Source organism: Manis pentadactyla, chromosome 2 (assembly GCF_030020395.1).
Source record: "Manis pentadactyla isolate mManPen7 chromosome 2, mManPen7.hap1, whole genome shotgun sequence".
NCBI classification, from domain to species: domain Eukaryota; kingdom Metazoa; phylum Chordata; class Mammalia; order Pholidota; family Manidae; genus Manis; species Manis pentadactyla.
The window spans coordinates 112,555,932-112,700,110 of NC_080020.1; the positions used below are offsets into that span (position 1 = coordinate 112,555,932).

At 39.5% G+C, this 144,179-nt stretch overlaps 1 protein-coding gene and 1 pseudogene across 2 annotated transcripts; both read right to left on the bottom strand.

The window, feature by feature from the left end:
- Positions 1–6,159: 6,159 nt before the first annotated feature.
- SLC1A3 (solute carrier family 1 member 3) lies at positions 6,160–82,540 on the bottom strand. 2 transcript variants are annotated; one of them, XM_036932112.2, is made up of 10 exons: positions 82,385–82,540; positions 80,543–80,814; positions 62,309–62,446; positions 22,398–22,602; positions 19,628–19,670; positions 16,567–16,859; positions 13,915–14,148; positions 13,169–13,363; positions 10,200–10,334; positions 6,160–8,382 (listed from the first exon to the last, which is right to left on the bottom strand). In XM_036932112.2, exons 2-10 carry the CDS (start codon positions 80,721–80,723, stop codon positions 8,178–8,180), a joined length of 1,629 nt encoding a protein of 542 aa, XP_036788007.2. In that variant the 5' UTR covers positions 80,724–80,814; positions 82,385–82,540; the 3' UTR covers positions 6,160–8,177. The 2 variants fall into 2 exon arrangements, with proteins under 2 accessions (XP_036788007.2, XP_057351748.1); XM_057495765.1 differs by lacking the exons at positions 62,309–62,446; positions 80,543–80,814; positions 82,385–82,540 and adding an exon at positions 61,891–61,975.
- A 46,319-nt stretch (positions 82,541–128,859) lies between these two features.
- LOC118935622 (thymosin beta-4-like) lies at positions 128,860–137,259 on the bottom strand (annotated as a pseudogene).
- Between the last annotated feature and the right edge of the window lie 6,920 nt (positions 137,260–144,179).

A 144,179-nucleotide genomic window follows, 5' to 3' on the forward strand; every position in this document is an offset into this window, starting at 1 on the left:
CTGCCTGAGGGTCCCCCACAGCCCTCCGGCTCCTCCCCTTTCTCCAGCCTCCCTGGCCTGGTAGTTCCTCCTACACATTGGGGGGGCTTTGCATTACCTTTGTCTTCCCTTCTAACCCACAGGTTAGATTTCTCACTCCATTCAGGCTTCTCCTCACACAGAGCCTCCTCACAAAGCCTTCCCTGACCACCCAATCCTTCTCCAGGTTTGTACCAGCTTTTTATCCTTCCTAACAATGAGTATGACTTGACCTTATGTCCTCATTCTGGCTGCCATAGCAAAATGGGTGGCTTAAGCAACAATGATTTGTTTTCTCACAGTTTTGAGGGCTGGAGTCCGAGATCAGTGTGCCCAGCATGGTCATGTTCTGGTGGGAGCTCCTCCTGGATTGAAGATGCTAGCCTTCTCCGTGTGTCCCCATGCGGCCTTTCCTTGGTGTGTGTTTGAGGAGAGAGGAGGACACCGATCCTGCCAAGTCAAGTCCCTATCCTCATGACCTCATTTAACCCTGATCCCTCCTAAAAGCAATCTCCAAATACAACCACATTGGAGGTTAGAGCTTCAACATATGGACTTTGGAAGGGACATTGTTCAGTCCATAGCACTTGTATAGTGCATGTTTACTGGAATGTAGCTCCTCATAGCGAGGGACTTTATCTGTACATTGTTATGTCTACATTACCCATTACTGTGCCTGGCACATAGTAGGCACTCACTAAATATGTTAAGTAAACAGAGGAAGGAATTGTATTTTCTCGGTATACTCTCATTGTAGTGTGAACAAATCTATAACAACATTGTAACACCATTTATCAAGCATGTATATATGTCAGTAACTTTACCTTTGTCTCTGATCTAATCTTCAACAATCCTAGAAAATAGGAATGCTTATCACCAGGATGAAGGTGAGCAAATTGAAGTGTGGAGAGCTTAAATAACTTGATCAGGATCATACAGCTCATAGACAAAGTCTCTATGAGGACCCTAGTCAGTCAATTCCAAAGTCCATTTCTTTTCAGAATCAAGACTGGTGGTTCTCAAACTTTGGTGTCCATCAAGAATACCTGGAAAGCTTGTGGAAACAGATTGCTGGGTTACCTACTCTGAGATTCTGATTTGGTAGGCCCAGAGTGGGATCTGAGAATGTGCATTACCAGTAAGTTCCCCGGGGATGCTGACACTGCGGGTTTGGGGCCCACACTTGGGAGAATCACTGCTGTAGACACAGAAAATGCTTCAAGTTCATTTTCCCTTCAGACTTCTTAACTATTGTCTGTCTCTATAGCTTTGTTCGAATCCATCAGTAAAAAGTTTCCAGTAAATCCTCTCTTGCCAGGTAGTCCAGTCCGGCGTGGCCATCAGGAGCCTGGAGGAAGACCATTGCCACAGGGTGGCAGCAGCGTAGCGCTGGGGACAGCTCAACACAGCATCCCCTGGGTTCCCACAGAGTGGAGGCCTGATTGCTTCTGCATTTCCCCTTGGCAGGCTGGAGGATGGTGGAAGGGGCCCTGGCAGAGGGGGAGGTCGCTGGCACACAGAAGGTCGGTTTTGTTCTCTGGGAGGCTCTGGAGGAAGCTGGGTGGTCTCCTCAGAGTGTTGAATTGTGCCTTTCACAAAACCACCATGCAGTGCAGGGCTGCTGGGAGAGCTGGGCCTGACAAAAGCCTCGGAGGAGACTGGCAGGGGCTGCCGGTCTGCCCTGGCACAGAGGCCTGGGCCTGTCGATGAAGAGGCCTGGAAGTTTCTCATATTGTCAGTTTCCAGGGGTGATGGGCCCCCCAAAGCCTCCCTCCTAGAAGATGTAGGTCTGTGGCCTCCTTTGGGGGTTCCGTCCTGTTCACAGCAGGCCCCGATGGAGAGCACTGTCCCCTCCTCCAGCACCACTTCCTTCGCTGAGCCAGTTTTGTTCTAAACATCTTTAGAGTCCTCCTCAGTGCCAGTATCTGTGCTGAAAACTTTGTATTATCTTCTATTTAATTCTCACTACACCCTCATGAAGAAGGTATTATCATACTCATTCCTGATGACGAAGTTGAAGTTTAATCTATCATCCGCCAAGCTTAATTGGCCATAGAGGCCCACTTTAGCACCTCCTCAAATATATGGAAGCCTGATAATGAAAATTGGTTTGACAATTACAGGTCATCCAATCCCAACACGTACAGATGAGGACTTTGAGGTCAGGAAGGCTGACTGAGTAGGTCAAGGAACCACAGTTAAAGGGAAGTGAGAGACTAGAACTCATTTCCCTTGTCTAGGTCTGGTTCTAACTGCCTGCCCAGTGAAGCTGCACTAGGATCACCATTTCCATGAAAACAGTAAGATGTGTTCCAGGGTTAACAGCGAGGGCCCAGGGACCCTGATTCAGCTCTAACAGGTGTGCATCCAGCCCGGCACCATGCACGACTTTGGGTTCAGCCACCACTCAAGCTGAAGGCCTTTAGGTTTTATGAAGCCTGGCACTAATTTAGTCTCATGTGTTAGTTTTCTAACTCACATGTGGACTTTTTGAATTGTTTTCTACTTTGGCTGACAACTCATCATCAACTTAAGTGAAACAGTCTCTCACAGAGTCACTGTAGTGCCAAGGCAGTGGAATTGGTGACAGTTTTAGACTTGTGCTGCTGACAGAATCTTTGAGTGCTAAGCTCTCCCCAGGGCAGAGCTTTTATCAGTTGCTTTTATGGTTGAACTGACTCCTGCATGGTCTTTATTTTTTCCTGCTATGTCTGCAAGCTCCTGGCTGGCTACTTTCCATCTTTTTTATGACCCCTTGAATCTACAGAATTGGAAAAGAAATCCAAAAGTTGTCATCTTCTATGGGACTCACTGCTATCTTTAACATGGCTGTATGTATGTGATTACTGGGAAATAATTTGTGATTTTAAGGGCCATATTTTGCCCTCATGCAGTATTAGTTGGGCCCTGCTTTTTATATCCTTCAGGGTCAGTTTAAAGAAGGGGCTTTTGTGGGAATGATGCCCATCCATGCAGGCTGGAGTTCTCTGAAGAGACTATGAAAAATGCCTCACTCTCAATTACACAACTGGAAACTGGTGGTCTTAAGATAGAGTAATATGAAAAAAATATGGGGGCTTTTCTAAAAGGAGCACCCAAAATGAAAAAAATATGTTCACCATTGGAAAACAATATGTGAAAGCCAAAATTTTCAGTCCTACAATGGATTACAGAAAATATTTTATGTTTGGACTCGGGAGTAGGGGTGGGTTCAGGAGGAAGAAGTGAGAAAAGGAAAGCGCAAAAAGGGAAGAGAAGAAAAGAAAAACAGATGTGAGTCTTAAAATATTTCAAGCATGGAAAACTGAAAAGCTGTTTAACTTATTTAAGACCTTTCTGTGAAGTCTTAAAGGTGATTGATCAGGCTTTTTAAATGCAGCCACAAGATTTACAAGCACATAATGAGTGATACTATCCTCAGAACAAATAAATAGTAGGAAGGTCCCAGATCTGTACTGACTTTTAAAGGGTGCTTTTGTCTGCAGAGAGAAATTAAAAATTAGGATGGTTATTTTTAATTATCATACAAACTCTTTCACCCATATTGCCACTCCATGAGTTGACCATAAATTGTCTTGAATTCTTCATTTGCTTGTATGAATGTATGGTTGTTAGATTAACAAATAAAAACACAGGTGGCCCCATATTTTGGTACATAGTTACACTAAAACACTGTTATTTAATAGTTATACTCAAATATTATTTGTTGTTTATCTGAAAACCAAATTTAACTGGGTGTCTTGTATCTTATCTGACAACCCTACTTGTATGCCTAGATTCAGTAAAATGTGACTTTCCAAACTGAAGGTTGAGACAGGAGATTCATGGTCATGATGAGGGAAGACCAGCTGGAAAATGTTACCATGCAGCTTTCTGAGTACTTGTCTTTCTGGGAAGCATACGTAATGGAATGGGAAGTGAGAATCCAGAACAGGACGGCAAGAAAGGATGTGGGAGGGTAAAGAGGCTGGGCATAAAACACCAAACAGCGCACACCCAGAAAGGAAGGGCTCCTAGGAGACACTACTGGAGAAGCAGCGTGACCAGAGGGAAATGAGGTAGGGGGGCAATGAAGAATTTCAAACAGCCCCATGGACTTCACGTATGGATCTCCTCTCTGTTCCACAGACCTCGGAATTCTCTGTGATTATCCAAGCGAGTTTTCCTTAAGAGGAAGTTCGGTTTTTCGCCTCGAAGAGCTCCGGCTCCCCCTGGTGACCGTTGTGGGTACCGCTCCCGCACACCCTGCCCGGGCGATCGATCTCGGAAGGTTCTCATCTGTCCATTTTCCTCTAAAGGACTCTGGGCATCAGCTTCCTTGGCTCTGCCTTCCGTGCTCTTTTCTGTCAGCTTATTCATTCGGAGCCTGGCTTCAGCGTGACACCTCCCAACTGTTTGGCCCCCCGGAAAGGCCACACAGAGCTGGCCATTGTTGCCCCAGTTCGGGGACCACCCTGGTGGGAGAGGGACAGCGCGCCGCCGCGGAGGCCGGATGATTGGCAGCAGCCTCGGGTCAAGTGCCCTGCGGGTCGCTCAGGAAGAGGGCTCGGGGCACCCCTCCTCCCGGCCCCCGCGTCCTCCTCACTCTGCTCCCGTCCCGCGGGAAACTAGCCCGTCTTCCAAGCTCCCTTCAGATCTGCGCAATTAACAGCACTGAAATCTCTTTCGACGTGGTGTGTATGAATAAAGTCTTGTAAAAAAGAACTTTACTGGCAGAGCGAGACCTTTCCGCTTGGGGAAGGGAATGCTGCCTGGAGACGGTGGTGGTGAAGGGGTAAATATGGGAAGGGAGCACATGGACCACGTGGATCCTCCAACTAAGCAAAGTGCAGGATTTTAAAAAAATTTAGGAATGTGTTTACTTATCAGAAACATTAAAAAGAAAAGGTTAACCCTAAAACTTGTCATAGTACTATTTGCAAACAGACCTGTGACCACCACACGTGGGAATCTAGGCCCCCTTTCCCGTCATCTTGGTCACAGGCTGGCAGAGCTGCCCTGTCCCTCAACCTTCACTGCGTCTGCACAGGTCTTCCACAACAGCGGCTCAGCGTTGCACTTTGGAGGGGGGCCAAAATCCATCCAGTTTAGGCTGCAGAAGGAAAGGGAAACTGGCGACTGCCAGCGGAAGCCCTTCCTAGCAGTGGAGTGGTCTTTTGTGGTTCTGTATCCAGAATGTCCCTCAGGTGTGCAGATGTGGATCCCCTCAGGATGGCCAGAGCTGGCTTGGTCCCCTCAGGCTGTGAGCACCTCTTTCTATTTCCCCAGTCAGCCACTCAAATATCACAGATGACTGGAAAAAAGTTAGGATGTATTGATCAAACAGTGATTGGTAAATTTTTTGGTGAAACGATCATTTAGAGAAATAGACGGAAATTAAAGATCTCTACTCAGAAAAAGGGAACTGCACAAAGCTTTCCCTATAACTTTAAGGGCTATACGAACTCGCTGAAGTCTTCACATGGATGACCGAGGGGTTTGTGGACCCTGTTAAAGAGCTTCTCCTCTAGGTGGCTACCACCCGCGGGTAGAGGGCCGGATTAAAGGGTCTCCAGACTTCAGTCTGGGCGTTCCGTGAGAGCATCTGCCAATTCTTTATTAGAAAGCTTGACGGAAAAAAACAGTAGTCCATAAGTTGTTCTTTATGGAGAGAATGGTTCGCTAGCTCAATGGCTGTTTCTGAAATTTCTTTGAGATCTTACTCATCTTTTTTTCATGAAAGACAGTGGTAATCACATAGATAAAACCACCTAAATTGAAGGTCAGATGGGAAATTGCTTTTTTGGAGGAAGCAACGGTGGTATTATACTTTTCTAAACAGAACATAGGGATGGTTCACTTTATATGAGAAATTTGAGGCCTATGTGAATGAGTGAGTGTAGGCTGTTAGAGCAAGTGCTTCCCTCGGCAACTCCTGTTTTTAGCTCCAGTTCTAGGAGCTGGACAGGGAGAAAGAATCCTTATTTATTTTATTGTGGCTGGCTACCCTAGGCTGGTCCTTTCAAGATTCTACCCTGTAAAATCTAAAAAAATTCTGCATGGTGTCCTTCCTCAGCATTGGCCTGAGGTCATTGCAATACTTCCATGCATGGAAAATTTATTTTCCTTCAGGGAGAAGAATGACAATAACATACAAAGGTATAATGTAAAACTAATTTTTTCTTTATTGAAAATACATCTACAAAGTAATGCTTCTCAGTCCACATAGGGTGCAGTGTATATGCAGAGCCTGTGATGGGCTGGTGAGAGGATCATTCTAGAAGACCTGCTTTTCATAAGAAATGATTAGTATAAAAAAGATCACAGTGTGTAACAGAATTAATTTGATATGATTAATGTTTGCTCTACTTGCGTTGTAAGATGACAGCCATGTAACGTTAACTTTTGTAGTGTATTTCCCAAATAGAGCCTTGAGATCAAATGTTACTCCACCACAGCCTAACATTAACTTTTGTACACACATATGCTCAGGATCTATATAAAAATATATCTAATTGTATATCAGAGGGTCTAGGCTTTCAGTCTGTTAGTGTAATTAAGTCCATTTTTCACCATTTTTGCTCAGAAACTCAAACACAGCTGGTATTGTCAGACAGCTCCCATTCTGTGTACTTGACTGGCTGTTCCTTGTGGGTACAAAACTAATCTCCTCTAAACCTGCGAGCTGCCTTGCCTCAAGCTAATGCCCCTGCTGTTTTTTTCTTGGAACCACATTGACAGGGTCTTCCTACTGATTCATCTACCATTTCTCTCAGGGACACAAACAAAACAACCAAACCTCACTCCAGCTGAAGGTTTTGTATGGTTTGGTAAGTTGGAATTCCAACACAAAGAAATATCTTGTTTCTCTCATTCAGCTCACAGACGTCTATTAAAGAGAGAGCTCATTCATTTGACTTTAAAATATAGAAGGAGTGATCTTATATTTTGGTATGCAGGTTTCCTTGGGGAATGACTTTGAACTGAAGAGAAAGTGTTTCAGGTAAAAAAAAAATGAACCTCTCTTTTACGTAATTATTCTTTAAAGATGACCTATAATCTTGGTGTTTTAAAATCCTCTATGTGAACTATGCTCCATTCTTCCCTACTGGTTCTTTAGTGTTCCGTAGTAAGACCATAAGCATACTTGCTGGTCTTACATTTTATTTTCTAAAAGTCCTTTATCAGTTGAGGATTTGTAAGAGACATCCTTCCCAGAGAGTCCCTTCAGTTTGGGAAGGGCAGGAAAGAAGGGAATACTTCCCTTTTGGGAAGAACTGAGCAGAGTTTTATGAATAATTCCATTCCTAGACTGGTCTCTAGCCTGGTGACTTGCATAACTGACATTTTTGGACATTGGACCTAGTAAACCACACAACCATCCCACCCTTACTAAGAAACGTTCATTCCCAATAAACATCCTTTTTGAAAATCCCATGCTACATGTTACAACACTTGCTACAGGGTGTTCCAAGGGGAGACAGAAGGCAGGCTCTCTCATGATGCCACAGATGTTTGGGCTAGAAGACACCACAGGGCATCTAGGGAACCGACTCATTTAGCAGATGAGAACACTGAGGCCTGGAGTTGAGATGTAACTTGCCCATGGCCACACAGAAATTTCACTTTATGTGCCCCCTGTGCTAAGTGTATATTCATATTGTCCTGCTACTAATAAGGACACAAATCAGAAGAGGAAGAAAAAAAAAACCCTACTATTGTCCAACTGATAGCTGATGGTAGTTTATCAAGTTGTTTCATTTTGGAACTAAAAAATGAATTTTATTTTAAAGAATTTTTAAATTTGGGAAGTTGATTTAAAAGCATATTTTTAGCTTACTATTTGTTTGACTCTTTAACTTACACAGAAAAATCACATTTATAGGATTGTGTGCCACATAAGCTTGTGGGATCTGATCAAGACCATTTTTTATCTCAGTACCTTATTAGGTAAGACTAACATGACATGATTTAAAAATTTCAAATGCAGGACGAAAACTGTGTCTTTTGGCTGCTGCAAACCCCTCCCTTGTTTTGGAGGATTACTTCCCAATCCTATCAGAGTAGTGAGGAAAAGGGAGGTAAGGGGCTTACTGAAAAGATGGAGTTGTAATGAGATGGAAGCATTTATAACGGTTTTCAAACACCTGGTGCTCAGGAAAGGCTTTCTTTATATTAGTCTACATCTTGGTTTCACTGTCGATAGGTTTCTCTGATTCACTTTCCTGGGCAATCAGCTGATACGGTTTCTTCATTTCATTTTCTTCAATCACTGAGTTACCCATTTCAACATCTCTGTTCTTCAGTTCATGTCGGGACAAGTACTCCACAATGCCAGCTCCCAGGGAGTCTCCCAGCACGTTGGTGGTGGTGCGGAGGCGGTCCCTGGGGAAGGACAGGGAGGAAGGAAAAATGGGCCCCAGTGAACATTGTGTGACTTCAGTTCATATTTTGAACCCACAGGCTAAGTGTTTGGAGACATCTCTTAAAATTCTGCTTGGTGTATTCAAAACTGCATCATCATTTAATAGACATATAGCATTTATAATAATAGTAGCTATTAAAAGTTATGGGGACATAAAGAGTATTAAATTTTCAGTTACTAGTTGGAGCAACAACAGTGGGGAATGACCCTTCCTTTTCTCCTTTTATTTAAAAATTCTCTCTGATTCTCTTTCCTGCAACTCACCTTCTCTTATTCCAGCAGTTCTCAAAGTGTGGTCCAGAGACCCGAGGGGTCCCTGAGCTCAAAACAATTTTTGTAATAATGTGAAGATGTTATTTGCCCTTTTTACTCTCATTTTCTCATAAATGCGTAGTGGGGTTTTGCAAAGACTACGACACAACACAAAAGATACCACAACAGATTGAATGCAGAGGCAGTTAGGAGACTACAGCTGTCTTGTATTAAGCAAGACATTAAGGAGATTTACAAAAATGTAAAATGATATCATTCTTTTCCCTCAGATTTTTGGTTAGGAAAATGGTACTTTTTCTTAAAAATGTTATTTATGTTAACATGTAATGAACTTATTATTGTAACCTTAAATGAATTTAACATTTAAAACATTTCTAAAGTTTTCCAATATGAAAAATATTGATAGATGTAACTCACATAGATAAAGGCTCTTTGGATCCTCAATAATTTTTAAATGTAAAGGGGTCCTGAGACTCAAAACTTTAAGAACCACAGCTTTAAACTGTAAAAGTCCTTACATTCGTTGAGTACTGACAGTGGGCTAAGTCTTCCCATGAATCATTGCATTTAATTCTCACAGCACCACTGGGAGGTGGATGGCAACAGTATCATCCCCATTTTACAGAGGAGGAAACTATTGTGGTTAGGTAATCTGATCAGTGTCTTACAGGGCTGGGATGCAAAGATCCAAGTGACTGTAGAACTCAACTCATACTTTCCACTGCTCCCCTGCTCTCCATCCCTTGACCTATCAAGCCTTAAGCAAAATGTCAGTCTCCTTGTGGTCATTAGATCTAGTGAAGTCAACATCCATTGACTCTGGCACCCACTGTGTCCTCCTAGGTCTTCACTTTGGGAACCCTGGGGGGAAATTTTTTTGTAAGTGGAAGGGAATTTATGAAAGAATAAGAGGCAGAGAATGTCAGTGGGAAGGGGAGGAAAAAGGGTGGAAGGACAAGCTACAGGTTAGGGTCTGGGGGGCTGGGAGGGTGCTTTTCTTGGAACTATCCCCAGAGCCAAAGATCAATTCCTCTTAGTGACACTAGCTCTCTTCTGTCGTCTGCATGGCTGCCCCTCTCCCTGCTGGGTTAGCATGGGAACATCTGTGTGGCATCACGCCAGTGGAATGGGAAGCACAAGGAGGAAGGGTCTGAGCCGGCATGTGAGGCCTACAGTTCTGTTCTAGTCGTTATGGGGATGTGTTGTGCAATTCAGAAATGGCCTTGCTGATTTTTGCTGGCTTTGTGGACAGCCAGTTTCCCAATCGCTGAATGGCTTTATGGAGTGAGAAGTGTAGCAGCCAGATGTGCGCCAAAGGCTGATAAGAGAGTGAGTGTGCATGGCGCCTTGGGGCTCAGTCTCTAGATAAGGACAGGATCAGGCAATGAACACGATTCAATAGCAGGCCAAGCTGCCCCTCTTCATGGAGCCCTTTGGCAGGCGTGCCAGGCTGCCTGGTGCCCTAGAACGACAGAGGGGAGCCCGAGGCAGCCGGCATACTCACAGGAACCAGTCCACCGCGATGATGAGCGTGATGTCGTCAGTGGGCAGGCCCACGGAGGTCAGCACAATGACCATGGTGACGAGGCCGGCCTGGGGGATCCCGGCCGCCCCAATACTGGCGGCTGTGGCTGTGATGCTGTTGAAAGAAGTCCCAGAACAGAAAATATCTGTACAAATCTCACCAGATAGTTTGCCCTGCAAAATTCACACAGTGACAATGTCTGACTTGCTGAGTTACTAGAAGAGCATGTGCTTTAGAAAAATGTAAATGAGATTGCAGATTACCCATTGACCTAATGGTCATGCTAACTAATATTTATCATGGGCTTATGAGATGCCATCTCACGTGCTGAGCATGGCTTATTTCATTCGATTCTCACAATGACCCTCAAGTTGGTCCTTTTAAGGCCATTTTAATCTAAAGAACCTGGTGGCTATATATTTCTTAATGTACCTGAAAGTGTTTTGTAAGGTCTAAAATACTATATAGTTACAGGAACAATTTGTTTCTAATAATTCCTCTACCCAAGTAGAGGATTGTAACGATACTGAACTTGTATGGGTTAATGTGATCCAAAAAAAAAAAAATCAAATTTCTTGATTTAAAAGCAAAATGATTTATGAGTAAAGTTCTGCTGCATTATAAATATTTTTTAATAGATGCAGTGTGGACCTAGTTTATAAGGCATGTAACCTGTCTGAGACTGTTAAATACCTATTTAGTAGGCTGATATGAGGATATGAAAATGTTTTATAAATAGTTGAGTATTTTACCTAGATATAAAGTGGTGTTAATAAAGTAATAAGTCTCTGGCACCTACTGTGGAAGAGATTATTCATGGTTCTCTCATATTGTTATCTTTCTATAGTACTAGAATTTTTAATGGATATATGGCTGTCCAGACTGAAGGCTACATTTCCCAGCCTCCTTTGGAGTTCAGACTAAATTCTGGCCAATGAGATAAGAATGGAAGTGATTAGGAAACTTGCAGGCTGTGCCACACCTCCTCTTCTCACTGGCTAAAATTTGAGGGTGGTGATGAGCCCTCATGGACCACCAGGATGAGGGTAACACCCCAGGGATGATGGAGCTGCAAGCCCTGGTCCCTTACACAGTAGAACACCTACCAGCCTTGAGGGACTTGTGGGGCAGAGCTGTTCCATATGAGAGAGAAACTCAGTTCTAGCTTGTTGAAGTCACTATTACTGTTATTATTTTTTAAAACTCTATCACATGCAACTGAAACTTTTTCATAACTCATGGCTTGTCAATCAGTATACCAAGAGACACCCAAGAACAGGTCCTGGAGAGCTGAGGTATTAATCTCCCAGCCCCGGTGGAGCCAGACTGGGCCTGGAGCTCCCAGAACTCTCAGGCCAGTCATCTCAGCCATGATCAGCCTCATCTTTTTTTTTTTTTTTTACCCCAATGCATCTGACAACTATTATCATTTTCCAAAAACACATAATATACAGAGTCTAACACAACTTATTTCTAAATAAACATATACATACATACATACACAAAAAAATGTGGTGGAACTGACACTGAAGTGACATAAAAATCAAATGCAAGCCATAAATCTGGATTTTATCTTGGTCTGGGGAAAAAAGCCATGAAAAACATTTTTGGGACAACTGGGGAAATATGAATAAAGACTGGATATTCTGGAAACATTTTTAAGATTCTTACTTTAGTGGCTATGTTGAAAACTATTCTTATTCTTAGGAGATTCATTCCAAACTGTACAAGTGAAATGTCATGAAGGCAGAGAAAGAGAAAGAAAGGAGAAGCAAAAATGGTAAAATGTTAGTGATTGCTGGGTCTAGGTAGAAAATGTTTGTTGCAATACTCTTTCAACTTTCCTATATGTAAAATAATACATATAATAAAAAGTTTTGTAAAACGTCTGACTTGATCTCCAAAACAAATCATTAATAAAAGGTAAAACACATACACACACAATGAAAAGCAGGGTCTGATCTGGACTGTGAGGTTTAAAGTCTCCATTACACTTACCTATCGGTTGGTGCTGCATACTGACTTTCAGTAAGCAAGAAGAGGGGATTATATTTGCATATACATGGCCTATCCCCAGAAGAATACAAAAGAAACTAGCAAACAACAGTAGTCGCCTCTGGAGAAGGAAACTAAGTGACTGGGGGAAGGCCTGGAAAGGAAAATCACCTTCCACTTGACATCTCAAATATAATGGTTAAAAAAATAGTCCTCAGAAATAAAATTCTTAACCTGTTTGTCAGTGTGGTCTCTCATCTATTTTATACTGCCTAAAAATTAACCCAAGAGAAAATGTTAATCCAGTTTTCCAAGGGTATTTTTATATTCTAACACTGTCAATAAAAGCTAACATATTTTAATGTCTTTTAAAATTGAAGTACAGTCTAATACTTTTAAAAAAGAAATATCCATATTATATATCTCACAGATTTAAAAAGAAAGAGCAATAAATAAATAAAATAAAATATTTGTATCTATGTTAGAAAATAAAATGGACCATCTGAACCTAGAGAATTTTGAGAGAAAAAAATAAAAAGAGCTAGATATATTTATAGATGGCATACTGATAACTAGATCAATCAAGCAGCAAGCAGTGTGTATGGCATGATTCCATTAATTGTAAACAAGTAGTGTGTGTATGTCTATGCTTAGGAAAAGGTCTTTACACATCAAATTAACAGTGCTCACCTATAGAAAGATGTGGTATAATAGTGGCAGGTAAGTTTCACATTTTACTTTATGTATTTCTGTATTATTAGAACTTCATTATTAATGAATACACATATCTGTAATTTAAAAAACAATAAAAATATCTAAATATCAAAAATAAAACTATTCCCACAAACCTCAATTTCCTGTTACATGAACAAGTTATTTCACCCAACCCCTGATCACTGTTTCATCATTTAAAGTCATTCTTAAGAAAATATTGTGTAGAACTTTCCTTGTACCTGATTGTAATGATCTGTCCAAAGTTCAGGTCAAAGTTGTTAACTTGAGCAATGAAAATGGCAGCCAAAGCCTCATAGAGGGCAGTCCCATCCATGTTAATGGTGGCCCCTACTGGCAGCACGAATCGGGTGACCCGCTTGTCCACGCCATTGTTTTCTTCCAGGCATTTGAAGGTGATGGGTAGGGTGGCCGAACTGAGAACAGGAAAACAGGGCATGTCAGCTGACTGTCCTTGTAGTTCAGATCATGCCTGTGTGTTAGGTATTTTGGATAGACATTTCCTTCCTCTCCCGTGTCCTAAGTTAAGGTGAACCAAGTCAGCACTTGTATAAATAGGGAAGCAGGTTTAGGAAGAGTGTGGAAGCCCTCACTGACTTAGCTGGCAGCTCCCCTGCTTCCGGATTCCTCTGTGAGGCATCACTTGTGATTTACCCCCTCCCACAACAGCCTGCACTGAGTCACTCTGTCATTTCTCCCTCAGGCAAATGCCACTGGAAGAGGGGGATGACAGTGTGCAGGAAAAGAAAGCTGATTTCCATTTTGTGCCCCCAAGGGACATATAGCCAGCCATTCCCTGAATCTCAACCAGGTCTGTTTAGTATCAGAGGGAAAAAGCCAATTCATATGCCTGGAAGTTTAAACCCCAGAAAAAATGCCTTCCCCTTCGCCCAACCTGAGGGTTTGGATTCAGAGTTAAGTTTGAGATATGTTTTCTGATAGGAATAAGGTACACTTCCATCCGTACCTGGAGGAGGTTCCTAGAGCTGTGATGAGTGCTTGCAGCAGCCCCCCGATAAAAACCCAAGGGTTTTTCCGCGTTACCAAGAAGTAGAGGAGGGGCAGGACAATGACTGCATGAATGAGTAAGCCGATGATGACTGTCACCGTGTACATGGCAAGCTGTCCTCCAATCACTCCCATGTCTTCCATCTCAACAATTTTCCCTGCAATCAGGAAGAGGATGCCCAGAGGGGCGTACCTATGTAGAAGCAACATACGCACAGTTGGAAGTCTGATTTCCAACAAGCTTTTCCACAGAAATCACCAGGTGAAAAGAAGCAGCAAGAGAGAGATGCTTTCCAAACTTTTCTGCCCAGAAAAGCTGTTTGGACTTGCAGAAATGGTGAACTTCTTTCTTTTCTTTTTTAAATATAAATAGTGCACATATTAGGCTTTCTTCCCCTCAGAATTTCTCTAGGTCACACTGTTTTTCTCCCAAACCCATGAAAAGAGGGAGGCACAGAGGTTATGCCACTCACCTCTCTTTTTCTAGCCAACTCTCTCTTCACCACACCTGGTCACCTCTGTGATCTTCAAATGTCACCCATTCCCCTTGCCTCCTGCTCTCCTGCTAGGTACTCTGATCAGCCAGAATCCATTGAATCAATATTCAGGCTTCTGGGGGAGAGTTTCCCACATCAGAGCCTGATTCTAAGTGAAAGCAAGATGCACCCAAGGCCATTTCAATGTTTTAGATTTACAGGCAGCTCTCTTCATCAAGAACCATTTTTATTATTTTTTGCCATGTTACACACACTTACAATATTACTTAGTATTAGTCTTTAAATCAATTCTCTTACTTAAATGCGTTTTCTCTAAGAGGAAGTTACTTTATAGTACAAATGGAAAACTAATGCCATTTTCCATAAATAGAAGGCAACCATAAAATAAATTCAGAGTTATTGAAAGTAATAATGTACATGTATGTACTACCACAATCAGGTTGTAAGTGTTCTAATTAAGTAATTATTACTCAGGCTGTTACTGGGTCATTTGTAATCTTTCTCCTGGAGACTTGGCAAGAATGAACAATGAAGACACAAAATGAACTTTACATATTGAAACAATCCTGGTTGTTCAAAGATCCTACTGACGGTCTTTCAATTCCCTTTGTCTGATGTGTGCAGTAAGCTACAACCAAGCTCACATTACCAAAAACAAGAGAGGCCAATCACCTGTAAAGAGACGGGTCTGCTGGAACTGTGGAGGCTTATTTCAAATTGAAAAATACAATGCTCCTTTTAAAAGTCCTTTAAAAACACAGGCCAGGAAATTGTAAGAGTACCTGTTTTCAGAAATGTAATAACTCAATGTTGAATGTTCAGGCAAATGTACAGCTAGAAACGCTACATGTGAGGTTCATTCAGTGGCCCTGAATGGACTTCTTTCATGAAAGAGGTGAAAGGTGGAGGCATTTTAATAATATGAAGATAAATGTCCACTTTCAGTGCTGCCAGGATTTCAAAGGAGGGCTCCTTTGCAGACCATGTTCTGACCAGTCTTTGTGTCCAAGTTCATATCCATTTTGTATAAACTCCTGAAAATGGATTTTTCTGGGCTTTGGTGGCAACAAAGACAAAGGATATTTTTAATCACGTTGGTGAGTGATTTTCTTAGAAATGGATGTCTTTTGCCTCAGGTGCCATGAAGGAGTCTGGATTAAAAATAAAGAATAAAGGGAAAGCAAGCCCCGCAAGAGGCTTAAACCAATCAAAGGCTTCTCTCCCAGCTGGAGAACCGAGTTTACTTTCCAAGGTCAGTGTTGCTCTTTGGATTTAGTCTTTTCCTTTGTCCTGTGCTCTCAACTTTATTTGAACGAAGTGTTGTTATAAACTGTGGCTTGGCATTCTGTAATACTTCCCATGAGTATTGCATGGAGCAAAACTGCCACTTACATTTTTTTTTTTAGGGCTGAAATGGATGAGATGGAATCTCAGTTTCCTGAAGGTCAAGGGGCCTCTACGTTTGATTTACCTTCTACTGGAATGCTGTTCTCTTGGCACTTTGTATGGCTAGTTTTTCCTGCTCATTCAGATCTTAGAAAACAGTGTCACCTTCCCAGATGCTTTTCTGCACCATCTGAGGCAAATATTGTGCTTCTTCTCCAGTCACTTTATTTTGCATCACGTCACATAAAAACTGCTGTTTTGTTTTATTTATTTTTTTCATAGCACTTGTAACTAAAGCATATGGTTGATTTGTTTATTTTTTTTTGTCTCATTTAAAAGAATGTAAGTTCCAGGACATCTTTGTTTTCTTCATTGCTATACCCGTAGTGCCTAGCATTAGATGCTTAGCATTGAGTAGATGCTCATTAAATATGTATTGAAAGAATAATTAAATAGATACAAACTGGAGAAATAAAGAACAGGATCCCAATAGCACTGGAGAAAAAGAGATGATACTTTTTTCAAACAAAGCAGTGAATTTATTAGGAGAGGTTTGCAGACAGGTTCAAGGCCATGACAAGCCCAGAAAGTCATTGATTTTCTTGCTTACCTGAATGAGCTCATTGCAATAGGCCATCCTGCCTGGTGGCATCTTCCTCAGTACAGAACACATGTGGATGGCAATAAGCATCTTGTGTATAGCTTATATAGCAAATGGAAATACATACCACATAATCACTGCTACCAGTCTCATGATGGCTTCGTTAAGAGAATCAAAGAACTCTCTCAGGGCCTGCCCCTGTTCCTTCATGTTTCCAATCACAAATCCAAAGCACATGGAGAAGACAACTAGTCCCAGTGCATTGACCCCATTCACAGACCCTGGAACAGGAACCAACTCCTCTGTGATCCTTGTAAGAGTCTCTATGGCCTCTGACACATTGTTTATCACAGCACCCACAAGCGTTTCATTGGACTGGATGGGCACTTTAAAGCTTCTCTTCTCATAGTTGGTTTTAAACTTAAAAAGAAAAGGCACAACAGGGATTAAAGGTGATTTTTTTCTTTATATTTTTCTGTTGTCCAAGTTTTCTATGATGATAGACATTACCTTGCAGTCAGAATATAGTGTTATAGATGGTATCTATCATCTATCATTGATCTGATCTGTGACAGACCTCTACTACTTCCTCAGCACAGATGCACAAACACACAGACAGAGACACACACATACTGTAATACATAACAAATCATAATAGGAAATAATAGGAAAGAGGTATTATCTGGTTGAAGATATCTGGATTCAACATGCACACATGCTTTTGCTTTCTTCTGAACCCTAATAAGATGACTATAATGGGCTTAAAAGAACTCTATAAATCCACATATTCACAATAGTGCCTTTACTCTCTTTGGGATCAAGCTGTGGGGCCATGGACATATCACTTAGCATCCTTTTGCTCATATTCCCCAGCTGTGAAACAGGGATCCTGGGCTGGTACTCCCTCATAGGGTTGTTGTGATGATTAACTTAAAAAGAATGTATGAGAATGTCTTACACATTTTAAAGTACTAAACTAATGCTGGCTCATGTTGCTTGATAATAAAGCCCTTCAGGGACTAGAGATTTCAGTGAATATTAAAAATTCAAGAATCCTTAAGCAACAGTCTTCAAGGCATTTCTGATAATACCAGTTCTTAAGGTAGGTACCTGAGGGTGACAACCTACTTCTCAAGTTTATAGAGGAGCTTCTCTTCTTGCTCAAGAGATGGTCTTTTCCCCCCAGCTCCTGCAGAAATGCTCCAGACAGAAGATGCCAAGTGTATTCCTGTGGCCATATAAAACAATTAAACCCACCCTTCTATGATTTTGATTGGAGCTGAGTTCCTGGCTTTCATATTGATGGTACTAAGGCATCAGAGAGAGTCATCATGTATGGATGTGGACTGGATCTAGAGTCTAGGGGAAGCAAGCACAGCTGCCCATGAACTGCTGGGCCATTTCTCTACCAAGAATAAATGGGAGACTTTCTTGTCCAATGGGAAACTGCTCTTCCCAAACAAGGACAGGTAGCTGTCAGTACTATAGACATATCTCTGAACAATCAGTGGTACTGCTGGTAATTTTAAATAACAAGGAAACTGTCCCTTTTTGTCTCCAATTCCAGTCAGCTCTTAAACCTCTATTCTGCTAGGGTGCTTATGCATTTTATGGATTGTCTAGGGTAGGTTTTCCATCCTGATTAGCCTTTCCTACACCTCCTACTCTTCCCACTTAGACACAGTTTATACTCTACACAGAAACTGCAATGTCATTTGCATTTTGGTCGAAGATAAATAGACCTGGGAAAATGCATTTGCTTTGCCTTCAAAATCCTGTAAATGCAATCCAAAACCAAATACAATAAATCTGCATGAGTCAGCACTTTTCCCAGTGCTGCTGGAAATCATCATTTTTCATGCCTCCCAGTGCTAGCTGACTAACTGGAATAGTCAGTCCCATGGTGCTGGGGTTGGTGGGTTGGATTGAAAGGGGTTTATTATTCATGGTTACAGTTGTTTTTGAATAATGAAAGTTAGATTTTGGCCTGTTTGGCTCTTTTTTTTAAAGAAAGGATTCTGTTTGAGTTTTACAGTGTGTGCATGTATTACCTATTAAAAATGGTCAATAAAATTTTTTTTAAAGAGAAAAAAACAAAGAATGACTTATTTGTGTAAAACTTGGTCCTCCATGAGGTCGGGGTTTTCTTTTCTTTGTTTTACAGATCCTAAGCAGAAGGGTTAGAGAATTACAACAAGGTTCAAGTGACACTATCTGGAGAAATGTTTGGGAACTATTATTTAATCCAGAATGTCTAACTGTTTCCTTTTTAATATTTTGGGCAACAAGTCTTTCTTATTCAAGTGAGGTTAGAATGGACTTTACTAATTTTGTTCCCTAATACTACAATGTATTGGTATCCACAATACAGAGAGCCAGGAGTTGATTAAATATGGGGCTAAAAGGGTCTGGGCCTCACTGTGCCCTCAGGTACATATTTCAAACCCTTGATTAGCCCCTTCTAGGAAGCAGAATGTAGGAGCAAAAAGAGGATAAAATTTGGAGCCAGCGCAATAGATTTGAAATCTGGGTCTGCTATTTATTACTTGTGAGATCTTGTACCTGTTACATGATGCCTCTGAATTATCATAGATGAATTGCTTCATCAGTGAAATGATAAAGTGATACCAATCATATTTATGTGAGGAGCAAATATAACATTAGTACTTGGTACATAGTGGGCATTCAGTGAATGATATGCCATTCCTCTCTGATCTGTTTTCTCCTTTAGAATCCGTAAGGCTCTTAGTAGACTTCCAAAAAACAATCTACTGATTTTTCAAATCAGATCAAGAAACTTGAACAAACTCCCTAATCTTTAAAGCATGTTGTCAATGTATCTCATAATGAGTTTGCTTGCTTGGTGGACTTTTGTGTATGGGACATGGGGGTGGTGAGGGGGAAGAAGTCTCGTTAGCCTTCTTAAGAACTAACAGAGATTCAATGAGCTATTTGTATGCAAGACATACAGTGTCTGCCAGCTAACAAGACTTCAATATAAGGTAAGACCCTGCTTCCAGCATATGCCTCACCAAATTCACCAGAAAACTCTAGTGCTTCTTATCTGGTTGGCGAGAGAAGTGTTTCTCATTGCAGAAAAATGGGAAAAAAAAAAGATAAAAAGAGGGTCCCACTCTGATATGCCAAGAGGATCTCAAGGGTGAATTAGTAAACTATAGACTGTTTACCTGTTTGAAGCAGGCTTCTACCAGGTTTGGAGGGAACATATTCCTGCAAAGAAAATAATAATCACTTGAAAAATTTCCCAAATAATAAGTTTGCTCCTTAAAACTTTCACTGTGTCTAAGATAAAGATTGCATTCAACTAAGCAGCAAATGGAAATAGAGAAAGATTTTGGTGGATTTTACGACTTGAAATGGGACATACTGTCATTTTTAAGTGTGGCCCATGTAGTTCCTATTTCTCAGGGAAGTCCCAAATTCAACTCATCTGTCCTTTTGTCAGACAATGGGATTTTGTTCAGACATTATATCATCAACCCTGCTGCTCCTAGGAAGAAGCAAAATGAGAAGTGGCTGTTGTGGTATTGTGCCATGTGTCAGGGACCAAAGGTTCTGAAGAAATGTCACAGTTGGACTGTGGAATTTTGTTCCCCATAAAGTCCTCCCAAAGGCCCTGGGAGGAATGGGATATTGACTTTGAATTGCTGGGACTTCTGAGGCTCACTGGTGACCAATGGGGAAATGGTCCATACAATTTGAACTTGAAGCCCATGTGGCAGGGTATGTCACTTCCTCAGAGCAGTGTCTGAGATCCTAGGGGGAAGGGGTAAGGGGCAACACTTTAACTGGGGAGTCTTTAACCAGCTGTGTGACCTTGGCAAAGTCTTAGCACTCATTTAGGTCTCAGGTGACTTATCTAGTAAAGAGGAGATTGGATTAAACTATCATAGGGCTCCAAGACTGACAAGTGTGAGAGGAGACCAGGCAGGTGGAGGGCCCAAGACTCCAGCAGTTGCATGTTATCAAAGTCATATTTTAAGGTTATAAATTCTTGTCTCTTTTTCCCTGTTACCTAGACCATCCTGTTTCCTTTTCCTTCCCATCTCTGTTCTGTGGGTCCATTTCTACAAACCTTGATAGAAATGTGAATTCAGGAGATTCCAAGATAATGCTCAACTCCAGTGACTGGGTGGGAGCAGGTCAGCCACACACTTGTCACTGGGGCAAGGAGGGGCAGAAACTCAAAGCACTCTGATGGATCAACCAGACTGGGAATGACAAGATCCCAATTTTTCCAATAAGGAGTAGCAATTATACAGAAAATATAATAAAATACTTCTAATCCAAACTACCTTAGGGTAAAGTTCATGAAAAAATGGTGAAAAGCCTAATCAATTGTATGAACTAAATAAAGTCATAGTTCTCAGGTGACAAGTTGGTATGAAATCATGTTATGGGGTGGCTTGTCACCTTGAGATAATTATGATTAATTTCCCAAAAAGGGCTTTCCAGAAGAGGCTCTGTGGAACTGGGTGGTACTTACATACAGATGATACGAAGTCACTTGTGGTAGGAAGTGAGAGGTGCTGCTGAAGAGAGCCTTTGTTGCCAAATAGCTCTTGACTCTACCTGCCACAGACCCATTCCTTGAGATGGCATGTGAAACCAAGTCCCTAGGAGGAGTTTCTTTCAGGTGACTAATGGGAACCCTTTACAGTATCTAGGACTGGCAAACCAGTCACTGTGGAAGTAAGTTGTAAAGAAGGTGGGAAAGGGCTAGGTTTGGGGAGGACAGGCTGGGTGGGCGATGTGGTGCAGGAATGCCACACCATGGCGGATCCAGAGACCTGTGCTGGGATAGCTTCCATTTGCCCTTCTAGATCCACCCCCATCCTGCTCTGTGCCCGGGGTGGGGTGGGGTGGTGGCTCCTTGGAGAGTAGCAGGTAGATGTTCTTTCCATCTGGCTTCTTGCTGGGCTTGCCCAGTGGGAAATGCTGACAGATCACAGGGCAGTGGATGTAGCTATTCCTCCAGCTCTCTCTCTCTGACAGGTTGGGCAGCAGCTCCCCCCCTCCAGATTAGAGCTCCAGCTCCTATCCTCAGGGTCCTCTCCCAAGGCCACAGCTCTGCCTGAGTTCCAGCAGCAGCTCCTTTCCTTTGTCCCTCAGAGCCAGGGTGGCAAAAAATTGCTCCCCATTGCTGTCAGTCCCCTGGTGCCTCAGCATGCCCTGTAGGCTCCCTAAACCCTGCCCATAGCTTTGTAAACCCTTTTCAGTGATCCTTTTGAATATGCAATGTTTCCTGCCACCATCTGACTGATGCAAGGGCAGGTGTAGAGAGAGAGCAAGCAGGAAGGTGCCAGGATCAAACTTTGGCTTACTTCACAGTACTTTGTAAGATCGACTCTACCATCAAGTCAGTTTCAAGCTTTAGGTAAGACTCATTTGTAATCAGTGTATGGTTTGTACATACAGAAACCATCCTTTAATCTTTTATTTCTGATCAGCCAAATCCTTTGTTTATAAACAGTAAAAATAGGTAGTTGGAACAGGTATGACCGGCTGATCTCTTCTAGACAGAAATTATTGTGTTTAATGGATGATGACAGAGATCACAAGTTCTAAATTAGATTAGTCCAATGAACAGGTTATACCTGACTAAAAATGAGCATTAAAGAGCAAGACTTGAGAAAAGTAGGTTAAGAATTATTAATATTCCAAGATAAGCTGCACAGTTGAGGGGCAAACTGAGTGATCAGATTCTGAATTCTAAAAGCAGGGCTCTTGAAGTCTTTCCTCATCTCTTTCACGTGAGATCAGAAAACAGATCCTTACTTTAATTTCTGTTAGAAAGAGATACATATGTGACCCTCATTTAAATCCCAGCAAGGCTAGTTTGGTTGGACACCTCTTCTGCGGTTTGATTAGCTCCTCAAAATAAGAGGGATTGGGTGGTCAAAATATACCCAAAGGGATGGGCTTGCAAGGACATACCTGATCAGGTCCAGGAAGGCGTCTGCAGCTGTCACTTGTACAATTTTGCCTTCTCTGTGCATGTTTTCCTTTGTACCCTTCCCAGGATGGATGATGATGACAATGATTATGCCAATCACCACGGCAATGATGGTTGTAGTCATGTAATAGACTACAGCTCGCATTCCCATCTTCCCTGATGCCTTACTATCTAGGGCAGCCATTCCTGGTGAAGGCAAACAAAAGGAGAATTTCAGGAAGTTAGTCCAGGGAATTCTCCAGAGGAAGGTAATGGGAACAGTATTTCCTTCTACATTTCCCTGCCCTCATCCTACCCAGCACTCAGATTTTATACAAGTTATGAGAACTTGTCACCAAATTTACTCAGGGCATCATAACAGGTGAAGGGAAAAAGCCATCAGATGGCTAGTTATGAGCTGTGTCAGGAAACACATGATCACTCATTGTCTGCCTCAAGAGTTGATTTCACTTGGCTCTCTAATGATTTGAAAGGGCAACAAATTCTTTCCTAGGTTACTACTAGTTGGAGAAGCTAGGAGTTTGAATAGAGAAGATTTTTTTTTTTTTTTTTTTTGTGTGTGTGTATGAAGAGATACTTTAAAATTTCTGGCAGGGTGATTTAAACATATCTCAAGCTCAAGTACTGTGGTGACTCACGCAGATTAACTGCCATAAATTCTTTTAAAAAATTATTATTTTACATATGTCCTTGAGAGTCTTTTTTTGAGGTTTTTATGTAAATTTTAAGCTATTCTTCTGATCACCTACTGGTTTATCTTCAATTTGCATTTAAAGTTGACATTGGGAAAGGCCAAAGTTCTCAAATAGTTTCTCTGCTGTTTCATTTCATCACAGCTAATTAAAATAAAAGAAAAAGAATCATCGTGGGTTTTTTTTTTCCGCTCTCCGCCTGCCTCCACCTTGTTCTGCAGGCCTGGAGTGCCTTATTTCATGGTAAACCTTCTTCCCCACCTTCTCAGGGTATCTTCCAAGTCTACCTCAGGCAAGTTGTTTTCCTAGGTAAGAAAGAAGGCATGGCTTTTCAGATTCCGTAACTGCTCTAGCAAATGGAACACATCTCAGTGACTCTCGGGATGGAAAAAAATAGGAAATAACAGAACTTAAAGAGGCTTAGGTCTCCCTCCCGCCCACCGTGGGGGAGTGGAGGACAGAAGTTATCCCAGAATCCACAGCTACAAGGCTATCAACTCTAGGAAATGAAGTTTATAGTTCGTTTTTTGTTTTTTAAATGAAAACTCATGTGAAAGTTATTTTCTCCATACTTTCTAATTCTGAAATAGCTGAAGACAGCCATGAAGGCATCTTTTCACAATGAGCCCAGAAGGAGATTCAGTGATCCAACGGGAAGCCTTACTGACCTCTGCATATTGGCTCTTTCCCTTTGAATAAAGGGAATAAAGAATAAAGCAACAGCTGCTATTGTTTCAGCCCAGGAAGGGTGTGGGGAGTATCTTCATTAACAATACTCCATGTAGGTTCCTCCCTTAAAGGGGTCTGTGTCCCACACTGGCTGCTTGCCCACCCCTGCTTCTGGTCCTCCTGCATCCTCCTTCCCTTCCTCCAACTCTCACCTCTCTCCTTTGCTCTGAGCCTAGCTTGTAAGGCTAAAGGGACCCTCAGAAACAAGGCCATACTTTCATTATGGCAACAGCAGGACAGATGTGGACAATCTGTCATACAAGGACCTGAAATAGAATCGCTTTGATCCTGGTGGAACCAGGAAAATGGAAGACGAGGTCTGGAAGATGAAAGTGAGCAGGGAGTCAGTTCTTCCTCTCCCTTACCCAAACTCTGCAACCATCTCCTTTCCCCAGCCTCCTGAACTTCAAGACAAAGCTTTATCCAGAGACTACACACAGATGTCAGAGTGTCTGGGGCAAGGGTAAAGCACTAAATCACTTTGTAGAAAAGGGAACTTAGGCAGGAAGAGCCCTAAATATTTTGGAAGGGGAAAGTTTTCATTGAGTCTTGTCACTTAAACTATATGGGAGAAAAGAGCGTTGGGGCAAGGGGGAGGTAGGAGGTCATTTGAGTGTGTAGGTACTTGTGGGGCAGTATTATAACAATTGTCTAAATGCATATTTGAGGAATACATTCCAGGTCAAGTAGTAAAGATAATGATCTTGACTGGCCTCTTTTTCTTCATTTGATCTGGGCTTAGCTAAACCAGCCTCATTCAAAATATACTGAGATCTTTATTATGAAAACAATCTGCTATCAGAATTAAAACCCAAAGAAATACTATATTGTACAACTGCTGCAAGTACCATGATTGGTCTTTCAATTACAACGACATGTTTGAATGTTTATATGTTTTGTATATTTTGAGTTAACTTTTGTGCTGGGCCACTAACTCACTCCCCAAATCCTACCTCCAACCAATGGCACATATTCATCTAATTTCATGACAGCTGTATGTTGCAGATATTGTTGATACCATTTTAAAGGTGAAGATACGAGGCCAGAGAAGTTAAGTAATTTGTCCAGTGTTACACAGCTAGTAAATGCCAGTGGCAGGATTTGAACCCACACTCCCAAGGGAATACCCTTTCTACCACACCACTCTTCTTATGCACGAACTAGGAGTCACCCACATTTTATTTGCTTGTTATCCATGCTAGCTTTCTCTAACTTTCTGGCATTTGAGATGAGCCACCTGGCTGGAGGAAAATGCTATGGAGTGAAGTAACTGGAAAAACTGATATGTACCTCAGCTTACCCACCTTAAGGGGAAATGGGTAATATTGGTCACCAGAAAGACTAGCTAGAGATTATCAGTGAGTATACATTCCTCACCATCCCCAGAGCATGTTCTCATGGGGTGCAGAGGGCCATGGATACTTGCTGGCTGTGGGCACATGAGTCATTTTCCTTTCTAGAAATCAACCCATTAATAACCAGTCATCAAGAAAGCAATCAATTAATCCTTTCTGAAAACCTATTACATGTTCACCAATGAGCTAAACATCTAAAGGAGATCCAACAAGACATTTTTAAGAATGTAAAAGATTAAGACTTCGCTTCAGATACCTAGGTTTTGTAGGCAGAACTTTGAAAAGAAAGGAAAGAAAGAGAAGAGAGCTTCTTGATGCAAATGGTTCTGGATACATTTACCTCTTTATTTATGAAGATAGTCATTTGGTAATCAGTTTAGCATAACAAATATGCATCAAATTCATGGTATTTGGGGGTTTGGGTGGGGAGGGAGTGTTCCATAAATATGTATGTGGAACTCTGTAGGTCTGTGTTGTAAATTATATTTCTTTGGTATAATATTTGGTATGCCTTCTTGGATAAATGAAATATGTATTCAGCCAAGTACAAAAGGATAACATATAAATGACATCAAGTTCCCAAGGCTCTATTATTTGCATGGGTTTTAGTCTCCTATCTGCTAAAAATCTGTCTTATATATTAATGTGTCTCAGGATACTGCCCCCAATAATTCCTGTCTCTTTTTGAAACATGGAATTTAAAGAAGAAGGCTTCTGTTATGAATTGTTTTTCTACTCATCCTCTTAGTGTTTCTTTGTTCCTCTAGGGCCACTGGGCTAGTCCCAGAAAGGACAGAAAAGGGGGGATGGCAACTGCTGATTCAAAAATATTGTTTTGTTTCAGCTTTCATTTTATTTTAGATGTACTCCTCCACAATGTGCTTCTCAAACACTCATCTAATGAAAGCCTCCTGCTCTCAACCTTCTTAGAATTTCAAGATGGGTAAACTTACAGTAAGGAAAGCAAGGATGAGCTCTCATGTGTACAGTATTCATTTGAATATAAGGTGATGATTTTTTAATAAGAAAGTTAAAATCTAAAAATGCAATATACTTCATATTTACAGGTTGAAAAATGGGCTCCTTTTTCCTGAAGCAATGCCCACTGCTGGAGTCAGAAAGGAGAGTGGCAAGAGGGCCAAGGGTCTCCGAAGAAGGGCAAGGAAGGGGTGGGGACTGAGCTCAAAGCAAACCAGTTCAAATCTCTGTCTAAAACTACACTGTTCTTTTTTCACTCAAATAGTTTCTTCTGGATTAGAAAAAGAAAGAAAGAAGCCCCTTTATAGATTAGATTAAAAAAAAAATCAAGTTCTATGAGTTTTTGGGTTCTGGAACAGAAGGCAAATCTTTAAAATTAGGTTAGAGATTGTTGGTAATGAATGATTGTATTACAGTTTTCAAACACAATTAGTAAGCCGGTTATAGCCCCAGAACTTAATTTAAAAGGCAATATTACACTAGTTAAAACTGATCTCAGACATTTTAGAAGCACATTCTTTAAAAGAAAAAATGGCACACTGATCAAGAGCATAGGCTCCGAAGTTAAAATACCTGGATTCCACTTCTGACTCTGGTACCATATGATCTCTGTAAGCCTCAGTTTCCTCACCTGTAGAATGGGAATAATGAAAGCTCCCTCATAGGGTGTTCACTGGTATTAAAGGGACTCCTACACAGGAAGTGTTTGGACAAGAAACTAATAATACCTATGTTGCAAGCTTAGGGAAAATTTACATAAATAGTCTGTACAAAGTAGGCCCTTGATAAATGCTAGTTATGGTCATTATATGTCTGTCTCTACTAGAATTTAAGTGCCAAGAGAGCAGAACCATCTGCTTTATTCCTTGATGTAGTTTCAGTTCTTAGACAGTGTCTGCACAGGAAGGCAGCCAGTACATACGTGATGACTAGTCATTCTTATCACTGGTATTGTTGTTATGCTGGGTAGAAGCCACACACTTTGTGTGTTTCTTTTTTAACAGATTAGGTTGCTGTATGGATTACAAGTATTTAAGTTGCTTTTGGTTAAAATACTCTAAAATTCTGACTCACCAGTTTTGGTTGCTATTCCCCAATTAATCCAAAATAATGAGGTTCATTTTATCTTGAAGAATGAGAGACAGATCTGGTGGGGAAAGAGTGACTCAGCATCTCCTGGAGCTTCATTTCCAGAGCTGGGAGGTCATTCATGGCAAGGTGTCCCCAGGTGGTCAGAAGGGCAAGGGCTGGCATACCTCTACTGCTCACCACCAGGAGCACGCCTCCCTCTTCCGTTTCCTATTCCCTTTCCCATTCCTGGATTATTTTCCTTCTTTTGCCAATATGATTCACTCTTGTAGGTGAGCCTAAAGAAGTAACTGCCGCACTCCTATCTGTCCACGTTAACAGAAGAATGAGCAAACAAATGAAAAAATCAATGCAGAGGAGGGGATGGAAGAGAGGGGTGCGGTCTAACATGCTTATGATTCAGGTTATGAAATCAGTTTAGTGGGTCATGACTTGTATTTTTATGCATTATTGAAAGAGAATAGAATATATTGCATTTCGTCACCTGTAGTAAAGGCATTATTTTGTGTTACTTTTTTCAGCTGTTTGTGTATGTCTGTGTATGTGTGTGGCCAGGTAACAGTGTAAATTACATATATACTTTATCTGTAGATTCTAATTAAAAAAAAAGTCTGCAAACACTGCTCTATCCCCTCCTTCTGTTAATTGCAGAGGCCTTAGAGAAGAACCATGAGTAATGGCCCCTTCCCCAACCCTGAGATGTGGAACCTTCCTAGTGTCTTTTCATCCTATGACTTTGGGCCGCCCCTATACCCATCTCACTTGCGGAGTCCAAGCAAATGAGGTGATGATTGTTGGCATCTGGCCAGTTCATTTGAACAGAAATTTGATGGACATTGTAATGAAGCAAAAAGTTTTAGAAAAGGATCGCTTCATGGAATTTTGAGCGAAGAAGGCTTTTACTTTAATCAGAGATTCTCAGTGAAGAGAGTTAAATCATCTCCACAAAGATATCTGAGAATGACTGTGGAATTTACAGTCCATTAAACCACAAGTATTTTCACGTGGGCTTTAACCCCAGCTGAAGTCTCCCTCCTGCTACGGCAGCTCATGCTCTCACGCACCTTGACATCTCCTTTTCCTATAACGCCGCCTAGTCTTATGAGGTCACACTGCCTGAGAAGGACAAGAAAGCTTCCTTACCAACTTGCTGCTGGTGATTGCCTATAATGTCAGGCAAACTGGTTTTTTAATTTGGCCCTTAAAACTGTCAAGAAAAGTCTTCAAGTTGTAGTGTTTCCTAGTACAATGAATTGCAGAAAGGTAAGAGGGAAATGTTATCTTTTGAAAGCTTGTTAAATAGAAAAATCAGTGGAGCAGACAGCATTATTAGTAGCAGAAGAAGTCATGCAAATCACATTTTATCCTCAGACTGGTAGGACTAAGTAGACAATCCCTTTCCCTTTGAAAAGGGATATAGTCATCCCAGTGCCCTTCTCCTTAACTTTCGGGGTGGAGACGGCCCCTCCTGGGGAACCAGCTAGTGAGGTTCTCTGAGGGGTCGAGCTTTGCTAGTCATAACTACCCAGTTAAGCGGAACAGAGCCCTGCGATCATCCCAGGACTGCGGTCTGCCAGAGAACCCGCCACGGGCCTTCCTCTCACTCTCAGCAAGGTTCCAGGCAACCCTCCGAAGCGCCATCTCTGAGATTCCCTTCTCAGAGGCCCACAGCTGCTGCCACGAGACCCACTGAGCGGTGATTTAGATACCCATTCACCCCATGCATTAGCCCAGTCTGCGCTCACGGTTTTGGAATGCGCCTCACAATATGCTTTTTTGAAGAGGACCCAGGGAGTAATTCATCTTCTTTATGTGTGCTAAGCAGAGCAAGAGGGAGAGGCGAGCAGGACCCACGATGAGCCGGGGAGCAGTGATTAGTAACAGCTGACAGCCGCAGACCAAGGCTTTCTTTGGTTGCCTCGTTGTATCAGCCGAGCACAAAGGAATGACTGTACTCTGACCGAGATTTAGAAACCCAGGGCCACAGAAAATAGCAGCTAAAAGGAAAAGCAAGGGTTGGACAGCGGGGGGCCAGAGGCTGACCAGACTCTTGGTTATACCTGTGAAGCCTGGCTTTGCAAAGAAACTTCTATCATGTGGAAAGATGGGCCATCACGCAGTGGGCCATCAACCATGTTGGTGATGTGAATGGGGAAAGTAGGTGACTTTACACCCAGTAGAAGGAGAAGCAGAGAGCAGCAAATTGCTCTGGTTTAATGAGAAGAAATTCTTTGAAGGCCAGAGCTCAGCTCCCTTGCCTTTTTATATAAAAGAATCATGATTTACAACAAACCTCTGGATGAGTAGTTTGCAGTAACCAAAATAGCCTTCTTTACTTTGGATTATGTTACTTGCTATGGAAAAGACCTTTATGTTCTGGGCCCTGTGCCACTCTTAGGAAGATGATGATCAAGACAGCACGTTTCCTAGCTGGCAGAATGCTAAATGGGACTGAATTCCACAACTGGGCCAGACTTGTCTGAAGTTAATCAAAAGGCATGTCAAGTTGACTGCAGAACATGTCAGACTCAATGGGTTCCCTTTCTTCCCAAGGAAAGCCTATCCCTCACAGAAGAAAAGCAGTTGAAAGCCTCATAGAAATGAAAGCAACATATGGACATTAAGAACCAATTCAACCTGGCCCTCATTCCTAGAAGCGGGGCTGTGACTCCAGGCCTTGAAACGAGGCTGGGGAGCAGCAGCTTCTTGGGGCCAAAGGAACTGTGGTCAGAGTGTCACCTGACTCCCCACTTCATTCTTTGCCATTGAAAAATTCTGGAACCATAACCTAACCTGAGAACTCCAGAATGGACCTGGGTTAAGTTTGTTGCTTGAAATGGAAATTCAGGTATTTTAAAAAGATATATTTATTATAAAAAGAGAGAAATAATTGAGAATAAAATGTGTTCACCTCAGTGATTTCTAAATGAAATCCAGAATGTATAATCTTCTATACTATATAAAAGAATAGATTTAAAAAAACTGGTCTATATTTTGGCCAGTTATGAGAGTGTGTAAAGTTAAGTGGGGATAGAGCTGGGGTTGAGGAGAGAAGGACATGACATGCCTTTTGATCAACTTCAGGTTGGGGTTGAGAAGATTGTGGAGAGAAGAGAGTTGAAAGAATGACAGAGAGGAGGAGAGAGAAAAAGAGAAAGACAGGGAAGCTGAAAAGCAGAGAAGTATGGAATGGAGAAAAGTTCAGTTAGGTGTTTTTATCTCAGTTGGCATACTTCTTGGGCTGTGGCTGACACACACCCTTTTGATTCTGATTAGTTTTCTCAGCATTTAAAAGTTCATCGATTGTTCTTACCTAATCTGAAAAGGAATAGGCACACCCAGGGAGTGGGAGATTAGGCCCCCAGCCACCTGACCCTGAACAATAAGGCAGTATCACCTCACAAGTGAAAAAGAGCGCTGAAAACTCTGCAACTGGCCGGCTTCCCCGCAGGTCTCTGCCTTACATGTAGTAAGAGAACATTCTCTCCTCGAAACAGAAAAAGCTGAATTTTTGACCCCAGTGCCAAAGGCGTCAATGGCATTGAATTATTCCTGATGTATCCCACAAATAAGGGCGCAACACTTTTACAGCTTTTTTCCCTCTACAGAAGAGAGTTGTTTCTGCATATTTGACTTTAGTTTTATAACATTGATGTACATAGTTTCTATGTGCTTCTCAGTTTCATATTTTGATGTGTTTTTCAAAGGGGTATCTAGGAATTCCCAAGAGCTTTCCAAGGACATTATGGGCAGTCCCTTACATCAAACTTCACTAACCTGAAAAGACTTCAGGATCTAGGAGGGCGCCAAGGAAAGGACGTGGAAGTGGAGTTCGGTTGATTTGAGACTGATGTTGCATGGACGAGATTGGTAAAATTATTCCTTAACTTGGAATTTAGGGATAAGGTGGGTAACAATGCAGCCACCAGTGTGGAAAAAAACAACTGGTGGATGGGTACATTTGAGTGAATTAAGTGGTAGAAAAAAAAAAAAAAAGAGAGAGAAAGACAGAGAGTAAACCAGGACAGTGTTAAAAAGGAATATGGGATAAAAGATTTATAAGTAAGGTAAACAAAAGCAAAACATTCATTTCAAATGAATGATTCGGCTATGACTGCTCCATCACAACTAATAGAAAGAGGTGGTAGGGTAGTGAAGTTATATTAGGGTAATGTGCTTCTTTTAAAAGTGACCATAATAAATGTTTGCACAATTAAAAAATTTTCACTTATTCATGCATTTATTAAGGACTTTCTCAATGTTCTGGCCAAAGACATGATCATTAGGGCCTTTATGTATTTAGCATAATAAGTAAGACTTAAAAATATATTATTGTGAAACAGCCCTGAAAAAATAAAATGCATGAAGTTATCCAGCAGAGTGATTTGGAATGGAATTGGGAGGAAAACAGGGAAATGTGTCCATATGCATTAGAAGGAAATGGTTGTAATAAGCTGTAGAGTTTGCTTGGTTTGAGTCCTGGCTCCCTCACTTAGTAGCTTGTGACTGGTCAAAATCTGTAACCTCTCGGTTTCTCGGTAAATGAAGGGTAATAATAGTATTTACTTCACAGGGTTGTTCAGAGGATTAAATGATGCAACATGCGAAGCCTTAGAATGATATCTGGCACATATGAACTAGCTATGATGATGATAACGATGTTTTTGTTTTTTAAAAACATTTTTAACTCTAAGGGCTCCTTGAAACAGCATTGTAAGGTGCAAGAATTTAAAAAATTAAACCCTACACTGCTAAGCACATGCTAAATGCTGCATTTCATTTAATCCTCCCGAACAACCTGCAAGGTGGGGACTGACAATGGTCAATCCTCATTTGCACTTTAGGAAACAGGGAGGTTAAATCGCTTGCTCAGGATCACTCAGCTAGTAGTAAGTGACATTGCTGGCTTCTGAGCTCAAGTCTTTCCACCTCCATGACCCACTGTTCTATCCCTACACCTACTGCTCTAGAGGTTTTTTGTAAAATTAAGTCTTTGCACTGGACTTGTATCAACTGCTGATTTGCATTTGATTTACCTAATGGGGGATTCTGACAAAAATCTGTTAAATTCATATTTTAAAGGATGCCATATATCATAGTAAAAAACGATGACACACACATTGAAAAGTAAAGCAATAATGATGAGTGGCTACTGCCAAAGCTGCAGCCTTCACCAGAGTTAGCCTGATGTCTCACCGAACTGGAGAGACATAACACGCCAGCTTTATCAAGAAGTTGATGTACTAACAGATATCCTAAATCAAAGAAGAAAGAAAGAAAACTTAACCATGGATAATTACACATTGCAAAGACCTTGGGTAATTCCTAGAACTCTCAGGGTTCTAGGTGAAGCTAAGCATCCTCGCCTCACCTTTCCCTTTAGTGTGTCATTATCAGATTTTCTCTGAGCCCATCCATGATGGTACTTAGCAGGTCCTAGGCTACCTCTTCATTGTTGTGCAGCTTTGATTTAAAAAAAAATGGTGCTTAGATGTAACTGTAATCTGATTGCTAATAACGCCTTTCCCCTGAGACAAATTTTTGCTTCTGGAAGAACACAGAGCCAGTCTGGGCCACATTTACCAGAGGAGCCTTGGTCTTCTTTTCTTCACTAAATACACATCATTTCTCCACTGACCCTTATGTATCCTTATTTCCACATGCTCACCAACCTGTGATCCCTCCTACTGCCTATGAGTCAGTGCCCTCGTGCTCTGGTCCAAACCTTTTTCTTAGCTTCATTTCCTACTCAAACCTACCCTATTCTTCCAGGCAACCTGGACTGCTCAGTATGCTCTAGACAGGCCTTGAGTTTTCCTGTCTCTGCGTCTTTGCTTTTAAGGCTTTCTCTGACCTTGTCCTCATTTCTGGTGGAAATCCTACCACTCGTCCAGCTCCCGAATTCCCACAGCACTTTCTTTGTGCTTCTTGGCTCCGTAGTCTGCTTTGTTTTATAGTCATGTGAATACCCTTTGGGCTCTCCACTTAAATTTTCATCTCCTTGAGGTTAAGACTGGCAATGTCTCTTCATATCTTTATTCCCCACTCTGGTTAGCACATTGCTTGCCCCAAACAGGAGTCCAACAGATGTATCTTGGATTAGATTCAAAGCCCTCTTAGTAGATACTCTGCTTTGTCAAAGTTGCTCCAGAGTGTGCTTGGAATTAAACAAATTGTTCCTGATGCAGTGTGGCCAGTGCAGAGTACCGTGAACTATTAATAATTTACTGAGGAAGCACACGACTATATGCTTTTACCACCACATCCTACTTTTGGTTCATATTAAGCTTTTAGTCACATGAACTGCTGCCAAGCTCAGTTGCTTCCATCCTGCAATTGCACAACTGCCTTTTGAATCTAAATGAAGAAATGTACATTTATCCCCTGCTCAACTTCATCTTGTTGGCTTCCATCCAGCATTGCAGCCTATTGAAGTCATTCTGAATTGTGATCATAGGCATATGTGGTAGAAGCCATTCTTTTGGGGTTATATCAACCAAAAACATATGTAGATGCCTTCTAGGTCTTTAAGTTGTTGATAGTAACAGGGAACAGGAGAGGGTTAAAAAAAAATACACCAGGGCACTATACCAAGTGTCTTTCCAGGTTGATATTGAACCTTAAATACTCTTTAGGTCTAAATGTTCAGTCAGTTTCAGATACACTCACTGTTTTATTAGGCCCTATTTTATTGTCAAAGGTATTACAGAAGATGTGGACATTTTCAGAATAACTAAAACAAATTGTATCAGGAATTCCAGAGCCAAGTGTTATTATACAAAGGGAATGTTTTTCAAATACAAAAAGATTCCTTGTAATACATGAAACTTTTGCAAGATGTGTGTGAGAATGCAATAAGCCTGGCTTTGTAACTTTAGGAAATAACTCTCTTTTCCTTAAAGAATCAGTAGTAACAATCTAGAAAAATACAGTCTGATAAAATACCTTCTTTACTAAATGGAAATGTAATATCATCTGGGTAGAGATATAAATTCATCAAGGATTAATACAAACATGAATTATTAATATGAGAAAGAAATAGCATAATCATTTTAGGTTTCAGAAAAGTTCACTGGATCATTCTTTGGCAAAAAATTCTGGATATGCTACATTGATTTTTAAAAAGCCTATTACTTAAGAGCATATGCCTTTACTTCATCTTCACTTTTATTCCTCCCACAATAACACATCAGTTTGTGATTTTCCAGGGTGCTAGTCCTTCAATTATAAATATACATGATGATCTGTATTTATTGTCATTATGCCCAGTGGCTACTACAGGTATCACAACTAAATAGATATTTGTTGAATGAATGATGAATGATAAAGTCTGTAAATGCAGCAGGTGAGAATAATTAAGCAATTGTATTCAATCCATAAATCAATGAGTTACTTATGTAACATCTACCATAACAGGAGCTTTTCACTGCAAATAGTTTTGGGATATAAATGTACAAATAGTAGCTCCTACTCTCAAGGAGTTCTTTTGTTGAATAGACAAGTCATATTCTTATCAAATAATTAGACAAGGCATATTCTCACCAAATAATCACATGTTCAACCATATAAAACATTCAGGGCACAAGTATGGGAAAATTGTGGATAATATTTAGTTCATGTGGAGAAAAGACTTTATCAAAGACAGTAAAATTAAGGCAACAGAGGCACTTTAGCATAAATTGATCCAGTACAAATCTAGAGGCTACACCATATTAGGGGCTGCCTGGTGCTACAGAGATGGGGCTTTAGTGACAAATAGATCTGAATCCGAACACAGATTCAACATTTGCTAAAAGGGAAACCTTGAGAAGTTTCCTGGTTTGTAAAATGGAGATAATAATAAAATGACCTTGCAGAAAGGATAACAGGTTTCTGTGTTCAATGCCTGGTATGTCTTTTACACTCAACTGCTAGCAATTATGGCAGGTAAAATAAAAAATATCATTGACCAATCAAAGAGTAAATCTGCAATCAAGATAATCATTCTACCAGTTTAAGATGGGAGAGAGTAAACATGATCTGAATGACAATTCCAATGTTCTCATACATCTTTGGCTACAGTTGTAAATCATACATTAGTTAATTATTGAGCATTTGCCATGTGTCAGGCTCTTTCCCAGGCTAAGTAAATTATGTAGCACTGTCTCTAATTTGTACACATCTTAATGCTATGCAAACTCGATTATAGAGAACATAATCCCACAGGGAATCTGCAAACACCCTTGGAAACCAAGTCTGTTATCAAAAAGCCAAAATTAAATGTCTAAAACTGGGGCTAAGTCATGGCTGAGGACCTGCAGGTTTGGAGAGTGAGGCCAAGAAACCAAGAGGTTCAGTGATGTCCAAAATGCCACCACTAGTTAGTGGTGAGGCCAGAAGACAATGAAAGCTTCACCACGGCCTTTTGTTAATGCAAAGCAGTTTAAAGCTTTGCTTTAACATACCAACTTGTACTGATTGAATTTACAACAAATGAAGTTTTCCCTATCTTAGAAGGTCATGATCTTTCTGGGCAAGTGGGTTTTTATTCTATCATGTAAAATAAATATTGTCTTCAATTGCTTACTCAGGGTTGCCAGCAAGAAGTTTTCTTGTGCCAAAACATGGACAAGCTGCATAGAGTGTGACTTAGGAAGCAGCGACTCGGCTGAAAGGAGGTGATGTAACACTACACAGTCTCTGATACTGGCTACCACACAGTGACAAAGCCAAGGTGCGGTCAGTGAAAATGCCATCAGATGACCTGGGCCAAAACTGAGGAAATGATCCACTCCGGGCAGACCCTAGAAGCACAGCAAGGAAGGGCCTTACACTTGACCCTCTCTAGCAGGAAAGCAAAAGGGCCTGTGAAGTTGATGTTCACAGTATTGAAGCAGAATCTAAGACTGGCAGTAACCATTAACTTTATTCTAGTGCCTACAGTTTGCATAAAGCACACTTATAGCCATGATCTCAGCTGAGCTCACCTTGGGGTCCCCTATGTGGAATGGAAGACAAATGTCTATCACTATCACATTATTTCTACTCGATAAATGAGCCTTGAATAGCAAGGCAACTTCCTCTATAGCTAGTCAGTGCTGTGACTGGTAAACTAACTAGTCTAGTAGCTCCAAAGTTTGTGTTCTTAAGAATCAAACAGGGGAGATTAAAGATGGCAGCATGAGAGGAGAGACAGAGGCTTCCTCCTAAAACTGGATACAAATAAAAAATATAGTTGGTGCAACTAATCCTGAGAGAGCAACAGGAAAGAGGACGGCGCCAGACTGCATACACCTGGAGAAAAGAGCAGACCTCACCGAACAGGGTAATGTACTAAAGCTGTGGCCAGGTGGGACCCAAGCCTTTCCCCCATCCCAGCTCACCTGCAAGAGGAAGAGAAACAGAGCAGGGAGGGAGTGGAAGGCCTGGGACTGCTGAACACCTAGATCCAGAGATCTGCTCTGGGAGCACAAACCTACATTTCATGGTGCTTTCATGATACTCGCATGACTACTGGGTTGGAAAGTTAATACAGGCACAATTCCTGGAAAGATTGAGATTCCATCTGATTGTGGAAAGCAAGGATCCATACCTGGCTGCTCTGGAACAAAAGCTTGTATCTGTGTGCTCGGCCCACTGGCTCAGGCAGTGGAGACAGGCACAGCAGCCAGAAAGCAGGGAACAGCTCTTTCCTCCCCTCAGGCACCAATACTGCTCTCCTGTGACCCCTGACGTTGCTTCAGGGGCTGAGCAGCTCCAGAGTAGAGCTTCTGGACACTAGAGGGCACCATATACAAATATGAAACTCCAAAGGAACCTGGTCCAGACTAAAATTAATATAACTCTGGAGAAAGATTTAAATGACATGGACCTTATGACTCTTCCTGAAAGAGAGTTGAAAATAATAATCATCAACATGCTAATGGAGGTACAGAAAGATATCCAAGTACTCAGGAATGAATTCAGGTCGGAGATCCAATTGCTAAAGAGCATGATGGAGGGTTTTAAAAGCAGGTTGGATACAGTGGAGGAGATGATAAATGAAATAGAAACTAGAGAAGAGGAATACAAAGAAGCTGAGGCACAGAAGGGAAAAAGGATCTCTAAGAATGAAAGAATATTGAGAGAACTGTGTGACCAATCCAAACCGGAACAATATTTGCATTATAGGGATACCAGAAGAAGAAGAAAGAAAGGGATAGAAAGTGTCTTTGAGGAGGTAGTTGCTGAAAACTTCCTCAGTCTGGGGAAGGAGATAGTCTCTCAGGCCATGGAGATTCACAGATCTCCCAACACAAAAGACCCAAGGAGGCCAGCATGAAGACATATAGTAATAAAAACAGCAAAGATCAAGGATAAGGACAGACTATTAAAAGCAGCCAGAGAAAGAAATAAGATCACATACAAAGGAAAGCCCATCAGGCTAACATCAGACTTCTCAGCAGAAACCTTACAGGCCAGAAAGGAGTGGCATGATGTATTTAATGCAATGAAGCAGAAGGGCCTGGATCCAAGATAACTTTATCTGGCAAGATTATCATTTAAATTTGAAGGAGGGATTAAACAATTTTCACATAAGCAAAAGCTGAGAGAATTTACCTATCACAAACCATCTCTACAGTCTATTTAGGAGGGACTGCTATAGATGGAAGTGTTCTTAAGGTTTAATAGCTGTCACCAGAGGAAATAAAACCACAGTAAAGAAAGTAGAAAAGCTAATTACTAAGCAAATGCAAAATTAAATTAACTATCCTCAAAGTCAATCAAGGGACAAAGAATACAGAATATGATACCTGATATATAAAGAATGGAAGAGGAAGAAAAAGGAGGAGAAAAAGAAAAGAACCTTTAGATTGTGTTTGTAACAGCATATTAAGTGAGTTAAGTTAGACTCGTAGATAGTAAGGAAATTAACCTTGAACCTTTGGTATCCACGAATCTAAAGCCTGCAATAGCAATAAGTACATACCTATCGATAATCACCCTAAATGTAAATGGACTGAATGCACCAATCAAAAGACATAGAATCACTGAATGGATCAAAAACCAAGACCCATGTATATGTTGCCTGCAAGAGACTCACTTTAAACCCAAAGACATACACAGACTAGAAGTGAAGGGATGGAAAAAGATATTTCATGCAACTAACAGGGAAAAAAGCAGGAGTTGCAATACTTGTATCAGACAAAATAGACTTCAAAACACAGAAAGTAACAAGAGACAAAGAAGGACATTACATAATGATAAAGGGATCAATCCAACAAGAAGATATAACCATTATAAATATTTATGCTCCCAACAAAAGAGCACCCATATATGTGAAACAAATACTAACAGAATTAAAAGGGGAAATAGAATGCAATGCATTCATTCTTGGAGACTTCAACACTCTACTCACTCTGAAGGACAGATCAACCAGACAGAAGACAAATAAGGAGACAGAGGCACTGAAAAACACAATAGAACAAATGGACCTCACAGACATCTACAGAACTCTACACTCAAAAGCAACAGAATACACATTCTTCTCAAGTGCACAGGGACATTTTCAAGAATAGATCATATTCTAGGCCACAAAAAGAGTGTCAGTAAATTAAAAAAGATTGAAATTGTACCAACCGGTTTCTCAGATCACAAAGGTATGAAATAAATTAAGGAAAGAAAATGAAAAACCCCACAAAAACATGGAGGCTTCACAACAAGCTCCTAAATAACAAATGTATCAATGTCCAAATAAAAACAGAGATCAACCAATATATGGAGACAAATGACAACAATAATTCAACACCCCAAAATCTGTGGGACGCAGCCAAGGCTGTGCTAAGAGGAAAGTATGTTGCAATATAGGCCTACCTCAAGAAAGAAGAGCAATCCCATATAAGCAGTCTAAACTCACAATTAATGAAACTAGAAAAAGGACAACAAATGAGGCCCAAAGTCAGTAGAATGAGGGACATGATAAAGATTAGAGCAGCAATGAATAAAATTGAGAAGAATAAAACAATAGAAAGAATCAATGAAAGCAAGAGCTGGTTACTTGAGAAAATAAACAAAATAGATAAACCCCTAGCCAGACTTATCAAGAAAAAAAGAGAGTATACACACATAAACAGAATCAGAAATGAGAAAGGAAAAATCACTACAGACACCACAGAAATACAAAGAATTATTAGAGAATACTATGAAAAATTATATGCTAACAAACTGGATAACCTACAAGAACTGGACAACTTTCTAGAAAAATACAACCTTCCAAGGCTGACCAAGGAAGAAACAGAAAATCCGAACAGACCAATTACCAGCAACGAAATTGAACTGGTAATCAAAAACTTACCAAAGAACAAAACTCCTGGACCAGATGGTTTCACTGCTGAATTTTATCAAACATTTAGTGAAGACCTAATAACTATTCTCCTTAAAGTTTTCCAAAAAATACAAGAGGAGGGAATACTTCCAAACTCATTCTATGAGGCCAGCATCACTCTAATTCCAAAACCAAATACACCACAAAAAAAGAAAATTACAGATGGATATCCCTGATGAACATAGATGCAAAAATACTCAACAAGATATTAGCAAACGAAATTCAAAAATACATCAGAAAGATCATCCATCATGATCAACTTGGATTTATGCCAGGGATGCAAGGATGGTACAACATTAGAGAATTCATCAACATTATCCACCACATCAACAAAAAGAAGGACAAAAACCACATAATCATCTCCATAGATGCTGAAAAAACATTTGGCAAAATACAACATCCATTCATGGTAAAAACTCTTAACAAAAGGGGTATAGAGGGCAAGTACCTCAACATAATAAAGGCCATATATGACAAACCCACAGCCAACATCATACTTAACAGCAAGAAGCTGAAAGCTTTTCCTTTAAGATTAGGAACAAGACAAGGATGCCCACTCTCCCCACTTCTATTCAACATAGTACTGGAGGTCCTAGCCACAGCAATCAGACAACACAAAGAAATAAAAGGCATCCAGATTGGCAAGGAAGAAGTTAAACTGTCCTTGTTTGCAGATGACATGATATTGTACATAAAAAACCCTAAAGAATCCACTCCAAAACGACTAGATCTAATATCTGAATTCAGCAAAGTTGCAGGATACAAAATTAATACACAGAAATCTGTGGCATTCCTATACACTAACAATGATCTAGCAGAGAGAGAAATCAGGAAAACAATTTCATTCACAATTGCATCAAAAAGAATAAAATACCTAGGAATAAACCTAACCAAGAAAGTGAAAGACTTACACTCTGAAAACTACAGGACAATCATGAGAGAAATTAAAGAGATACCAATAAATGGAAATGCATCCCATGCTCATGGATAGGAAGAATTAATATTGTCAATCCTGCCTAAAGCAATATATAGATCAGTGCAGTCCCTATCAAAATTCCAACAGCATTCTTCAACAAACTAGAGAAAATCATCCTAAAATTCATATGGAACCACAAAAGACCTCAAATAGCCAAAGCAATCCTGAGAAGGAAGAATAAAGTAGGGGGAATTATGCTCCCCAAGTTCAAACTCTACTATAAAGCCACAGTAATCAAGACAATTTGGTACTGGCACAAGAACAGACCCATAGACCAATGGAACAGACTAGAGAGCCCTGACATAAACCCAACTGTATATGGCCAATTAATATATGATAAAGGAGTCATGGACATACAATGGGGAAATGACAGCTGGTGTTGGCAAAACTGGAGAGCTACGTACAAGAGTATGAAACTGGATTATTGTTTAACCCCATACACAAAAGTAGACTCGAAATGGATTAAAGACTTGAATGTAAGTCATGAAACCATAAACTCTTAGAGGACAACATAGGTAAACATCTCCTGAATATAAGCATGAGCAACTTCTTCCTGAACTCATCTCCTCGAGAAAGGGAAACAAAAGCAAAAATGAACACATGGGACTACATCAAACTAAAAAGGTTTTGTACAGCAAAGGCCACCATTAATAGAACAAAAAGTCATCCTATGTTATGGGAGAATATATTTTTAATGACATATCCGACAAGGGGTTAACATCCAAAATATATAAAGAACTTACACACTTCAACACCCAAAAAGAAAATAACCCAATTAACAAATGGGCAGAGGATATGAAGAGATGGTTCTCCAAAGAAGAAATTCAGATGGCCAACAGACACATGAAAAGATGTTCCACATCACTAATCATCAGGGAAATACAAATTAAAACCACAATGAGATTTCACCTCACACCAGTAAGGATGGCCAGCATTGAAAAAACTAAGAACAAGAAATGTTGGCGAGGATGCGGAGAAAGGGGAACCCTCCTACACTGCTGATGGGAATGTAAGCTAGTTCAACCACTGTGGAAAGCAATATGGAGGTTCCTCAAAAAACTAAAAATAGAAATACCATTTGACCCCGGAATCCCACTTCTTGGACTATACCCAAAGAATACAACTTCTCAGATTCAAAAAGACATATGCACCCCTATGTTCATTGCAGCACTTTTTACAATAGCCAAGACATGGAAGCAACCTAAGTGTCCATCTGTAGATGAATGGATAAAGAAGAGGTGGTACATATATACAATGGGATACTATTCAGCCATAAGAAAGAAACAAATCCTACCATTTGCAACAACATGGATGGAACTGGAGGACATTATGCTGGTGAAATAAGCCAGGTGTAGAAAGACAAATGCCAAATGATTTCCCTCATTTGTGGAATATAACAATGAAGTAAAACTGAAGGAAAAAAATGGCAGCAGACACAGAGACTCCAAGAATGAACTAGTGGTTACCAAAGCAGAGGGGTGTGGGAGGGTGGGTGGGGAGGGAGGGAGAAGGGGACTGAGGGGTATTATGTTTAGTACACATTGTGTGGGGGTCATGGGGAAAACAGTGTAGCACAGAGAAGGCAAATAGTGAATCTGTGGCATCTTACTACACTGATGGACAGTGACTGCATTGGGGTATGGGTGGGGACTTGATAATATGGGTAAATGTAGTAACCACATTGTTTTTTCATGTGAAACCTTCATAAGAGTGTGTATCAATCATACCTTAATAAAAAAAAAAAAAACCAAACAGGGATTGCCACAAATAAATGAAGCCAGTGTGAGCCTCCTCTTCTTTGATCATATGCTCAGCCCTACTCATCTGGCCCTTTTTCAACCTGTCAGATGTAAACATCTGTCTTTGCAGAGGAGGGAGATCCAGACCTGGAGCCTATGTTAACAGCTCTATGACTACCTTCTTCTGCCCCTAGCATGGATGCCTGGAGGAGCTCAATACTGAATGAATAAATGAACAACTTCAGCTAGAGAACAGCTGCTGTGCATGACTCAGAGCACAAATGCAATGAGGACAAGGAGGGGAATGAAGCATGGAAACATACGGAAGATACTGTTAGGACTATTTACTGTGTATTTAATGAAAACACAGAGCTATACAAGGTTTGACAGGGGAAATAAAGGAATTGGGGCAGTCTGTGCCTCCTGTGAAGTGTATTGATCTTCTGGAGGCCACAGCACATGTCAATGCCTCATGACTGCTTGAGGTATAACTTTCAAGTGAGTAGAAATGTAAAATATTTCAAACAGGGAGATAAACTGTGTGAAGAAGTGAGGCTAATGGGGTAACCATCCATGGGGAATCACTACTAAGGTACACAAATATGCCCCTTCATCTATCACCGAGTGTTGTGAAGCATGAGAGCATTTTCACCATCTTATCCAACTCACTGTGGATTTTCTGTATGCACAATTTCCCATATGCTCCCTAAAAGTGACTGGAGGGGCAGAGGAACCCTCTCAGAGGTGGATTATGGCATTAAAGCTGGTTCCTAAGAAAACATGAACATTTTCCTTTTTCTTACATAACCATTCTTGGCTCATTTGAGATAGTGCTTATTGTAGGTCAGGCCCAGAGCTATAGTCAGAAATACAGCCTGGTGCTTGCTCTTAACATTCACCAGCTGTGCATCCCCTAAGGCACAGCAGTGTTGGGTGAGGTTCATGGGTTTGGGGTGGGGACTGGAGGGCTGCTTGTGTGGCGAAAGAGAGGGGCCTGGAGAAGGGGACTTAGAGAATGGTCATAACCTTTAAGCCAGAGTTCTCAAAACACTTGACTTTGCTGTTGGGAACAACTGGAAAAGCAGGACATTTAGAAAGAAGGAACAATTTTACTGCCAAATCAGATCTGCCCGTGCATGTGTACCAGATTGGACTTTGAAAGCCAAGGATTTGGGAGTGCTGTCCTCAGAACCAATAAATAGGTTAGGCAAACTCGTGTCAGGTAGCTGCAGAGTCAGCGGTTAGGTATTTATGTGAACACTGGAGCACACTGAAGACATTCAGGCTGTTGAAATTCTACTTATGAGACATGAAATAACCCGAATTTTGAAAGCTAGTACCTCTCACAGTGCTGCCAAACACCTAGCATCTGTTCAAATCTATTATGAACCGTTTCCTCAGGGAGAGAACGTGAAAGAATTGTGAGCAGCTGCCCAGAAGTGCGCGAGGAGAGGATGCTACTTTCACACTGCGCATTGTCCTGTGAACTTATTCATTAAATAATACCATTACTGACCACAGACATGCTGCAAAATGGTGGCGAATCCGATCAATGCTTCTAAGAGGTCAAAAACCAAGGACATCTTAGAAAACACGTTAAAGAGCAAACAAGCAAAGCACTCTGACTTCTCACATTTGGTTTAGGAAGCTGTCCCTATGCTCTCCCATGGAAGCTTTTCATTTTTCAATACCCTCACCCTATTTCAAAGCCTGCAAATACAGTAGGTGTCAGTTTCTCTAATTCAACTTTGAGGGGTTTTAACTTTATTTTCTGGTTCCTAAGAATCATTCCTGGTGCAATTTTCTTCCACTGTGCATTTACTCCTAGAGTCATTGTGGGAGGAGAATAATAAGGTCATGTGATATAGCAGTGTTAGTAACACAGAGCTATATTGGGTTACTTTCCTTTTACTAAACATTATAGGTCCAGTTTTGCTCCCTGGGTAACTCTGGGAATTCTCCAGAGGCATGCAGAAGCCGTGAATCTAGCTCTTTGTGTCTGTAACTGTACACCTGTTATTGATGCAGAGGATGAAAGGAAAACACCAAACACACATTGTTCTATTTTTAAGCTGTTGTACTCAGTTCAAGGGGAGGGGAAGATGCCTTTTCTGCCCTTGAAAGTTACTGAGAGCCAGCAATTACAAACTCAATTTCCAAACTTTGAAGACAGATGATCTTAAGTACTGAGGGAGAAAGTATGGAGTGTGTGTGTGTGTGTGTGTGTGCGCATGTGTATATGCAAGTGCATGCATACCAGCTGGAGCTGGGGGTGCCAGAATAAATCTTTCCTCATATCCGGAAATGCCTATCAGGGAAGCGAACTAGCTGCCAATCAGAAAACTCCCATGTAATGCTCACTGCTTTAAACGGTACATGTGTTCATGTCCTAGGGCAGAATTAAATGCCATGGCTTTAGCAGGCACTCCATCACATATTAACTGAAAGATTGAATCAGTGAATCTTTCCAGGAAAAGCATGGCAAAGCTCTCTTTGTCTGGTTTAAGAAAAGAAAAACAAAACAAAACAAAACAACAGAGTGCCAACTGCATAAATTGGCAATAGGGTGCAATATTTCTCCAAGTCAAGAGTAAAAAATGTTGGCTTTGCTGATCTGACACTGCTCAACGAAGCAGTGTAATAGGTCCATGTGGAGCTAGCTCACCTTGGAAGTTTGACCCTTCTTCCCTCCTATATTTATTGCTCCATAAAATGTTATGCAGTATGTGACACTGTTTTATGTGAAAGTAGAGATTTCCATAACACTTTCTAATATGCTGAAGATATTGGGATCTCCAAAAATGATTGTTGCTCCGGGAATGGGTTGCCAAACAAAATGGCTTCCTGCTTTCAAGTTGGCTGGAGGAAATGGAGAATGACAATGGGGCCACCTCATTACACTGCTGGGGGAGGAAAGGTTTCCTGGAGAATGTGCCATCACCCTAAGACTTCGAGGGTAAGGAGGGGTTTCAGGTAAAGAGGCTGGAGAAAAGGGCCCAGGAAGATGAGGGGTAGTGTGACAACTGAGATGGAAGAGACAAGCAGGAGCCATACAAGACATGCTCAGAAGTTTGACCTTTATTCCAAAAGCAATGTGAGGGATAAGCTTACTTAGGAAGATCATACTGTCTTCATGTAACAAAATATGCAGGGTAGTGGAGAGAAGGCCGGGGTAGGAGCAAGGGAGCTGTTGCTGTAGGCCAGGATTGAAATGGGGCTGTCTAGACTAGGATGGAGGCAGTAGCTGCTGTCAGAAGTCGGTTAAGGAGGTAAAACCAACAAGCCTAGGGGAGGGGGAGGACTTGGAGGAGGGGGCTAAGTTTCTGGCTTAGCCCCTAGTTTCTACATTTCCTCTGATTAAAAAAAAAAACACAGCTTTTTAATGGTTTCCCTACTCTTTCTAAATCTAAAATAGCTTAATTCCCCCTCTGTGTTAATTTTTTTACAAGGAATAAATTTGTTCTACATACACTCACTGTCTTCATACTAATGAACCAGCTCTATAAAATCCTGTTACTTGAAAGGGACCAGTGGGTCCCTTTTTGGCAAGGAAGGCAGGCTTAGAGTTAGGTAGTCTTTCCATGTCTTTAAACTTATTTTGCAGATAATTGTATATACCTGGTGACTCATCCTGTAGCTCTCTCTCATTGTGAACTAATGAAAGAGTTTTTGTGAGTCTACATAAGTAGCAATTGCTTTGTCAAAGGGTGGCCCTGTCTGACTCTTTACTTTTTGGCTAAGTCTTACCAGCTCCTGAAAGCTGAGATTACTTGGGCTCTTCAAGGCCTCCTTCCACTGAAGATTTCTAGTGATTGTATGTATTTTTGAATCTCTCGACTGAGAAACCATGGTCTGAGGGACAGAGGAAGATGTTCAACAACTAGGGAGGTGTAATCAGTGTTAGGCTGGAGAAAGGAAAAATAAGGACATGCAAACAGAACAGAGAGATGCCATAGGGGAAGAAGAGACCAGACCCCAAAGTCCGTGCCGTATATGGAAAGGGGACAGCTCTCCCTGAATTCCATCCTGATGTGCCAACTAAGACCCAGATGTCAGCCTCCTCCCTCTTGGAAGGAAAAAAAGTTTCTAGTTGTCTATTATGTCACCTTTAGCCAATCATACCTCTCCACACCCCCTAGGATAGCTTGCCCTCTCCTCCCCCTCCTAATCCCTTATAAGGCCCCCACCTCCCCAACCGGGTGTGACTTCTCTGGCCTGTGACAAGAAGGCCACAGAACCTCACCCGGGGGTATTTAAATAAATTACCTGGCCCTTTGTTGCCTCTCTTTGTCTGCTTATTTCGGCTAAAATTTATCTTACAATCAGCAAAATCCAGACTGTGGAAAACTGCTTTTACATGACAGATAATCTGGTCTCCTCAAGAAACCTAAACTGCAAAAGAAATGGGTGGGAAAGACAGAGACACAAAGACAGAGATGGAAAGAACTTACAGGGTAAGAGAGTTAAAGAGATTTGTATGTAAAACAAATATAATACGTGAATGTGGCTTGATTCAAGCTAACACACTGTAAAAAGAGAGGGAAATGATTATTAATTTTTAAACAAATGATAATGGACATTATGATTACATTTAGGGAAAAGAATTATCTTTTGAGATGTAAATGACTCTAACAGAAACCAGATTTTCCCCTCAGACTGTAAAAGTTTCTATTTTGGAACAAAAAGAGAAAGGTATCACTCTTATTCCAGAACTAGAGGTCAAAGTGGAAACAGTGGACAAATTCACCTGACATTTATCTCATTTGCCTACCTGCTTCTACACTAACAGTTGGATGTCCTACATAAAAACAGCAAGGTAGACTGACATTCCTGTTTCATATTAACCTACTGACATACTTTCACATTTATTCCAATAAATGCCAGCAAGTTATTCCTCAAAGTGAACTGAAAGGGAAATCAATGTTCCTAAAACTTTCAGCCAAATTTTAAATGCACTAAAATTATCCATAGTAGAGCATTTTATAATTCATTATTTTTTGAAAACTCAGTTATTCTCAATTGGGAAGGCATATCTCTCTCAAAGGTTGGGGAGTGGGAGAAATGAGTATTGGGGTATCCGAATCATCTTTGGGATCCTTTTTTATTAATATACAATCTTATATTGGTTTCAAGTATATAACACAGTAGTTCAAGAGTTAGCCATATTATGAAATCCTCACCCCCACTAGTACAGATACTATCTGTCAACAAAGGAAGACGTTACAGAATCACTGGCTATATTCTCCATACTGTACTGCTATCCTTATGACCAACCTACATTATGATGGAGAATTTTTGTGCCCCTTTATCCACCTCATGCTCCCCACCCACACATCCCAACCCCTCTCCCCTGGTAACCACCAGTCCCTTCTCAGCATCTGTGAGTCTACTGCTGTTTTGTGCAGTCTGTTTTGCTTTGTATTTATATTCCACAAATAAGTGAAATTGTATGGTATTTGTCTTTCTCCACCTGGCTTATTTCATGGAGTATAATATTCTCTAGATCCATTCATGTTGTTGCAAATGGCAAAGTGTCTTTTTTTATAGCTGAATAATATTCCATTGTGCTTATGTACCACTAGAGTCCTTTTAAACCATATAAGTTTATATAGCTCCTTTGCTCCCCCCACACTAGTAGAAACAAAAACAAGAGATTATATTAGTTACTATTAATTATTAAGAAGAGTGATTTTTTTCCCTCAAATATGCTGGGACTGGAAAAAATTTCTTGGAATGAAGTTTCTGAAAGAGATAGGAACCTCTTTTTAACAAGTAACAAGCTATAGCAAGACTAGAACCTGCTCTTTATATGTCACTTTTCAATCTTGACCTTGTCAACCAATAGAAGATAGGATTGCGTTTTAATTTGGGACACCTAAAAATAGGAATTTAAGCCCATTGTTCATTTTCCATAATAGTGAAGATGAAATTCTCACAGAATCTGTTAGCCATGAGCCAATCAGATAAATGCAATTAGGATGACTTAGTGACCTTTATGATTAAACATACATAAAGAATATAATAATCAAATTATACAATTAGGACTGTTCATTATATGTAATATAAAAGTGTATATTTGTGGCATTTCTTTTGAATGGTTTTTTTTTTCATGTGTTTTTTATTCTATTGAAATCTTAATAACACTTGAACCACAGGTTGTCAACGCAGTCAGAGTCACGAGAAATCAAATCATACACTTTCCTCCACTGAGTCTTTCAACAGTATATGTGGTTGAAAGGAAAAACAGAACTGCTATCTCTAAGGACCAGTCACACTGGGCCTGTTGATGCCTAAAAAGGCTCTTTTCAACCCCTCTAATCATGAGGCTGCACTATTTGAATGTGGATTCCAACTATCTGTACATGTGGGAAGTTCATATCAGTAGCTCAGAGTTAGATGAAAGTCAAAGGATTTATCCTCTAAGAACAGTGATTGTGAACAAAGCCCATCAAAGCCCATAAATACCTTCCAAGGGTAACTGAAGGTTGTAAAAGCCAAACTCTTAAACCACAGAGGAGACAGTATGAAGTGTGGTACAGAATGCATCTGGAGGTTGTTCAAAAAATCTGATTAATTATAGGGGCAAAAATGGTAGATTTTGCAGGCTTGAATTAATTAAGAACTGTGCTCCAAATTATATTAGCCATCAGTAAAAAAGGTTTATTGGCACAAATCTCAAATTTCCTTGAAAAGTTCCCAAGTTAAATTCTTGAAACCTAAGTTTGTTGCTCAGAGTAGCATAGTTCTGCCTATAGGTAAAATAACTGAACATACAAACTTTTAAAAATTTCTTTTTGATATTGAGACAGTGCCATCATTTTTAAAAACTTTATAATGGAAAGGTATTTAGAAGAAAAAAATACTATTTCTTGCACATCTATGTGCTCTGTCCTCAAAAAAGAGCATAAATACAAACCAAATGTTAAGTTTAATGCTGATTAATGCCTTAATTAAAAGAAAATTCTAAGTGATCACATAGAATGCAGAGTAACTTGCATTAACACTAATTCTATAATGCTATAAAAAATAGTGGGTGATTCAAATAATAGGACACTAAATGCTCACTACAAACTCACAGTTCTCAGAACCCACTTTAGCCTCCTCCACATAAAGGTTGGGATAAATTAATGACAGGAAGCAAAAAACCCATGAAGTTTCTATGATAAATTGTGATTAAAAAAACTGCTTTCTTTTAAAATATAATAATTGTTGTGACTACTGCCTTTTCTCAAAAACTAATTCCAGTTGTAAAAATAAAATGAAATGGAGCATTGGAGTCTGCATGTTTGGTAAGGAAGAATACTGCCTGTCAGTCAAAATTTGACCAAAATCTGCCTTTTCTGGTGCTAACAAAAATCTCTTTCCACAAAAGAATGACTCATTCTGTTTTAACTTTTCTATGTACTTTTTGGTGTGAGTAGACTGATGGGTAAATGGGCAGGAATAATGTACCAAAGTAAAATTGATGAAATTTGCTTTAATACTTTTGATCTCTCTCTTTCTTTTCTGAGCAAAGTTGGTAATCATTTTCAATGCCAAAAGAAATAGTTAACTTAAAAGATGTATTTGAATTTGAGTGTTTCTCGATCAAATGTCAAAAATGAGAACATTTATTTGTAAGGATCAAGTATACTTTGTTTCAGAGAAATTCATGGCATCTAATGTTGCCTTTTGTACATTGAAGTAATTAAATTATTTCATTCAAGTCTTCTAAATAAGATGCATTATGACTGGCATGTGGCTGAAAATAGAAATCGGTTAATAGTGAGTGTTTGTTGAGTACTAACAGGACTCAAAATATTTTAAGAGGAAAATGATCAAATTAGATTCTTACTTGAAATGACAGAACTACACATTTCCAGTAGAGTAATGAAAGGAGACAAATGAACACTTAAACTTAGTTATGAAGAATCACAAAACTTCCTGTGTCAGCTGTGTGTATGAGACGGGCAGTCTAATGCCATTACAACTCCTACACGTAAGGAATAGCTGACCCTTAATACAGAGGCAAGGGGTACGACCCCCTAAATAGTTGAAAATCTTCATATAACTTCTGATTCCCCAAAAACTTAGCTACTGATAGCCTACTGTCGACTGGAAGCCTTACCAATAATACAAATAGTTGATTAACACATATTTTGTGTGTTACATGTATTATATTATATACTGTATTCTTATGATAAAGTAAGTTGGAGACAAGAAAATTTTTTTAAAATTGTTGTAAATCTCCAAAAAATTTTCGAAGTTATTGAAAAAAATTTGTATACGTGTATGGGCTCACACAGTTTAACGCTTAATCAAAGCAGAGACGCACCATCTGCCTTCATGCAGCTTGCTGTTGGAGAGGCCCCTCTGGCCCTGAGCCACCATAAACAAATCACAGGGCTGAAGAATAAAGCTAACACACATACCAGAGTGAGGTTTCGTCCAACCGCAGAAGGGCAGACATTGCTGAACAATGTCTAACATTTAGTTTTTCAAAAAGCTCGGGATAATTTTTTTCTTTTGAGGGTTTTAATCTTATGCCACTTGTGTGGATTTCAACACAGAAAGGATAATATGAAACAGTAAAATAAACAGAGGAAACCAACTGTTAGTGAAAAAAAGCCAGCCCTTGTTACCAAGGCCAGCGCACACATTGCTCTGTCCGTGTCCTTTAGGATTCTGGAGTCCGCATGGCCAGTTAGACCAATAAGTCAGCCCCCTGTCTCTAGCAGCCGCATAGTACTGTCCTCCTTCACATCAACCTCAAAGACCCCACCGTCTTTTCTTTTCCCTTAACAGTGTAGTTTTGTTTCTCTCCAGAGTGTTCAGTGGCTTAAATTTAGCTTCTACCAAAGAGTCTTTGGGAGTTTTCTTTCATGAACACAAAGGAAGACTTGTAATTAGCCGTACATTACTCTACATTCATAAGAGGATGTCCACATCCATGGAAGAGGTTGATTGGGCTGCAGCTCTGTTCAGGCATAAAACTCAGCAAGAATCAGTACCATGATAAAGGAGCTCATCAAGTAAAAGGAAAACTCACGGCTGGGAATTCAAGAAATGAGGCAGAAGCTGAATGAGGCAATCTCAGAATTACTGAGCATGGTCAGTTGGAGAGCTTCACTTCAGCTCTTACTGATGGGCAAAACACAGAAGACATTCTTTGAAGATGCAGAGTACAAGATTTGAATCTGAGGACTCAGCAGGGCTTTAAAAAGGGGCGTGTCCTACAAGAGCAACACTTTAAGGGGGCTCTTCTTGCAACCATCCAAGTATAGACACCTAAGTAAACAGCTACTTTCTTTCTAAATTGGAAATAACTGACAGGGAATTAGAGCTCAGAATACAAAGAATTATAATGAATACATAATTTAATAGTATTGCAAACGATCTGAACAGAACTTTCATTGAGGGGTTAGGGAGCCATTCCGTAAGTTGAGGAACACCAGACCACTGAAGCAGCTCGTAAAACCCGCTCTGTACCAGTGGGATTTGTATCAACACTCCACTCTTGGAATCCACATTCTTTGGAGGGAACTAGAGTATGTAATCTGAAGGTCCTCTTGTTTAAGTCTGTGTCTTCAGTCCCCACCTCATTTCCAATTACCTCTTCAGGACACCCACAGGGACCACTGAGGAATGTCTCAATTTAGAAATTATCTGATAACTGCCTTCAAGAATAAACATTCTGGATAACCCAAGTATCTGTGTTACACATTTCCAAGAGTGAAATCCAGGCGTAGAGAGAAAGCTATCTGACTCAAGCGGTGTACAGTGGCCTTTGAAAGCTTTGTGTAAAACTTCAAACTGTGGTAGGTTAGACTGATAATCAAGCAACCACTAAAAAGGCCCCTTTCAAAAGAATTGACATTAAAATGGTACACCTTTCTTTATTTAAAATAAATCTTATTTGCATTAAAAATCTTATAAAATTTACCATCTCAATTATTTTAAAATGTACAGTTTAGTAGTGTTAAGGGTATTCACCTTGTTGCATCATCTGCCTTATTTGTTGTATTAACTTTATTTTTACTTACTAGACTAAAGAAATTAACACATCGCATTTTAATGTAACAGAAAGTTATAATTGAGGAGTCACATACCTTTTAAAGGATTTCAACATCATTTTAGTTTCACCAATGACTTAATAGTTGAATTTTACCATTTTTGAAATGTAAAATGCACAAATATCATATCCAGACTACATATCTTATGATTTCAATAGTTTTAATTAAAACATGAATCTTTACAAATGAAAGCAAAGGAAAGAAAGAAAGGAAGGAAGAGAAAGATAATAAGTTTTGGCAAGAATGTGGAGAAATTAGAACCCTCTTACACTGCTGGTGAGGATGTAAATATTGCAGCTATTTTGGAAAACAGTCTGGCAGGTCTTCAAAAGGTTAAGCATTACTATATGACCCAGTAATTCCATTCCAAGGTATATACCCAACAGAAAAGAAAACATATTGCCCACGAACATTCACAACAGCATTATTAATAATAGCCAAAAAAAACACAACAACCCAAATGTCTACCAACTAGTAAATGAATAAATAAAATGAGGTGTATACAGTACAATATCATTTGCTCATAAAAGAGAATGAAATATTGATACATGCAACAACATGGATGCACTTTGAAAACATGCTAAATTGGAAAAGCCAGTTACAAAGGACTATATATTGTATAATTCCATTTATATGAAAGGTCCAGAATAGACAGTTCTATAGAGAAAGAAAATAGATTGATGTTTGCCTAGGGCTGGGGGGATGGGACAATTCAGGGGTGATGGCTAGGAATGTGGGGTTTTGTTTTGGGGAAATGAACATGTCCTAAAATTAGTCATGGTGATGGCTGCACACTTCATGAATATACTAAAAGCCATTGAGTTACACACTTCATATGGGTAAGTTGTATGCATGGGAATGATATCTCAGTAAAACTGAAAAAAAAAGTGCCATCTTGAAATAAGATAAAACCTAAGTGTACCAACTTTACAATCGGTTTCTATCATTCTGAGGAACAAAGGGAGGTTAGTGGTGGAGAATAAAGCATGTCTCTAGCAGCTGAAAGTCAGGCTTTGCTATTTACCCGTCTCTCACATAAACAAAATGTGCTCATGTGTACATAGCACTTTTTAGGCACTTTACCTCACTTGGTAGTTGTTAGGTTAGTGTTCAGATGTTCATTTAGTGGGAAATTATACAGGGACTTCAAACCATGTTCCCATCGAACATCTGTGTTCTGTAAGCTAAACCCAAATGTTTTCTGCTAAAATCAAATAATGATGACATGTGCCCAATTCAGAGGGGAAAATAATGAAAAAAGCCAATAGATTGAATTCTCTCAATTTTAAGATTTTTCACTATAAATTTTTCTTAAACCTGTCTTGCCTTCTACTCATCTGGATGTAGCAGAAAAAGGGCTTGAAAACTATGAAGTATTATACCTAAATGGTATTAGAAAATTAAAAATTGCCAATCATGCTTAGATTTAATAGCTTTTACAATCCATAGAAATATGCTTATAGCTTTATTTGTATACTGTATGAGAGCCATAGTTTCTCATAGCAAATGTGTTCCTATGTCACACAGACTTCAGTATGCAAACATTTTTTAAATGTACCCACAAGAGTGTTATGAATGTTCAGTTTGTTATTCCTAAATATGATAAAAAAAACCACTACATTACTGTTTGGCTCTACAACTGTGTTTGGGGTCCATACCAAAGGAATGCCTTTAGATACATCATTAAGCGTGGGGCCCCAGATAAGACTTTTGAATTCTATTCTAAAATTTAAAAATGAGGCAAGATGCCAGTATAGAAGCTACTAATGCTTCTATTTCTCTTAAATACTTAGTGCGTAGGTTGATGTTAAGGATTTATTTTGGTACATATCCCTATTTTACAATTCAGGAAAGTGGTGTGACATACTTTCAGAAAGTTAGTTTTAAAATAATGAAACTTCAACTCTTAGCACAAATACCCTTTAGAACAATGCATTCAAATTAAAGCTTGACCAGAAATAATCTAGTTGAGAAACCTTAAAGTGCAGAGACTTTCAGAAGTTTGGAATTGTAAATTAAAAATTAAAAGAGTAATTTTTAAATTAAAAACCAATGGTAGAGGCATGGTCAGACTACAGTACTTTTCAGAGTTGAAAGGACTTTGGAGAAAAGAACATACAAACTTCTGTGTGTGCAGACACACTCATACTGTGCTACAATGAAAAACTGTGCTGCCATGTTGCATTTTGTTGCATGATCGCCCATGAAAGACAGATCACGCTCTGGCTATAGGAGAGTTTTGGTAATTAGTATAAAGCGCCTGTAAAGAAGTTTGGGCTGTAATTAGAAAGAAGGAAAAGAGCTTTCTTTAAGTGACTGATGGCTCTCAGGGCATGTGCGTGTGTGTATGTGTCCACACACAAGAAACCCACCCCCCAAGCCTTCTTTCTGCTTATGAAATGCCCACTAAACACTGAACAGAGGGAAGATGGGTGTTATCTCCTGAAGACATATAGTTCATGATGTTGTCACAGAAAACCCTGTCTCTCTCTAAATATTCATCTATGTTATTTATGTCTATCTCTTTCTTTCTGCTGGTAGAAACTCCAGCATCTTTTTACTTGGCTTCCAGGGACACAGAATTCTTTGTAATGGAATGCAGGTTCCCAGTTCCTATGGGATTTCCAGGACAAGCAGTTCTCCTAGCAGAAGTTCATTCAAATCAGAGTCAGTAGACTGGGTGTCTGATGGTCGGGGGAGAGTACTTCCGTGTTCTGTATATTTCTATATTATTTTCCTCATATAAATAGTAAGCATTCATTTTATTTAAATAACTTTAAGGAACTATAAGGACCTGAACTGAGCAGTAACACCCGTGAACAACTCTAGAAAAACTGTAAAGTGGTGGTTCTCAGCCCTGGATGCACAGTAAAATTACCTGGAGAACTACATAGAAGCATCAATTCCCAAGCTCTAATTTCAGACCAGTTAACTGAAGAATTCTGGAGGGAGATGGTGCCTAGGCCCTGTGTCCCACGTAGGTCATCAATCTGAATGGGACAGTACAGACTCTCAGGATGTGAACTCCAGAAGTAGAGGTACATGTGATGGTGTCTCACCCCACCGCCAGCCCCCACCCACCTCTTCTGGTCCTTCAGCACAATTAGGAGCACTAGGTGACCTTATGGGAGACAGCCTTCAGTTCAACAGTTCAGACCACCTGACAATGGGAATGTTCAGGAGGCAGCTGCCAACCACCTTGCCAGGGCCCTGCTCTGGGGGCCACACTGCACAGCACCCTCTCTACGAGACTTCCAGCTTGTGGAGCCTCAAGTCTCCTGGCTTCCCTCCTGAAAGCTGAAACTTTCCCCTCTGAAAGGGTGGTTGAAACCCTGTTAGGAGCCTCTTCTCTCTGACTTCCTGTCTGTGAGGGCACATTTCTAAGGGTGATTTTTGCTGGGAACCTCACAGGTCACCACCCCTGGCTTTTACTGCATTTAATTGTGAAACAGTCATGGAAAAAGTCAAGGAAAACAATGCAGGATGAAAATAAAGAAACAAAGAAAGCTCCTTCTTCCCTGCTAACAGAGTTGTTTCCTGACCAGGGAGCCTGAACACTGGAGGGTCTGCTACCTTGTTCCCTCGTGGGGCGCATCCCGTGGGTACCATCGCTCTTGAGATTGCAGTCACAGGCCTATCTCCCACCCAGACTTTGAACTTCCTGACGTCAGGGTCCTCAGATCCTAGGAAAAGTGGCTGGCACATAAAAGCCTCAACAACTGTTTACTGAATGCAGTTGTCTATGATGGAAAGGTAGACTTTTCCCAGGACAGCTGGGCTTGAATGATTTTGTCTACATCTTACCCAAACTCAAAATCCACTAAAATTAATTGTTTTAAAAAGCCATTTAATTATCTAGGTTTCTTTTCTATATGATGCAGAAAAGCCAGATGATCTTTTTACCCTGCAGATGGTCTCTCCATTACATTCTGCAATCGCCCTCTCTGCATGGACATTGCTTCACCTCCTTTCACATGTTTCTGAACAGCCGCAGAGAGAAAACAGAGCTGAACTAGCTGGCTGCCTTCACGTGAGCAGCGCTGAGGCATCTTTTGCTGGCTCGTTTCCGGGCCTCCATGAAAAGTGCTTGCATGTGGAGACACACACTTAGTTTGTGTAAAGTTTTGGTTAGCCTGAAAGGCTCTGCTCACAGTGCATATGCAGCATGTGGAATTTGCTGCCCCGTGAATTCCAGGATGCCACACGCTGGGGCTGAATTTCTCCAAAAAGACTGGGGAGTTGTATAACTAATGATAATATTTAAAACTACACAGCTGTGATAAGATAACCACATCCCAGGCTGCAGGGAAGAAACCAATCCCCTCCAGTGGCAAGGAAGGAATTCTCTCTGGTTCCCAAGTTGTTACCCGATCAACTTTAGGGTTTCTTTAATTTACCTTTGATAGGAATGTGATAAGGTCAGGGGTCACAGACAGATAAGATGCTTGGCATCTGGAGACTGAGTTAAATGCTCCTGAATTGAAGCTCTCTCTTCCTGTTCTAGAACTGATTTGTACGGTGTGGCTGTATGGCGTGGACACCAGGACAGCTCTTGCTGCTCTTCCAGCCATTGCTGCAGCTGGTGGAGCATGAGCTATAGGCCAGAACACAGCAACCCATGACATGGGGGCCCTTAGCATTTTAGAGAATTCAAGGGAGGCCCAAAGAAGCTCCTTCCCCTCAAGATAGATGCTATTATTCTTCTGTAAGAGAAGTCTACCCTTTTCTTGGACATCGGTGCCTAGAGTATTTCAGACAGGCCTTCTCTGTACACTAGAGCCATGGTGATGAAAAGTTTCAAATATTAAATTTTTCTTAAGTGATTTTGGCTCTCATTTCTGCACACCCTTAACAAGGCCTTCATGTGTCTGAGAGTTAACAATTGTCTAGTTTACTTTTTGCCCTGTAATGTCAAATGAAATGATAAAACTTCAGATTACTCTATATAACTGCCATTTCTCTGAAGCCAAAGAGCCATACTTGGAGGCACAATATTTGTTGTTTTTACTTTTCTTCTTTCAGATGAAAGAGCCCTTTGCTGGTGATTGCAGCTTTTTGGCCTCAACTACAGTCAACTTTCATGTTGCACTGAATTCATTAATCTACAGATTTGGAAGAAAGCTGATCAAGGAAAATGTTATTACAGAGCTTGTCACATGAAGGAGGAATTATAGGTAGGCCAGGTGATGTTCTGTTTTTCTGGTTTTTTAAAGCTGTGTTTGTCTATTTCCTTTTGGACACAAAAAAGAATTGTTAGAGTTTTTTAAGGACAAATGGGTTCCAAAGATCTTTTATCCTTGGAAATTTTTAGGTAGAAGCCAGACAATGCTTGGAAGAGATACTGCAGGGATGGCTCGCCTAGCTCACTGTTCTCCAGGATGGGGTAAATACAGTGGTATTTATTTATTTATTCTGCGCAGACGGAAACCCCTCCTTAAATGATATTCAATCACATAGTGAGAAAGTTATTCTTTTCTCAATTCTTTTTCAGCCCTTTGTATTATAGGAAAGACAAAGTCTTATTTTGGTGCTAATATGTATTTAACACCTCATTAACATTGGCCCACCATCCCTCTGTCTTTTTTTAATAGTGGGAGGGCAGGTCTGAGGCTCTCAAAACTTTTGGCAGGCAACAGTATTTATTATCTCCTTTACAAGACAAGTAACAGGAGGATGATGTGAGGCATTGGAAGAAAAGTACGTCAATTTAAAAAACATTTAAAGTAATTGAGAATAGGGGTGGTACCTATATAACTTTGGGATAGAGATGCCATGACCTGAAAAATCAGATTAGGGATCCTGTTCTTAAATTGTCCCTCTCTTGTTGGGAGGACAGAGGATCAGTTGGAATGATCCTCTGTCTCAGCTGGAATTAGGATTTGCTTGCATATATTGTATGATTTAAGGGATGAAGGTAAGCTGCTCCCTCCCCACCCAAAATTCCTAGGGACCATATTTTTCTATTCATTTATTCCCTGTGTCTAGCTCAGGGTCTGACATAGTAAGAGTTCAAACAATACCTGTTAATGAATGAATGAATCCTTTTTACAATTCTGCCTCCGGAGTGCCCTCCCATAGGCCCCAGACACCGCTGCTACTCTGCTGACACTGGCCGCCACACCCGTCAGCTACGATATGCCCACCTCCACAAGACTGTTTGCCAACAGTGGTGCTCCCCCTCCCAGAAAACTGGAGGCACAAAGGATTCCTTCTGAGGTGAGTGATTGAGGAAGAATGCACACTCAGAAACAGGTAAGAAGAAAAAGCATTCGTTTTCTGAAGTTTCAGAGTTAAGGAGGAAGTGAGAGTTCTATCTACACAACACAACACAACACAACCTGAAATGGAGTTTAATTATTGTCTAGTGACTTTAATCAGGCTAAGCCAGCCAAACCAACTCATATTTCTGGCATGAAACATCTAGTTTGGCTACCTATGATGACCAAATCAATAGAAATTGGCGCCAAACCCCTATTTTATTGTGTGGTGTGTTGGCGCAGATATAGTCTTCTTCTTCAAAGAAAAACATAGGTCCTGAAGTACAAATCCAGGCATTAGGTGTCCTCCCGGCTTCTCTCTTGCAGCTTCTGGAATGCTAATACACACCAACGATGTCTGGGAGACTAGTATTTCAAATTCAGGAAAAGGAGAACATGTTTCTGCAGGAACTTTAAACCTACAACTCATAAACATGGAAGTTTCAAGGACAAAAACCTAACACGTTTTGTAGAGTTTAAATGTGACTTTGATACAATTAAATGTACAGAATCTTCTAAGTCAAAATGCCTAATCAAAAAAATGCAGTAAGAGCTTCGTGCATTTCAATTTCTGTTTGCACAGACTTTGGGACTTCTGAATTTAAGAGCACTAAATTCAAGTGTTTTCCCATTGGGACACTTTCTATGGGAATATGACCTCTGAGTTCTTTTACTCTGATGTTCCTATCAGGTACAGGGAAGACCAACACAGCTATTAACACAATGTGGTTATACCCAGAAGATGGAGGGGCAAAGTTTTCCAATAGCAATTTAGTCGCAATAAACGTGGTGTTTGGTAACTGAGTCCATGCTGAGTTAAGCTTTGGCACACAGCTGTCAAGAGTGGGATAAGGCAACATATGAAACCCAGTGCTCACCTGATGGGTACACAAGTTTATCTGCACATTTCTTATGATAATAGTACTGACATTCAAACCCTGAGTTCTGATATTGGCAGCCCGAGGGTTGCATTAAGCCTTCAGATCTTCTTTGTTTGGCCTGTAGTATTTTGTTCTGTTAATTGTATCAACATTTAAAAATCTGGAGGTTGTTAAAGAATTTTGGATTTTTGAACTCTCTTGGAAAACTGGAAATTTGGCCCTATTGACACATGGCAACAATTGGCTCGAGCTGATACTTCTCAGGTCACAGGAGCCTTCTTGCCTCCCTTGCCTGCGCTATTCTGCAGCTGGAGCACTTTCCATTATCAACATGCTTCCTGTTACTTCTCCTGTCAGAAATATTTCTCTGCATCCATAACTCTATCACAGTAGAAATAAAAAGTAGTCTGAAAGAGCAGCTTCATATACATATATATGTATGTACACATCACCTCCTTCGCCCCTGGAGGCATTGCTTCTCCAGTCTAAAATAATGGAGCCTGACTTTGCTCCCTCCCCAGGCAATACATTATCCAGTAACATCTCCCAACACACACAGGGGTTCTCCAGGGATGTTGTCATTTGTCCTCCCTCCTCCTCATTTCCACTGAGTCAGACCATCCCCTTTGGTTTAAAATCACTGTACTTTAAACCCTGAAGGAAAGTCTTATTGAATCAATCATTCATTCCAATGGATCATAAGTATCTAAATTACTACGTAGCTTGGAAATTACTCCTTTGAGACTAACACCTTAAAAAGATCTTGGGCAAACTAAATCATGCCCCTTGTCTTAACACAGTCCTGGAGAAGGGCTGAGACTCTCTTAATGGTCTCAAGTGGCAGCATTCCCAACTTGTAATTAGGTTGCACTTTAAAAGTTCATTTTATGTTGGTTGCTTGCCACTTATCATTTCTTTGTCTTTTAACAACAATATGAATGTTAATAACTTCTCCAAGGTTTACTCACAAGTTTATTTTTAATCCTGTAAACCATTCGTATCATAATGTTTTTTCCTGCAAAACTGGTCAGTGAAAGCTCTTATTCCTTCAGTAAAGTTAATGTATTAAGCATTAGAAAATACCAGGAAATTCCACTTTGAGGTAACTGTCAATTAGGATTGCTATTCAAGGGAAGTAATATTTTCTCTAATTGTAGCGAATGAAGGCTTTCCTCTTATAAAGGGTAAGACAGTGGATTTTTAGTACAATTACCAGGAAGCAGAAACCTCTGAACACTGACCCCAGGCTTGAAGAGAGAGTATGAGGAATCTAGGACCCCTCAGTTTGCATCCAGGAAAACTGCAGGAACTCAGTTCAGACTCCAGCCAGCAGGGATGGTGAAGAGGGGCCCCCTAATAAAACGGCAGATGTGAGTTCTGTCCTCCAGGGGCTTACTGCAAGAATTTGTTTCCCAGGAAAAAGGCAGCACATAGATAATAGAATAAGATGTGCCCCCACATCAGCACTAATCTAGCTTCAGTGGTAAGAACTGTGGCTGCTAAGATTACTGCTGGTCAGCAATGGGCCTGGTCAATTTCAAAATAAGTGCCCCCAGTCATCCTGTTTACATGATTGCTTTATGATAATTCACCTTCCAATGGGAGCTTTGCGTGTGTACGTGCAATCACTTGTTTAAAGACCTGGATGAGTGGAAGCCAGCAGAGATATGCAAGGCACTGAGGAAAAATCTGACATAGTTTCTATCCACATAATGGCCTGCCCTCCAGGTCATGCAGTGGTCAGAATTCTGCTCCATCCCTTGTGAGTTCTACTATGAAGTTCTTACGGCACAGAGATCTTGAAAGGAGCTTATAAATACTCTTGAGGGGGAAAAAATGCTCAGTACTGCTCACTTAGAGGCAGAGTGATTTGCCTAATGAGGAAAGTGAGCTGAGGATGGAAAAGAGAACAGGGTCAGTAATACCTGAGTTCTGGGCTTTAGCTACAAACCCAGAAACCATCCTGCTGGGGCAGTGTCTACGGACATTCCTTCTCCATGTCAGAGATGTGCTGTGGGGAAAGAGAAGAGTGGGCAGGAAGGAAGGTACAGTAATATTTTTCTGCAAATTCTTGGTTCCGTTTGTATTCACCAATCACATATACAATGATTTTTTTTAACTATTTCCCATTCGGGAGTAAATTGTTACCTCGCTGTCTTGGAAAATAGAATCCTGTCCTGCAAAACTCCACTCTTTGAAAATCCAAGTGTCTCCTGACAAAGTATCTGGTTGGGGAAATGCCCACCCCCTCCCCTTTCTCCCACCAGCATAAAAGGTCATGGGGTTTGGGGGGCAACTGGAAAAGGAAATGAAATCATGCGGGTTCACCAGGAAAAGATAAAGTGTTGGTGGCAGCAGAGCTGGTGAGTGTTGTGGGCATTACCTCTTGATGAGGCTTCCAAGAAGGCTCCCGCTCAAGTCCTGGTGGCTCTGAGAACAAGCATTCTTGCATCAATAGCTAATAGGCTGTCCAACCAGATGTTATCTGGGTGGGATAAGAGGGTGAGAAAACAGACCTGTTGTACGCTGTTGTCAACGGTATCGATGTGGTCAGAGAAGGCTGGTTTTGAGTGTTTAGCAGGGCAGACCAGATTACGTGGCTGTTTAAATCCGTTTCCTCTTGTGATTGGTAAAATACTAAAGTGACAATCATTCATGCATTACTAAAGCCGCCTTTCCGTCATTTTGAAGGGATTTTTTTTTTCTAGAACAGAGCATGCATCCAGCAGAAACCTCAAGCGTTTGCTTTTCTAAGCGATCTTTTGCAATAAGCACACTTCAAAAAAAACTGCATGTGGTACCTGTGACGAGACTGGAGATGATAAGTGGTAACACCAACATCTGTAACATCCTCATCAGGAGTTCTCCAGGAAAGGAGAAGTACTTAACTTCCCGGTAGCTCATTCTGTATGGTCGGAGGGTAAATCCAAGGATTGTACCTGAAGGAAAAAAAAAAAAAATTAAGTCTTTTTGAAACTGAAGTAAGAGTCCTAGGAAAATGAGCAGGGATTGGCTGGTGGTTACTCCTGTCTGACAAGAGCCAATTTATTTAAGCAGCAAATATTTGTGCTGCTTTGGGAGCAAGGGGTGTGTCTATCTTTTCAGTGGTGGTCTGGAGGGGTCTGCTGAATCCAGGGCTTCACACAGAACTTACAGAAAAAATGTTCCTGGTTTTAGCAAATGAAAAAAGGCTTTGTCTAACTTGAATACAGTGGAACCAATTTTGACATGGCTTAGTACAGAGTTACAAAGTATGGGGCATAACTGGGAGACAAATTATGTAGCCATGAACAAGCCTATATAGAAAAAAATGCCTTACTATAATGAAGTTCCTTTGTAAAGACAGATGTTAGAACTGCTAGCATAACCACTTAGAAAGGGTAGTGTGATTTTAATTTTTCAAGTAAAAAAGCCCCCTCTTGTCCACATTGTTAATCTATTTTCATCATCTCCCTGTCTGTACACCACACTTTCTGTTTACATGGTCTCGATATTGCCTAGGTAACTGTATTGTACAGACTTGTCAGCTGCGGGCAAGAGAGGACTCCAAAAGGAACAGAGACTTTTTTTCTAAAAATTTTTCCTGAAAACTTAATGGAAAATAGAGGAAAGAGAAAGCAATTTTCCTCGTAATATTCTTTCTGCTCCTGGAAATTTAAAATATATTCTAAAAATGATAGCTTTACATGTAAATCAAATTATGCATCATACCTTTTGAAATGTTCAGAAATTAACAAACATATTGAGTAAACTTATGCCCTCTCCCCTTTCCCTAATATACTTTCCTTGCCCAAGAAAATTTACATATTCCATTATTATAAATGTTCTCAAAATTATTGCCTAGCTCTTACTAAAACATGGGAGTTATAGAGAAGTATGGAGTAATCTAGAAGCTAGGGGTTCAGGGAAGAGCAGAGAATACTGAGCAGATGCAAGTTTTTCCAGAGAAAGCAAGCAGTCCTTTAAGGAAACTGAGCCATCCCTAACTTCTCATGAAACAAAGTTCTTTTCAGTTGTTTTCTTACAGACACAAAGTTCATTTCAGTTGTTACTGCAACTCTAATTTCAAACCTTGGGTCTCAGCAACCATCAAGTATCTGTTCTTTGACTACTCCAGTTAAGAGTATGAATCTATGTGACTAGAAAATCCAGCTGACCCAGTTCTCAGAGACTTCAGGAAAATATTGATTGCTTTTTCTCAGTAAAAAGATGTTCAAGAGAGAAAAACTGATTTGGAAAATGTAGAAAAGTAGAGGCAAAATCCTGTCTATATTGGCTCTACCACTTAACTAGGAAATGCCTACTGAGCTTGTACTGTATGCCAGGCATTGTCAGAGCTCTACTTGGGTTAGTGTGTTTAATCCTCACATAAATCCCAGAAGGTAGGTACTGTTTTACCACCAATTTCCTGATGGAGAAATCTAATCACAGTGAACTTAAAACTTGCCGATTTCTAGAGCTTTTCAATATCAAAGTCACATAGCTACTCAAGTGACAGAGCTGGGACTTAAACCCAGACATTTTGGACTCAGATCTCACATTCTTGATCACCTTGCATTTGTCTTCGCCTCTCAGAATAAAGAGAATCATTGTTAGTGCTTCATGAGTATCTTTCCAGAATGTTCTCAGTTATATATATAGAAATCATGCAGATTGTACTTTTCCATATGTAGTCACCATAAACATCATTTTTGGCCATAGGATATCAGATCCAGTGATTTTATCAAAATTTTTGTAGTACTTCCTTTGTTGCTGAACACTTAGGTTGTTCAGCATTTTCACTTTTATGAAGAATATGCAAAGGATATTTTATACCTAGGAATTATTTTAGTGTAGCTTAGAAAAAGACAACCAGTGCATTAAAGAATATGACTACCTCAATTCACGTTATCAAATTGTTTTCCCAATGGTTGGCTTAGCAGTTTATAGCTCCATTATTGAATGAGAAGGCTTTATTTCCTGTACCTCTAAGAGCACAGAGTATAATTATAAAAAATTGTTAAACAATTTGTGAATGCGGTAAGCAAATAGTATGTATTTTTGTTTTCTTTTGAGTTTACTTGATATCTAATAATGTTGACTATTTTTTCCTAATTGTGTTTTCTTTAAGCATTTACTAAATCCTGACAGTTTATGTATATGTATGTGTATGAATTTGGTGTAGATTCTTTATATAATAAAGATAATTATTCTTCACCTATGTATAAAATAATACTTTCTATAACTATTTTTCTAATTTGCTTGCCATGTGTCATAACTTTAAAATACAGAGGTGTAAGACAAGTAGTGGCTCTATAGCATCTTACTACGCTGGTGGACAGTGACTGTAATGGGGTATGTGGTGGGGACTTGATAATGTGGGGAATCTAGTAACCACAATGTTGCTCGTGATTGTATATTAATGATACCAAAATAAAAAAAATATAGAGGTGTTTTGCACTTTATAAAATAATGTCTATAGACCTTTTTCATTAGGTAATTTCTTCAAGAATTATAAACTTTAATTTTCCTTCCCCTCCCAAGTTTGTTAAATCTTTAATTAATCTTTCCTCCTTTGATTGTTTGTTTGCTTAAAATAGTGAAATTTCCTGGAACTTGGTTTAGGGTAAGTCATTTAATTCCACATGTCAGTGCGCATTATTCAATATTGCAGTATCAACAATGCATAAGAATTATAAAAGTCTCTGGTAATATTTCGTTCCTTTCTGCCTGCTCATATAAAGGCTAAGTCACATTGAAGTAAGTGTTTCATCCTATAATAAGTAAATAAACAAGTAAATATTTGTAAATTTTACTTCCAATCATATGTAATTTCACTATAATTGATTATGTTTTCTGATCTTTATTTAAATGCATTTAAACATTTGTCATTCAATTATAACAAAATGTGGGCACAGTAAACACAAGAAAGAAACTCCTTTTCTTCATCTGAAATCTGACCAATATCAAGCTATCAGGATTTTAGGTACCCCCCCAAAAAACAATGTAAGACCAGGCTTGGTTGTACAAGTTCATTTTTAATTTGGCTGTTTGTTATTAGAAATGTGTTTACTTATATAGAACAATATTTCCAAAGATAGGTAGGATTCTGGCTAGTCCAGAAAAAACTATCTAAGTCAAAATTTTGAAAAAAATGATAGACTAATTGGTCTACTAGTGGTACAAGCAGAGGTTCTAGGAGCAAGAGGCAAGCCAGTGTAGTAGACAGAAGGGATTATTATTTCTAAATACTAAGGGCAGTTGATCTCATCTCCCAAAATTTAACCTGTGCCAGCACTGACTTTCCTCCCTTCCCTACAACTACGCTGGCTGTATCCAGCTTCTCTCTCCCCTTAGGTGCTCCGTTACCTTCTGTCTTCCCCCATCCAACCTTACATTTAGTCAGTGCAACCAATTTTCATCTGGGTGTTAGGAGAGAGAGTAAGCCAGCTCAGTGAATGAATTCTGGGCGGTGTGTGAACGACAAAGTTAGTTAACACTCCAATCTGCCAAGCAGATCCCCAACAGATCAACAAAAAGACAGTCATAAAGAGGCAAAGTCTCAAGAGGTGGTGATATTTTTCTTCAGTGTCTGGAAACCTCCTCTTTCTAGTAGAAACAGCAAAGAGGAGACATCATTTATTTACAAGGGACAGTTTAAAGTAAAATGTTTGGAAGAGAGGAATTGCTTAGAGAGAAAGCACATGGCAAATACACTTGGAATCAGTTTTGTCCCTGACTAAATCTCTGGGTTTACCAAGTGATCTGTATCTGCTCGTGAGAAAGAGAAGATTATGTTGGGGAAGGGGAGTATTTATTGAGCCCTTATTCTGTGTTAATGGTGGCTTAACACTCATCACAGCTTCATGAGTAGATGTTATTGTGTCTGCTTTAAAGATGAATACACTGATGTTCAAAAGGTAGTTAACTTGCTCAAGTTTACAGGGCTCATAAGTGATTGACCTGGGGTTTCTAAACAATAGTGCTCTTTCTATTACACTTAAAGCTTCTTAAACACAAGCATATTAATGTATCCTGGGCCTTGAGTTCTCAAATGAGCCTGGCTCCTAGGTCTTTGGTGTCTCTAACCCCTAAATTGTGAAAGCATTGAGTATTAACCTTGGATCTGCTAGAGATTACCAGAGGTACCCAGCACATCTTGGAACCCTTTCATTTGTTAAGGACCTCACAATATGGTTATTAGTACCAAGTGACTATTTAGAATGGTTACACCAAATTTCTTTATATGGAATGATTTAAACTAATTTACATAAAAGTTATTAATTAAAATAATAAATAAAACATTAATTTTCCCTCCACTATACATGTTTAATCCTTAGAAACAATCAGTAACAAAGATGGAAAGGACATTAAATGAAAACATGCTTCAAGTTCCCATGCTAAATGACAAAAGCTAACAGTCATTGAGTATATGAGAGATGCCAGGTCCTCACAAGCACATGGCCTCACAGACACCATGGAGGCCAGCACTGGCATTACCCAATGCTCAGAGGGAAAGAATCAGAGTCGTTGAGAAGGTGGGTAAATTTCCAAAACCACACAGCTGGTATAGGTTGGAGCCATGGTCAGTGCTGAGGGGTGAAGTTGCTTCTCCAAGGCCAGGTGAGCAGCTGAGGTGGACTTGATGCACAGGCTACCGAGCTCCAGGGCCCAGGCTCTCAGTGCTGTATTCCTGGCCTTTCAATAGTCAGGCACTCATTTAAAAAGCCTAAGTGAGTATACAAAATTTCGCTTACCTTTTTGTTCTATTTTGAATTAGGTTGACTAAATGTAGAGCTTAAGTTGGGGAAAGATTTTGTTGATCTCCCTTAATGAGCTCAACATCTAACATTTTTCCAATTCATTTATTGAATGAATAAACAAAAGACATTTTCCTTGAACATTCTGCTCTGATAGGCAGCATTAGAGGTGAAGCCAGTGTGGTAAGTTCAGCCAACTATCAGCATCAGATCAAGAGGAAATGCTCTGAAGGCGAAGACCACTTTTTTGGGTAAGCAGTTTGGGTTTCTCATTATATAGCCCAGCAATGAGAAAAGCCTTCCCTGAAACATTCTCACAGACTGATGCACAGACTTCTCAGAGCCTTCTACACCCTTCCCTTCCAACTGCTTAGAGGTAGCAGGGAGGGAGAGGCTCTCTGCACTTTGGTAAAGCTGCTCGCTACCTCTGCAGAGCTGAGCTCCATTAGTGGGCATTTACTTGAAGCATATTGATTGATGTTCCTAGAGTTAATAAAAACCTTTATGACCACCAGATCTTTAATGCAAAGAACAGATCCTTTATTATTGATTACTCTGTAAAAAAGAACAATAAAATCAGAATAACCTCTCACCAGGATTTGTTAGAGCTGAAGCTGACTTTGCAAAATTTACATCTTGGTGACATCATGTAATACACAGAAGTCAGGAGCAATATCCAGACTGCTCACTTTAAGTCTTACATGATTTCTGTTTGAGTATTTTGACAAGATTTGTGGAATCTAGGAAATAACTAGAATTTTAAGTTGATCAACATTAGCTAGATGTGCTGGTTGAATGTTATGAACAAAGATGCAGTTTTGTTTAAATACTTTCTCCTAATACAAAAAGCTCAAGAAATGAGTCCTTCAGGGGTTCACTGTTTCCCTGGAGAGCCTATATAACAAAAACTTCTCTGCAAGATTAAATACCACTTTGCTTTCTAAACTAAGACACAATGTGCACACCAGAGCTTCAGAAAGAACACCCCATGGGCTTGCTTTTAAAGGCCAGACACACGCAACAGATTAAAAGCCAGAGGCCTATTTTAAGAATTTGGTCTGTATTTAATCTGATAAGATTGCTGAAAACATTACAAATACAGAAAATAGTTAAGAATAAAAAAACCAAGCACCATTTGCAGTCAAATTTGGACCAAGTCACCCAATTTAACTTTTGGTAAATGATGGAGTTAAAAATGGTAAAATTTTATTGAAGTTTCTACCTTATCTCCAAACTCTGCCATGAACAGATTGGCAGACCAAACCCTTCTAGAATTATTACTCACAATGCAAAATTCTCTAGGAAACAAGATGATGTCCCCAAACATCTCAGATGTCAAAAGAAAATCTGAAAGTAGTAGTGGCACTGACTTGGGGAGAAAGACCACATTCTGAGGCAGCCATAAGGAAGCTACTAAGTGCCTGCCCAGGATGAGCCAACTAGCTGTTTCAGCATTTACAATGCAAACCAGTCAGATTCAAAAAAAAACTTGGCCTCTGCCTCCAGGTCTTCAGCCAGATCTTTATACCATGTTGTCCACTTGAATGCAAGATGGCTCAAGGAAAATAATGGCATAAAATTTTTGGTGATAGTGCACCCCTGGTTGAAGGTGACAAAATATTAATATTTCACAAGTAGGAACTTTTCACTTATGTATATGTTATTAAGCCCCTAAAACAGTTGCTGGGCACAGAGTGGGCACTCTGTATATTGCTGAATGAATGAACAAACAGCATGACTTACTCTTTCAGATGATCAGCATCCAGCAGTGCCTGGCCCCCAGCTGGTGTTGAAAACATTTCCTGAATGAAGGAATTGCTTTTCTCTAGGCTCCCCAGCAAGTCCTATTCCCTGCTGCATCTGTGGGCATAGTTGCCCACCCTTAGGAGCATCCCCTCTCTTCCACATTGAGATTTCTCTCTCATGATCTGTGGAATCAGATCTTGATTGAATTACAATTTCTTGTAGGCTGAGGTTTCTAAATTCACAAACTCAGAGTGATAGCTCCTGATTCCTGTTTCTGTCACAAAGCAGGTTATTTTGAATATAAAGGACAGCATGTGTGATGCTGTAGAAAGATCATGGACCAAGAGTCAGAGATGAGGAGTCTGAACTTGTACTGCCAGTAAATTATGTGAAAAGACATTTTAAAGATTTAATCTTCATATCAAACCTACAGTATTTAGTATTGTTAGGCAGAAAGACAGAAATAAGCGGGATGAAGAGGAGAGAGGGTCCCCCAAAGATGACTCAGGGAGTTGATCAGATGAAGCCACAGGGCCCAAGAGTGACTCAGCAAATGTCCAGGGTCTCCCCAGATAAGAAACATCAGAAGTACAGGCACAGCACAGCCCATCCTCATTTCACCAATCAGAACAAGCCAAGACAGCTGACAGCTGTCAATCAAGGACCTCTCAGCCCTGACAAAAACCACATAAAAGAAGCCTCAGAATGAGCCTCAGGTCCTGTCTTATCTTAGGCAGGCCCGCTCGTTACTCTATGCAGAGTGTATTAAAACTTACTTTGCTTTTTTGACTTGGTTTCTTGTCTCACTATATCTGACTTCCCTGCAACACAGAGCTGAGTCCTTTCCTTCCTAAGAGTATCACCATCCTACAGATGAGGAGACTGAACCCCTAGAAAGAATAAGCCACTTGTCCAAGGTTACATGGCCAGTAACTGATGTTGGCAAATTGGAGTTTCAAACTTAAATCTGCCTATTTCCACAGCCCATGTCTTCAAGTCATAAAATCTCTTTGGACCTCTTTTTCAAAATTCTCTTGAACTTTAATATTCTCAGCTAAATGTTCTGAGTTTAAAAGAACCATGTAAACTAGCATTATAAATCTTAGCTGCCTTATTATGAATTCATCTTGTTTCTTCTAATAAATTCTAAAGCCCCTGATACTGAATATGAAAGCATAAGTGAAAAAATGCTTAATCAATTTGGCCATTACAGTTATCATGGCAGGTATGCAATAAATAATTATTTGAAAGATCAAATAAAAGTTTCTGTATCAGAACTTGGCTACATTGTGGCTCAATTTGGAGACGTCATAGGTCTGTCTGATGCCAGTCTGACGAAGGTGGTGGACGTAGAGTTCCAGTAGCTTATTTTTACAAAGAGGACAAGGGTGTAATGGTGAACTGACCTGCCCAAGAGGTCTTCTGGTCCCTTTGGTTTCATCCCAAACTTCAGGCACTTCCTGGTGAGAAGTTACTCTGTGTTTGAGGCGAATCTCACCCCTCCCCCACTCCTCTGGGCCCACATCCTTGCAGATCTGGACCTTGGCTTGGCTCACTCTTTTGTCCTTTGGTATTTCCTGTTGCTGGAGGTGGGAAATACCTGCTCCAGCCCTGTTCCACCAGTGGTGCCAGGACAAGCCAGCCCTGGGTAGCTGATGACCAGTCAAATGCAGATTCAGACTCAGGCCCACACGGCAGGCGGCTCCCAGAGACAGTTGTATCAGAAGAACCTTGGGAGTTCTGAAAAGCCTGGGTTTTCTTCCTAAAACTGCACTAACATGGGCTATGCGATGGTAATTGAAGTTACAAATGATCCTACAGGGCTTCTAAATGTCCAATTCATTGTCATTTAAAAATGTATTCTATTTTAGAAACAGCCACTGAAAATCATCAGAACCTGATGCCCTCCTTACTGGTAAAAAATATTGTTATGACTGAGTAGAAACTGGAAATGAAATATGTTAAAAATGTTCTAAGTTCCTCCTGTGCCTTTCGTTCATGTGCCATTTACCTCCCAGAGCATACAAACTGCAAAGCGCATCCCATCCTTACCTCTGGAGGAGGCGACAGCAGGGTAAACTCTTCTGTAAAATCCCACAATTTGGTGGGGTGGGGATAGGGGTGAATCATTACAACTGCTCTGGGGTACAAATTAGCAATACTTATTAAAATCACAAATGAGTTTAACTTCAGTCTCTGCAATTCTACTTACAGGGCTGTATCCCATAGAGATACTTTATCTGGGTAAAATAACTTTGGCACAGGATTTATTCATTATACTATTTAAAATATCTAAAGGTTGGAAACAACCTAAGTATCCATCACTTGGGAATTGCTTAAAGAAATTATGATACACCCACAGAATGCAGCCCCAAGAGAGAGTGAGGAAGCTCCTTTTGTGCTAATAAGGAATTATATCCAAGGTATATAGTAAAGTGAAGAAAAGCAAGATACTAAGCAGGCTATAGAAAGTATGCCAACACTTGTGTTCCAAAGACAGAAAAGAATAAATTCATATTTATCTTTATATACATAAAATAACTCTAAAGGCACACAAGCAACTGATAACCAACGTGAACTAGGTCCTTGGGTGAAATGGGTGGAGGGATACTTTCATTTGATATCCCTCTGTACTTTTTGATTTGGGGCAACATAAATATATTTATTTCAAAAGTAAATTAACAAAATAAATAAGCCAGAAAAGTGGCCCACAACTTTTGTTTTTATCTGACTGAATTCTATTCTACATCATTTCTGCTAGATGCCTCGATCTTTCTAAAAAGTCACCACAAGTCTGGGTTGGTTTTTCCTCAGTCTTGCTTTAGCAACAAGTTTACTTAATTTGGGCCACAGAGAGGAATGTCACTAGCTGTGCTCAAATTTATAGTGAGTGGGTCACTTTCTGACCAAACAGCTCTCTTTTTTTCTGGGATCAAGGAAGTGAATCTGAAAAAACTTTGAACTCAGTCATTATGGGCTCATGTGCTGCTTCAAACCAATTAGCCCTGGGAGCCATAATAAACCAAAGCTGCAAACTCACACTGTAAACCACGAGGCAAAGGTAACCTGCCCTTTCATCATCCATCATATGTGCATAGCATCATGCTGCCAGAACTTACCAGGCGCTGGGAAGTTTACTGAATCTCAGCTTTGTTTATATGACTACTTCATTCTCTTTAAAAAAGCTAATCTAAGAACACAAAAATAAGTAAATGACAACAAAGATAACTTTGGTCATAGTCAGTCTTTTAAAAGACTCATAATTTCTTTCTTGATACCTTTACCTTCACATTTATCAACAAGCTGGACACCAGCAAGGACACATATCTCTGGGGTTTTGCTTTAAAGATGGAATTTCAAGTGATGCAATGCGACTAAAAGTAGGGCCATCTTTTCAGGGAACAAAGGACAGCAGTTGTTCATCTCTACCCTCATTAGAACAAATGAGCTTCATCTTACAAGATTCTGAATAGAAAGTCTCTCACTAATAGCCCACTGTTTTCTCCCTGGAAAGTAGCAATAGTTTGTGCCCTGGAATTATCACTGGAGAACTGGAGAAATCTCTTTGGGGACAAGAAGAATAGAGTCGCCCTCTCTAGAGACAGGAGCTCAGTCTTGAAATTCAAAACTCAAGTGCGCCTTTCAACCTGCTGCTCTGAAATTTGCCTTCGAATCTTTGATATGATACACAGAGGAAAATAGAAGCGCCTTCTCCCTTCTTGTCTTAATTCATCTGGGGTATATCTTCCTTTATTTGGTTTTGGGGTTTTTATTTTCTTTTTGGTTTAAAAAACACTTGAGCACATCTCTTGGTTGGGCATAGTGGTGGGAATAATCTTGGTCTAGGGAATAAGCTCTGGGTAATTTTGAAAGCATTGAAGCTTGACATAAGGCTCATAATTTTATACTCGGTGAGCACCATGGCTAAACTTTGTGCCCCGAATTGCTTTCCTCATCTCATAGAAATGATACAGCTCACCCAGCTGCCAAAGCAAATACCTGATGAATGATAGCACCCGGTGTTCCATAAATATCAAGTACTCTAACACCTGGAATGTACGACTTGGAAAAGATGGTGCTTAATTCCAGTTGCCTCTTCCAGCTAGTGCAGGCTCTTAAACTTTGTTACTCTGGCAAAAAAAAGGTCCACAATTTTCCTCCTCTGATTTATGAGAAGCAGGCAGAAGACTGAAGGGTAGAAGTGGCTTTTGCAGGTGTGTGTCTCACTTATGTCCTCAAACTTTGGCCATCATATCCAGTCAGGAAGGCGGTGCCCAAGAATTCAAAGCGAGAGGAGGCAGCTGTTTGTTGGATTGGAGGGACTGGCTGAACGGGTTGGGAGATAATCAGTGTAGGAAAAAGGTCTTTGCAATTGCATTGCATCACGGACTGAAAAGAAAGCACTTGTGTACCTTAGTCCACATCTTCTGCTTTAGAGGAAGGCAAATAGACTTTAATAATAGAATTTTGGAGTTAGAAGCAGACATGAACCTACATGTCTGAGGATAGATGAAGCTCAGAGATTTGTCCTAAATTATAAAGTGAGTTAGCTGGTGGCAGAACTGGGTCTGTAACCAGGACCTTTAGACTCTCAGTGCTTTCTTAGCTGCATTCCAGACATTTGCAGATACTAATCAGAAGGGGAATGGACTGGCTATGGACTTACATTACCATAGCATGCACTGGGAAAGTGTTTTGTAAACTGTAACACTGCAACAATGGGAGGTATTATTATTATTATTGCAGATAATTGTTCTGAACACAACTGCTTATTTGGTTACTTCTTCAAAGAGAAACAAATTAGAAATTGCCTGCTCAGATTTCTCATTATCTGAATTAACAGGAAGACAATAGAGCAAAATAAAATCCAGAGATAATCTTAGGACAACATTAAGCCTTCTACCTTCTACTTCAAAAAAATGTTTACCAACTGCTAGGAATCAGCAACATTTCCTCCATGTTTCCAGAATCCCTCATCTTGCCTGTCTCCATTCTGATGGGACTGGCAGCTAATGAACATTAGACACCAAACTACTGGAGAGAAAGAGAAACTAGGGAGGCAGTGAACTCCCAGACTGGTCCTAAGGATGAACAAAATGCAGTATTGAGAATGCTAAAACACTTATTGAAAACATTTTCTCAGCAACTTCCCATTTTCCTGAGAGACATCTACTGTCAGGCACTCCTTCCACTGAGCGGTTCAATTGTGGTAAGGGCTGCCAGTATCACTGTCTGCTGTAGCTCCGGAGGCCAGCTAGGTGAGGGACAGGCAGTGACACCATCGCTTTACTCTGAGGATTCATCTTGGCCTCACAAAGCCATTTATGGCTATTGAGTCTCTTCCTACAACTCTCTTGGCTGTCTTCTCTAGCCAAGGAAATAGAAGCCACTTCTCCTAGACCTAAACCAGGTGACCATCTTCTCCCCTTCCAGCCCCCTGTCCTGCCCACGTCCTTGGGTCTCAGTTCTCTCCAGATCAGCATCCTCAAATCAGTGTATTTTCACTCCATGCAGTGGCAAAGGCAGAAGCCAGAGACAAGGGGTTTACAAAAGGAAAAGACACTTTACCTGCCAAGGATATTATGTAAGGTTACATGGTTCTAAGTGGCAGAACTGGGATCTAAATTTTGACAGAGAGCTGTTATTATTATTCTATGAAGAAACAGAGGTCAGTTCCAGAATTGGGACATAAACGTAAGTGTCTGGCTCCAGAATCCATAGTTCTGACCCACTCCCCTGTACCCCATGAGAGGAGGCAGCTTCCTGGAATGTTTTTTGAGAAGGTGTGAGAGAGGGCTGCTATCCAAGTGTGCTGTGAGCACATGTCAATTATTTGCTATTGCTGTCCCTGACAATTCTTGGGTGAGAAAAAAGGTGAAGCACAGAAAAATCAGATTCGAGGAGTCCTTATGTGCTACCCTTGTGTCACTTCTCCAGAGCAGGGCATTGCTTCTCAGCTCCCAAGCCTACCCCTTCCCTCCCAGCCCTCTGCCCAGGGGACTTTGGAAGCAATAGCTGAGCTCCAATACTACCCGGGGGAGAGACTCTCCCCCTGGCTTCCTGAAGCTCCTTCACCCTCTTCTCACTTCCAGGAAGTGTTCAAGAAACATAAATCCAAACCCGGAAACCTGTTCACCATTCTCTGGATTCCTGTTGTTCAACCTGTGTGGAGATGCCCTTCTCTCCTGAGCCAAGTGATGTCAGCATGGGTGGCAGACCGTGCCCACACCACCAACCTGAACAGGTGGCCAGTCCCGCCAGCACAGCAGCTGATGGTTAGCCACACTGATGGGCCTGTTGGCTGAACTAATTGATTCATCTAGATATTGGGTGTGTGTCCATGGCACAGAATTCTGCTATAGCATTTCTGGGAGATTATTGCGTTTAGGCATAAAAAAGGGCCTTAGAGTTAATACCGTTCTGAAAACAGACTCACTTGCAAGTAGGTTGATGCAGTAGCATAACCCAGTACACTGATTGTTATTTACTTAACATTCAAAGACAGAACGTGTCTCTTTCAGTCTGGAATCCCTAAGAATACCTTCCAAATCTCAGTTTACAGTGAGCCTCTTGCACTCTCCGTACCGCAGTGGCGTGCCACATCTCAAATTCAACATCCCCCCGAACCAAACTCGTTATCACCCCTTCCCCACCAATCTTCTTCCTGTATTTCTACCTCTACCAGTGGCATCATCACCACCTGGTCCCCAAGCCAGAAACTGGACCATTGGCCTGTAGTCTACCTTTTCTGCCAACTCTCACATGCAATCAATCACCAGGACTCAGGAATGACCCTTGTAATGAGGTCTCGATTCAACCTCTCCTTCCCATCCCCCCTGTTTTTCAGTGCACACCCTTAGCTAATTGCTATAATAAAACAAGAATGGGCAGGCACTAGCAGCCAGAGCAGTGTGTTGGAAAAGAGTATGAATTTGGAGCCAGATGGTAGATTGGAATCCCAGTCAATTTGCATCAACTGTGAGATAAGTATTTGAGCTTCAGTTTCCTCATCTGTAAAATGAGATAAAAATACCTCCCTGTCTGGCTTGTTGTGAGGATTAAATAAAGCAAATATACTAACAACTTGCAATAGTGCTTGGCACACAGTGTAACTGTTGGCAATATATGTTTTATGCGTAATAACAGGTGAAGACACTGAGGCTCAGAGCAGTAAAATGTCTTCTTTAGGATCACACAGCTATCAAATAATAAACTGGCATATGAATCCAGGCCAATCCTTCATCAGAAGGTGCACTTTTATTTTTTTCCCCTACAGGCACATCTACGGCTCCCAGAGTGGTTGTTAATAAGAAAGTGGGATTTCTAAAGTACCAACACAGAAAGATATCACATATTATCCAGAAGAGTGGGCATAATATGATCTCATTAAAAAGATCTTTAGAGTTATAAATTTCCCTATCACTACCTCTGAACCTTGTATATTCCTTTGTTATCTCATCTTAAATCCATCTCTCCTACTAAACTACCTGAGGGCAGAGACTCCCCATTGCATAGCAGAGGGACAGATACACTACTTCAGTATTTGTTGAATTGCTGAATGGCATTGAACTAAAAACAACAGTTAATTAATTTACTTAGCAGATACTAGATAATAGTAGATTATATATGAATGTGGTAAAAATTCAATCTATAAAAAAACTTGTTTGGAGGAAAGTATTATTGCTTCCATTTCATTCCCCAAATGCCCACCTCCTATCTGAGATGCAGCCAGGGTGACCAGTTTCTTGTGTATCTTTCAGAGATATTATTGAATTGTATTGAAATTTAAATTTATTGCCAAAGACTATTAGGGAATGGTGTGAAATCTAGTCAGTTTGTTTTCTTTCCTGAAAAGTCACCAATTTCTCTCAAATCCAGATAAAGGACAGCCCAAACATAAACTCTGTGTGTGTGTGTGTGAAGACCAACAGCAGATAAAGGTGCTAGTTCCTACGATTGTGAACTCCTTTAAAACCACCAGGCAGTTCTATGCAATTCTATTTAATTCTATTTACAGATTCTTTCCCCTTGCAACTGATCTTATGACCCATTTCTTCATAATTCTTTGGCCTGAGATTTCATTTTTATTATGCTATTCATTCCCTGGACATGGAGAGAGTGGGTATTCAGTGACTTAAACGTCACAAAGGACTTTCTCTTTCTTTCAGTGAGATGTCTGAGGTCACTCTAACACAACTTACCACAATTTGAAATTAGAAAGTGTTTCCTGGAGGAAGACAGCCAGTAACCACTCTTCTTGGTGTGGTTTTTGTCAGACAGATGTCTGCATCTGCAACAGTTCTGGAAGCCACTTTGTCTAATGCTTCAATAATGAACCCTCTTAGAGGGACTTAGCACTTGGGATTGGTTCTCTTAGGTTGCTAATCCGCTCCCGTTACATGGGCTTTCTCATAGCATGGCACATTCAGACTTTGACATCACTTAGAAATGACATTAGAAATATCACTTCTTAGAGATGCCATCAAATGGTACAAGTGGTTCTGTGCCTGTGCTGGTAGAGGAATCGGTATTGCAGTATTTATGGTTCTCTACTATATACTGAATATATGGGTTCCTGTCTTTACTCCTTCTCCATAATGTTTTTCTGGTTTCTAGTTCCACGTGCTAAATGCATGTTCATTTTATTTCCAAAAGACAAAACAAAACATACCGAACAAAAATTTCACCCCATACATATAGATTTTCCAGGTCTTTTTTTTACTAAAAATGATTAAAACCTAAGAATTTGAAAACGAAGTAGCAGCTATAGTTCTTCTCATCTCATCTTTGGGGAGAAAATTGTTTCTTCCTTGCCAGCCTCCTTCTGGTTTTATCTTGTGCCACAGCAAATAAGCTAGAGAGTTGATGTCCAGCCACGTTCTTTCCCTATTATTTCTTTTGGGGCTCGTGTAGACATGGTACCCTGTGACAAGCTAAATGGATCTTCTGTTTCCATTGGGCCTTCAGTGGAAAAGGCACCAAGAGATAACCAAAGGGTTCTTCCTCCTCTCCTAAATCTGCTGTTAAGTTGTTTATTTGTGATTCCAAGCCTTTGGTGTAGACTCAGTGTTCTCTCTGACTCTCCATGAACTCTTTTGCTTTGGTTCTTTTTAGTGCCTTCTTGTCCCTTCTACCTCCTCAGTTTCCATTAGTAAAGCTGACCATGAGGGCATCCTGCCAAGTTATTTACCCCAGCTCAGCCAAATCATTGCAGTTCTCACATATCTTAGGAAAGTCCTCACTGGGCCTAGGAAATGATCCCAGAACTCACAGAGAAAATGAACTCTTAAGCCCTGGCCTTATCGTCGTCCTTCTGTGAGAGACATCATTTCTTTGTAGTCACTTAGGAACTCCCTTCTCCATCAATCTGCTTTCCATGTCCAGGTTTTATTACTTTCCATTCCTCTCCTCTGAAACATTTCTGTCCTAGAAGTGGAATTATTCTGGTTTTTCAAACACCATTTTGAGTAAAGGTTTCTGCATCTTTACTGTATGACTGACCTCTATTATTATACATATAAGATCGCAAAAATAAATGGGTATTTGTTAAACTTATGATAGGGACATGGCTTAATCATTTGTAGGAGAATTGGAAATTTTCCACTGAGTTTAACTGGGTAAATCGTATAGTAAAATAACAACGGTATGTGAATGCATCAAGTTCTGCTTGCTAATTGGCCTCTGTCAAGACACAGCAGCATTTCTCTTTGTGGCATTTCTCACAAGATGTCAACTAGTTAATAGAGCAGAAAGGCAGGCTGGTAGAATGGTTAGGGAATATTCTCTAGCTCTAGACAGCCTGAGTTTGATTTCCAGTTCTCGTATTTACTAATTATATGATTTTGGACAAGTTGCTTGAGCTGTCAATATTCAATTTTCTCATCTATAAAATTAAGTAGCTGGAATAGTACTATATAAATGTTCAACTATTATTATTATGCAGCTTTTGCTTGGCTTGACAAGTGTAATTAAAAGCAAAAAAGGAGGTGAAAATACTGCATTTTGCATCAACTTCCAAGACAATGATACAGGTCTGAAATACTTCTTTCAGGAATGTATTCAAACCTGAAAACCTACTAAAGAAAGGTATTGCTTCCCTGAGTTATTCAGGACTCTTTCTCTTTAAAATCTCTAAAACTAATTGAACAGTCATTAATCACCAACAATTTCTAAAATAGAGCAAAAGATTTTGAAATGGAATATATCTAAAGTATTGTGACAAACTACTCTTCTGCTGTATTCCTGTTTGTCTTCAATTTAAGAACCCTATTTTTATTGGATTAAATTATATTTATATTTATATGCTGCAGAATTTTCTTAGGTTTTATTATCAATATCTATTTATATTTGATGGAAATCTTGGCAACTTTCAAGGTACAGATTAAAACTTTACACGAATGCCTTTTTTTTTGGTGACAGATAGTAGAAATTAAAGTTAGAACATTTTTTACAACATAGCATTGGCTTACATTCTAAGTAAGTATGATTTTTTTGGCCATATTTTAAAGTAGGATCGATGCCACCAACAAGTAATAAACTCTAATTTCAGATACAAATAAATCAAGCAAAATAATAATGTTTAATTAGTACAGATTGCTGTTAACAAGCCTAACTTTGTAAGAGGCTAAAATGTTTCAAAAAAAGGTAGAGCAATTTACGGCAGGCGCTTCAAGACAAGGAATAAAAGAGATTTGTGTTAACATTTCCCCAATTTATCTTTCCCAGTCACTGGATGAGAGAATGCAAACACATAAAAGATTCAGCCTTGGATGGGTAGGGAGGGAGGGTGAGGGGGGTTAAAGGGGCACAAAAATTCTCAATGATAATGTAAGTTGGTCAGGGGGATAGTAATACAGTATGGAGAATTTTGTCAATGATTCTGTAACATCTTCTTAAGTTGGTATATAGTAACTGCACTAATGGGGTGAAGATTTAATAATATAGTTAGCTGTTGAACCATTATTTTGAATACTTGAAATCAATGTAAGACTGTATATCAATGATACTTCAATAAACAAACAAACATAAAGATTCAGCCTCTATGTCTAAGTGCTGATAGGCAGCTTCAAATCAGCACCAGATAGAATACAATTACTATTAGGGACCCTTAACTCATTTTGGATGTTCTAATTATAATATTTTTAAGTGACAGTGACAATGTATAATGATTACATCTTGGCGAAATCTAGTGTGTACTTAATTATTTTTATTGTTACTTAACTGGTCAGGCCTAATGAGTAAATTATCATTCTTTTATCCTTGTATGAGATGGGAAAAGCTTTGACTTATATCACCTCTCCACACAATCAATTGATGTGCATAATGCCTATGATGCTTCTTTCAGATTCCCATGTGTTTGCTACATATTGCATTAAAAATACCAACAGACTGTCATTTAAAGGGAAAAAAAATCTCTTCCAAATCAGAGGAAAGCCTGTGCTATCATTTTGAATACCTGCAATCAGTCCATCTGATAACATTCCCAGGCAGCCAGATTCTCCAGAGAAACAAGATACAGTACTTTTTTGTTGTTGTTATCAAAGGACTTACCCACAATGACTGCGGTGACAGTGAACAGCACAAAAGCATTCCGAAATAGGTAACTTTTAACATCCTCCTTTGTGATGTTCTGCACTTTCTTCTTGGCCAAGAGTGTGCGTTTACGGACTCCTTGCTGGAATCTCTCCATCCTGCCCCCCATTCTGGGCTCTTCTCCATTGCTTTTAGTCATATTTTACTTCTCTGGAGCGTCTCTTCTTTGCACTTCAGTGTCTTGGAATCACCACCAGAAAGCCAGACCTCTTTGGTGTTAGAGAACACAACTAGAAGGGGAGAGAGAAGGACAAGAGTTACAGTCTCCAGGGGTGAGAAATCAGCGCTGCCCCGCAGTAGGGCACACTGTTGGCAGACTGCACAATCTCAGCAGGCATCAAGGGCTGGTGAGCCGCAATGCCAGGTTTCAAGGCTAGAATGTGCTCATTTTATTGTATCGAGTGTGAGAGATGTGCATAAATTCAGAATATATATGCAGAAACTTGTGTTCTATTTTTAAAAATTTGTCCTTCCTCTTCCAATTGGGTTCATTAGAGCTGGTGTGACCCTCATCCTGTCCCCCAGAACCTAGCTGAGTGCTTTGTACAATGTCCACCCTCAATAAATGTCCAACTGAATGCACAGGAAGTAATGAATAATTACTTGATGGCTTATGCTGTTTACCTGGTGAAGGCATAACCAGGTCGACAAAATAAATTAAGATATTGATATTTCACAGTTGGAGCTTTCTGTTCTATATAAAAAGTAACTATTTTCCTTAATTAAAAAAAAGCACATGATATATCAATTAGTAAATACAGTCATGAAAAGAACCCAAATACCCTCAGGACTCAGGAAGTGCATTTAACCATTTACAAGGCAATTAAAATTTTTTTTTCCATGAAATAAGCAAAGTAGTGTGGGCACATCTATAAATGATCTGAAATCATGATTCATTTTCATTTTTACTGCAAGTTAAAGTCCAAAGTAGCATTTGTCCTTGTGGAGAACATACTACCGTCTTCTGGGGAAAGAAAGCATCACCAACTTTTAAGTATTTTAAGTATTTAGGATTTCTAGAACAGATGAGGCGACGAATCTAGTTTTCATTCCAAACATTACAATGCGTCGTTCTAGTTTCTTTAAAGGGTTCCTGAGGTTATTCAAATAAACTAAATAAATCTCTCCTTGTTGGAAATCAGCTATTTTGAAAAATCAAGGAATTTCTCTTACTGCTTTATAAAATTTCTAATTCATAATCTTCCCCACGATCAATCCAAGTACAATTCAGATGTGTGTGCAGCTGGCAGCGCAGGCAGCCAGCGTGCGCGTTGGCGGGGGAGGTATAACTGGAAGGCAGAGGCTCCTCCGCAGCTTTTCGACAAATCCAAGTGTGGAAAAAAAGATTTGTCTTAACAGTTTTGACTTGTAACGCAAATTGCAGGTTAAAGTCAGTGGTAATACGACCTACAACTTGTTTAAAACTTCACAGCAGATTAAAAGTGTAGGGAAAAGGGAAGAAGGGGAGACGCGATAGACCAGAATTTTTTTTTAAACTAATCTCTGATTCTCTTTACTAGTCACTTTTAAACACACCAGCTCAGCCTTGATTCTTTTCTAGATCTCGAACTACAGTCTGCCCCCAGTCCACCCCGGATGACTCACTTCAAACTGAGAGAGGACACGGCATAAATAGACACCACATCACACGCTCATTACATTAAATTGCTAACATGGGTTTTATCGACCAAAATGGCTAGCTTTTACTCTCGCTATTCCTCTGCTTGAGAAGCAAAATACATTGGCAGAGAAGTGGAAAGAGATATTAAGCCCAGCAGGAACACAGCACGTTAGGCTTACCTTTTCTGATTTTGTAATGGGTGGAAGATACCCCAGACAATGACAAGGTGAGCTCCCAGCAGGTACAGTGGAGTAACAAAACGCAGAGAGCCAGGCATGCATGTGCGCCGCAACTGCAAGTTACTATAGGGGCAACTTAAGAAAAGGGGAGGAGTCTGTGCCCGGGCAAGGGGGAGTGGGGAAAAATGAAAACACCACAGGGAAGGAGGGGGGAAACCCGAGGTTTCTGGAATATTGATTAATCTTGGCGCACTTAAAGCATGCTTGCTGGCTTTGTTTTGCTCCTTAGACCACTTTCAAGCTTTGTCAGTTTACTTTCATTAGAAATGGAAAACCGGCACCAGGAAGAATTAAAGAATCAAGCTCACACACACTCAGAAAGCTGGAAGTCTTGATTAGAACGTTTCAAAGAAGACTTTTCCAAGGCTAAATTTAATTATCTCACATTACTGCAGGTTTCCTCCCCTTAAGGGAACACGAGAGTGTGCTCTTTTGCCTGGTTGTACAACTGTTATGAAAGAGTCCCGCTGTTTAGAATTGGGGAAATAACTGACATTTCTTGGGAAGACTCGGAACACAGTCAAGTATGGAGAAAAAAAAAAATCCTTACTACAATTCTCTAAACTTACCTAAAGTTACTCAAAACACAAGATGAGACATGCCTCTATTTTAGCAGTTTAAACTCTATTGTAACAAATCTAACATAACTCAAACTGCCTGTGCTTCAAAGACTAAAAAATTAAAAAACGCAGAGACCAGGATCTTGGCCAAACTATAAAGTACACAGCATTTTAAGACTAAGACTGTCAATGCGCACTTGAAGTTTCACGATTTCAAAACATATAGATGCCTCAATTATCAAGGATGCTAAATGTCTCCGTTTTCCCCCTGACCATCATTTTTAGGAGTCAGAAAATTCTCATTGTCTTGATAATACACCTTGAAATTTTCATCCACTTTTCTAATGAAGGGAAATAATTTGTGAACATAGATTTCAAAAAAAATTATAAAAACAAACTTTTTTCAGCTTAACTCAACTCCAAAACAGAATTTGTTTAGTATGAAGAAAAAAATTTAATAGAAACAACCTATATCAAAAATTACACCCAGGGTTCCCTATTCCAGTTAATTAAACCTCACATTCCTTCTGAAAGATCTGCTTAATTATTGCATCTGTTAACCAACAAGAAAGTATGTCTTCTTCCCTCATTAGCAAATCCAGGGAATGCAGACAACATATTTCCTGCCAGCTTCAACTGTTTCACGATACCCTTCTGAACAGCTCCTGGTTGGAAAACAATGGCAAATCACGTAAACACTTTAAAATTACAAATAAACAGCACTTATAACAACTTTTAAATTTGGCATCACTTTAACAATTTATTGAAAATATATACTCTTGACAGTCCCAGCCTTTGGCAATCTTTCTCTTCCTCTGATCTCCCAGGTCACTTAGCATCTGTATCACATTGTTTGACAATTATACTGTTATTCTCTGCTCCTTTCTTTTTAAAATCATGTTAAGTTTTGGTTTCTCAACTAAATCATAAGTTCTTTGAGGGCAAGAACCAATCTTATGGCTGAGACATAGTAAACATTAAACAACTCTTATAAATGGATGACTTAATACAAGCCTGTGAAACAAAATGCTTTTCAATCAGTGTTAAAACAATGCGTTTTTATGTTAGTGCTTCTGGCCTGAGTGCATGGAGATGTCATTTCTCAACACCTTGACTATATTTTAAAGCACTTATTTACTTCACTAAGTCCTAGCTGAGCCTGGGTTTAATGCCAATTTGTCCATATTTCTTGTGGAAGTGACTTGATTTTCAAGACAATTTAAAGGAGAAATATTTAAATGATTTTAAAATGGAGTTTCAAGCCAATTGACATTTCTGTTTTTAAATTCTGCTTTTTCTTAGGCAAGAAAAAGGACTAGATAAACAATACTTTGGTTAACACAGGGATGAGAAGGCCCTACTGCCTTCTACCCACTTTCCTTCTTTCTAATCCCTGAAGCTTAGTTAAAACCCATTTCATTATTTTAGATTGCACAGACATTATGGGAGTCTGGTGTACCCTTGAGAAGGGAAGTAATTTACCATTGAAAGTTTTGTTGGTTGTCATAAAACCTAATGAGAAAATGAGATGCAAAGAGTCTCGGTTCAGAGTTCATATGAATTACAAGGCTTTACTATGGGGAAAATATTGGGAATTATTCTTTTAAGCAGGACTTTCTTTTTTGAAAAGCTATAGCAAAAAGGCTCTCAGGCAATCTGGGTTTACTCAACACGTATTTCTACCTTTTCCCGTACTTTATAAATAAGACACTTAAGCTTTAAAACACTTTTTTTTTTCCTTCATAGAAACACCAAATAAGTGAAAGATCCATAAATTATGAATGAGCCTCTGTATGCTGTATTTTATTTAAAGCTACTCTGGGTGGGAGATACAGAGTCAGGGAATCATTAATTTTGGTATTCCAGAGTGAAAAAACACACATGGGGCAAATGCTGATCCTTTTGAAAAATCTTCCAAGAATTTTCTTTGAATATATTATAAAGTATGTTGTAAGTGAATCCCCGCTTGTTTTAATGTCCTGTAACAAGAAACAACCCAATCCAACCTAAAATGGACCATTCCCGTTCATTAGGTTGGTGAGCAAGGGACCATGACTAGTAAGTAAGCACTGTGTCAGAGACCAGAACAGTCAAATTCCAGCATTCAAGATAAGGAAATTCTGGAATTTGAGTGAGACAATAGATCAGAAAAGCTTTTAGCTTTTATCGAGGCTATTTTTTTAAATTTCATGAGTGATTTTTGCCATTCCTGGTTCAAATAGCTTCATTTTCAGGTCATCGTAAGGAATGTTAATTCTCCCACAACTGAAAATTGTAGAATGTTAAGACAGTGAACACGACCTGATTTAACCCCAGTGAAAGTCCTAATGATAGTAGGAATAGAAGTAATACTTATGGAAGTTGGTCTTTCACTTTGCCTTAAACTTTTTCCATCTTAGGTCTGAATATAAAAAGCAAAACAACAACAGATCTGTGATAGTCTCTGGAGAGTTTGATTTTTTAACTGACTGGCTTTATTTCAAAACTCAGATGAAGCCTAAAAAACCCAACTACAGAGGTGGATTATAATTAACTTTTGTCATATTCATTAATTCATTCAACAAACCTTGAGCAAATATTGTACTTCAAATACCAGTCCCTTTCCTCAAGGAGCCTACAAATGCACAACTGTAATTATTATGCAGTGGGCAGTGGGAGGACCCCACAGAGAGTTGTGGGAACTCTGCTGAGGCCTATTTACCAGGTGTCCCTACAAGACTAAGACTTTCTTGAAGGAGCTGTGCCTGCCTCGACACTGATGTACAGAGGACCTTAAACACCAAATTAAAGAACTTGAACTCAATTCCTTGGCAAGAGGGAGCCATGGGATTTAAGTCCAAGAGTAATTTTAATTTTAAATTGGTGCAAACCCTTTAAATGAATGAGACTTGAGGTAGGAAGCTCAGGGGGAGGAGGGATATTTACAAACTGGGATAGCTCACAATCACATTAAAAAAAAAAGATTCTGCTGAAAAATACAGATGGTCTCACAATATTGAGGTCCTTCAAGGAATGGGCTGGCACTGAGCTGAGACCTCCTCTATTAGATGAGGTGTGTGCTCTCCAGTTCACTTGGCATGCACGCTTTACTGGTTTAATAACCAGCATGTTCCTCTAGCATGTTCTAATGTTCTGACCTCTGGTGAGGTTTAAGAAGTGGTGTGAGCAAGGGCAGAGAGGCCTGGGAACCCCAACATAAGGGGGAAAAAGAATAAGAGGAGTCCCTTAAATAGATCCACAAATGGTGATAAGCGATATCGACTATTTTATAAAAAGTTAGTGAGGAGTTGGACATAAAACGGTGATTTGAAGAAATTAACACATTTTCTCCATACTAAAACTAAGGAGCGTATGCTTTTTAATGAAGATTTCAATAGTGTTATTGCTATTAATTATGACATATTGTGAAATGGCATTTTTTCCAGTTGCTCAATGTGAGCCAAACCTCTGAAGAACCAGAATATTGTGTTTAGTAGGGAAAGATCATATTGGTTAACTGGAATTAAAGCCTTCGGCAGAGTCCGAGCAACAATAATAGTCAACATTTTTATAGGGCTTTTTAGTTTTACAATCCCTTTTACACACATTATCTAGTTTAATCTTTGTGACAACGCTTTGAGGTACATTCTATTAGTACTAGTCCTGGATATCCAGATGTCGACATGGAGCTTCACAGGGATGAAGCAATTTCCCCACAATTACAGTCAGTGAGCGACAAGAGTTCTTAACAGTTCTTGGAACTTTGGTTTCTCATCTTTTTCCAAAAGAAGTTTCTGGTAGCTTTTATTAAAAACCGAAAAGAAAGTAAAGAACATTAAAGGGAAGACCTATGTACCATCTGTTAATTCCTCTGAGAAGTCAATCCTAATCTGTTCCTTCTCTTCTTCAAATCCCTGACAATGTTGACCACTCCCCATGGGTGCTCCCTGGGCTTGAATTTCCACAGTGGTTACCACCTTCTTCTGCAACTCTCCCACTCTAGACTGGCTCTCTGAGAGCAGAGCCCATGTTTATAACTTCTGTATACAGCAACCAGTGTGGAAGGTGCTTAGTAAAGAGTTGCTGCATAAATTGGACACAAAACAGCCACAAATATGAGTGATTTCATCACCCATCTCCAGTCCTAAAACTTGGAGAAAGAATATGAGTAAACATAAAACTTTAAAAAGGGGGAAAAAAACGATGAATTCTTTTTTCGATCATTAAAATATAAAGCAGATCCAAGTGTGGCCGCTCTTAGTGAATGGGTTGGGAGGTAGGGGTCAGAGCCTATCACGGTGTCCATGTCTTCTCTCCCTAAGGCAGGCCCCTGAGGCACGTCAGCTATCCATTGAAAACAAAGTCGATTTGTGCCATTATTCCTCAGTGCCAGGTGCAGGATTAGAACTTGGGTCCCCCCATTCCTGCTTCCGAGGTGTTTCCAGATACTAAACTACATGTTCCTCCCCTCCCAGTTTTGAATGCTGTCTGTAGAACGAGGTTAGGCTAGTTTTCTCAAGTCGCTTGCCCTATTCAATTTTATGATTCTAAATCATGTCATGCCAATAATGGGCTTGCCCTGTCCACTTCTATTTAGTTAAAGACACAATTTTTAAAATTTAGTCAATGATTAGTGGCTTTTCATTAGGTTTTTTCTGCCACAAATTTAACAAAAACATATAAACCATCACCAAAAGAAGCTTATTGAAGAGCATGGGTTTTATGAAGCACAGAGATGACGTGAATCTTTTATAAGTGTTTGCTGGTATAGAATCATAATTATAGAAATCAAGACAGATACACATCATTTGTAAGGAAAAAAAGTAATTATAATTTAAAAGCACACACTCAAAGTTGCCATCACAAAACAACTATTATAGCAACTATTTCGCATTTGGACATTTTTTTGGCAGGAGGTCTGGGTATTGTTTATTGTGAGTCAGAAACAGGCACTGAGAAAATATGCAAATTTTCTAAGCAAGAGAAAATGCAGCTTTGAGTTGAGAAAACTGGGTGAATGGTGGAAGCTGTCTGAGCCTAGAACACAAATCAACCTTAGCGGCTGGAATAATTTTTGGTTACTGGATGTTTTTAGAGTAATCGGGGGATAAGGTCAGAATAAGGTTGTTGTATGCTTTAAAAGATACATTCAAGATTGGTGCAGTGTTCTGGAGTCAAAGTCCATCTTCTGCTAATGCTGTGTCTATGGATTTATTCCAAGTAGGAAGACCAGGGAAGAAAGCCTCCATGGTGCTTTTGCTGTTGACTGGGCAGTTCACCTCCGGGTCCTAGACGAGGCAAAGGCAGGCCTCCTTCCTCACCCAGCTGTCTCCTTACATAAGATCACACCTGCTGAAATGAAATTAACTTGGGGTGACCATTCCCGTCAACAAGCCTCATTTGTTAAAGGGTGTTTCTCTTAGTATTACATAAACCCAGTAAGTTCTTAAAAATCTCTTACCATCCACAGGTAATACTAAAGAAGAGAATATGGCAATGGAATGAAAGATGCAGAGACTGGGCTTGGATTATGTAAGCCTGGGCAGATACTGTGGGCCTCCCCTCCAGATGAAAGGTGAGGCAAGAGCTGGATTTCAAACTCCTTGTAAACCCTTTGTTCACTTAAAATCTCATAATAAAATAAACAGCAATATGGCATATTAAGGATAAGCTTCATGTGGGGATAGGAGCCCAGAGCCACAAGCTTTGTCCTTCCTCTGGCTTCCCCTCCCCTTCCCTCTTCCTTTGCCCCCAGTGCCAGCATCTGGACGCTGAGTGGGTTCCTGGGGCAAGATACAGAAATGCCTGGGTCAGGTACTCAAATTCGAACAGTAACATTTTCATAAGCTGGGCTAACCTCTGAGGAAAGACAAAAGGTATAAAGTAAACTCTAAGAACCCCACAGTATCAGCAATGCCTCAATTTGTAAGTCTTACAGAGGCATGACTTATTTTAATAAGTTCAACCACAGGTAAGGTGTGTGGGGGTATGTTACAGGTCTCAGGTATAGGCCCAGGGGGCTGGGTGGTGATGAGACAGATTGGACTGAGGGAATGCTCATTTTTTAATGGCCTTGTGACCTAGCTAAGCCCCAGGGAAGATGATGGAAATGAAGCAAATTCAAATTAATGGTTCACCCAAAGTCAACCAAGTGAATGTCAAAGTCAAGATCAGAACCCAGTGTTCACTTCCAGTCCTAGTCATTTTCAGAGAAACACATTGTCCTATCATACCAATTACATGCAGTGAAAGCCTGGTATGATTTGACTCACTTGTGAGGCAAATGTTTTCAAATCCAAGGCTACAAAACTACACTGTGCAATATGGTAGCCACTTGCCATTACATTGCTGTACCATGGTCTTGAATTCAAGTTCGGCTGCTTATTGCTCAAAAGGCCAAAACTTGAGAGATAAGGGTTAGTGAAAAGGAAAGTTTGATTTATTCAGGAAGCCAGCAACCCGGGAAGATGATGGGCTAGCCTCTCAAGACTATCTCTGAGATGCCTTTGAGAGCCAGAGCATTTTTAAGGGGAGCTTCATGGAATCAATGGCTCACGGGCAGACTTGTTGGTGTCACAGAGACTGTGTGCTTCTAAATTGCCTCAGGAATGCAATGCCCTTATCTGTAGTTTCCAGCAGGCACCAGGTGAAATTCCTGAAACTCTGAAAGGTCTGGTTAAAGGGCAACATGGATGGAGAGGTTTCACTTCTTAGCTTGTTTCAAAATGGAGTGAGTTAGGCTTTGTTAGGGCCTCTAACAGAGCCACATATGCCCACTGAGCACTTGAATGTGGCTAGTGAAAACCAAGACAGTCTGTAAGTGTAAAGTATAGATTGGGGTTTGAAAACTTATTCCGAAAAAATGTAAAGTATCCCATTAATAGCTATTTATATTGATCACAGTTTCTAATGATAATATTTTAGGTACCACGTTTTCTTAAATATATTAAAGGTATATTCAAATGTATTAAAATCAGTTTCATTTGTTCTTTTTGCTTCTTTTAATGTGACTTGCAGAAAATTTTAAATTGTATATGTGACTCATATTATATTCTATTGGACAGCATTGTTGTAAGTGATTATTTTTTTTAGAGGAGTCCTTGGAATTGGCAGAGCTTGAAAAATCCCTGCTCCCTTCCATTCTCTCCAATTTATTTAAATAGATTAACACGTGGTGAGAATATTTTGGTCCCTGTACAGAGGTTTAATGCTAATTGTAATCACAATAAAAATAACTACTATTTATTAAGTCTTTTCTATGTGCCAGGCATTGTGCCAAGGGCTTTACATTAGCCTCATTTACTTGTCACAACAACTCTATTGTGACCAAGTTTTATCATTCCCACTTTACCAGTGAAGGAATTGAGTTTCTGAGAGAATTAGCAACCAGCCAAGGTCACAGGCTGGTTAAGTGGCTGGACTGGGATTCCACCCCAGGCCCCTTGCATTCAGAGCTCAGGCCCTTGAGCACCACACCATTCTGCTCTGCCGGAACTAACACCCCCAGTGAAGATACTGTCCTCAGAATTCCATCAGTTCTCACTATGCTTGAAGGCACTGGAGGGAAGGAGAGATACACAGAGGGGCAAAATGGCTGCAGTCTTCAAGGATCTTATAGTTCAATGGGGAAAACTGATGTGTGATGAAATACATGACAAAATAAGAGATTTTGAGAGATTAAAACATAGATTTCTCGACAGGAAAGAAAGGGAAAAAGGAAGAGTTTCATGGAAGAGGCAGCATTTCAGGAGGAACTTTGAAGATGAGGACTTTTTTCACAGTGAGGAAAAGCTAGGGTGAGCCCTTCCAGGTGGAGGAGACACAGGAGCAAAGACAGAGCATGTGAGGGGACCAGCAAGGATGCCACGTGGGCTTTTTATGGGGGAGAAGGTCAAAGAAAAGACTGAGAGAGAGAGCATAACCATGTTTTGGACAGGCAGAGAGTGGGAAGAAGGACAGTAGAAACAATGTAGACACCTTGCTTTCTCGGTAATGCAATAACAGCATTTCTTTGGTTGAAAAAAGAGTCTTTAGGTGCCACTTTTAAAATCAAAGGTAGCTTTGTATTAAAGCACTTTGTAGAAGGCTAAAAGTCTTTTTTTACAATCTGGCATAACAAGCAGTAACACCAACCACAACAAAATCAGCCCCCAAGACCTTCCCAGGACCCCTCGATCCTCAGGAGCCAAAGGAATATCCCCAAATGTAACACAGACACAGTGGAGGCAAACCCCTGGTGGCCAGCCTCTTCCGTGTGCCGGGACCACTACGGGCAGAGGCAGAAGGCCTTCTCACGCCACCACCCCCACCGCGACCCGCCCTCTAGTCAAACTCCCAGTTTTCTTCCATCCCATTAGACGAAGATCTGTCTCCGACACAACAGATTCACGAGGGACAACAACTGCTGACACTTATGAGGTAGACAGAAAAGACTAAAAAAACCTTCCACCAGATAAAGAAGAAAGTGACTAATTTCATTAGGTAATCTGTTGGAACCCCTTTTTAGATGTCTGCTATGTTTCTCAAATGTAATATTTAAGACAGAACTCACTCCTCACGCCCTTGAAACGGCAGCTGGAGTTTCCCCTTTTCTAGGGCTGCTCATGCTCCATCTACCCTCCGCCAAATCCAGCAGCGTTCAGAACTCTTATTGCTGCTTCGTTTTTCAAATTCTTCCAGGAAATTGGAGCCATGAGATGAAGGCTATTGTTCTGGAGCAGTTAGTGACTAAAATGTGGTCCCAATCTAATCGCAGTCCAGGATTTGCCTTGAGTTTAACATGTGTGGGGATGGGATTAGGGCAAGGAGACTTGTTGAGGGGTGAATTTATCCCAGGTAAACTGCCTTTTGCACCTTTTACTACAAACTCATTACCATAAACTTGCTGTGAGCAAATCCTCCACCTTCAGAAATTGGCCCTATTTCAGGTGGCACTTTCTGTCAAACCTGGAGCTACCTACCCCTCTGGCATTTCTTTTCCCTACCAAGAATATGTTTTTTGCAATTTCTTGTCACAGATAATTCATTACTTCTTTTGAACAGTTTCGTTGGGTCTTCTTGATGCGAGGCCAATCTTTATTTGAGATATTGTGGCTTTACAGAATGAAGGCCCTTCCCTTAGGCTTGAGTCTTGAGAGCTGCCTGGAAATTTACAAATGCACATTGATTGCAAGAATTGAAATGGACATTAGTAGAGTGAGAAAAGGGAAAAGAACAGACAAGAGAGTGGGCCACAGCACAATGTTCTAAAGGAAAGAAATCGCTATTGCCAAAGCTGGGATTTTGATTCTCATTACAAAGTCAGTGTGGACTAGAAGAAGGCTGCTTTCTCATCTTTCTCTTAAGGTTGATTAAAGATTTTCAAATTCCTCAGCTCCACCAGCATGAGGCCTGCAGATTTTTCTGTCTTATTCTAGTAACACTTTAGTCTTTTGTAGAGCTTGGACTTGTTGACACATTTAATTACCTTTATTTTCCTTTTAAAGTTTTTGAAGACTTAGATCAACAAAATGTGTTCTCTTCAAAAAAGAGTAAAAAACATAAAATGTTAGCTTTGCCCTTCTACAATTCTTCACACTCCCAACCTTCCCTCCACATTCAGCAATTATTCATTGTTCTTGTACCAAATATTCACTGAGTCCCTACTCTGTGCCTGGCATCGTTTAACTGGCTGTGGGTAAAGTGGTGAAGAAAGGAGAGAAGTTTTGACTCTCATGGAGCTTACATCCTGGCTTGGAAGAGACAGACCCTAAAAAGATAAATGCTCATTGCTTGGGGAAAGGGCCTTGGCTCTCACTCTTAGTGGGCTAGGGAGCCACTGTGGGGCTTAGCTTGGCACAGAGGAGGGAGGTGACCTTTGGCTACTCTGGCTACTGCATGGAGAATGGGTAGAGGGAGAAGACATTAGTTAGGAGGCTACTGGAAAAGCCCCAGCAAAAGATGATGGTGGCTCTGAACAGAGAGGTGGTAAGAAGTGGTTCCATTGGGGAATGTATTTTGGAAGAACTGTCAGGGTTTGATGATGCATTGGGCAAACACTTTGAAACAGAGAGATGGTCAAGGACAGAGCTAAGGTTTTAGGCTAGGACAACCAGTTCAATAGAGTTTAAGTGAAATGGGTGGAGAACCTGAGTTAGGTTGAAGTCAGGTGTAGGTGGGTGAAGGGTTCTGTTGTGGGTTCTATCAGATCTCCACATGTAGATGCCCAGGAGGCACCGACATTCCAAAGAGAAAGCTGGGATTCCATACTTCGGGCTTGTGACACACACTGATTTAAAAGCTACAGCTCTGCCTGAGTGTGCCGAGGGAGTGTGTGGGAGTGCATGAAGACAGAGAAGACTCCTAACTGGAATGGAATGGCATGACTAAAAATTAAATGGTCAAGTTTATTTTGTTCAACATTATACATGCTAGTACACCAAACACTAGAACAAAGACTGGAATCTCTATTATTCTGTCTTGTATTGTTAGCAAAATTTTTATAAGCATTTATTGGCTCAAAAAGGATGACACCAAGGCTTTTGGCTTGAGAAACTGGAAGACTGTAGTTGTAATTTACTGATTTGGGGAAGACCGGGAACAGACTTGTGTTGGGTGCGGTCAGGGCAGGAAATCAAAACTTGAGATAATCAAATGGAGATGTTGAACACGCTGTTAGATATCAGAGAAGGAATTTAGGGGAGAGGTCTGGCTGGAGTTTCGACTTGGTGTTATCAATATATAGATAGAGTTTAAAGCTATTGCACACTTTAATACTAAAGACATGGATGTCTTCTCCATAGAGTGTGAGTGTAGCTAGAGAACAGATAAGAACAGAAATGACAGACTAGTCTGGGCCTCTCCAATATCTAGAGATGAAAAGGTATGGAGGAATTGGAAAGGAGACAGTGAGGTGAGGGAGGAAAAAGCGGAAGTGCTGTCTAATACGCCAAATTATCTAAAACATTGCAAGTACTTAAAATATCACATAAATCATAGATTCTTTTTAAACTTAAACAGGGCATAGAGTATCTCTAGGTACATCATCTTCGTGTTTAATTCTAAATCTCCCCAGCATTATAGATACTTGCTTGCTAAGGAAGTAATTATGTCTTCCTAGTATTTTGGTGGTTGCTCTCCCAAAGGACTATTTTGAAATGATGTTTCCAGCTGTACATTTCCAGTTGATCAGTGCACACTGACCAGAGATTTTGGCTGGGTATGATATATGAAGCTGTAGACATCAGGGTGTGGCTTCTCAACCCCTGACTGCCATGCTTGAAGAGCTCTTTAGAACCTCTTTCTATCATGAATTTGAAGGGTAGAGGGCAGCATGGTTACATAACTCAGCTTGGTGGGGTTGCATTTTATACCTAACATTGGTTGGAGTCTTTACGCAACCCCGGAAGGAACTACAGCATTTGATTGGACTTGGCATTCCTTTACTTTTTGAGGTTGTATCAAGATCTTTCCCTGGAATTCTGAACCTGGGATTGGTGGAAATTCCCAAAGGCTCTCCTGTGGATAGAACCCAGGGATCCATGAACTTGGATGGGAAAAGTCATTGCACTTTATTTTCATTAACTTTTAATTGAAATCCAGAAATTCCTTCAATTATGAATGTAAGCAACAGACCACATTAGTATAGCAGTACCCAGACTTTGTCACCAGTGAAATATACTGATATCTTATTGATAAACAATAAACTCTACATATTTAAAGTGTATAATTTAGTAAGTTTTGGCATATGTACACATAATGACACCATCACCAAAATCAAGATAGTGAACTATTTTTACTTTCAATAACTTCATATAAAATTTCTACAAGATTGAAGATATGAAATTTTATTTCTTTAACTTTTGAATAGTTAATTAATACATTCAAATGGTTCAAAATTTAAAGACCCAAAATGTTATGTTGTAAAAGTTTCTTTATTATTCATACCTATCCTGGCCCCAATTGGACTTTTCTCTCTCTGGAGGCAACTGGTGTTGTTAGTTTCTTTTGTATCCTTACAGAGATATTTATTTATACATATATATATATATATATATATATATATAATATATTAATTATACCTCAGTAAAGCTTCTTGTAAAAATATGGTAAATATGGAAGAGATTGACAATTAAAAAACAGAAATATTTATGCATATACAAGCAAGCAAATACACATACAGCATACACACACACACACTAGTATATAATGCACATTGTTTTTTACCTATCTATTTTTCCCTTATATGTTTTCGGACATCATTCCATATTTATATTTTTAAAAAATTCTTCAATTTCTTTAACTTCTACTTACAATTCTATAGTATGGATATACTAACAAGTATTTCTTGAAAACATATTATCTGTGAAGCAGCTTTCTAAGCTCTGGCATAGCAGTTAACAACAAAAATCCTTTCACTTAGAGAGATTGTATTCTAATAAGATCTATCATAATTTATTTAATCTGTTCCTAATAATGGGTATTTAGATGGTTTTCAATCTTTAGCTATTATGAAAGTATTGCAATGAATACCTTATATATGAGATTTTGCATATATACCAACATATTGGTAGAATACAATTCCAGAAGAGGAATTTCTAGGTCTAAGAATATGTACATTTGTAATTGATATGGTCAAATTATCCTTGGTAGAGGTAGAGGTTTATCAATTTGTATTTCCACCAGTAATGTATTGGTAGTGCTGGTTCCTCTATGCATCGTGCTATATGGGTTTTTATTTTTGTCAATTCAGTGGCAAAAGAAGAAGGCAAGACATTGTAGAATTATTTACATGTTTTTATTTCTGATAAATGATACTGGGCATTTTTTCATATCTCTAAGAGCCAATTCTATTTCATATTGTTTGCCTGTTCATCTGTTGAGTTCTTAGTCTTTTCTTGCTGGCTTATAGGATGTATGTTTTAGGAAATTTTGGTCTTTTTTTCTGTAATTTAAATTTCTCATATCTTGACCAGTTTGTCATTTATATTTAGATTATGGTTATGATGGATTTTCTTATACATACATTTTTATTTCATGTAGTTAAAGTGATCAATCTTTTCTTTTGTGGTTTCTGGGAGGTTTTATGGTACTTTGAAAAATATTTCCACATAGGATTATTAAAAAGACTCCAAAAGTTTCTTCTTGAATTTTAATTATTTTGGTTTTTACAATTTAAATATTTAATCTGCCTGGAATTGTCTTGTCCTAAAGTATGGACTCAACTTTTTTCCCCAGATGGCTGCTCCAACATTATTAAATGATCTTTCTTTTCTCCATTGATTTTAAATGTGATCTTTATAACTACTAAATTTCTATATATGTTTAGATTTATTTCTTGCCCTTCTACTATGATCCATGGATCTGTCTGCATAGTCAATGTGCCAATACCACAGTTTCAACTATTACAACTTTATAATATGACAGCCTTTTGCTACTCTTCTTTTTCACAATTGTTGTAGCTAATTTTGCTTGCTTATTTTTCATGTGTACTTTAAAATCAGCTTATCCATTCCAGATCTTAATATTTTGTTGTTATTACCCTGGGAGTCCAATACATAGCATTTCTTTAATTTGTTCAGCTTCTGAACAAATAGAGAATAAAGGTAAAAAATTAGTCATATGGTAAATAAAAACATAATCTTTATTAGAGATCAAAGCAGAGATGGATAACTAAGTATGCCTCCAAATGGGTTTGTGAGCTGAACCTCATCATTAGGCAGCTGTGCCTCCTGAGTCCTCAGTGACCTCGGTCTGGTGATGGCCTCTGCAAGTGGGAGACATCTGGGTAAGACTTGTGGAACCATTGCTTCTGTGGCCTACCCACTTCCAAGAAAAAAGAAGAAATGGAGCCAAGAAAGTCCAGTTCATTCTTCCCAAATTTGCCAGAGGAGGAGAAAGAGGAGTGAGTGAGGGCTAGAAGGAGGCCTTAAAAGTTGCCCCTCCACAGGAAGGGAAACTGAGACTTTCCCTTCTAATAACTGGAAGCTGGTAGGAGTAAATTATTATCCTACTTTTTAGATGAGAGACATAATACACTGAGGTGTTAAGAGGTGGCACAGAAAGTTTCATCTTCTCCCTTAGTTCATTCCACATGCAAAACTTTTCTTGCCTTCAGCAAATCTCCTACATTAATTTTTTTGGCATATTCTCTCACTGCAGCAAAAACATGAGAGACATCATAAAAATAAATGTCTCCATTGGTTTGTTGTTTCCCTTTGCTGAAATGTTAGAAATAACCTTTAATATGATGGCACAAATAATCCTCAATAGAGACTTCACCTGTTTCCAGCTGGAATTCTGACACTGAGTTCAACCTTTTCTGGTGGTGCTTGTTTCCGGATAGCATCACCTATTTTGGCATCTATCACACAGCTTGGCTCTGTCTGACCCTTACTTCAAATTAATTAACCCTGAAGTGATGCCAACCTGCCTGCATAATTCCCTCTACATAGTGTATTTTCCATGTCCTTGATTGTATCTATGGAATTATTGCCATGGACCCTAAAACTGGGGGAGAAAGACTCAGCATTGTCTCTGACTGGCTGAACTTGAAGCCAGAGTTATCCAGGGCTAATCGCCTATCCTACGCCCATTTATTCCTAGCCCATGAGATCTGGCTGCACTAAAAGTGACCACCAGTGGGTCAAACATGTCTCTTCAGGGATTACCTAACTCCTCCTAATCCATGTACTCTTCGAGGCTGTAGATCCCTTTCATCCCTCCAACCCTGGTGCCCCGCCCCTAAGACATATGGTTCTATGGAATTCCAGGGGCATTATTCCTAAACATATGTTCTGAAATAAAGTAATGCTTATCTTTAAACTGTTATGTTAATGTGGTAGCTGCTTATTGGAAGAGAAAGAATAATCATGAATGTGCATCATTATTGGAAAAGTGAATTTATTTTTGAATGTACTGATCAAAAGGAATTCAACTTCATTGCATAACCTTCCAAAGAACTAATGCAAGTTGTCATTATAACAAGCTTTATGGTCTGTCTGTGTGCATGTGTGTTTAGTTAAAAAAGTCATTCTCTATCTTAGGGCTACTGAGTTCAAGCACACTCCACAGAAGAGCTTGTTAATGGTCATCAGCATCTGTGTGGTATTTTGGGAGGTCCACGGAACTTAATTAGAAAGAAAGTTGGCTCTAATTTCTTCTTTTAGTCCTCCTCCTTGAAAAAATAAAGCTGGGCTGTTTGAAGACCCTTTAAAAAATTATTCTTTAGTTTCCTCTTGGTTTGTGTTTATTGCTCATAGTTTTCCCAGGGGAAGGCTGGAGGCAACCCTTGAGCAGCTCAGTCATTCTGTTCTATTCCTTTTCTATCAAGGGCTCCAGATAAGAGCCCTGAAGAGGGGAACACATTCAGCCCTCACAGCAGGACGTCAGTACTTTGTAATAACCTCTCCCACAGCCCCAAGCTCTCAGCACTATTCACTTTGTACTAGGACCCTTAACATCACACAAAGGAAGACTTTGAAAGTCCTTGGACCCCCATCCCTGCTGAGAGCCCAGGATGCAGGACACTGCACAGCAGTCTTCAAAAAGCCCCCTAATTTTATTTCCATCTCTGATTTCTGGGCCAGAGTTTTCTTCTTGAAGATGGCAAAGGACAGCTGTGTAAATAAATACAGATGACTGCAACAGGCTGAACACTTTCCCCAGTCGCCTGCTACATGCACATAGGCTCTCTGTTGACTATGTGTAGGATGCATAAAGACATGGACCCCAAGTGTTGCTAGCTATGGTATTCTCCAGGGAGAACATCGCCTGGTGTTAAGCACCATCGAGAGTGTTCTGTATAAAATAAGGATGCAGGGCTGCTGGCTTATCAAAAACAGTGAACTGTATTATACTCTTCTGGTTGGGAACTTTTGAAATGTGTGTTCCTAAAACCAGTCAATTATTCATTCAGTGAACATATATTGAGTAACTACTATATGTAAAGCATTTTTATAAGCGCTTATGGGAATACTTGGAAAATTTCAATGTTGTCTGTCTATGTTTCAAGGCTGTGGATCAGAGTAAAGGGATAAGTAGTGATCAAAAGCATAGTTTCTGAAATCAAGTGGCCTAGCTCTGAGTTCTGACTCCACTACTTCCCAGTTGTGTGGCCTTGGGCAAGTTGCAAACCCTTCCTGAGCTTCAGTTTCCTCATCTCTTACATTATCTTCCTCACGATTTTGTCATGAGAATTAAATGATGTGATGCACAGTGTTGGTCACATAATCAGCTCAAAATAAAGATTATCTGTCGTATTAGATAGTGTGGATAAAATGAGAGTTCCTGTGGCCAGGATTCTCACCTGGCCCTGGTTGACTAGTTAACTGCACACCTGTGGGCAATACATGGCTGTTGACTCTATATAAAGAGCTCCGCCCAGTGCTCTGCGCAGGACACGGTGGCAGGGCTGCAAGGCTGCAGGAGAGCAGAGCAGAGGCCGGAGTGGTGGCAGCGCTGAGGACAGAGGCCCAGAGGACGGCTGTGTGGGATGGCTGTGCAGGCAGAGTGGCCCAGAGGATGGCTGTGCAGACAGAGAGGCCCAGAGGCAGAGACCAGCTTGCTGCATGCAGACTCGCTCTGAGCGAATGGGATTCTAGTGACTGACCTGCTGCCTGGAAATAAAGTTGGGTATAACCCTTTCACCCCAAGAACGTTTTGCTGTCAATTTCTTTGGTCACTTTGAATCCATAGTGAACTTGCCTGGGGCTGAAACCCAGTGGCAAGACAAATAGGGTCTGGAGTAAGCTGCTAGCAAAGAGACCCCAATCCAGTAACATGGCATGATAGAGGCTCATTTTCTTTGTCCAGAATTGGAAAGTCTGGGGCTATAGGTGTATGTCTGTCATTTTCAACATGCAGCTTCCTCTCTAAGACCAAGTGATTGCCCCAGCCCTCTCCACATCCCAGCCAGCAAGCAAGGCAAAAAGCCAGGGAAGGCATGCTTATTCCCTTTCAGCGTATGACCCAGAAGTGACACATATAATTGTCTTGCCAATGGGTTTCAGCACTGGGCAAGTTCACTATGGATTCAATGTGACCAGAGAAAATTGACAGCAGAATGCTCTTTGGAATGAAAGGGTTATACCCAACTTTATTTCCAGGTGGCAGGTCAGTCACTAGAATCCCATTCACTCAGAGTGAGTCTGTATGCAGCAAGCCAGTCTCTGCCTCTAGGCCCCTCTGTCTGCACAGCCATCCCGCACAGTCGTCCTCTGGGCCTCTCTACACAGTTGTTCTGCACAGCTGTCCCACACAGCCATCCTCTGGGCCTCTGTCCTCAGCACTGCCACTACTCCAGCCTCTGCTCTGCTCTCCTGCAGCCTTGCAGCCCTGCCATGGTGTCGCATCCAGAGCACTGGGCAGAGCTCTTTTTATAGAGCCAACAGCCATGTATTGCCCACAGGTGTGCAGTGAGCTAGTCAACCAGGGCCAAAATTTTTGCTGTTATAAATAATGTTGTGATGAAAGTCCTTGAATATAGAACTTTGTCCACCTTTCATATGAAGGTGGATTCCTGACGGTGGAAGGAATAGTTGGAGAAAAGGAAGAGAACATCAGTGGAGGGAGAGTTTTCCTCATCCATCTCAGCTATGTTCTTCATAACATACCATCACCACCTCCAATATAAGGCCTCTGAGAATGGACAGCAGCTTGGGACTGGCTTCCAGAGGAGGCTGAAGAAGAAAGGAAGACACCTTGGGAGATTTCTGTCTTCCCTCTTTTTGTTTCAAAGTCTCCAAGGGTTGAGACTCACTGAACTGGGAAGATCTGAGTTCTGGTCCCAGCTTGATGGCTAAGGGTGTGACTTTGGGCAAGTGGCTCGATTTCCCTGGGCCTTCCTTTGTATAAAATGAAGAATTGGGCTTCACTTCCAAAGGGCCTTTAAATGCCAGCATCCTGCAGATCTAAGACTCTGATGGCATCATATCCAATATCAACCTACCCCACTTCCTATTTCAGATGGAGAATCTAGTTCATTCATTCATTCAAGAAGCATTTATCTAGCACCTGCCATTACATGGTCTCCTGTGTCCCTGGTGAACTCCCAGCCTAGATAAGGAAACAATTATTTTTTTAAATACACACTGTGTGTAATAGGTGCTATAATATAGGCTATCACCAAATCCCATGGAAGGACAGAGTGGGTACCTGTATGCTTTTAATGTTGCTGGGTGGGTGAGATTAGGAATGGATCACCTAGGGAAAAAGGCAAGCTGTCCCCAGTCCCCTTTATGTCTGAGCCTGAGCCTGAGTATTAATGAAAAAATCTCCTATATGAGACTCTTGTCTGTCTTAAAATATCTCCATAAAGCAAATATTGTTGGGAAGCTCCAAGATGTGAGAGAGGGATTTAACTTTATATTAAATAAAGGGAGGGAATGATTTTATTCCTGAGATATCTGGGGCGTGTTCTTTCTGGCTTGTTGGAAAGAACTCTGGGTTTGGAATTGGAGGAGCCAGTTGGGCTACAGGGTCTAGAAGGGGTTGTCTCATAACAGCATCAATAAACAGCCCCGGAAACCCTTGCTTGGGGGTAATGCACGTAGAGCTGGAGTATCTATCAGACACTTGAAGAAGATGGTCTTTCTTTCTTCCTTCCTCCAGTTGCTAATTTTTTGGACTCTCAGTTTACACACCCTAAAGGTGTGACTAGCATTTCTCCCTGACGGAGTATAGATGAAGAAAGGAGTATGGAGGTGTTTGGCACGGGCCAGAGCACGACTGTGGGTCTGGCAGGAGCATATGAACTGGGATCCTAAAGGGTGACTTCTCCACAGGCTTACTAAGGAGGGCTCCGGCTTTCACCAGGAGCTACGGCTCCTGGGCGGCAGGGCGCCCTCCGGCAGCAGTTGCCGAACAGGGCTGATGCCACGGTGGTGAAAGCACTCAAAGGACAGGGAAATGGAGTCAAGGGGCAGGGGGACAGGCTGGCTGACCACATCTCAGTCCGACCTGGCTCAGGTCCCAGAGGGAAGGGGTGCTTAGGCAGGGCGGGCCTGGGGATGGGCAGCTGCTCACCAAGCACTGGCCATCTAGCACTGCAGAGAACGTGGCAAAGGTGGTGTCACTCCCAACGTCTGTCCCTCTTTGTTATATTCCAAATGGAAAAGCTGTGATGACCGGGCTTAAAAAAAAAAGAACAGAAAGAAAAAGTAGGGCAAAGGAAAGATAAACCAACCAGGGGTTGCCAGGACACCCGTTAACATGCAGCTGGTTGAGTGCTGCATGGCCTGTGCAGTGAAGGAGAAATGTCCAGAGACACGCTGCGCATTGTTCAGCTTTCAAAACCAGTGTGTGAGATCCGACGTGACCCTGCTCACCGCCTGCCTTCCTGCCACACGCAAAGTTCACCAGACGAAGATAGGGGTGGGGTGGGGTGGGAGAGAGAGTGGGGGGAGAGAGAGAGGATGAATTTTGGGGTAGAGAGTTTTGAAAACAATCTATAAGAGAGAAAGTGGGCTCAGAGGGAGGGAAAATGTAGACTATCCTAGGGTACCTTCACAAGGCACCAGGACAGGGAGGGAATCAAGAAACAAAAAGCAGTGGGTATCATCTCCATAGTATGGAATGCCCATTCTGTGTGTGGAGCTGAAAAGGAGGCTTTTTTGAATGGAATAGCATTTGCAGCATTTGGGATGTGGTATCTTGGAATGTATTTTCTATGATGCATGCTCTCCTTGGTCGCAGCTTTCTGCCCCAGTACACTCCCTCCTGGGACGTGTAGGTTAAGGACCATAGTCGTCTCGTGCAAGCAGAGAGGAAGTCTAACTGAGATTTAAAGAGATGGATTCTGGCACCACACTCTCTGGTTTTATAATCTAGCTTTGCCACTTGACAAGTACTTAACGTTCCTGGGACTCGTTTTCCTCATTTGTAAAATGGGATAATAGTAGTATCAACTGTAGGATTGTTATAGGATTAGATAGGTTTATTTACACATGTGAAGCACTGAGAAGTCTGCCTGGTATGTGGTAAGAACTATGAAGTTCTGGCTATCATTATAATTAAGGATATGATTCTTAGAATGTATTCAGCAAATGTTAACTGCTGTCAGGAAATCATCATATCAAATACGTCCTGAACCCTCATGTATCAATAATGCTTATGATCTATGCTTATTTATATATGCTTACTTAAGACATATTTTCTGCCCAGGAACTTACCCTCTGGGGTGAGCATACTGATTTGACTATATGCAAAGAGCTGAAGAATAAAATGAGAGTGAGATATGAAAAATGATGCATCAAAAAAGAAAGATGTGAGCATAAGAAGCTAACCAAAATTTGTGTTGACTCTCTAAACAAAGTAATCTCATTTCTTACTGGGAGGGTTTTAGAATTGGTTGATAGTTCAGTTTGTAGCTGTTAAACAGTCATATGCCAACCTGGAAGGAAGTCCCTATTTGAATATCACAGGGATCACTCTTATCCTGGTAAATAGTTTTTCATAATAATATTTTATTAATTATTACAATAATTACTAAATAAAAATGTTTTTAGTTATGTTGTTATAAACATATTTATGGCAAGAGCAATATTTTATTTCTATGATAAGATATTGAGAGATATGCCAACTATTATGTCATTTAGTCACCTCAAGAATCCTGTGATGCAAAATATTTATTATTATTCTCACTTGACACATAAGAAATTTGAGACTTCGGTTGAAATTGCAGAGGCCTGTATAGTTAATGAAGTTTTGAGCTGATATTTAAGCCCAGAAGTATTTGAATCCAGACCAATGACAAAGAATTAAAGCTAATAATGGATAATCAGAAAGATCTCAAAAGAAACAAGGCTATGGACTGAAACTAGCAAGATTAAATAAAACAGGGATAGACAGAAAATTCTGAATGTACCTTCATAAAACCAGCTGTTTGAGTTTGACATGGAGAAACTATGGCTTAGTAATAGTTTATGTGAAATATACTTAGGGAAACATTAGACATTACAGGTTTGGTATATGCAAAACATGTGCTGGAGATAAAGGCTGAACAGCTCTGATACAGAAAGATACACAGAAAATACAGTGAACTCTCTGTTATGGTTTGTCATTGGGTACTTAGCAACTCTTGAAAAATTTTGCAAGAAGTGATATTAGAAGCACCAATCTACAAAACAAAAGCAGCAGTAATGAGTAACCAAAGCTAAACCAAAAGCCTGAAAGAGCACATTTAATGAAAAAAAAAAAGAATCCTGAATGTTAATTTCTTAAGCTAGTTGATAGCAAATATGAAACTGGCACAAAAGGTTTGTTGACATTTGGGGTTTTAGTGACATCACTAAACATATAAAAAGCAGAGACCTACATCTGCTGAAGAAACAACAGCACCTATTTCAAAGTTAGATGTTATTTTAGGAGGATTGTGCCCAAAGAAAACAATTTAACGTGTGCAGCTGGGGAAAGGTATGTTTATACATGACTGTTTGAAGTGTGACATTTCATTTAGATCAAATGTCTGTTCTTCTAGATTAATTTCAATCACTCCAATTTCCAGAGTTCCTGTGCATGTACAGAGAAAATGCCAAAATGTTGGCTCCATTAGGAATAGAAGAATTTTGCAAACAGTTAAATAACTCCACTTTTACATCAGGGTTAGGAACTTCAAATAGGAAATCAGTCACTTTAATTCTAGTTACTGATACAATTCTTTTTCCATTTGACAGTTCCTGAAATCGAACTAAAGCTTTCAGAACTTCATTTCTGAAGGTGAAGCATTGTGAATGCTGTGATCAATTCAGTAAAAAATTCAACATTGAAGAGGAAATATTTGTTTCTGTGGTGATATTATGATACAGATTTTTTCAGAGCATAGCACAGTGTTGAAAACCAGTTCTAATTATGATATTTCTTGAATAGAGCCTGGAGTTGATTTTGAACTTGAAATTGATTTTGGTCCATACACAACTCCTAATCGCATCCAAACAAATTTCAATATTTTACTAATTGAAATCAAAGCTCATATTGGTTAAATTTCACAAATATTTTTATATGTACACAGAGTAGTTGAATCACAATTTTTGTGCATATGTGTGATGAAGCTGTTGTTAAAAAGTTCAGCACAGGCGTATGTATGCCCTTTGTTATGTATCTCTTTGTTATACATCATCAACTGAATCTTATAATGTTTGGGCTTTTTGAAGAATTACTTGGAAAATCATCTTAAATGTCAACCATGGGAAACAAATTCCCTATGTTTTGGTTGCATTTTGTTCAAAATCAGTTGGAAATATTTAACCAAATTATTCAATAAGGGGAGCAACCAAAACCTTTAGTTTTTAAAGTTTATAGCAAAACACAATTGTTAAAAACAAAGCTTGAAAACAGGGAGATACTGATTTTTACCCATGCAAAAACAAGGGAAGAAGAGTACAGATTAGTTAATGAGAACTGAAATGGTGGAATAGCTCAACATATGGAAAAAGTTGTTCGATGAAGATTTTATTTTTAATTTGATACTTTTATATTCTATTCTGGAATGGATTGAAATTGAGAAGATAACATGATTTGGCATAATCTAAATTTGATTAAATATTTAGAAGAATTATAATAAAAGCACACCTTCTAAAATGAATTTGATATTGCAAAAAAAATTTGTTGAAGAAAGCACTGTGGGGTTAAAAAACATTACCTGTAAAAATATTTGAGTTGACATATTTACAGATCTCAATTGAAAAATTAAAATTCGAAACTAGGCTTTGTTTAGTAGACTGCTCAGGGCTGCCTATAGAATGCTGAGCACCTGCAGAGAGATTAGTTTCTCATATAAAAATATTATGGTCAAAAGAAAGGGATCAGTTGAAGCTGTCATGAATTTCAGATTTATTACTCATAAAACTCAATATGAAGAATATGCAGGCAATTTTGTGAGAAAATGAAAAATAATAATTCCATATTTAAAAAATTCTTCATGAAAACACTGGTGATGTGGTATTACAGATATATCTCAGAAATTGATTAAATAGATGAATATGTACCAAGGATAATTATTTTACTTTCATGGCTTTTCATGTTCAGATAATATAAAAACTTAAAAAGTTTTGTCCTAATATATGCAAATGCATTATTTTAACTTGATAAAAAAGAATTTTATTTTATTTTTGGAAATAACTTTTAATAAAGTAATTTACAAGTTCTTCAATAAAATAACATCAGTTTGTTGGTCACTTACTCATATAAAAATTATATAATTTTAATTTGTCGTAAATCTTTATTTTGATGCAAACTTACGCTTGCAGAAAAGTTTCAAGAAAGTTCCTTGTAACTAGGAACTATAATATTCCTTCACCAGTTTCAATTTTGTTCAGATTTCTTGAGTGTTTTCTTTCTTTTTCTTTCTTACCAACATGTTAATGTATATAAAATCTTTTTTTCTGAACCATTTACATTCAAGACATCTCGCCCCTTTTCTGATAAATCACTTCATGTGGATTTTCTGAAAATGACGATGTTGAATTTAGGAAGCAACATTACTATAACACTATTATCTAATCCATAGTTCATATTTAAATTTCATCTCTGGTTCTCAGTAAAGTTCCTTACAGATATTTTTTTCCTGATCTAGAATCCACAAAACAGTAGGGGGTCAGGTCTCTTTAGCATCCTTTAATCTGAAACACTTCCTCAGTTTTTCTTGCCTTACTTAACCTTGACACTTTTAAGAGAACAAGCTAGCTGTTTTGTAGAACAACCCTCAATCTGGGTATGACTGGCCATGAATTTTTGGCAGGGATAAAGGGATATGTCTTTCTCAGGGCATTGCATCTGGAGGTACATGGTGTCCATTTGTCCTAATATCAGTGATGTTGACTTAGATCATTTAGATGAGGTTGTGTCTGCCAGATTATCTTCCCTGGAAGGTGAAGATGTATTTTGGGAGAATTACCTGGAGATCAGGGAAATCAGATTTTACCCATTGTAGTTGACATCAGTTGATTTTATCAGTTTTCCTAGATTTGACCGATGGGAACACCTTTCAGCTGGCTCCTTTTTCTTCTGAAATGACCTCTTATTCTTTAAGCATGTCCTTAATTTTCAGCAGGTGGTATCATAGGATCATCTTGTACACTTACTACTCCAAGCTTGGAATCAGCCTGTTCTACAAGCAACCCTGGCTTTTTAGTAGAAGTTAATATTTATAAACCAAGATCTGAGTACTAGGTGTGCTTATTGTTACATGTGTTTCATTACTTACAGGTCCTCTCAGTGGTAGTGCTAACACACACACACACATACACACAAACATGGTTAGACACAAATTTCTCTGTATGTATGCGTATACATAGAAATGTGAATCTATGCTGATATTTCCAATTCAGCCCAACACCACAGGCTACATTCTTCTCCCTCGTCATATCTATAATATGTAATTACTCATTTGCCCATGCCTGGAATACATAGAAAGTAGCTTCGGAACTAGTCAATGATACTGCTGTGAAAAATAAGCTTACTAAAGTTTAATATATATATATATTACAGAGATTTACAGTTTCATTAGGTAAAAATTACATATAGAGGAGTGTAGAATCTCAAGTGTACAATGTGATGGCAATTTTCAAATGGGTATACCTGTGGAAAACAATCCTTGTCAAGATAAAGAGCATTTCTGTCATTCCCGTGAGTTCCTTTTTGTCCCTGCACTGTCCATAAGTCCCTCCGGCAATATACATACTCAAGGTTTGTGTTTTTTTCTGATCTTTTAAAACCACCTTTATTTAGTTTCACCTGTTTTAGAACTTCATATGCAGGTCATGAAGCTGTTCTCTTAGATCCTCCTAGAAACTTTATGTTAGGTCTATGATCTGTATCAAAGTTAATTTTTGTCAGTGCTGACACAGGAGCTGAGAGTCATTTTCCCTTATACATATATCTAGTTGTTTCAGTAACATGGGTTGAAAAGGCTTTCCTTTTGTTCTCATTTCATTGTTTTGATGCCCAGATAGAAAATCAATTATGTGCATATATTTATGGATTTTTTTTTTCCCATTGATATTTTGGGTATTATACTATCTTGATAATTCTAGCTTTATAGTTAGTCTTGAAACAGGGTAGCATAAGTTTCCCACTTTGTCCTCGTTTTAAAGGTTGTTTTGGTAACACTAGTTTTTATTTTTTTATTTATTTTATTTTATTTATTTATTTTTTTAGATAATTATTTTTTATTGAAGGGTAGTTGACGCACAGTATTACATTACATTAGTTTCAAGTGTACAACACAGTGATAAAACATTTATATACATAATTCTAGGTTCCAGCTATCACCCTACCAAGCTGTTATAATATCTTGACTATATTCCTTATGCTATACATTACATCCCGGTTACTTATTTTACCATTGGAAGTCTGTCCTTTTTTTTTTTTTTTTTTTTTTTTTTTGTGAGGGCATCTCTCATATTTATTGATCAAATGGTTGTTAACGACAATAAAATTCTGTATAGGGGAGTCAATGCTCAATGCACAATCATTAATCCACCCCAAGCCTAATTTTCGTCAGTCTCCAATCTTCTGAGGCATAACAAACAAGTTCTTACATGGAGAACAAATTCTTACATAATGAATAAGTTACATAGTGAACAGTGCAAGGGCAGTCATCACAGAAACTTTTGGTTTTGCTCATGCATTATGAACTCTAAACAGTCAGTTCAAATATGAATACTCATTTGGTTTTTATACTTGATTTATATGTGGATACCACATTTCTCTCTTTATTATTATTATTTTTAATAAAATGCTGAAGTGGTAGGTAGATACAAGATAAAGGTAGAAAACATAGTTTAGTGTTGTAAGAGAGCAAATGTAGATGATCAGGTGTGTGCCTGTAGACTATGTGTTAATCCAAGCTAGACCAGGGCAATAAAACATCCACGGATGCAGAAGATTTCTCTCAGAACGGGGGGGTGAGGTTCTAAGCCTCACCTCTGTTGATCCCCAATTTCTCACCTGATGACGCCCCTGCGACTGTGCCTGTCTTAGGTTGTTCCTCCCTTGAGGAATCTTACCTGTCTCTGGCTAACCAGTCATCTTCCGGGGCCATACAGGGAAATGTAAAGTTGGTAAGTGAGTGAGAAGCCTTATTGTTTGAAATAGTTAGCTTTTTATTTCCTTGCATATTTATGCCCTGTAGCTTCTATGCCCAGCATTTGTCTTGAGGTATCTTTACCACTTGGAAGAATTATGATACTCGGTAAATTTGATATGAGGCACGAATTCTATTTAAGGGTTGTAATTAGGAAGGAAGAAGAAAAGCTATAGAAGTAGCAGGTGGAAGAAAACATGGGAAGATTGATTATTTCTTTGACATATCTTCTTGTAGAGTAACTTCAGCATGTATAGGTTTTAAGCTACTACTTAAATTGCGCACACACATTAACATAATAGGAGTATAGTTACATAACCAAAGCATATCTGTAATTACCAGCCATCTCCAGTGAAACCAAGAAAACCAGTTAGGCACCTTAGGCATTTGTGAAAACTTATCTATGATATGGTGGATATTGTCCAACTGAACTTGAACAGTCTGAGAGAAATCAGACAAATTAAAACAACCCATTCCTGGGAAATGTTCACATCCCTTATGTTCTTTTAACAGTAAATAGTCTGTAGTTGTAAGATTTTGGAGCGCTACAATTTGCACTTCTCCTAATTCTTGGTTGAGTTCCAACAGTATAGATCCAGTCAAATTTGTTGTTTTACTGTATGCACAGGCCAGCTTAGATATCTCCTTCATTCCCATGGCAAGTCCAGGAGCTGGTGGGATGAGTGCATCTACAGCTGTAGCAGTGCGTGGATCTTTGTTGGGGTTTTTTGATGATCATCTTCTGGCATGAGTCTTCCAGAGAGTGCTGATGTTGGAAGTTCTCTTTCATAGCGTATCGTAGTTCATTTTCGGGGTAGCCCAATTAGGCTTTGACCTTCTGTATAAACGCAAACAGACCCTTTGCCTACACATTTATATGCCCTTTATACCCTTGTGTAGAACTCATTGGAGGTTACCACACAGAACTGCCCCTTTTTTTTTTTTTTTTTTTTGTTTTGTTTTGTTTTGTTTTTGGTTTCACTAATCTACACTTACATGACGAATATTATGTTTACTAGGCTCTCCCCTATACCAGGTCTCCCCTATAAACCCCTTTACAGTCACTGTCCATCAGCATAGCAAAATGTTGTAGAATCACTACTTGCCTTCTCTGTGTTGTACAGCCCTCCCTTTTCTCCTACCCCCCCATGCATGTTAATCTTAATACCCCCCTACTTCTCCCCACCCTTATCCCTCCCTACCCACCCATCCTCCCCAGTCCCTTTCCCTTTGGTACCTGTTAGTCCATTCTAGAGTTCTGTGATTCTGCTGCTGTTTTGTTCCTTCAGTTTTTCCTTTGTTCTTATATTCCACAGATAAGTGAAATCATTTGATATTTCTCTTTCTCCGCTTGGCTTGTTTCACTGAGCATAATACCCTCCAGCTCCATCCATGTTGCTGCAAATGATTGGATTTGCCCTTTTCTTATGGCTGAGTACTATTCCATTGTGTATATGTACCACATCTTCTTTATCCATTCATCTATCGATGGACATTTAGGTTGCTTCCAATTCTTGGCTATTGTAAATAGTGCTGCAATAAACATAGGGGTGCACTGATCTTTCTCATACTTGATTGCTGCATTCTTAGGGTAAATTCCTAGGAGTGCAACTCCTGGGTCAAATGGTAAGTCTGTTTTGAGCATTTTGATGTACCTCCATACTGCTTTCCACAATGGTTGAACTAACTTACATTCCCTCCAGCAGTGTAGGAGGGTTCCCTTTTCTCCACAGCCTCGCCAACATTTGTTGTTGTTTGTCTTTTGGATGGCAGCCATCCTTACTGGTGTGAGGTGGTACCTCATTGTAGTTTTAATTTGCATTTCTCTGATAATTAGCGATGTGGAGCATCTTTTCATGTGTCTGTTGGCCATCTGTATTTTTTTTTGGAGAACTGTCTGTTCAGTTCCTCTGCCCATTTTTTAATTGGGTTATTTGTTTTTTGTTTGTTGAGGCATGTGAGCTCTTTATATATTCTGGACGTCAAGCCTTTATCGGATGTGTCATTTTCAAATATATTCTCCCATTCTGTAGGGTTCCTTTTTGTTCTATTGATGGTGTCTTTTGCTGTACAGAAGCTTTTCAGCTTAATATAGTCCCACTTACTCATTTTTGCTGCTGTTTTCCTTGCCCGGGGAGATATGTTCAAGAAGAGGTCACTCATGTTTATGTCTAAGAGGTTTTTGCCTATGTTTTCTTCCAAGAGTTTAATGGTTTCATGACTTACATTCAGGTCTTTGATCCATTTTGAGTTTACTTTTGTATATGGGGTTAGACAATGGTCCAGTTTCATTCTCCTACATGTAGCCGTCCAGTTTTGCCAGCACCACCTGTTGAAGAGACTGTCATTTCGCCATTGTATGTCCATGGCTCCTTTATCAAATATTAATTGACCATATATGTCTGGGTTAATGTCTGGATTCTCTAGTCTGTTCCATTGGTCTGTGGCTCTGCTCTTGTGCCAGTACCAAATTGTCTTGATTACTATGGCTTTATAGTAGAGCTTGAAGTTGGGGAGTGAGATCCCCCTACTTTATTCTTCTTTCTCAGGATTGCTTTGGCTATTTGGGGTCTTTGGTGTTTCCATATGAATTTTTGAATGATTTGTTCCAGTTCATTGAAGAATGTTGCTGGTAGTTTCATAGGGATTGCATCAAATCTGTATATTGCTTTGGGCAGGATGGCCATTTTGACGATATTAATTCTTCCTAGCCACGTGCATGGGATGAGCTTACATCTGTTAGTGTCCCCTTTAATTTCTCTTAAGAGTGACTTGTAGTTTTCAGAGTATAAGTCTTTCACTTCTTTGGTTAGGTTTATTACTAGGTATTTTATTTTTTTTGATGCAATTGCGAATGGAGTTGTTTTCCTGATTTCTCTTTCTGTTGGTTCATTGTTAGTGTATAGGAAAGCCACAGATTTCTGTGTGTTGATTTTGTATCCTGCAACTTTGCTGTATTCTGATATCAGTTCTAGTAGTTTTGGGGTGGAGTCTTTAGGGTTTTTTATGTACAGTATCATGTCATCTGCAAATAGTGACAGTTTAACTTCTTCTTTACCAATCTGGATTCCTTGTATTTTGTTGTTTTGTCTGATTGCCGTGGCTAGGACCTCCAGTACTATGTTGAATAACAGTGGAGAGAGTGGGCATCCCTGTCTATTTCCCGATCTGAGAGGAAATGCTTTCAGCTTCTCGCTGTTCAATATAATGTTGGCTGTGGGTTTATCATAGATGGCCTTTATTATGTTGAGGTACTTGCCCTCTATTCCCATTTTGCTGAGAGTTTTTATCATGAATGGATGTTGAACTTTGTCAAATGCTTTTTCAGCATCTATGGAGATGATCATGTGGTTTTTGTCCTTCTTTTTGTTGATGTGGTGGATGATGTTGATGGACTTTCGAATGTTGTACCATCCTTGCATCCCTGGGATGAATCCCACTTGGTCATGGTGCACGATCCTTTTGATGTATTTTTGAATTCAGTTTTACTAATATTTTGTTGAGTATTTTTGCATCTACGTTCATCAGGGATATTGGTCTGTAGTTTTCTTTTTTGGTGGGGTCTTTGCCTGGTTTTGGTATTAGGGTGATGTTAGTTTCATAGAATGAGTTTGGGAGTATCCCCTCCTCCTCTATTTTTTGGAAAACTTTAAGGAGAATGGGTATTATGTCTTCCCTGTATGTCTGATAAAATTCTGAGGTAAATCCATCTTGCCTGGGGGTTTTGTTCTTTGGTAGTTTTTTGATTACCGCTTCAATTTCGTTGCTGGTAATTGGTCTGTTTAGATTTTCTGTTTCTTTCTGGGTCAGTCTTGGAAGGTTGTATTTTTCTAGGAAGTTTTCCATTTCTCCTAGGTTTCCCAGCTTGTTAGCATATAGGTTTTCATAGTATTCTCTAATAATTCTTTGTATTTCTGTGGGGTCCGTCGTGATTTTTCCTTTCTCTTTTCTGATACTGTTGATTTGTGTTGACTCTCTTTTCTTCTTAATAAGTCTGGCTAGAGGCTTATCTATTTTGTTTATTTTCTCGGAGAACCAGCTCTTGGTTTCATTGATTTTTGCTATTGTTTTATTCTTCTCAATTTTATTTATTTCTTCTCTGATCTTTATTATGTCCCTCCTTCTGCTGACCTTAGGCCTCATCTGTTCTTCTTTTTTCAATTTCGATAATTGTGACATTAGACCATTCATTTGGGATTGCTCTTCCTTTTTTAAATATGCTTGGATTGCTATATACTTTCCTCTTAAGACTGCTTTTGCTGTGTCCCACAGAAGTTGGGGCTTAGTGTTGTTGTTGTCATTTGTTTCCATATATTGCTGGATCTCCATTTTGATTTGGTCATTGATCCATTGATTATTTAGGAGCGTGTTGTTAAGCCTCCATGTGTTTGTGAGCCTCTTTGCTTTCTTTGTACAGTTTATTTCTAGTTTTATGCCTTTGTGGTCTGAAAAGTTGGTTGGTAGGATTTCAATCTTTTGGAATTTTCTGAGGCTCTTTTTGTGGCCTAGTATGTGGTCTATTCTGGAGAATGTTCCATGTGCACTTGAGAAGAATGTGTATCCCGCTGCTTTTGGATGTAGAGTTCTATAGATGTCAATTAGTTCCATCTGCTCTACTGTGTCGTTCAGTGCTTCCTTGTCCTTACTTATTTTCTGCCCAGTGGATCTATCCTTTGGGGTGAGTGGTGTGTTGAAGTCTCCTAGAATGAGTGCATTGCAGTCTATATCCCCCTTTAGTTCTGTTAGTATTTGTTTCACATATGCTGGTGCTCCTGTGTTGGGTGCATATATATTTAGAATGGTTATATCCTCTTGTTGGACTGAGCCCTTTATCATTACATATTGTCCTTCTTTATCTCTTGTTACTTTCTTTGTTTTGAAGTCTATTTTGTCTGATATTAGTACTGCAACCCCTGCTTTCTTCTCACTGTTGTTTGCTTGAAATATGTTTTTCCATCCCTTGACTTTTAGTCTGTACATGTCTTTGGGTTTGAGGTATGTTTCTTGTAAGCAGCATATAGATGGGTCTTGCTTTTTTATCCATTCTGTTACTATGTGTCTTTTGATTGGTGCATTCAACCCATTAACATTTAGGGTGACTATTGAAATATATGTACTTATTGCCATTGCTGGCTTTAAATTCGTGGTTACCAAAGGTTCAAGGTTAGCCTCTTTAGTATCTTACTGCCTAACTTAGCTCGCTTATTGAGCTGTTATATACACTGTCTGGAGATTCTTTTCTTCTCTCCCTTCTTGTTCCTCCTCCTCGATTCTTCATATATTGGGTGTTTTGTGCTGTGCTCTTTCTAGGAGTGCTCCCATCTAGAGCAGTCCCTGTAAGATGTTCTGTAGAGGTGGTTTGTGGAAAGCAAATCCCCTCAGCTTTTGTTTGTCTGGGAATTGTTTAATCCCACCGTCATATTTGAATGATAGTCGTGCTGGATACAGTATCCTTGGTTCAAGGCCCTTCTGTTTCATTGTATTAAATATATCATGCCATTCTCTTCTGGCCTGTAGGGTTTCTGTTGAGAAATCTGATGTTAGCCTGATGGGTTTCCCTTTATAGGTGACCTTTTTCTCTCTAGCTGCCTTTAACACTCTTTCCTTGTCCTTGATCTTTGCCATTTTAATTATGATGTGTCTTGGTGTTGTCCTTCTTGGATCCTTTCTGTTGGGGGTTCTGTGTATTTCCGTGGTCTGTTCGATTATTTCTTCCCCCAGTTTGGGGAAGTTTTCAGCAATTATTTCTTCTAAGATACTTTCCATCTCTTTTCCTCTTTCTTCTTCTTCTGGGACCCCTATAATACAGATATTGTTCCTTTTGAATTGGTCACACAGTTCTCTTAATATTGTTTCATTCCTGCAGATTCTTTTGTCTCTCTCTATGTCAGCTTCTATGCGTTCCTGTTCTCTGATTTCAATTCCATCAATGGCCTCTTGCATTCTATCCATTCTGCTTATAAACCCTTCCAGAGTTTGTTTCATTTCTGCGATCTCCTTTCTGGCATCTGTGATCTCCCTCCGGACTTCATCCTATTTCTCTTGCGTATTTCTCTGCATCTCTGTCAGCATGTTTATGATTCTTATTTTGAATTCTTTTTCAGGAAGACTGGTTAGGTCTGTCTCCTTCTCTGGTGTTGTCTCTGTGATCTTTGTCTGCCTGTAGCTTTGGCTTTTCATGGTGATAGGAATAGTTTGCAGAGCTGGGACGAGTGATGGCTGGAAGGACTTCCTTTCTTGTTGGTTTGTGGTCCTCCTCTCCTGGGAGAACAGCGACCTCTAGTGGCTTGTGCTGCGCAGCTGCGCGCAGACAGGGTTTCTGCTTCCTGCCCGGCTGCTATGGAGTTAATCTCCGCTGTTGCTGTGGGCGTGGCCTGGCTCGGGCAGCTACTCCAAAGTGGTGGAGTCGCGTTGGAGCAGGAGCGGCTGGGAGGGTATTTATCTCCATAAGGGGCCTCCCTGCTCCCTGCAGCCCAGGAGTTATGGTGCCCAGAGATCCCCGGATTGCCTACCTCTGGATTAAGTGTCCCACCCTGCCCCTTTAAGACTTCCAAAAAGCACCCGCCAAAACAAAACAACGACCACAAAAAAAAAAAAAAAAAAAAATTTAAATTAAAAAAAAAAAAGTGGCCGCTCGTTTTTCTTTATTCTCCGGCGCCAGCCTCAGGCCTCAGCTCACCGGTCTTGCTGCCCTGTTTCCCTAGTATTGGGGTCCCTATCCCTTTAAGACTTCCAAAAAGCGCTCGCCAAATCAAAACAGCAAAAAAGCAAAGAAAAAAAAATGGTCGCGCGCTTTTCTTATGTCCTCCGGCACCTGGCCTCCGGTGCCCGCTCACTGTTCTTGCTGCCCTGTTTTCCTAGTACCGAGGGCCCTGCACTCTGGCCCCGATGGCTGGGGCTGGGTGTTCGGCAGTCCTGGGCTCCGTCTCCCTCCCGCTCTGCCTACTCTTCTCCCGCCGGGAGCTGGGGGGAGGGGCGCTCGGCTCCCGTGGGGCCGGGGCTTGTATCTTACCCCCTTCGCGAGGCGCTGGGTTCTCTCAGGTGCAGATATGGTCTGGATATTGTCCTGTGTCCTCTGGTCTTTATTCTAGGAAGGGTTGTCTTTGTTATATTTTCATAGATATATGTTGTTTTGGGAGGAGATTTCCGCTGCTCTACTCACGCCGCCATCTTCCGCCCCTCAGTTTTTTTTTTTTTTCATTTTCCATATACATTTGGAATTATCTTGTCAGTATCTTTACTAATACCTGCAGGAATTATAACTGGAATTACTTTGAATCTTTGTAGGTAATGGTTTTCCAGTCCATGAACATGGCATATCTTTCCATTTATTTAGGTCTTCAATTTTTATTTCATCATACTCTATAGCTTTAGGTGTAGAGGTCTTGCACATTTCTGCTAAAGGTATTCCTAAGTATTTTATGTTTTTTGATGCAATTGTAAATCAAATTGTTCTTAAATTTCATTTTTCAATTATTTTCTGCTAGCGTATAGAAATACTGTACAATAGATTTTTTATATGGACTTTTAATCCTGTGATTTGGTAAAATTATTTATTAGTTCTATTATAGTTTTGTAGATTCCTAAGGATTTCCAACTTAACATTTATGGTGTCTGTGACTGGAGATAGTTTTGGTTTTGTTTCTTCTTTTCGAATATTTTTGTCATCTATTTCTTTTACTTGCCTTATTGTAGTAACAAGATGATGATATGGCTTTTTGATAGAATTTGAGTAAGATTGACATTTTTACCTCCATTGTTTCTAATGAGGAGTCCACCAGCACCCGCATTATTGCACTCCTTTTAGTAATGTATTTTTTCTCTAAATACTTTCAAGATTTCCTTTTTATCTTTGGTTTTCAGTTGTTTATGATGTGCCTGTGTATTTTCTTTTTAATCCTTTTGAGTGCTTGCTGAGCTTTTTGGATATGTATGCTGTTTTTCACAAAACTTGCAAAATGATTGGCCATTACTTCTTCAAATGGTTTTTCTTCCTTTCTCTTCTTTTCCTCTGGACTCTAATTTCAAGTATCTTAGTCTGGCTGACCTTGTCTTGTAGGTCCCTGAAGTCTTGTTCATCTTCTGTCAATCATTTTTCTCTCTTTTGATATTGACCCATTATTAAATTCATTGACCCTTTCTTCAAATTCCATACACTGATTCCTCAAAGGCAAAAAAGCAATATAAACACAAATTTTATCCAATTTGGTTCTTTTGAAAGATTGACTACTATCCAGATTGCTTTTGATGGATCTCTAGAGCCTTCAAATGGTTGTTTAAAAATTAGTTTTCCAGCATTATCTGCAGAAAATACAAGCTACTTTGCCAGTATCAGATATGGAAACAGTAACACAAATATTATTTTCTACTTTACTTAATAAAGGAAAAACATATATATGATTAACAATTGAGATGAAAGAACAGTAAGTTGTAAAAATAAAATTTTAGAAGATTTTTCATCAATATGTGGGTTACAGATGAAAAACTTACCTTGAAATACCTCATGTGTTAACCTGAGCCTATCTGAGCATCACTGGAATGCCACACGCAATTCACCTGAGTCAACAAGCCCCGGACTTGCTCTATTTGCTGTTTAATGAGCTAAGTCTATGACCACATACTTGAGTGTCGTGGCAGCATCAAAGTGCTGTCAAGGTTTTCTAACTAAATATATGCTCTCTAATTTTATACTCATCTCATGGCAGTTCAGCTGCAAACATTTCACACATTGGCACCAGTCTGCAAAACACACTGCGAAGAATGCTGATATATGTTATAAACTTCCCATAGCTCTCTGGGATGGATCTTAGGTTCTGGTGTCTACTCTGCCCCTGGCCCTTCAGGCCTTTGTTACTAGCATGGTCTTGTATTTTCTTGCTCTCGCAACTTTAAACAGTACCTTTACTGACTATCCTCAAACTACACGTGTGCCATTGCTTTGCTGGGAGGACTCTGACTGAGACACCCTCCTCAGTTAGGATGTGTGTATGAGTTAAAGCAGTGAGAAATTTGCAAAGATCTGAGGAGTCTTCTAGAAGGATTAGGTTGGAGACTCCGACACCCCAAGTGTTACAGTTTAATGCTAACAGACCATCTCTGGTGAACCCAGGGGGCTCAGACAGAGGGTCACCTGGTGATGAAAAGGAACTGAGGTCAAGGAAAAGGCCAGCTTAGAGCCCAGCATGTGGCCAAAACTGCAAACGCCTCCTGCTGCTGCCTCTCTGGCACTGTGGACATAACTCTGAAAAACAACTGTGTGTGATCCTTTTCAACAAGCCAGGTAACTAGAGTTACACAATAGTGTCCCTGTTGTGTAGTGGATATTGCTGACCTTAACATGTCTTTCTGTTTTTCTAGACTTTACCTTGACTAACTCCTGCCAGACCAGAGGCATAGCTATAGATTGGTATCCAAGTCTCTTTCTTCAGGGGCTTGGTGGCTAGCACATATATCACGAGAGTGTATATAGTGAAGGTTCCTGTGGCCAGGATTCTCACCTGGCCCTTGCTGGCTAGCTCACTACACACGTGTGGGCAATACATTGTTATTGACTCTATATAAAAAGCTCTGCCCAGTGCTGTGGATGCGAAATGGTGGAATTGCTGCAAGGCTGCAGGAGAGCAGAGATGAGAGTGGAGTGGTGGCAATACTGAGGACAGAGACTGAGAAGGCTGTATGGGTAAAGGCCCAGAGGCAGAGGCCGGCCTGCTGCATGCAGACTCACTCTGAGTGGATGGGATTCTAATGATTGACCTGCCACCATGGGAATAAAGTTGGGTATAACCCTTTCACCCCAAGAATGTTCTACTGTCATTTCTTTGGTCACATTGAATCCATAGTGAACTTCCCTGGGGCTAAACCCATTGGTAAGACAACGAGTCATCTCTATTCTTGCAGCAATGATCAAGTGTTGTATATTATTCTTACATCACCTGCTTTCCACAGACATTCCATCAGCACAACTGCTGCAGATCCCGGCACCTGTCAGTGGCCGGACTTCTCCTGGCTTCTAGTTTTCTCCTATCATGAGGACAGTAACCAGGACTGATCCCTTGCATTGAGTAAGTCTTGTCTTTTTTTCCCTTGGTATGGGAGATGAAACACCCTGAAGAGGGAAGCTTTAAGTCCGGGGAAAGAAAATCCTGGGGCAAAATGCATCTAAAAACTGAAATCAGTCAAAGGGAGAAATAAAATTTAAAACCTGTTTATTACGTATCAACTGCAGTCCTGGGCTGTCTCTCTCTCTCTCCTGCTCTAGCAGAAGCAAACAGCTCTCCCCTCACCTCTCAGGTACAGATAAGTTCTCTGTTGCCCAGGTAAGTACCCATTGATACGGAGATGGAGATGAACTTCTCTCCACCCCTGAGGAATGATGCAAATGCACTAAAGCCATACTTCTCTCCACACTTGAGCACCTGTTGATATGCAGATGTACTAAAGCCAGGCGAGATATTCTGGAAATATTACAATTTTACCCACAGAAGCAATACTTTTTCACAATAGAGGAGTAGGATGCATAGTTATTTAATTTGGATATTAAAGGAAGACAGCCTTATTTTATACCCCATGTTGGTAAAGATGGGCATATGAATAAAAAAATAGCTGAGAGATATATCTAAACCTACAGGTAACAAGGCAATGATAACACTAGAACGACAGTCTATGTTATATTCTCTATAAACATTGGTGCTTTTAGGGCAGAAAGTTTGGTTGAGGGTACATATACTAAGAGATAAAGTCCTCATTTGGATAAGTCTTCTTTAAGAAGGTAGAATTTTAGTATGTCTTGATTTTTATAGTATAAATTTGAGCTTGGTTAGATGTTGAGAACAATGAAGGGGAATACAGAGAACTAAACTTAACTGGTTAAATTTACCAGGAGTTATTGTTTTTGTGATCTGTTTTTATTCTGTTTGGGTCAGTATGTTGATTTTGAAATATTTATCTGCCTTTGGAGATTCAGTGGTGAGATTTTTTTCAGATTGTTTAAAAAACTCTGTAGTTCTTCAAATGCAATCTCCTGTTGGCATGTGGTCAAGACATAATTCACAGGGAAACATTTGTGTTTCGGGATTAGTCCATATCCATTAGTCAAAAGCCTGTCTAGTCAGTTGCCTCTTCCAGAGGAACTGATGGGGATACTTGCTGTCTATGTTGTTTTAAGATGACTCCTATTAAGGGTTAAATTCCTTGAGGTTTCTTGGGGTCATGTGGTCAAGCTTATGCTGGGTACAGTATTTTCTCTCTTCACTGGCCAACAGAGGCTACCAAGCCCTATTCTTTTCTCCCTCCAGTGTCAGGACCAAACTCTTCTTCATTCCTCCACTCCCATTCCTGTTCTCTTCTACCTCTTAACCTCATTCATGGGCTGCCTGCCCGGATGAGGAGGCAATGGAAGAATTTCACTTAATATCTTCATGTAAAAATTTTAGGTGATAAAGATTGTACAGTATGGCAGGGAAGATACTGAATTAGAGATGACAATGTTCAAGACAGATTGCTCTAATTGAGGTGAGCACATGGTGTCATGGGGTATATGGGAGACAGCTTACTTAGAGAAAGTCTGAGAAGGTTTAGATGATACTAAAAGAAGCACATAAATGTAACTTGAAAGGTTAAGAGGGGCTAAATCATGAAATAATTTAAATGATATGTTAAGGAATTCAGTCTTTAATCTGAATTAGGGGAAGCCATAGAATATTTGTAAGTGGCATGTTAACATTTATGCCTTTGAAAGCTCCCTGGCAGCATTATGAGGATGAATTATAGACAGAAGACCTAATGGGACACAACTGAAGCAGAACAGGTAAGAAACTGTGAGAGCCTGAAATCGGGGACATTGGGTTTTTATAAGAAGAGTTAGATATTTTAGGACTCGGACTTTACAGGACTTGGACTGGTGTGGATGGAGATTGGGCAGATGGGCTAGGGATGGAGAGGAGTTAGGGGTGAGTTCTTCCAGGTGTGAGAGAACAAGGGGTAGTAGTGGTATTAGCTAAGGGAAGGAATATAAGAATAGATGCAAGTTAATTTGGGGGTTGATAAATACAATTCTGGGCAGCTTTGAACATAGTGGGTTTGATGTGTCTATTGGGAGGCAATAATAGATGTCTAAGTATGGAATAAGATGAAAGGTTTTTGTTTTTTTCTTTTGACAATTGGTAATATTCAGCAACTTTGCAGCCCAGTGTATTTTTCCAATTATACTTGCATTGTTATAATTTTCTTTTTTCTTGACTATTTGGGAAGAGAGAGTATATGATATTATCTAAGAGTTCAGAAAAAAGAAGGTGAAGAAAGGCATTGCATTTGAACTGAAGCTTTTGAAAAGGCTGGAGAGAAATTTATAGGTAGGAGAGGAGGGCAAGGATGTATCAAGTATGGGGAAGAAAAAGGGCAAATGCTTCCAAGTGTAAGAATGTTCGGGGTGGATATAGGTTGGTGCGAAAGAGATTACCAAGGCCAGAACCCCTCAGTGAAGCAGACCCAGGTAGAAAGGTGGACATTTTATCACCATTTATGGAAACTTTTCAAAGGCAAGCCAGGGAGGAAGGGTGAGGGAGGGAAGTCATAGATGACTCCTTTCAGTAGCAGAATCAGCTGGCTTGCTGACACTGGTGTCGCCCTAGAGTTTTTAAATGATCTCTTAAATCTGCATATTTTAGGAGGGGCAAGAAGATTGGATATGAGTGAAAAGTTTGGTAGTGAATATCCTCCCCTTCTTTTTACTCTAGAGCATCTGAGCATGATTTCAGGTAGGCAGTTTTCTACAGGCATTAGGTCACAGACACCATGACCTTGAGACTCAGAGGTTCCCAGCTTCCCATTGTAAAGGTATCCATAAAAAATTGGCTGGAAATGAAGTGTTTGTCAATTGTGGGAGAGAGGGTTGCATGAAAGACAGAACTCATGTTCACTTTGAGGCATAAGCAGGGATGAGCAGGTCCACCTAGCAGAAAAGACAGTCTGTGCTCAGGCTCAGGCGTGCAAGTTAACAGGTACATGTCGGGGGAGAGTATGAAAACTGGCCTCCAGTGAATGGAGTGCTATGTCCAGGGCAAGGCTCCTGCCAGCATTTACGTCTGGTGTAGGGGGACACTGTAGGCTTCTGAGCATTGGGTAGTGAAGGTGACTTCCAGGAAGATTGTGCTGATGGATGGAGAGCTGGGAGTCTCTGATTACATGCACATTTTCAACTCCTGGGTTCTTATGAAGTAGAAGGAAGCCTCATCATTTTAATGATAGGAAACTCATTTGACACCCATCAACTTCTTCAGATTGAAGAGTTTAGGGTAAGCATAGGAATGAGTTAAGAAAAAATGGCCTGAAGCCTGTAGTCAGTAGGGGAAATTAGATGTTTTATCATCCCTGTGCCATGTGCAGTGACTTTTCCCGAATGTTTTTTATCTGTGTTTGCTTCAGCCTCAGGGGATGATCTGTTTGGTCCCCAGAAGGGATACCTTCAAAGGGTTTTCTTGGCTAAGTTCCACCCATGTGGTCAGCTGTGACCTCATCTTACTGCTCTGGGGGCCCTGGTTTGGGATTTGATATCTGAGTTCCTGCTTGAATGGGAAGCAGAGGCCCATCTTGTTAAGGTCTCTCCTTTTGGAGCACATCAGAAACCACCAGTTAGCTTGTTGAATGTTTTTCCAAATTTCTTTTTCATTTTAAGTCATTTAGCCCACTGGCCTGCTTCTTGTCAAGTCATTGGAGACAGCCAACTGCTTATATTCTTTTCACAAACAAACACAAAATGAAAGGTTTGGGGAGGTGAGGGGTGGGAAGAGTAGGGCTTTTCACTTTGTTGGCACAAAATTTGGAACTGTAAGGAAAGAGGAACAGAAATATGGGTTCAGATTTTCCTAAACTCAATTGCGGACCTGCTGTTTCTACCAGGGACCATAATACTCATCTTACGGAAATGTTCACACTTCTCTTTCTCAGCTGTCTCTTCAAATGTGAAACTTGAGAGAGGGCTCTGTGTTGCCCCATTTTATTTATTCTTGAATGCAAATCTCCCAGACCGACACCTGCAATGCCTTGGGGGAGAAGCCACGTGCATGGCACCTTTCTCCTGCCAGCTATGGATGCAAATTCAAACCCCTCAACTACTCACATCCTTCTCCAGTAGCACAATGGCTTGTGCAGATTCATCTGAATAGAAGCTGAGGGGATGGATGGGAAGGGTGGAAGGGTTTGGAGGCAGGTCTCCTGTTAGAGCCCCAGAGAGTGAGGCTGTCTGTGCCAAGGTCCAGACCTGCTTCCAGAACACACCCCACTGGCAGAAACAACTCATTCCCTGAAGAGCCTGACTCATGCCTCTAATAGGGCTATTACGGTTCCTGACTGCCAAGTTGTCCTTTGGAAATGTATGGTGTTTTTTTTCGTGTTTGAAGCATGAGTTCTGAGTTACTTTATAAATTAATTCCCCCCTCTTTCATGCTCTCATAGTACTTTTTGAAGCTCTCTTATGATTGGGTGGCTGCTCTATTCACTACTGTCTGCCCAGTATCTGGAAGAGTAAATGGATCATGGAGGCACATGATAATTGTTTGTTCAATGAATGAATGATGTGTTTTTCCTATGTAGCCCTACCAAGGATTTTAAGAGGCATTAGACTTCCCAAAGTTGTAGTAGTGGGTCAACCTAGGAACACATTCCAGAACTTCCCTAGGCTTTTATTTGGGACACAGTTCAGCATGTGTGGTCATCTGGTTGCTATGCTACAATAGAGCAGAAGTAAACTGGAGCAGGGAGCTGGGGTGCTGCTAGGGAGAGGTGACTCTGATAGAAAAAAGGGAACAACCTGCAGCCTGACAAAAGACAGGCCTAATTTTAGCAAAGTGGAGGCTTATTGAATGCAGGGGTATATATCCCTGCCAGCTGAGATTATTCCTATACTATCTTATAATGTAATAATTGAGCTGGTGGTAAGAATTTTCAGTTATCTGGAAGGTTTACCTACATAAAGTAGTTTATTTCCACATAACGCTGGACCACTGGGGTATTAGCATGTTTGGGCATACCAATTTTATTTTTTCAAATCCTTCAGAAGATCCATCACTTTTCTTTGATGAGGGTAATAATAATCATGCCTATTTTGTTTCTATGTCACAGACACGATGTTCCTCAGTGGCCATGGCTTGGCCATCCTTTTGAGAAAGAGGAGAATCTTCTCCTAATTCTAACTTGTAAAAATTCTTTATGCACATCTGTATTGGAAACTTCCTTCAATCAAAAAAAAGGAAAAGGAAAAGTTGGGAGAAGAAAACAATGACAAGAAACGATGCTGAGGGCACAGAGATGCTAAAAAGTGCAGCTCTTATTTTGATGCAACTAGTGAAGGAATAGAAAGTTAATTTCTGGTGATTTCACAGGAGAGAAAAGTAGAGACATGCTACCTGGAAGAAGCCGAGGAAGTTTTATTCAGGCAATGGAGTGGCAAATATTTGCCAACAGACTTTGTGCTTCTTCTCAAAACCTTTTATGTTCATCCCACATTGAAAAGTATTTGCTGCAGATTTCTAGGTAAGGAGAAAAACACTGCGTGACTCAAGCCATAAAAAAGTACCCCTATTCCAGCATTTAATATTTGAGGGCATATGTGGGTTTCTCTTCGTCTGTGCTTATTCTAAGTAGGGACACCTTTGTCTAGCTTGCGAGATGCCACTCCGTTAACACTTGAAAGAACATATATGCTGAGAGCACTAACTTTGTAATGGAAACGAACTATCAAGAAACTGTTACATTCAAATTATTAGTGGAGAAGCACTTAAAAGGTGAGAAGAATGAAGAAAGAAATACAAACTCTTTAACATCCAGTTTGTATTGATTGTGAAAAGATTACAAAGAAAACCAACAAATTTTAAACAGAAAAAAGACCTCACTTTTAATGAAACTATTTTCAGTTTTCCATATTTTAAAAAAACCTTTATCAACAGAAATGCATATTTTACATAATTATAAACACAGTATTTGTGTATTTTATATTGACTTTTTGTGACTAAATATTCATGGAGTGTGCTCTTTGAAAAAGTGCTTACCATTTTTGGGGAAAAAAAGAGCTCTTTAGCTTGCTCTATAAAGCCAATTTCATTTGCAGATTCACTAGATAGTAAATGTGAAAATGAAACTTCTGTTAGAATATAAAATGGAATAAAAAGTAAATCACACAATTAAAAAAAAATCCCAAACACAAAATACCTAGGAATAAACTTAAAAGGTGTAAGTCCTATATGAAGAAAATGAAAAACTTTTCTGATAAAAGCAAGAGTTGATTAAAGGCAGAAACAGTTCATATTCATGGTAGGAGGCATAATAAAGATATCAGTTCTCCCCAAATATCTATAGCTGTAATATTTGTAATCAAAATGCCAACACAATTTCTCTCTGAACTTGACAAAATGTTTCTGAAGCTCACTTGGGAGAATTAACAGTTGAAAACTGAAGAAAATGTGGAAAGGAAGGGGATGAGAAGGCTCTGAGATACATTATAATGCTACAATAAATAAAATTGCATGGAACTGGCCCAGAAAGAGACTGTGCAGATAAGTGGAAACATAATAGAAACAGACCTAAATATATATTTGAACTTAATATATGATAAGAGAGATTAGCTCTTTTTTTTATTTGAAAAAAGAAAGTAGCTTCCTAGTGCATATGTAGAAATAAAGTATATTCCTATAGGATTAGACTAATAAGTGTAAAGATAACATTAATTAAATGCAAATAGAAACCTAAGTAAATATTTAATCTTGAGGTAAGTAAGGCCCCAAAGCACAAATCATAAAGGAAAAGTTTGAAATTAAAGAATATATATATATATTTATATGGTAAATGACAAAGAATATATATATATATGGTAAATGACAAATTTATGTGATGAAGTGACAGAGATGTTTATTATATAAAGAGACTTTAAAACTCAACTATAAAATGAGACTACCACACACACACACACAAAATGAACAAAGGACATGAACAGGAAATTCACAGGATTACTGGAAATGACATTTAAATTATGAATATTGTCAATCAAAGAAATATAAACAAATACATTAAATACATGTCAGGTATTTGCTTATCAAAGTTTTAAAAAATAGATCATGATTATGAAGATATGAGGAAATATCTCTTGTATCCAGTTTATAGGAGTGTAAACACTAAAATCTTTCTGGAAGGTTATATAATCTATTGTGTCAAAAGTCTTACTATGTACTCATTGACACAGAACTTGACTTTTGGTAACTATTTTAAAGAAATCATTTAAAGGTATAAAGATCTATGAATAGGATATTTATCATTGCGTTTGCTTTTTTTTGCCTGAATTTCTAAACCTTCTTGAAAATTCTATGAAATATTTAATGAAAATTCTATGAAATATACTTGAAAGAACTTTATTATGAACAATTTGAAATGGGAAAATAGAAAAAATATTTCAATGAGCATCTATAGATACACTAACCTACCCAGAATCAAAACTTGTTACTATTTTGTCATATTTGCTTCATCTATTTTTCTATCATCTGTCCATCTGTCTCTTCTAAACATTTTTTCTAAATCATTTATAACTGCATTTCAGACATTGTGATACTTTACTTTTAAGTATATTAGCACTCTAAAAAATAACATTTCCCCTAATCATAACACCATTATTATGCTAATAAAATTAACTGTAATTTCCTAATATCATCTTATATCCATTCCATAATCTAATTTTCCTAGTTGTCACTTGAACCAGTGTTTTTCTCCCAATTTTTTTTATTGCAGTAAAATATACATAACACACTTATCATCTTAGCCATTTTTAAGTACAGTTGAAGTATTAAATACAGTTTAATACAGTTCAGTGGTATTAAATACATTCCTAATAATGTACAATGGTCACCACCATCTATTTCTAGAACTCTTTTCATCTGGTAAAACTGAAACTCTATATCTATTAAAAATAACTCCCCATTCACCCTCCCCTCGACCTCTGGCAGCTACCATTCTATTTTCTGACACTACAATTTTGACTAAGTACCGCATTTAAATGGAATCTTACAGTCTTTTTATGACTGGCTAATTTCACTTAGCATAAGGTCCTCAAGATTCATGCATGTTGTACTATATGTCTGAATTTCCTTCCTTATTTTCATGTTTTAAACTTTTTATTTGCATATTAAAAATGCATTCCAATAGTTAAAATCATTTGAACAACAACAAAAAAGGCACTCTGGTTAAACTGCATTTTATAGCCTGCAGGTCACTTTGGGCCAGCTTGGTTTTTACTCTGTATTTCACTGTCATGCCACCCAGCTCCTTCTGTTGGGGGTTGAGTTGGTTCTCAGTTCTTGTCCCTGCTGCAACAAAGAACTGAAGGGCAGGGACACAACAGTGAAGCAGAATTAAGGTTTTATTTGAATACACTTCAAGAGAGGAGCAGGCCAGAGTCAAGGAAGACAAAGTCAGGTTTACCTGAATAAAGCAGAGAGGAAGGAAAAAGTGGGGAGAAAGAGAAGCTTATTGAACTCCTGCTTGGCAGTGGGCATACCCTTTGCAAACTCCTAAAGCCAGAGTGACCTGGCATCCAGTATCCTTTTGAATCTGCACAGCATGGGAACTAAGTCCCTACCACCCCAGGATCTGGGGTAGCTGCAGAGCCCTAGATAGAGTGAGATTATGGTCTGAGAACTTCCCAAAGGCAAAGAAAGGAGATTTTCAGACAAGATACTAAAGAGCACAATCATACAGCTGCAGTCCTGTCTGGGTTACCCAAGCCACGGGAACTTGCAAGCCCAAATCAGAGCTCTCAGCAGCCCCTCCCCCACTTATCTGAAGTAGAGCAGAGAGAGTGACACACTCGAAGGAAGGTGAGTGCAGGCAACCTCAGAGAGGAGGTGTGCTTAAGGATTTAGTGTTTGGGGATTTATAGGGCTTTTGGGGTAAGAGTCAGCATAAGGCATGATGTATTCAGGTGTTCATAATTCCTTTGAAGTTTTATCTTAAGAATAGTGTTATTTAGGTGACTGTTGGTTTGGATCTCAGCATTCTTTGTCCACAGATTTATTTACACTTCCAAGGTCTGTGTTTTGCCCTGGTTACAAAGTTACTTGATTAAGGGGCTGGGAAGAGAAAAAATAACAACATATAGGTTAAGTTAAAGAATAAGCTGGGCCTTTTTGCAGGCTGAGTAGATTTTTTAATGGCGTGATATAATTGGTACTTAGAGACACAGTAGTGAAGCAGAGTTAAGATTTTATTTGATTAATCTTTGAGAGAGGAGCATGCCAGAGTCAAGGTAGACAAAGGCAGGTTTACCTGAATAAAGCAGAGAGGGGGAGAAAAGAGAAGCTTATTGAACTCTTAGAACTGAGAACCATGAAGACATGGGCTGCACTCAGATACTTTTCTTTATCTGGGGAACTTCCGGACATTCCAAGTTGCTCTTGGTCTTTGAACCTTCAAATAATTAACTCATTAACTCTGCGAATCTTTTCTAGCTCTGGTTTTATCTGGTTAAGTCTTTGAGTCCCTTTTAGTGGGCCTTACTGGCTTTATCTTCTCTCCACTCTCTCATGTCTATTTTTCTGCCTAACACTTTCTTTACCAAAATGCAGTTTCTTTTCCTTCCCTGCCAGCCAGCCAGGCAGATGGAAGAGGCAGGCACTGCCCTCCCTGTCAGTAGTTCTTGATTCTTTAATGTGAAAAGGGAAGCACAATCACTTAAACTGATCCAGTTTTTTTGCATTCTACAAAGTAAAACAGTTAAAAGAGGTAAAGTAAGAAGGCAATGCTTATGGAGTGTAGAGTGCATATTGGCAGCACACACCTCATTATTTGCCTGCTTGCTTCTCCTGTTCAATCATTTCTTTTGAAGGCAGTGGATTTTCCTCTCATTTCTGTCTTCAATTTTGACTTACCGAATTGCTCAATCTCAGCCATATTGGGTTTGTCAGACACAGTTACAGAGGAAGCAAAGCAAGGCCCCCAAGCCAGGGGAGCGGGATCTGCCTAGAGGGGGCTGTTGAGTGTCTGAATTTCCTTCCTTCTTAAGGCTGAAAAATATTCCATTGTATGGATATTCTACATTTTGTTTATCCATTCCTCTGTTGATGGACATTTGGGTTGCTTCCACATTTTAGCTCTTGTGAATAATGCTGCTTATGAGCATGGGTGTACATTTGAGATTGTGCTTTCAGCTCTTTTGGGTGTATACCCAGAAGTGGAATTGCTGGAACATACAGTAATTCTATTTTTAATTTTTTGAGTAACTGCCAAACTCTTTTCCACAGAACTGTACCATTTTACATCCCACAAATAGTGTACAAGGTTTCCAATTACTCCACATCCTTGCCAATACTTATTTTCTGGGTTTTTTGATAGTATCCATGGTAATGGATGTGAAGTGATATCTCATTATAGTTTTGATTTGCATTTCTCTAATGATTAGTGGTACTTGGGTACCTTTTCATGTGCTTATTAGCCATTTATACATATTCTTTGGAGAACTATTCAAGCTCTTTGCCCGTTTTTAAATTAAATTGCTTGTTTTGTTGTTTTTTAGATCTCAATATATTCTGGATATTAGACTATTATTTGCATATTAGATATGACTTGCAAATATTTTCTCCCATTCTGTCAGTTGCCTTTTTGCTCTGTTGATAGTATCTCACGATGCACAAAAATTTTGAATTTTCATGAAATCCATTTTGCCTATTTTTGTTTTGTAACCTGTGCCTTTGGTGTTGCCAAATCCAATGTTGTGAAGATTTGCCCTGTATTTGTTATTTTTCTAGTTCCTTTAACTGTAGTTTTAGGTTGTTAGTTTGAGATCTTTTTTATTTTTTATTGTGAGCAGTTATAACTATAAATTTCCACTTTAGTACTGCTTTTGGTGCATATCATAAATTTTGGTATATTGTGTATTTCTTTTCACTTGTCTCTAAGTATTTTCTAATTTCCCTTGCAATTTCTTCTTTGATTCATTGGTTATTTAAGACAGTGTTGTTTGATTTTCACAAATGTGTTAATTTTCCAGTTTTCCATCTATTATTAATTACTAACTTCATCCTGTTGTGGTCAGAGAAGATAACTTATATGCTATCTTTTAATTAATTAGTTAACATGTATTATTGAGATATAATTGATATACGATATTATATTAGGTTCAGGTATACCACATAATGATTTGGTATTTGTATATACTGTGAAATGATCACCACAGTAAGTCTAGGTAACATCTATTAGAACAATTAGATACAATTCTTTTTCTTGTGATAAGAACTTTTAAGATTTACTCTCCTTCAAATATATGATATAATATAGCAACTTTAAAACATACAATGCAGTACTATTAACTATTGTTACCATGCCTTACATTATATCCCTATTACTTATTTATTTTATAACTGGAAGTCTGTAGCTTTTGACCACCTTCACCCATTTTGCCTACCCCCCACCTCTGGCAACCACCAATCTGTTCTCTTTATCTATGAGTTCCATTTTGTTTTTTATATTCCACATATAAGTGAGATCATATAGTATTTGTCTTTCTTATTTCACTTAGCATAATGCTGTCAAGTTTCACCATGATGTCACAAGTGGCAAGATTTCCTTCTTTTTTATAGCTGAATAATATTCTTGTGTGTGTATGTGTACACACATATATGCACACACCACATTTTTTTTGTGTGTGTGTGTTTATACACAAACCACATTATATATATGCACACCACATTTTCTTTACCCATTTATCCATTGATGGACTATTAGGTTGCTTCCATGTTTTGGCTATTGTAAGTAATTCTGTAGTGACCATGGGAGTGCATATATATTTTCCAGTTAGTGTTTTTGGTTCCTTTGGATAAGTATCCAAAAGTGGAATTGTTAAATTATATGGTAGTTCAATTTTTAATTTTTTAAGGAATCTCCATACTGTTTTCCATAGTGACTGTACCAAGTTACATTCCTATACTTTTTCTTGACTAAATTTAGTAATTTGTGTATTTCAAGGAAGTTTTTCAGTTCATCTGTTTTGTCAAATTTATGATTCGAATTCTTTCCTTATTCAAAATGTTTCCTTATTAGGTTTGTAATGGCTGTAATGTCTCTAGCTAAAGGGTTATCATTGTTTTTATTGATTTTTCTCTATTGTTTTTCTATTTACAGTGTTACTAATTTATGTTCCTCACTTAAATATTTATTTTCTTCTACTTTGGATTTAATTTGTTCTTCTTTTTATTGGCTTAAAGTCAAAACTTTTCTCATTGACTTTATAGGTTTATTTTTTATTATTGTTTATATTATGCTTCATCTTAGCCAAAAGACTGAGAAGCGATATATAGTTGTTTAAATCTTCTTCTAAGACTGTTTCAGCTTCATCTAACAAACTTCATTGTGTTGTTTTTTCATTTTCATTCAGTTAAACATATTTTCTAATTTCTATTGTGATTTATTCTTTTATTTGTGGGGTTAGACATATATTAATTCCAAACATTTGGGTATTTTTCAGATATCCTCCTTTACTGGTTTCTAATTATTTCCATTATGGTCATAGAAATTACTATGTATGCTTTTAGTACATTTTGTCTTATTGAGATTTGTTTAATGTCTATTGTATTTCTTCATAAACATTCATCTTTCAAATATACATGGTCTTTCTTCATAAATATTTCACATATGCTGAAGAATATGTATTCTATAACTGTTGGATTTAGTGTTCTATAAATATTAGATTAAGTTGGTTTGTAGTGTTTTCAGCTCTATTATATCCTTACTGATTTTTGCTTAATTATTCAATCAAAGTTATGTTTTACTCTGAAACAAAATGTATTTGTCTGGTTGCTTAGAGCTACTTTAAATAGATTTGGGCTCATCACTAATCCTTTTACATTGATTTTTTCATTTCAGATTCCCAAACAACTCTTTGTTCTGATTCCATGCTTATAAGACTAGGTTTCATCCTTAAGTAGTGTTTTTTGAAGATGTGCCTTAAAGGAGTCTGAGATTTTTCATGTATGAAACTTTCTATTACTTTATTTATTTATATTTTGGTCATTCATTTTATCTTAAGATATTTCTCCACACCATTAACTTAAAATTCAGCCATATCTATTTCATCCTTTGCTGGGGATAAGTTACTTATCTGATATAAAACGGTGAGGTTTTCTTTTTTTTTATATAGTTTTAATCTGCTTTTTTCATTCTGCATCTCCTTGTCCATTGCCTTGTTGTTACATCATCTTGGCTTGGCACTCTAATTTCTCTGAAGTAATTTCTTTTTAATGTTCTCCTATAGTACACATTCTAAGAGAATCTGCATCTGTTTCTTGAACTCTACTCCATTCTTAGTCCTTTATTTGTTTTTTTTTTGCATGCAATATTCCTTTATCTTCTTTTGTTGTATCACTATATAGCTTCTATTTAATTTCTTAATCTTACTTATGCTTGAGAAGCTTTTGTCCAAACCTTTGTTTTCTGTAATGTAGCATGAACCTTGACGTATTTCCCATTTATGGCAGATGATTTCCATACCCCACTCCATATCACCCTCACTCACCTGAGCATACGTGCAGCTTCAGACAGTTCTTGGCATGCCGACAGCTTCTCTCCTCAAGACCTGCATTTCTCCTCTACTGTCTGAAGGCCTTCCTTGGCACCATGGGAGTTTGCTTGATTGTTTGCTAGCACACTCTAAAAGTGTGGGTGGAATTATGCTCCTAGGGGAAATCCATAACTGATAGGGGATGGGAGTCAGTGAATAAATGCTTCTCAGAGATTATCAACCACAGAGAATACATTGAACTGTTAGAGATTGGTCAGTCTGTCCTCAGCCACCATGGTATTTGCATAATGGGCCCATGCATAGTAGAGCAATGGTGTCAAGTATGGTGATTCTGTATGCGTCCAACTGTTTTGGGGCTCCCTTTCACCAAGGCTGATACAGAAATTGTCATTGCTCAATGTTCAAAATGTTAGCATAGAAAACAATGTTGAGCTCTTGATCTGATAGTATTATTCAAAAATACCAACTACCTACTTGGTGGCAAGCTGATTGCATTGGGCCCCTTTTAATTCCTCTTGCCTGAGACTGGTAAATATTCCAGGTATGGGTTTGGCATCTCTGCCCACAATGTCATGGCCAGCACCACTAACTGAAGGTAGAATTTCTGATTCACTGCTATAGGTTTCCTGCCTAATGCTACCTTGGACCAAGGGATCAGGTGTGTGCTTTACAGTAAGGAAATGTGACAATGGGCAGTGACAAAGAATTCATTGTTCCTACCATAGATGGCATCACCTGGAAGCTGCTGGCATGATAAAAGTTGGAATACCCTCTTAAACACACGGGTGAGGTTCCAGCTTGGAGAATAACACTTTTAAGGGTCAAGATATATTACGTGGTACTGTGTCCCCAAAAGACTATAATACTGTGCCTTGTCTGTGGTAGTTAAAAGGATGAAACCAAAGGGTGAAAGTTGAACTGACTCCCCTCAACCTCATTGTCACTGCCCTAATTAGGCAATTTTTGTTTCTTATTCCTACAATTAAGTCCTACATTTAATTGAAGATTGTAGATTCCTATAATCTTCAGAATTAAAGGTCCTAGTCCCTGAGGTGAGTAACATTTCTCCCTGGGGACACAATTAGCATTCCACTGAATCTAAAGCTATGATTGTTGCTGGACCATTTACAGAATCTCATGTCAGTAGACTGACTATCAGGCTAAAAAAAGTTAATATACTGGTGGGAGTAATCAATCCCGATAAACATGAGATCTAACATGGTTGTTATAACTGGACTAACAGAACCTCCATGATGCTCATCAAGTGACATCTTGCTATATGATGTTCAGCTTATGTTATTACAAGGAATTAAGACCAGACAAATTGAAGCAATAACAAAAAACTGAGAAAACGTGTGTAGAGCCAAGTAGTGTATGCTGCATGAATCATTCGAAACAGGAGTTTGTTTCTTTCTGTTAAGAGTCTGAAAACTCAAAGGTGGTCTGATCACTGGATACAGAAAGGAGTTTTTTGGGAGCAGGAGCCAAAATGAGTTTTTCTTATTAAATCATTTCTGCTTTTACAATTTTGGTTTCTTGCAGCTCAGACTGATTGTTTCACTTGTCAGTATATGCCAAGTTTATTACACAAAAGGTAAAAGCTCCAAAAACAAATTGAAGTAGAGTGGTTCTCCTTAGGAAAGAACTCTTATTTTCTGCTGAATTCCTGCTGAATTCCTAAGAGCTCAGAGTCCCAGAGAGCAACCGAAAGTATATTTTATTATTAAATCTTTGATTGTAGAACCTTAAAGCTTGAAACCCGAGTGCAATCTTCTTGCTCTGCAGATGGAGAAACAGAGTGTCTTGCCAATGGTTTCCAGCCCCGGGCAAGTTCACCATGGATTCAGTGAGACTGAAAAATGACAATGGAACATTCTTGGGGTAAAAGGGTTTATACCCAACTTTATTTCCATGGTGGCAGGTCAATCACTAGAATCCTACCCACTCAGAGCAAGACTGCATGCAACAGGCTGGCCTCTGCCTCTGGGCCTCTCTGCCTGCGCAGCTGTCTCAGTCTCCATCCTCAGCGCTGCCACCACTCCAGCCTCTGCTCTGCTCTCCTGCAGCTGTGGTCATGCTGCTGTGTCACCCAGAGCACTGTGTGGAGCTCTTTATATAGAGTCAATAACAATGTACTGTCTACACATGTGTAGTGAGCAAGTAAGTCTACCAGGGCCAGGCGAGAATCCTGGCCATAGGAACTTTCACTTTATCCACACAGAATTTCAGGGAGGTAAAGCAACTTGCATTAGTTTCACAGCTAATTTGAAGCTGAAGGGCAGCAGAATGTGACACTCCAAAATGTGCCTGTAGGAGTCCTGGACATGCCACCCAAATATGTTGCTTTGGTATGTTGATTATTTTGAGCTGTAGGTACTTGAAAAACAGCAAATGTGAGATCTCTAATCTCCCCTTATATGCCAGAAGAGAGTTCCTCCAAAAGGTGGTCATCAATCCTCTCCCTGGGAGTTTCATCAACCAAGGAGGGTTGACTTATCACAGGAGAGACTAGAAGTTGACACCACACTCAGACAAACTTTGTCACAAACTATCATACCTCCCATCTATTCTTCTAAAGGCCCATTCATCTTTTCCCCAAATCATAACCTCTCCCTTAGGAGGCCTGTTGCCACCATCCCCTTTTCCTTATTAAGCCTGAATTCTAAGCCACCTCTGAGAGCTACTCATTTTCCCTGGGTATCTCCCATGAATGCATGAGGTATACATGTTATAAACTTGTTTGTTTTTTCCTCTTTTTAATCAGTCTTTTACTACAGGGGTCTGAACTCAGAAGGATGGAGGGAAAATTTTCCTCCCCTACAAGGCAGATCTATATTAGAAAAAACTGGGTGCACCATTCTTTCCTAGGCTGCATCTTCTGTTCTAAGAAACCAGTGCCTTCCTACCCAGCATAGGACACCTTTGCTCAGTATGGCAGGTCTTTCTGACTGGCTTTACAGATGAAACAGGTTGACCAAGAAGCAGAATTTAAATGGCCTTTGCCTTTGGGAGGGAGGGAAATATACTGCACTGGGCTTTAGGGTTGATTTTGCCTGGAAGTGGCCCCCACATTAGGAAGTTTCTTTCCCTTGCTCTCCTCTCCGCTGAACTCCAGATTCAGTCACATTTGTTTTTCCTCCTGGTCCTTTCAGTTTCTGCTTAATGAGACCGGTGGTTGCTGAGTGTTTGATTGACACTTGGTATGTACAGCTTGTATTCATCTTCCTGAGAAAGGGCATTGCACAATAAAGGACTGCCAATGGCAACCAGGGTGGCATTTCTGAGAGCCTCAGCAGCATTCCTGCCAGCTCCTTTCCCCACCCCAGAGGAAGGAAAGGCTGTAGACCTTGAAGGAGGGAGGCGTGGCTGCTAAAGCAATTAAAATATTCCAACGCAGAGACCTTGAGTTCTTTTCTTGTTACCCTCAGACCTCTTTACATTTTACCCAGATATGGTTCTCCTGATTTCCAGGACACCTAAGCCAAGTCTAGGCTGGAGGGAAATACTTCTGGAGTAAAATCAAATCAGTGCAAGTGAGTTACAACATCTCAATTGCTTTAATAGATCAAACAGAACTTCACTGTGTGCTCCAGGCACCCGAACTTGATCCCCTTAGTGGAGTGGCCCAGCTAAAAAAGTGCAAATCTTTGGCCTGTCTATAGCTAGGTCCCAAATAATGTCCTTGGGGCCTTAGCCAGGACGTAACAGCTTGGAATAGAGCTTGCTGAGCGTGTGGCCTGGCCAGACAGGGTATCTAGCAAGCTAGCTGGAACAAGCTTTCCTGCTTCAGGCCAGTGAATATTTATGTCAGCCCAGGAATAAAGAAAATTGATTTCACTTGCTTTGGCCCCTGTGTATTGCCTGGGGAGAGGGTGGGCAAAGGAAGCAGTTGTTCTGGGGGTAGCGCTTCGGGTTGCTCCAGCAGGGCTTGATGCCCAGGCCCTCCCTCTCCCCAACCCAGCTTCTCTCCCTATTTTCTCTTCAGAATGGAACTCTGTGGACTGTAAATGTGTATCATAGGCACATATCTCCTTGTGTCAGGTAGGTCTGGTTTTAATAGCTGGTTGGTCCTTCAAATTCAGATTTTAAAAACAGGTAGATTGAGTTGAGATTTATAGAACAGCTCTTCAAATTGGAAAAAACAAATCTATTTTTACTGATCAGAGTAGCTTACCAACTGACACAAAATAAACTGCACATGCTTAAAGTGTACAATTCAGTAAGTCTAGACGTATGTATGCGCCCATGACATCATGTCCACAATCAAATAATGAGTATGTTCATGACCTCCAAAAGTTTCCTCCTGCCCCTTTGTAGTCCGTCCCTCTCCCTTCTTTCTGCCCCTCCCCTCTTCTTTCCTTCCCCCTCCTCCCTACTCTTCCTCCAGAGGCAACCACAGATCTGCTTTCTCTCAGATTAGATTTTTTTCCATCTATCTAGAAATTTTCATCTTCTAGAAATGGAATCATACATATGTACTCTTTTTCATCTAGCTTCTTCCAGCATAATTATTTTAAGATTCATCTATGTTGAGTGAACTTTATTGATTTGTGTCTTTCAAAGAATTGGTCCATTTTATTTAAGTTATTAAATTTATTGACATAAAGTTGCTCATAATATTTCCTTAATTTTATATCTGTTGAATTTAAGGTGCACTCACCTTTGTCATGCATAATGTTACTAATTTTTCTTTTCTCTGCTTTCCCCTCTCCTCCCTGATAATTCTGCCTATAAGGTCTTCAATTTTATTGATCTTTTCAGGCAAGGAGCTTTGGTGTCATTGATTTCTCTATTGTTTTTCTGCTTTGTATTCATTATTTTTCTTCTGATATTCCTTCCTTCTGCTTTACTTTAATTCCTTGGTTTAATTTGCTTTTCTCTTTTTCATTTCTTAAAGTGAAAGAAGCTAAAGTCACTGTTTGAGAACTTTCTTCTTTTTAATATAGGTAAATACTGCTATACATTTATCTGTAAGTACTGCTTTAGCTGCACCCTACACATTTTGATATGTTTTCTTTTTATCACTTTAAGATACTTTTAAACTTTTCTTTGATTTCTGTTTTGACCCATGGGTTATTTAGAAATATCTTACTTATTCACCTTCAATGTTTATAATTTTTGTCATTTATGAGACAGGGACCATGGGTGTAGTCAGAGTAGGGTGAGGGCCTTTGGAAAAAGCAAGACAAGATAATTACAGTAAAAGTAGTATAACAACATGTAAAGAAACCCCCTACCAAAACTCCATGCAAAACATTAAGCTTAAGCTCTGGAGTCATTCTTCAGTAAGATCAGTTAGTATTCCCCAGATAAAGGAAAGTAGCCCATGTTTTCTATTATGCTAATCATTTGTAATCATGTGTAAGATTCACTTTAACATGCTAAAAGGCCCAGGCCTATATGCTATTTTTTTCTCCTTCAGACCTGATGAGGTGATTTGCAATCTGGGCAATTAATAATGGCAAGTTAAGCCCAGCCGTAAACAGCATAGTAAAAGGCAGGAAGGATTTCATCTTAAAAATAAGATGGCATTTTAACATTCAGGAAGTTAAGAAGTAAGATTCTTAACTTAGTCTTTAGCAAACAGACAATAGCTCAGGGGGCTGAGCAGGCAGTCTTGTTTGATATGCTCCCACACCAAAATGCCTGTATCTCAGGAAAATGTCAGAGTAGTAAATTTCTTGTGTTAAGTTAATTTTAAATATTCAGGGAGCACTTAAGTCCACACCCCTAAGCCCTTTATCACATTCCTGACAATCCTCAACTGCCTATAAAACCCCTAGACAATGCACAACTACGGGCTCTCTTGTCCCCTCCTGGCTTGAGCCAGGAGCTCTGTCTTCTCACTTCATCTTTAAATAAAAGCCTCTCCCTGGCTCTCCTACCTTGATTGTTTGTTAAGTTCATTCTTTGACTCAGCAGACAAGAACCCCAGCATCAATTATACCTAAATAAACTGTCAAAAAACTATATTACTTAGTTTCCAAATATTTTGGGATTTTCCAGATATCTTGCTGCTATTGATTTCTAATTTAATTCCATTGTAGTCACAGAAATACTTTGTATGATATAAATCCTCTTGAATTGACAAATATTTATTTTATTGCTCAGAATATAGTCTATGTTCTGTGTGTACTTGAAAAGAATGTGTATTCTGTTGTTGTATGGCATCTTCTAGAAATATCAATTAGGTCAAGTTAACAGGTAGTAGTATTCAAGTCTATTTTTTCCTATCAATTACTGATAGACATTGAAATGTGCAGTTACAATTATTGATTTAGCAACTTCTCCTGAAGTTTCATCAGTTTTTGTTTCATGAATTTCAAAGCTCTGTTATTAGATACATACATTTTTGTAATTGTATATTTAGAAGAACTGACTCCTTTATTATTATATAACAAGCTTTTCTATCCTTGGCAATATAATTTTACTCCAAAACCTACTCTCTGATATTAAAATAGTCATACTACTTCATTTTATTTTGATTAATGTTAACATGGCATATCTTTGCCCATCTGTATTAGTTTCCTATTGCTGCTGTAACAAAATACCAAAAATTTAGTGATGTAAAAGAATAGAAATGTATTATCTTACAGTTCTTGGGGTCAGATGTTCAAAGTCAGTCAAATTGGGCTAAAGTCAAAGTGTCATTGGGTTGGTTCCTTCTGGAGATTTTAGGGAAGAATCCATTTCCTTGCCTTTTCTATTTTCTAGATGTCTTGGCTCATGGTTCCTTCCTCTGTCTTTCAAGCCAACAGGAGAACATCATGACATTCCCCTAATTACCTCTACTTCCATTGTCACATGGCTTGTTCTGACTCTGACCCTCATGACTCTCTTTTATAAGGACCTTATGATTACACTGGGCCTGCCTGGATACTCTCCTTGTTTCAAGGCCCTTAACACATCTGCAAGATCCCTTTTACCATCTAAGGTAAATAACATATTCACAAGTTGCAGGGATTAGTATGTGAATATCTTTGGGAGACCATTGTTCAGCCTACCATATCATCCATTTACTTTGAACTAATCTGGTTCTTATTTTTAAAGTATGTTCTTGGTAGATAGCATGTTCTTTTTCCTTTAAATCCTTTTAATTAGAATGTTTAGGTTATTTACATTTAATGTGATTATTGACACAGTTGAGTTTAAATCTCCCCTTTGCTCTGTGTTTGTTATTTATCTCATCTGTTTTTTGTTCTTGTTTTTTTCTTTTGTGTCCTGTCTTAGTTCATTTGAACTATAATAAAATACCAAAGACTGGGTAGCTTATGAACAACAGAAATTTATTTCTCACAGTTCTGAGTTCAGGAGTCCAAGTATCAGGGTGCCAGCATGATGGGGTGAAGGCTCTTCTTCCCAGTTGCAGACTTCTTGTTGTCCTCACATGGTAGAAGTGGATAGAGGTATCTCTGGAGTGTCCTATAAGGGCACTACTCCAGTTCATTAGGGCAGATACCTCTTGACCAATCACCTCCCAGAGGCCCCACCTCTTAATACCATCATCTGGGGCATTAGGATTTCAAAATATGAACTTGGGAGGAGGGATACATTCAGACCATAGCATACCCTTCTTTTGGCTAAATATGTTTTTTTGATTCTATTTTATCTCTAGTTTTGAGTAATAGCTGTAACTCTATTGTATTTTGTAGTGGTTGCCTTATAGTTTATAATAAACATCTTTAACTAATTACAATATACTTTCTATTATACCACTTAATATATAGTATTAGAGCCTGATTGTAGTATCATTTCATATCTTCCTCCTGACCTTTATGTTATTATTCTACATTTTAGTTTTACATACACTATAAACCTTATAACACTTTTTCCTGTAAAGTCAGTTATCATTCAAAGAGATTTAAATAATAAGGCAAAGCATTTTCCTTATATCTACATAGTTACACTTTCTGTTGCTCTTTATTTACATGTATATTCAGATTTCCATCTGGTACAATTTTCTAACTGTCTGAATTACTTCATTTAGTATTTCTTACAGTGAAAATCTGCTGGTGATATATCCTTTCACCTTGTATATCACTGAAAAAAGTCTTTCACATTTTTAAAAGATGTATTTTTGCTGAGTATATAATTCTATTTCTGTAGTTTGAATATCCTGCTTTATCTAGCTCTGACCTGTATTTTTTTAGTAGAGGTCTTCTATAATTTTTATCTTTGATCTTTTGCACATAATTACCTTAATAATAGGCCATAGTGGTCACATAATGACCTCCCTAAATGCTTTTAAGATTTACTCTTTATCAAATGATGATTTCATTTTAAGATATCATCTTTTTCATTTTATGCAATATCATTATGATGTGCTTTAGTTAGTTTTCTTTGTGTTTCTTCTTCTTGGATTTTATTGAATTTCTTATATCTGTGAGTTTTATAGTTTTCATCAAATTTTTGAGCATTATTATTTCCTTTCCTACTTCAGGTGCTCTAATTACAAATTTATCAGGCCACTTGAAGTTGTTCCACTCACATATGCTCTGTTCATCTTTTTTTCAGGCTTTTTCTGTTTTTTGTTTTAAATAGTTACGATTTCATTGTTATTAAGCTTACTATTCTAACAGTATGATCCTTTTGGGTCTTGCTTTTAGATTGTGCTAGGTAGGACTAGAACAGCTTTTAGTCTAGGGCTAGTTTTCCCCCATTAGCAAGGTAAAACTTTTGAGTATATGCTACCTGATAACCATGAATTATGAGGTTTTTCTCCTCTGGTCTGTGGAGCCAGGAATGTTTTTTTTGACAATGTATGATCTTTGAGTATAGTTCCCCCTAATCTCACTGGGTATCTTTCCACCCCTACTTGGGTGATTTTCTCAAGCACAAATGTTGCTTACCACTCAAACACTTGTGGGGGACCATCTGTGGACTCCAAGTGCTTTGTGCGCAGCCCTTTTCCTTCAAGATCTCACCCCCGCACGCTCTGGCCTCTTTGGCCTCGTTAGACTCTCAGTTTCACCTCTTACAACTCAGGGACAATGCTGCTCCAGCTAAATTTTTCCTTCCTATTCCATATCCTGGGAAATTTCTCTAGGCAGTAAGCTGGAAGAATGGTAGGACTCACCTCATTTTGTTCCTCATCTTTTAGTGTTCATTGTCCTTCATTACTTGATGTCCAATGTCTTGAAGACCATTGTTTCATATAATTTGTCTGGGGTTTTTAGTTGTTTTGGGTGGGAGAATAATTTTGGTCCATGCCACTTCATCTTAGCTCACAGTGGAAGTTCTGTAATCCTTTACTTAACTTTTTAAAAAACTCAGTGTTTATTAAGTAGAGACTCCACTAATATATTTTAAGTGTTTGTGTATTTCCTTAATTAAGAGACTTGACAGGGAGGCTGGTGGCTAGAAGCTGAGAACTAAAATTTCCTAAAATATAAATAAATCACCTCTGAAATAAGAATGAAAGTCAAGTGGAAATTAGAGTACTCTTTAAAAGAATTAATGTACTCTTCTAAACTTATCTACTTATTATGCAAATATTGTGAGAGAGTTATCCAATTGTCATATTTCTGTATGACTTTTGAGGAGAGGTACTAATTAACCTTTGGATTGTCTTCTTTTTTTATTTATTTTTATTTTGGTATCATTAATCTACAATTACAGAAAGAACATTATGTTTACTAGGCTCCCCCCTTCACCAAGTCCCCCCCACACCCCCTTCACAGTCACTGTCCCTCTGCGTAGTAAGATGCTGTAAAATCACTACTTGTCTTCTCTGTGTTGCACAGCCCTCCCCGTGCACCCCACGCACTATACATGCTAATCGTAATGCCCCCTTTCTTTTTCCCCACCATTATCCCTCCCTTCCCACCCATCGTCCCCAGTCCCTTTCCCTTTGGTAACTGTTAGTCCATTCTTGGGTTCTGTGATTCTGCTGCTGTTTTGTTCCTTCAGTTTTCCTTTGTTCTTATACTCCACAGATGAGTGAAATCATTTGGTACTTGTCCTTCTCCGCTTGGCTTATTTCACTGAGCATAATACCCTCTGGCTCCATCCATGTTGTTGTGAAAGGTAGGATCTGTTTTTTTCTTATGGCTGCATAATATTCCATTGCGTATATGTACCACATCTTCTTTATCCATTCATCTATCGATGGACATTTAGGTTGCTTCCATATCTTGGCTATTGTAAACAGTGCAGAGATAAACATAGGAGTGCATCTGTCTTTTTCAAACTGGAGTGCTGCATTTTTAGGGTAAATTCCTAGTAGTGGAATTCCTGGGGCAAATGGTATTTCTATTTTGAGCATTCTGAGGAACCTCCATACTGCTTTCCACAATGGTTGAACTAGTTTACATTCCCACCAGCAGTGTAGGAGGGTTCCCCTTTCTCCACAACCTCGCCAACATTTGTTGTTGTTTGTCTTTTTGATGGTGGCGATCCTTACTGGTGTGAGGTGATATCTCATTGTGGTTTTAATTTGCATTTCTCTGATGTTTAGCAATGTGGAGCATCTTTTCATGTGCCTGTTGGCCATCTGGATTTCTTCTTTAGAGAACTGTCTATTCAGCTCCTCTGCCCATTTTTTAATTGGATTATTTGCTTTTTGTTTGTTGAGGTGTGTGAGCTCTTCATATATTTTGGATGTCAATCCTTTATCAGATCTGTCATTTATGAATATGTTCTCCCATACTGTAGGATACCTTTTTGTTCTACTGATGGTGTCCTTTGCTGTACAGAAGCTTTTTAGCTTGATATAGTCCTACTTGTTCATTTTTGCCTTTGTTTCCCTTGCCTGGGGAGATATGTTTATGAAGAAGTCACTCATAATTATGTCCATGAGATTTTTGCCTGTTTTTTTCTAAGAGTTTTATGGTTTCATGACTTACATTCAGGTCTTTGATCCATTTGGAGTTTACTTTTGTGTATGGGGTGAGACAGTGATCCAGTTTCATTCTCCTACATGTAGCTGTCCAGTTTTGCCAGCACCATCTGTTGAAGAGACTGTCATTTCCCCATTGTATATCCATGGCTCCTTTATCAAATATTAATTGACCATATATGTTTGGGTTAATGTCTGGAGTCTATATTCTGTTCCACTGGTCTGTGGCTCTGTTCTTGTGCCAGTACCAAATTGTCTTGATTACTGTGGCTTTGTAGTAGAGCTTGAAGTTGGGGAGCAAGATCTCCCCCCACTTTATTCTTCCTTCTCAGGATTGCGTTGGCTATTCAGGGTCTTTGACAGTTCCATATGAATTTTTGAACTATTTTTTTCCAGTTCATTGAAGAATGCTGTTGGTAATTTGATAGGGATTGTATCGAATCTGTATATTGCTTTGGGCAGGATGGCCATTTTGATGATATTAATTCTTCCTAGCCAGGAGCATGGGATGAGTTTCCATTTGTTAGTGACCTCTTTAATTTCTCCTAAGAGTGTCTTGTAGTTTTCAGGGTATAGATCATTCACTTCCTTGGTAGGTTTATTCCTAGGTATTTTATTCTTTTTGATGCTATTGTGAATGGAATTGTTTTCCTGATTTCTCTATTAGTTCATTGTTAGTGTATAGGAAAGCTACAGATTTCTGTGTGTTAATTTTGTATCCTGCAAATTTGCTGAATTCCGATATTAGTCTA

Coding starts and splice junctions, on each gene's coding strand:
- SLC1A3 (XM_036932112.2), bottom strand. CDS start 80,723: ATGACTAAAAGCAATGGAGAAGAGCCCAGAATGGGGGGCAGGATGGAG. Junction 16,860..19,627: donor TAGAAGCCTGCTTCAAACAG/GTAAACAGTCTA, acceptor TTTCTTTTTAAG/TTTAAAACCAACTATGAGAA. Junction 10,335..13,168: donor GGACAGATCATTACAATCAG/GTACAAGGAAAG, acceptor TTCTTTCAACAG/CATCACAGCCACAGCCGCCA.